At 47.2% G+C, this 105497-nt stretch overlaps 3 protein-coding genes across 5 annotated transcripts; 1 reads left to right on the forward strand and 2 right to left on the reverse strand.

The window, feature by feature from the left end:
- Positions 1–567: 567 nt before the first annotated feature.
- Positions 568–15734, reverse strand: ATP5F1C (ATP synthase F1 subunit gamma). 3 transcript variants are annotated; one of them, XM_047755466.1, is made up of 10 exons: positions 15612–15734; positions 9082–9116; positions 8446–8577; positions 6273–6477; positions 5110–5253; positions 4923–4987; positions 3474–3629; positions 2985–3081; positions 1382–1417; positions 568–708 (listed from the first exon to the last, which is right to left on the reverse strand). In XM_047755466.1, exons 1-9 carry the CDS (start codon positions 15665–15667, stop codon positions 1411–1413), a joined length of 897 nt encoding a protein of 298 aa, XP_047611422.1. In that variant the 5' UTR covers positions 15668–15734; the 3' UTR covers positions 568–708; positions 1382–1410. The 3 variants fall into 3 exon arrangements, with proteins under 3 accessions (XP_047611422.1, XP_047611423.1, XP_047611424.1); XM_047755467.1 differs by lacking the exon at positions 1382–1417; XM_047755468.1 differs by lacking the exons at positions 568–708; positions 1382–1417 and having other exon boundaries at positions 2981–3081.
- A 138-nt stretch (positions 15735–15872) lies between these two features.
- Positions 15873–47110, forward strand: KIN (Kin17 DNA and RNA binding protein). The gene is made up of 13 exons (XM_047755469.1): positions 15873–16058; positions 18891–18985; positions 20788–20831; positions 20916–21038; positions 22317–22498; positions 25364–25412; positions 26514–26571; positions 33785–33914; positions 36064–36114; positions 39507–39575; positions 40346–40445; positions 42145–42245; positions 45023–47110. Exons 1-13 carry the CDS (start codon positions 15945–15947, stop codon positions 45083–45085), a joined length of 1179 nt encoding a protein of 392 aa, XP_047611425.1. The 5' UTR covers positions 15873–15944; the 3' UTR covers positions 45086–47110.
- Positions 47111–51523: 4413 nt separating this feature from the next.
- ITIH2 (inter-alpha-trypsin inhibitor heavy chain 2) lies at positions 51524–89776 on the reverse strand. The gene is made up of 21 exons (XM_047755448.1): positions 89626–89776; positions 87776–87850; positions 85852–85884; positions 83247–83416; positions 78585–78689; positions 76070–76232; positions 74558–74665; positions 73764–73892; positions 72309–72425; positions 69680–69848; positions 68686–68811; positions 66914–67095; positions 65695–65880; positions 64951–65090; positions 63240–63409; positions 61739–61876; positions 56440–56553; positions 55764–55962; positions 54544–54716; positions 53033–53144; positions 51524–51768 (listed from the first exon to the last, which is right to left on the reverse strand). The coding sequence occupies exons 1-21, from the start codon at positions 89707–89709 to the stop codon at positions 51621–51623; spliced, it is 2841 nt and encodes a 946-aa protein (XP_047611404.1). The 5' UTR covers positions 89710–89776; the 3' UTR covers positions 51524–51620.
- Between the last annotated feature and the right edge of the window lie 15721 nt (positions 89777–105497).

The following is a 105497-nucleotide window of genomic DNA, read 5'->3' on the forward strand; positions in this document are numbered from 1 at the left end:
CAATTTTATAAACAGTTGATAAAATGATAATGGGCTTTATATTTTTAATATATTTTACAGTTCTGTAGTCATTGTAATATACATTCCTTTTGTGATAAAACGGCTAAGCCCTCTTTTTAAATAAATAGGGAAAACCCTGACATTTTGGCACGGTCAAGCCACTGTGTGGAATAGCTCAGGCATCCAATCTCAGTGGTTATCTCAAATATGAATTTTGAATGAATATCCTACTGAAATGTTTTAGTCCTTGGAAAAGACTTAAAATTTAGATAGTATACGCCTGGCGTGCTACACACGTGAGAAACAGCAAACGACTGACAGCCCACTGTCACTGTGCTGGCTGTTCTGTGAAGGTGAGGACAGAGGCCTGTGCTGAGGTTGTGACCCGTTGCCTTTTCCTTCCCCTCTGACCCCAAGGAGGCCAGGCTCTTTAACCAGAACATCAGAAAAGCCTCAATTATCTTTTTAGCAAAAAATTTTAATAGTAGCATGTTAAATATTCCTAAATGTTTTATTAAGATCTCATTTCTGAAAATTTATTCTAACATAATAAGAAAAAAGCAGGCATTTCCGTATAGTGACTCATTTATTGTAAGATAATTTACAAATATCTTGCTGCCTTTAGTAATTTAGACAATGGAACGACAACTTCTTCTGACAAGGACAGCAGAAAGCTAAAAACAGCCAGCTGGCTGAATTCTTCTTTACCTGAAAAACAAAGTAAAACAAATAAAAATCAAACAATTTTTTTTTTAACATAAAGATGTTAAGAGATAACACATATTTCACCAGGCTTTTAAAAAAACTGACTTTACATAATAAAATGTTACTCTACATTAGTGGTTCTCAAATTTTGGTCTGGGGTCCACGAGGGTAAAACTATTTTCTTTTTCTTTTTATGACTGCACTTGTGGCATGTGGGCGTTCTCAGGCTAGGGGTCGAATCAGAGCGGGAAGCTGAGGCCTACGCCACAGCCACAGAGACGCCAGATCCGAGCTGCCTCTGGGACCTACGCTGCAGCTTGTTGGCAACATGGGATCATTAACCCACCGAGCCACAATCGGAACTGGAAAACCATTTTCTTGACAATGTTATTTGCCTGTTTTATTCTCATTCTCGAGACCGCGCTGGACTTTTCCAGAGCCTACATGATGTTTTCACAACAGAACAGAATGAATACAGAAATGGGGAGAACTTAGCTGGCTTCTGTGAAGTCAGACATCAAGGGATTTTGAGAACCCCAGGGCTTCACAGGCCTGTTTTTAAAGCCTCAAACGAATGCTGATTCTCCCTGTGCACTGCGGACTTGGCCTCAGTCCTATCTGACCGGGCTCCTTTTGGACGGGGTAGGAGAGAGTATGTGAAACATGGCCACGTTACCTCTTGTCTGTGGACGGAACTCGATTTCACTACTCCCTGGGTTAGTATATTAGGAGAAAAAGACAAACACAAGCAGGTCAAGAAGCAATCCGTGCTAGTTAATCATGTACAATTTCCAACTAAAAAAGCCCGTCGCCTCACTCACTACCTTGAGTGTATTGCACACGTACCACAACAGTGCCTTGAAACAGATTCAATGGTGGTTAAAAAAACGTTAGCCTTGAATCCATCAGAAGCAATACAACCATGTTCATGTAGGCAGGCAGGAGTGTGAAAGCCTACTTGACAAACCATGGCGTTTTCTGTAACTAGCATACATGAACAAATCTGAGGCGGGCCACCCATATTTGACACCTCAAATACTACGGTTTATTCATGCCTTTAATCTTATTACCAAATAGCCACAGGTGTTCGTATGAAGAGTCTTTAGGCAGAAGACCTGACAGGTTACAGAGCATGCAAGGCCATTCACATAAACAACCCATTGTGGGCTGCACAGCTAACTTTTAATAAAGGAGTTAGACAGCCTTCCCAGAAAGCAAAAACGAACCCGTGAATTACCAGTTCTCTGAATCCCTTGAAAAATTCTCAGTCTGTGTCCCAATCTCCCCCCGCTCATTTCCCTGGCACTGCTACCTTCCAGCCAGGCGCCCACATGCCCATTGAGAAAGAGCCGGGTCCTCACGTCAGCTCTCGGCGTCTCACAGCCCCCGACGCCCCACCCAGCAGTCGGCCTGGCCCCAGCAGCAGGACAGACGGCCGTGAGGATGGGAATAAGACCCTCATTTAGTCCCGTCTTGGCCGCCGCTTAGAAACTGCACTACAGGAAGGAGACGCATTATAACGATGCCCGTCAGGCTGGGAGTGCCTGGACTCTGACACCACAGGGCAGGAGTGCCAGGCTGGGCGGTGGCTTAGTCTTTTCTTTGGTCACACCTTTGGCACGTGGAAGTTCCAAGGCTGGGGGTCAACCCCCTGCCACAGCATCCACCGAGCTGCTCCACTGACAACACGGGATCCCTAACTCACTGCACCACAAGAAAACCCCAGTAATTTTTAAAACAATTTCTCATCATGGTAACCCTGATTTCATAAACATTACACATCTAGCTAGATAACCAAGCTATTTTCTTGGGGAAAATGGTATTTTAAGAACCTCTGTTAAGACAGCACAAATACAGAAAACTTAAAAAAAATTCCTGGATTCTACCACCATTCAATGATTTACAAAATTATATAAAACCAGCCAAACCAGTCCTATAACTCAGAAAGCTCGGTTTATAATGTTTTAAGTTTCAAAGACAGATTTTATAAATGTTACTAAATCATTCACATCTTTATTCCTTAAACTTCAGGAAAGTGAGAGAGAGCCATATGCTGATTTCTAAAAGAAGAAACTACGCCTGAATGTTTCAGCTCAAACAATCAAAATAAGCCAGAGATCTCATTTTCATCAAATCTTTATATACTAATATTAAGGAAACATTAAGCAATGGATCATTTCATCTTTCACAGACGCAACAAAGTGGGAAAAAACTTAAACATGCAAAGTTAAGCAGCAGGCACAGATGAGAGAACTCTGGAAGCCGGGCGTGTTACTTACAGAGCCGCAGCACCGGAGATGATTTCAATCAGCTCCTTTGTGATGACAGCTTGGCGGGTGCGATTGAATGTCAAAGTCAATTTATCAATCATTTCAGCTGAAAACAAAACACCAGATTAGACATAAGACCCAAAACTAGAAAAGAATACTTTCAGCACCAACTGAAATGCTGCTTCATTTAAAAGTAAGAGATTCTGTTTCCTCTTGGGTATCGAAACTGGCCTCTCAAAAAATTTTATGAAGGTGTTTCTGCATCTCCCGTGAGACACCTTCTCGAAGTACTCGCACACTTACTGCCTACCGAGTACGCAATCGCTTCCTTTAAGGCAGAGCATGCTATCCTGCTCTCCTGACGGATCGGTGGCAGGGCCCAGGACCAGAGCCCAGCTCTCCTGCTCCCCGGTCCACTCAAGAATGCTGCCTTTGACATGAGGGTCTTCATGCTACTTCTGGCGAGAGGCTTCCTCTCGGACTGTGCCGTGTGCTTACAAGCATTCTTGCTCGCGTTGTCCATGGCCGTCATCCTGGCGCTCTGCTCACTCGTGGTGGACTCCTTCAGGGAATAGTAGATGATGTTGGCCAGGCTGTACTCTTGGTAGTTCCGCAGCACATCAGCATCAATATCATCATAGATACTCATGCTCTCTGTTAAAACAGGTGATGGATTTCTTTCGCGCAAAAGAGCACAAAGACTGATCTCATCAAAACAGCTTCCTAGTATAAAACACCCCCCTCCTCCTCTTTTGGCCTCAGAGCAGCATGCAGAAGCTCCTGGGAAAGGTCCTTAACCCACTGAGCCACCAGGGAACTCCTAAAAAATCCTTTACAATTATTGAGAAGTCGATGTAAGATTGGTTAAGACTCAATTGTAGAAGCTTCATCTACTTCCATACTATACATTATAGCAGATTTTCATCAAAACGTGTGTAAACAAAGCATTTCCTATTCTATTCAAATGCGTAACTTCATAAAACCTAAGAGGCCAACTTCTCAAGTAATATCACTATGTTTCATGGGCATGAATCCTCTGGACAGCATCTGGCAGAGTGCCTGGCACCAAGCCACCCAACAGTCAATGACTATGTTTTTCAATAAAGAAAGTAAGAAAATAATTGAGACTAGTGTAGTGTGTAGATCTAGTGTAGACTAGATCCTGATTCAACCACTAGACTACTGGAGAAACCTGAAAGTGTCAGAAAAATGAGGGAGGGAAAGCTTTTCTGAGAATATGGCAGAGTAGAAGAATTAGAGGCTGCTATGAATTTTCATAATTATGCTGCAGAAACTCAGCGGCACACTTCAAAATTCACTCGTTAGGGTAAAGTGGTGAAACGGTACTGTATTTCATCAAACTTAAGATGCAGTGAATTATAACTCCCATTTTATGTACCATGAAGAAAGATAGCATAGCCAATTAAAAATGACATGCCATGAACTGGCAGAAGCATCCCAATTTCAGATACATTAGCATGTAAAAAAGTATACATCTTAGGCTAGAAGAAATATAATATACAGAGGGGAAAACCCTATTTTCCAGGATGTTTCGCTGAGCAGCGATGACTTTATTCAAACAGCAAAACAAGACAATGGAGCTGTCCAATGTACATCAGTTGTGAACACTGTTCAAGTCTCTCTTCCAGAGCCCCTGACTGTACTGTGGCTACGGAGGGGTCCCATACGGATTGCAAAGCCAGCTTCTAGCCAAGTTCTTCAATCCCCAAGGACAGAAACCATATCCGGTGATGGCCCTCAATGGATCTTTATTTATTTGTTCAAATAATGAAGGAATGGAGTAGGCGTCATCAAACAATGATTCTAGTTTCCCATGGAAGGTAACAGGTGGTAACAGAAAAAAAACAGCCGGACATTTTGTTACCGCCTCCTAAATGTACAGATCTCTCCTTTTCACAGGAAACGCACTTGTCATACAAAACTTACCAGCACTTGCAACGGTATCAAGGGAGAAGATGGGCTTTTCTTCTGTCTTGTAGGAGATGACAGACCTGGAAATGACAAAAGCAAAGGTAAATTCCACAATAATTTTAAACTGTCAATCAGACAGTTACTTAATTTAAAAATACGATCACAAACACAACAAAAGCTTGGATCGCAACAGCATTCTTGCCTGAATCGGTTGAAGATGATAGACCCTTCATCAAACTCATATCCAGAATTTAACAGCTCGAGGGCAATCACCGACGCATCCCCAAAGGTGGGGGGCTTCCTCCCCACTTCCTTGAATGTCACTAGAAACTGGTCCGAGTGCGTCCTACAAGAAAATGAAAGGTCACACGGCAGAGCTGAATGGAACACTGCTGCTGAAGGAACACAGGGAGCGAGGGAAAGAGTCTCTCCCTGCAGATCGGAGCGGTCAGTGTGTCGAGGGCGGGAGGGCGGGCGGTCACCGAATCCCCACTGAGTGGAGCTGCCCCACCCATCATCAGCGCTCCTTTCCTGCAGCTCTAGGAAGTGAGGACCAGCAGTCAGGCCTTCCTCGCCTTATGTTCCTCTACGCCTCTACTCCCCTCCTTCCTGTCCTCACCACCTGTCATTCATTTCGGACACTTCCAAGCTGTGACAGCTCCTCAGAGGTCTCATTAAAAAAAAAAAAAAAAAAGTTACTAGTTTCTGATATTCCCCCTGTATCCGACGTATGGTTTGGAAGAAGGAGAAGCCAAAGACAAGAAAACAAGGGGGAGTTCCCATTGTGGCTCAGTAGGTTACAAACCCAACTAGTATCCATGAGGCTGTGGGTTAAGGATCTGGCATTGCCGTGAGCTGGTGTACATTGCAAACGTGGCTTAGATCCTGCATTGCTGTGGCACATGCTGGCAGCTGCAGCTCCAGTTGGACCCCCTGGGAACTTCCATATGCTGCAGCTGAGGCCCTAAAAAGTTTAAAAAAAAAAAAAAAAGAAAACAAGGGAAATCTATACATTCTACCATGGCTGGGGAAAAAAAAAAACAAAACCTTTCTGTGTGAATAAAATGGTAACCAACAAAAGATGCCTTGCTTAAAGAAACTATCAATGAATCCTCCCTTTATTCATGCTTGCACCCTTTTATTTTATTTTTTTTTAATGAGAATTGCAACATTTATTTCAGGTTCTCTCTTGGGGTTTTTTTAGTATATATTTATGGGAATTCCTGGGCCAGGGACGAAACCTACGCTGCAGAGCAACGAGAGCCACAGCAGAGAGAAGAGAACGCAGGAGCCTCCACCTGCTAGGTCATCAGAGAGCTCCCTGCCTGCACCCTTTGAAACAGAGACAACATGAACTTGAATTACCTGTGGAGGATGCCCCGGATTTTATCACCAACTCCAACAATCTTAACTTCCTTCCCAGCTGCTGTGAGATTGGCCACCTCGCTTTTTATCTGTTTAGCCACTGAGGAATGAATAGCACCACAAAGCCCTCGGTCTGAGGACACACCGATGATGAGGTGTTTCTTCTTGTCTTCAGGTACCTTAATATCAGCCTTTTCATACAGAGCTTAAAAGAAAAAAAATCCTTATATGCAATTACACAAAATACAGCAATAACCCCAACTGACGAAACTATGTCCCAACATAACCAAGTGTCTGTGCGCTTTTATGGCAGAGGTTCTCGAGGACCAAGTGGTCTTAGATTCTGACGAAAAGAAATTGCTAGTACAATTAAAGAACCTGTAAAGGGGCTGGACTTACACACGTGCTAACTCACCCAGACCTAAACTTGTAAAGAATGCAAATCAGTGTACAGCCAAGAAAGCAGAGAGCAAGCACTTACTGAACTGCTCACATAATACTCTACAGTCAAACTTAAAGAAAAATGTTGATGCTGCAATAACAGATGCCACTTTATTTTGGGCATTATTCTAACCTCATTTCGTTGGTCCTGTCTGTGAAGAAGCAGAGGCCAAGGGGGAGGGGGTTTAAATATGATTAAATATACATGGATTGTACGGGGGAAATGGTTGAGAAAGAAAACCTATTTCAGGAGTACCCGTGTGGCACAGCAGAAATGAATCTGACTAGGAACCATGAGGTTGTAGGTTCGATCCCTGGCCTCCCTCAGTGGGTTAAGGATCTGGGGTTGCCATGAACTGTGGTGTAGGTTGAAGACACAGCTCTGATCTGACATTGCTGTGGCTGTGGTGTAGGCCAGCAGCAGACCCCTAGCCTAGGACCCTCCATATGCTGCAGGTGCGGCCGTAAAAAGGACAAAAAGACAAAAAGACAAAAAAAAGAAAAAAAAAGAAAGAAAAAGAAAAAAGGGAAAAAAAAAACCTATTTCAACAAATGCCCTCTGTTAGCTTTTCCGGGAGGCGTGATTCTCAAATCTCAGTACCTGAGGACCCTCCACAGAATCCGAACCATGGGTCCTGAACGCCGAAGTCCAGGGGTGGAGAGAGCACCTTTTGTGAGGCCTCTTGTATGTTTTCCATTGTACCCCCTAAAATGCCTATGTAAGTCCGCAATACTTGAAATGGTTAGCCACTTAATATCTAGCCGTTGGTAACCTTTTTTTTTTTTTTTTTAGTTTAAAGGACTTAGAAGCTGACCGGTGGCCTCAATTTGCATTTTAAAAATCATACCACAAATATTCAGCTATCCAAGCTGGTTTCCTCTTTATTAGACAGTTTTGAGGTTATAGACTTTTAGAAGGAAAACAAATTTACTACACTTAGTTTAGCAAGAAAGGTGAATAGTGAGTGACGTTCCCTGTTTTATAGAAATAGGCTAGAGTGACTTACCAACCAACATTTAATGGGCCAGCAACTAGGTGCTTAGTGGTAGGGAGAGACCAGGACTCAGGAGAGCTAACGGTTGGGGCTAAAACCTAACCTATACCTGTTAGGGGAATATGGTATTTTCATGCAAGAAGTCATATCCACTGGGCTGAGTTAGTGCTTTATCATTCTCTCATACAAAATAATTAGGATATATCCATGTTTAAAAAATAAGAAAAGAACACTATTGCCCCAGGTAATTTACATCTAACACACAGATAAATTAATACACAAATCTGGATGTCGTTTCTTCAATTTGGAAGTCAGCACATCTCTCTCTCTTTAGTTGATGTTTAAACATTCTGCTCATGGCTCAGAGTCAGATCCATGACTACTGGTCACCTTCCATGCAGGGCACCCCCTCCCCACCCCGCAGCCCTAAAATGTCCCAACACAGTGTAAGAGGATGAAATCGAGCATTGTGAGTCTGATAAGCTAAACTCCCCAGACAGTTAATAAGCTCGGGAAAACTTCCGATTGTTTTAAAAGTGAACGTTGATCACACACAGTGGCTCACAGACAGACACGCTTGGATGCTGAGCCACGCAGGTGTTACCACGACTGCTGGGGGCTTCTGCCTTCCTCGCCTGCAAAGCAGGGGCTCTAAGCTTCCAACTGCGCAGGCTACATGACAAAGGAGTGCCTGTAAGTCCCAAGGACACACACGTCACCAAGCAGGTTCCTCTTACCCAAAGACCCTATCCCATACACTCGGGCTGGCTTCAGCTCCCGCTCGGCTCGGGCATATTTCGCTGCTGCTACCATTTTCATAGACTTGGTAATTTTCTGGATGTTTTTGATTGACTTTAGTCGCCTGGTAACTGAAAAACAGAAGTGCTGTGTTAAGATCAAGAAGTCATAATTTCGTTTCTGAATTTATCAAAATACTTTCCTAGCCTGCAAGGTGGGCTAATTAGCAGTCAGACCATCAATGAACAGTAGATGCTGAATGAGGCTGAACGTTAGAGTGAGGACTAACTCCTCTCACACCCAGAGCTTCCAGGACAGGACAAGCAAAATGGAAACACAGAAACAGTGAATCATACACTTAAAATTAAATGGCCACATATCCTGTAAATTTTATACACACAAAGAGCCCAGTTTTTTTCCTAGTTATATCATTATCATTCTACAGACAGAATCAGAACCAAGGGTCCGCTCACAACAGTCTTTTCCAAAACAAGTTTAATGTTCCACACATATGACACAGATTGATTTTTGCCCATGTTGACCAAATACGTAATGCGCTAAAGCAGCACATTTTCAAGAGTAATTTTGTCAAAGTTTAGTTTTCCTTAATTCACATATTGAGAGAAAGTACTTACTGTCTTTCAAGGTTGCCATATTTCGAACTTGGATCCTGAGAATCAGAGGTGATAAAAACATTTAAGTTTTTGAAAAATAGCTCCATCATGCAAGAAAAACTTTCAAAGTTAACCCATTTATTTAAAGAGTACCCCATTAAAAAACCAACCTATCAAACACGACTCTGAATGTACGTGGTTATATGTATACAAAACATTCCTCAATACTTGATACCAAACCCTCGGTCCAAGGCCTCATCCTATCTGCTCTGACACAAAGCTGGCCCTGACGTCACAGGGGCATTCACACAGGTCCTGGCCTCTCTTGTTTGCAGGACAGAAAAGCCCTATCCCTCGAGAGACTATCTAATCATACTTAAAATCAAGGCCAGCCACCTCTCAAAAGCATTCCTCGGTTCCCGAGGACGCGCCCGACTTCCTCACTGCACCGAAACCTTTTCAAATTGCACTCAGGGTCAAGCACACATCCTAAGATGACCACATGTGTGAAAAGCAGTTTACGTAAACCAATTCTTAACTTTCCCAACGCAATTCAAGAAGCACGTACTGAAGAGCCACCCGGCTCCAGGACACGGCCTCGGACGAGAAGCACACGGTCATCTCACCAACGAGGTTCACGCATACTCGGGTCTACATCAAGCGTACACTGAACATGTTCTGCAGTCTTTAACATGCTGATGCATAAGAGTCAAAATGATCCCACTTAAAAGTAATGTGAGCAGAGTTCCCGTCGTGGCGCAGTGGTTAACGAATCCGACTAGGAACCATGAGGTTGTGGGTTCAATCCCTGGCCTCGCTCAGCGGGTTAAGGATCTGGTGTTGCCGTGAGCTGTGGTGTAGGTCGAAGACACGGTTCAGATCTGGCGTTGCTATGGCTCTGGTGTGGGCTGGCGGCTATATGTGGGTGTGGCCCTCAAAAGACAAATGACAAAAAAAAAAAAAAAAAAAGGACTGTGAGTGAAAGATAAAGGGGAGGATGCTCCCCCGCTGCTAAAGACATGTTATTAAATAAGCACTTTCAGTTCTTTCTTTTTTTCTTTTTACAGCCGCACCTGCAGCATATGGAAGTTCCTAGGCCAGGGTCTGAATTGGAGCCATACCTGCAGCCTAAACCACAGCCTGCGGCAGTGCAGGGTCCTTAACCCACTGAGCGAGGCTAGGTATTGAACTCACATCCTCACAGACAACACTGGGCTCTTGGCCCACTGGGCCACAACAGGAACTCCCTGTCTTTCAGCTCTTCAATCCACAAAGCACCCGTGTTGGCCTGGAAAGCCCCCGAAGGAGCACTAAAGAATCCATGAACCTGTGCACAGAGGAGGAGAGCACTCCTAGAACTGAATGTAGTTTTGAAGCTGAAGACACAACTTGGGTTAATCAGTTTAAACACTACTTCACAGTAGTAAGAATGTCTATACCCCCATAAATCAGTTCCGTTTGAGGGTAAAGAATCTTAGACAGCTGTGAAAAGCACAAAATAACACTGATGTCGACGACATGGAGGCCAAAGGAGGGGCTGCCTACAGCTTCCAGACAAGAGAAGGCAAGAACCTGGACTGAGAAGTGGGCAAAGCGACAGGAGACTAGACTTGAGAGCAAGGGGACCCAAAGAGTTCTAATTTAATGACCTGAGTAGACTGTGCTGTCATTTAACCGAGACAGAAAAACTGGGTGAGGGTGACCTCCCTGGAAATAATGAATTGTGAATGTGATAGAGTTTGAAAGACCATGGGACCATATGGAAATGTCCAATGGGCCTGGGAAACTTAGGAGGTGTTAAGATTTAAGACAGATCTGTAACTATCAGAAGACTTGGTAGTTGGTGCCAAAAGAATTTAAAATAAAATAAAAAGAAAGAGAAATAGAAGAAGCAGTGGGAATATGTCCTAACTCGATGAGGCCAGCATAACCTAATACCAAAACCAGATAAAGACATTGCAAAGACATTATCAGAAATGAAGAGAACAGGAGTTCCCGTCGTGGCGCAGTGGTTAACGAATCCGACTAAGAACTATGCGGTTGCAGGTTCGATCCCTGCCCTTGCTCAGTGGGTTAATGATCCGGCGTGGCTGTGAGCTGTGGTGTAGGTTGCAGACGCGGCTCGGATCCCGAGTTGCTGTGGCTCTGGTGTAGGCTGGCGGCCACAGCTCCGATTCGACCCTAGCCTGGGAACCTCCATATGCCGAGGGAGAGGCTCAAGAAATGGCAAAAAGACCAAAAAAAAAAAAAAAAAAGCAAAGAAATGAAGAGAACAGTATCTCTCATGAGCATGGATGAACAAATCTTTAACAAAATACTAGCAAACTGAATCTAGTAACGTATTAAAAACAACTATACACTACAACCCTGGGGGATTTATTCCAGGAATGCAAGGGTGGTCCATCATTCAAAAAATCAAATAGCATGTATTACACCAATAAGTTAAAGAAGACGAATTAAATGATCAGTACACGGAGAAAAAGGATTTGACAAAATTGAATGCCCACTGGGGATAAAAAAACCTCTCAGTAAATAAGGAATAGAAGAGACTTTCTCAACCTGATAAAGAACATCCACAAAACTAACACCCCCCGTCCCCCCAAAAACCCAGGGTTTAGTGGTGAGAAACCAGAACCTTCCCCCGAGATCAAGAACAAGACCAGGGTGTCCTCTCTCACTGCTCCTACTTGACACTGTTCCGACAGGTGACACACGAATGCGGTGAGACGGAAAGGGAGATGAGGCGTGCACAAACTGCAACAGAACGGAAGAAACACAGCTGTCTCTGCTCCTAGATAACACGGTGGCCTCAGAGAAAATCCCCCAAAAATGGCTAAAATTTTTCTTTAAAAAACGGCAACACCAAATGATGACAAGGATGTGGGGCAACAGAACTCTGACTGCCAGCAGCTATGCAAAACGGTGTGATTGCTTTGCAAGATGGTTTGGCAATGTCTTACAAATCTAAACAGAGTTTAAACGTATGATTCAGCAACCAGGCCTCTAGATGAGCTAAAAACTTACGTCCACATGAGAACCTGAACAGAAATGCTTACAGCAGCTTTACTCATGATAACCCCGACCTAGAAGCAACCAAGATATCCTTCAATATGTGAATGAATGGATAAACAATGGGTAGGTACAGCCATACACGGGAGCAGCATTCAGCAAGAGAAATAAATGAGCAATCAGCCACCGCAAGACATGGAGTGAACACAACTGCATATTGCTAAGTGAAAGAAACCAATCTAAAAAGGCTGATTTCAATCCTAAGACATTCCTAGCTGACAAATGCAGTCTGATTCCAATCATAAGACATTCCTAACTGACAAAGCACAGCACAATGAAAAGATCAGTGAGCGCCAGGATTTCAGGAAGAGATTTTTTAGGGCAGTGGAACTATTTTGTATGATACTGCAATGGAAGATACATGTCTTTATGCATTTGCCAAAACCTACAGAACTGGAGTTCCCATTGTGGCACAGCGGTAAAGACCCAGACTAGTATCCATAAGGATGTGGGTTCGATCCCTGGTCTCACTCAGTGGGTTAACAATCTGGCACTGCCATGAGTTAGGTCACAGACAGGAGGCTTGGATCCTGCATTGCTGTGGCTGTGGTGTAGGTCAGCAGCTGCGACACTGATTCAACCCCTAGCCTGGGAACTTCCATATGCTGCATGTGTGGCCCTAAAAAAAAAAAAAAAATATATATATACACACACACACACACACACACACACATTGCTGATGACTGGCGCAACTGTCCAGAGGCAGGTGTGGGCATATGGAATTCTCCAGGCTAAGTCCAAACCGTAGTAAAAAAGAGACTAATAAAGCCTATTGATCTGCAAATGGGAAGATAAAGGAAGTTCTGAATCAGTGGTGTGTTCTGGAAAACTGCCATTAAGTCCTGAGAAATCCTCGCAAGATTATCTGAGAAACCAGAAACATAACGGATCTGGCGGAAGGCAATTCACACACAGCCAGAGGGCAGATGACCATTCTCCGGCAGTGATCACAGGGCAGCGCCGATAGAAGGGCTGCAGGAGTGGAGGAGAGGGGCTTCAAGGTTAGCAGCTGAACTATTTACCGTTCGAAGAAATTACACACAGCTGGAAGGCATTTTAAAGGGTGTTTAGTGCTGAAAAACATAAAAATTAAGAAAGAGCATCTGCTAAATCTTAAAGAAAATCGTAAGTATGTTTAATTCTAATACTGAATACCTGCATGGAAGTCCAATCCCCACCTCTCCACCAAATGAACTGCATCACCAACCACCACCGGATTCTCAGCCTCGCTAAGCTTCTAGGCTTCTCACATTACATTGTGTGGAGAAAGTGCACCTATAAATTCGTTTTCGATTTTCATTGGACACATCTGGATCCCCACAGGCACTTCTCCCACCGCCCTTCATTCTCTATAAATACTGACTTATTTAAACCCAGGCAGTTTGGCCCCAGTCTACCTCGTATACTGAGGTTTGTTTAAGCCTCCCGCAGGAGTTCTCTCATATGGAGAGAGCGCTTAAATGATCATTTACTAAAAGATCTTCAAATTATATTACAGGATTTTTTTTTGTTTGTTGTTTAGGGCGGCACCTGAGGTATATGGAGCTTCCCAGGCTAGGGGTCGTATCTGAGCTCTAGCCACGGGCCTACACCACAGCTCACAGCAATGCCAAATCCTTAACCCACTGAGCGAGGCCAGGGATCAAACCTGCGTCCTCAGGGATGCTAGTCAGATTTGTTTCCGCTGAGTCACGTCAGGAACCCCACAAATTATCTTACAGATTTTTAAAAAGTTATTTCTACAATTTTATGTGAAATAACCTATCTTTTTTTTTTTGTCTTTTTGCTATTTCTTTGGGCCGCTCCTGCGGCATATGGAAGTTCCCAGGCTAGGGGTTGAATCGGAGCTACAGCTGCCAGCCTACGCCGGAGCCACAGCAACGCGGGATCCGAGCCACGTCTGCAACCTACACCACAGCTCACGGCAACGCTGGATCGTTAACCCACTGAGCAAGGGCAGGGATCGAACCCGCAACCTCATGGTTCCTAGTCGGATTCGTTAACCACTGCGCCACGACGGGAACTCCAAATAACCTATCTTCATTTCAGGAGGTGTCCATTTTTTAAAGATCACTTTGGATAACTTAGAGTTCTAAAAATATTTCCAGATAACATGAAGCCAGCAGCAGAGCTGATGTGTGCAGAGCATGCACTGCACGTCAGGAATTACCCACAAAGCCTCCCTGGGACCAGGTCTACTTGTTCACCACATTTTAGCCTTTGCACAGGGCCACTGTGGTGCAGGCAGGGCAAGCGCCCAACAAATGTGTGCGGAGTGATGAAGAAACGGGACAACATACACCAGTGAGAATCCCACCAAGGTGACTCAATTCTTATGAACACTCAAAACAAACCCACTAACATCTATGTGTCAGTTTTTCACATCAGATTTAAAGACTTCACTACCCTGAAAATCTTTTCCTGTTATAAATTCTTTGCTTAATGAGAACGTTAACTAATTTAGGTAATGCTTTATAATCCCTTCTCATAAATTAAGACATCGAAACATTAAAATCTAGTTGAGTGCAGTGATTCCTTAGAATTCTCCTTTACTGTAAAACCCGGGAATGGCTACACACAGCCTACAGCTAATCATTCCCTTAGCAGGAAAATCTTCCAGGATCTGTCTGGCTTCAAGATCTTTCATCCTATTAGATGGTACCACCACAAACCAATGTTTATCTGCCTTCTCCTAGGCCTTCTAATATACTATTGGGGGGGGAGGGTCGGGGGAAACCAACGTTTAAAATCCTTAAAACTTGCAAGGTCACTAACAGATGAGGTTTAAAACTCCATCTACCTCCTCCTCGGGACCTTGGGACGATGTCCTGACCTTGCCGGGTTACTCCTGCAGCACAACGGCTTCGAGATAGTTCCCGGTGTCTTTCCCTTCCTCGCCCGCAGGTTTTTAAGGTCCCCTCTGCAGCCCATGAGGGTGCTTCTATCATTCGCCTGTGCCCGGCAAAGCACCTTGCTGCACGTTCGGTGCTTAACGCGCGTTCCGGTTTGCTGCGCTCTGCACCGCAGGGCTTCAAAGACGTCAAGGACAAAACGCACACCTTAACCTTCCAGTGGACCGCTCCCCGGGCCCTTCCCTCCCGCACTCGGACCCGGGTAAGGCCTCCCTGACGTTCGCGGCCTGGCCGGGAGCAGCGGCTTCCTAAGCGTTTACTTAGGAGCTGAGCGGATCCAAGGCCGCCCTGAAATTAACTAGGACCAAGGTCCTACTCCCCAGGTCCCATATGACCACTCCTCGTGGCCCTCACGCCCCACCCCGCCTCAGGAGACGTGGCCTGACCTCACCCTCTCCCAAGCCCTCGCGCGCCCTTCCCGGTTCCTGCAGCCCGGCTGCCCGGGCCTCTGCGGGACGGGGCCTGGGCGGCCTGCAACCCCGGTCCCGTCCCACTCGCCTCCACCTGGTTTGCCTGCCCGAGCTCCTCCATCCCTCGCAACCCTCCCGTTCCCGCCGCGAGCTGCCATACCATTGCGGCTGCACGGCCCAAGCCGAGAGACCCGCGACGCCCGCCCGAGAGAACATGGTGGCACCGGCCCGGCTGAAGGTCGGTCAGACGGGCCTCACGGCGCCTGCGCGGAAGCTTCCCCACGAGCCCCGCCCACTCCGCCGTCTCCTTCAGTCTCGTTTTTTCCCGCTGGGCGGAGTGAAGACTCGCGAGCGTTGGGAGCCCAGCATTCCGAGGCTCCACCTCCTTCCGATTCGAGGTGAGTATTTGTCCCGCCCACCCCCACCCCTTCAGCCCTGTTCCGCTTCCGGTCGCCAGGGCACTGGGCCCCCGAAAGTTACCTCTGTGGTCGCGATGGGGAAGTCGGATTTTCTTACCCCGAAGGCCATCGCCAACAGGATCAAATCCAAGGGGCTTCAGAAGCTGCGCTGGTATTGCCAGATGTGCCAGAAGCAGTGCCGGGACGAGGTAAGCGGGCCCGGGGGGGGGGGGGGGCCGGGGGCCCAGCCCCTTCCCCTCCCTGGAGGGATCCCGCTGGAGATCAGGCTCAGGGGCTCTACGCGGGGGGTGCGGGCCTGGGTCTTGTGTTCCTAGTCGTGGGGGCTGCGCAGGGCGAGCCAAGGACTCATCTCAGTAGGGCCAAACTTCTGAGGCCCGAGCGGGGAGCCAGCGGTCCTTGACACCTCCTTCCTCCCCAGTTTTCCCCAACTGGAAATGAAATAAGAAAAGGTTTTGCAGGTATCGTAGAAGCGCCCGCACTCAAGCTGTCATTAGACGCCGGCGTGAACTGTGCCTCTCCCTACGTCCGGACAATCACAATAACAGCCGTCCCTGACTCCACCTGACTCTTAGACGTGATCAGGGTCCATACCTCTTTTCAGGAGCAGAGGGAAAAGGAGAGCTAAGGTCTTGCACACGCTGCTCATCTAACAAGCATTTATGGAGCACCTGCTACATGCCAGGCCGAGGCTGTTGTTGTGGATGAGATGTGAACTCGGGTCAAATCAGAATCGGGCAGCTGAGCTGTGGTCACTTAAAGTCACTTACGTTCTCTCTGTCTGTTTACTTGTCTGTAAAGTGGGAATAAGAGCTGTACCTACTTGTAAGGGTGTTGTGAGGTTTTGGGGTTTTTTAATTTTTAAAATTGGATTATAGTTGATTTACACTGCACAGATCTAACATTTTAAGTGTTTTGCCATATTTTCTTTTCTCTAAATATTTTAAAACAAACTACAAACACCAGAAATACAAAAACAAATTACAAACACCAGGATATTTCACCTCTAAATATTTAAATATGCTCCTCTAAAATATTAGGATCTTCTTCTACATAGGCACAACATGTGTCATCACACATAACAAAATTAATAAAAATTTCTTTATATCACGTGATAAACACTCCATGGTCACATTTTCTCAGTTGTTCTCACAAATGCTTTTTTTTTTTTGGCCATTTCTTGGGCCGCTTCCGAGGCATATGGAGATTCCCAGGCTAAGGGTCCAATTGGAGCTGTAGCCGCCGGCCTACACCAGGGCCACAGCAACGCGGGATCTGAGCCGCATCTGCAACCTACACCACAGCTCATGGCAACGCCAGATCCTTAACCCACTGAGCGAGTCCAGGGATCGAACCCACAACCTCATGGTTCCTAGTCGGATTCGTTAACCACTGAGCCACGGTGGGAATGCCACAAATGCTTTTTAAAACAGGCCCCCCCCCCCCACACACACACACAAACCAAGATCCAGTTGAGAGCTGGATAGGATTATTAGGACCTTAAAGAGAAAATAGACTTGTTTTGGTTTTTGTTTTCTTTTTTGGCCGCCCTGCAGCATATGGAGTTCCTGGGCCAGGGATCAGATCCAAGCCGCAGTTTCGACCTAAGCCAAAGCTGCAGTGGTGCTGGATCCTCAACCCACTGTGCCAGGCAGGGGATCGAACCTGGGTCCCAGTGTTCCCAAGACGATCCCATCGTGCTACAGTAGGAACTCCAAAAATCGACTGGTTTTTAGAGCAGTTTTAAGTTCACAGCAAAAAGGAGCAGAAGATACAGAGGTTTCCCATATACATCCAGCCCCACAGAGGTACAGACTCCCAGGCTATCAACATGGTGCTGCAGAGTGGCACTTTTGTTGCAGTCAATAAAGCTACCCTGGCAGATCAGTGGCACCAAAGTCCAGTGTATGAGAGTTCACTCTTGGTGTGGAACATTTTGGAGGTCTGGAGAAACATAAAAGGACTAATGTCCACCATTATAATATCATCCAGAATAGTTTCATTGCCCCCAAACTGGATAGGTTACTGGGACCACTGAGTGGGCTCAGTGATAAGTGGATCTGGGAGGTGGAGGGTCTAGGGTGCTGTCTCTGGTCCTGACCTGGGTGCCAGTGCATGACCGCAGTGTATGGAGGTGGGGGTGCCAGGAGCAGAGGCACATGGTTCATTTCTCTTCCTAGTGAAGAGTTAGGTTCAGAAGCTAAGTGAAATAGGGGCGCAGGGGAAACAATCCGACTAGGAAACATGAGGTTGCGGGTTCGATCCCCGGCCTTGCTCAGTGGGTTAAGGATCTGGCGTTGCCCATGAGCTGTGGTGCAGGTTGCAGATGCAGCTCGGATCCCGCGTTGCTGTGGCTCTGGCGTAGGCCAGCAGCAACAGCTCCGATTCGACCCCTAGCCTGGAACCCTCCGTATGCCATGGGTGCGGCCCTAAAAAGACAAAAAACAAAAAACAAACAAAAAAAATTAAGTGAAATAGATACAAAGTCAAAGTTTGTATGTTTTTTTAATGATTATCTGGAGATACAGATTTATTATGATCAAATAAGGCTTAAGTATAATACACAAGAGTGTATTTTGGATAATGAGCTGGTACAAGAAAATGAGTGAAAATAGTTTCCTTAATAGAAATTCACTAATGACCCATTTTAACTCATTATACTCCTTGAAATGCTTGCATAACACTGAGTCTGAAGTAGGTGCCCAATGGGAATCTGTTAAATGGAGTCAAAAAATGAAATCACTCTTGTGTTACTATGCCCTGTAATGTTTCTTACTAATGTTTGTCTTCTAAAGAACTACTTCTTTTTCTCTTTAATCTTCTGGGATTCTTTGGTTAGCAGGGTTGCAAAACTCAACTTCAGAAAAAAAATTTTTAAAAATAAAGTAGTGTGACTTGATTATTTTTTAATCGTCAAAGAGCAGCTTCTTGGAGTTTAATTAAATAGTGGTACCTAGGGCCCATTTCGATGACCTAAATCAGAATTTAACCTTTACGTTAAATTTTACCTTTACATTTTGTAGAATGGCTTTAAGTGTCATTGTATGTCCGAATCGCATCAGAGACAACTGTTGCTGGCTTCTGAAAATCCTCAGCAGTTTATGGATTATTTTTCAGAGTAAGTAACTCAAAGCCATTCTCATCTCATAAGCTTTATTCGGTTGGACATTTAATAGATGCTTAGTATTTTATGTGTTATGTCTGTTTATTCCCTGCATATTAATGTGATAGCTGGATTATCTTTGTGCTATTTTTGTCTTCTTTTGATGATTTATCATTGTGCGGAATTGTTATAAAAAAGTATTTCTCACAATTCAGTCTTTCCTTCCTTTCACTTCAAACATACAAAAAACTACCTTTCATTCTAAAACAATAGTGGCTAAGAGCCCAGCTCTGGGGTCAGGCTGCCTAACCAAATCCTTCAAATCTGGGCTTCTCCACTCAGGAGCCCTGTGACCTTGGGTGGGTGAACTCCTTAAGCTTCTCTGTGCTTTAGTCTCTTCATTTGTAAGTATTGTATCTTCCAAGTATTATCTTTCTTTCATGAGGTTTGTGTTTAAATGAGTTACTACTTTAAAAGCGTTTAGAAGAGGACCTAGTACTCAATTACTATTACCTGCAGTTATTACTGTTACAATTAACATTTGGTCTTGCCTTTATCCATCTCTTCTCTCCAAAGTGCCAGACCTTTTGGTCTTAGACCCTAAAGACTTTGGCCCTCATTTGTATCCGCCCTCAGCTCTAACCAGACAAGACTGTCACTTCACAAACATCCAGCGATGCTTTCACGTCTCTGTGGCAGCTGTGAACGGCTCTCTCTCCCTCTTCAGCTGTCAGAGTCCTGCTTGTACTTCAGCAGGTCTATTAAAGAGCCCCCGGCTCACCTCCGTCTCCTGTTCCTGTGATGTTTTGTGATATCTCTTTTTCCGTTTGGCTTCTGTTGTCGTGGTTCTGCTAAATTGTGACCTCGGTCAGGATTTTTTTTTTTTTTTTGTCTTTTTGCCATTTCTTTGGGCCACTCCCACGGCATATGGAGGTTCCCAGGCTAGGGGTCGAATCGGAGCTGTAGCCACCGGCCTACGCCAGAGCCACAGCAACGCGGGATCCAAGCCACGTCTTCGACCTACACCACAGCTCACGGCAACACCGGATCCTTAACCCACTGAGCAAGGGCAGGGATCGAACCCGCAACCTCATGGCTCCTAGTCGGATTCATTAACCACTGCGCCACAACGGGAACTCCAAGGATTTATGTCTTTCTTATCCCCTGTGTTTATCTGGGATTCAACAGTGTGTGCACTCAGAGGGACACATGAAGTGCCAGCCTCCCGTGGAAAGGGCAGTTTCTTTATCATCGATAAAGCAGGTTAACAGGCACAGGAACTTCACGAAGAACCCTCTCCAAAGAGGTGTGGTCACTTTTGCCCAGTCTGCTTCACTCCAAACTGACTTTAAACTTTAATTCTTTTTTCTTTTTTTTGTCTTTTTGCCTTTTCTAGGGCTGCTCCTGTAGCACATGGAGGTTCCCAGGCTAGGGGTCTAATCAGAGCTGTAGCCACCGCCCTACACCAGAGCCACAGCAACGCAGGATCCAAGCCGCGTCTGCAACCTACATCACAGGTCACAGCAATGCCGGATCCTCAACCCACTGAGCTAGGCCAGGGATCGAACCCGCAACTTCATGGTTCCTAGTCAGATTCGTTAACCACTGAGCCATGACGGGAACTCCCTAAACTTTAATTCTTGGAAGCTGGCATCTTTTGCAGTTCTTGCCTTGTTCAGTTTTTAAAGGTGCATATTAGACATTGCCATAGATATTTCATATATCATTTGCACATCCAAGCTGTTGGATGGCTTGCATTTCAGGAAAGTCATGCTCTTTGTTGAAATTACTCATGCTTTCCTGCCTTTCTTTATTAGGGAATTCCGAAATGACTTTCTGGAACTTCTCAGGAGACGCTTTGGTAAGCCTCTTAAGTCTTGGGCACGTGATGCATTTGTAATCTAATCATCCGCGCCGGGTCCACAGCGTCCTGTTTTGTTCTCAGGCACCAAGAGGGTTCATAACAACATCGTCTACAACGAGTACATCAGCCACCGAGAGCACATCCACATGAATGCCACGCAGTGGGAGACGCTGACGGATTTCACCAAGTGGCTGGGCAGAGAAGGTGGGCACAAGGCGTTGTTTGGACAGTGTTATGCGGCCGCGTTGCAAGAGGGATAGAGTTGTGTTTTCTGTGTACGTGTGTGGAAAATAAGAGGAGCAGGGCAGTTAGAAACTGGTGGATTGATCTTCGGATTGCTTTTGTGCCCTCCTGTCGTCTGAGCGCGTCTCAGGTGGTTCTCTGGACGGTGTGACGACTTCCCACTGAAGCTTCTGCCTGTGGGTTAGGGCTCAGTGCCTGTCCTCCTCCAGTTCCCCCCACATTCATTTCACCTTGGGAAACTTTTGTTATCCCTTCTCAAGGTGATTTCTTTTTAAAATTTCTAGCATTTCATCAGTATTAACTTGTTAACAAATATTTTAAAAATAATTTGAGAATTATAGAAAGTTACAAAAATATGCAAAAAGCATTCTCACACACACATCACCTATGTTCCCCTAATGTTCACATCTTGCAAAGCGCTGATCAAAACCAGGAAATCAACACTGATAAAATACTGTGAACTCAACTACCTTATTCAAATTCTACCAGTTTTTCAACAAATGCTTAAGGTGATTTTTTTTAACACGTGCTGCTTCTTTCGCCATTTCTCCTAGGATGAAAAGTTTGGGAAAGGAGAAAGCAATTTTGTACCAACGTATTACTTATTCAGTGTGTTTCTTTATTCCATTTTGGGGGGGAAGATTTCTGCTTAGTGGAATATCATGTACTCGGTGGATGTTAAATCCTTAGACACAGTTGAATCATTACTAAGCAGGGTAAGACTTCTTTTTCCCCTTGTTTAAATATGTTGCCTCAGGAGTTCCCACGGAGGTAATGAACCCAACTAGTATCCATGAGGACACGGTTCAATCCCTGGCCTCGCTCAGTGGGTTAAGGATCTGGCATTGCTGTGAGCTGTGGTGCAGGCCACAGACACAGCTTGGATCCCGTGTGGCTGTGGCTGTGGTGTAGGCCGGCAGCTGCAGCTGCAATTCAACCCCTAGCCTGGGAACTTCCATATGCTGTGGGTGCAGCCCTGAAAAGCAAAATAAAATAATGTTGCCTCAACCTAGCAAGTTAAAAAAATCAATATCTTTTTTTTTTTGTTTAAAGAGGTAAAATATTCCAATTAAATTTCACTAACTAAATATGGAAAATTCACGTGTTGTATGAATTTATTTGAACGTGTTTGAATGAGTGTTTTTGAAGGAATAGGTAAATAACTAGAGACAGAACGCATGTATATTTATTTCCAGCTTTGCTTTCACACGGATTTATGCCGTCTGTTTCTTTTTTCAGGCTTGTGCAAAGTGGATGAGACACCAAAAGGCTGGTATATTCAGTACATAGATAGGGACCCGGAAACGATCCGCCGGCAACTGGAACTAGAGAAAAAGAAGAAGCAGGACTTGGACGATGAAGAAAAAACTGCCAAATTTATTCAAGAACAAGTGAGACGAGGTCTGGAAGGGAAAGAGCAGGTGGGCGTCGTCCAGAGAGGCGGTGGACAAAGGTCTGACCCCACCCTCCCAGTCTTATCTAGTCACATAGTCTTGTAATCCTCAGCTTCCTCACCTCCCAATCAGAGTCAGTCCCTAAAGGCAAAACATGAACAGAGTGTGTCCCCGGAGTGTCACGGAGGCCGCGCGGGCCGAGAGCCCGTGTGTGGGAACAGGAGCGCCAGCACTTGCTCCAGCCTCGCCGGGCTGCAGGGTGTGTGAAGGCAGACGCAGCCCCTGGGCTGAGGAGTCTCGAGGAGCTAATGGTAAAACGGGGCAGAGAAAGCAGGATAAAGCGGTCAAAGATCCCCGCCCTCGGGAGCTTACGTACCAAGAGTTGAGAGTGAGCAAGAAGATGCAGCCTCGTGTGTATGTGAAACGACTAGCCATGTAGAATTTTAAAAAACGTTTTATTGTGGTGTGACATACATGTAGTCAAGTGTATGTCATGTATTAATCTTTATTTTTTATTTTTATGTTTTTGTCTTTTTTGCCTTTTCTAGAGCCGCTCCCTTGGCCTATGGAGGTTCCCAGGCTAGGGGTCAAATTGGAGCTGTAGCCACCAACCTACACCAGAACCACAGCAACTCGGGATCCGAGCCGCATCTGCAACCTACACCACAGCTCACAGCAAGCCTAGATCCTTAACCCACTGAGCAAGGGCAGGGATCGAACCCGCAACCTCATGGTTCCTAGTCGGATTCGTTAACCACTGCGCCACGACGGGAACTCCGACATGTATTAATCTTAAGCGCACAGCTCGATGGACGTTATATAAGTGTGTGTCTTTAGGTGGGCGAATGGATACATAAGTCGATAGACAGGGTGTGGCCGCCACTCAGACCGAGACAGCATTTCCAGTGTCCCGCAAGGTCCCTCATTCCCATTCCCAGTCAGTATCCCTTATCCCCGGAGAAGGAGCCTCTGTTCTGACCTACTTTTGATTGCTGGTTAGTTGAGTCTGTCCTTGAACTTCGAAGGAATGGGATCATGTAGGATGCCCTCTTTGTGTCTGGCCTCAGTTCAGCATAACGGCCGGTGTGTGTAGTTTGTCAATGTTTCACGCTCTCTGTCTTTTTTTTTTTGGATTGATGTGTAGTATTTTGTGTTACGAATATAGCACAGTTTATTTACCCATCCTTCGGTTGAGAAATGTGGCTTGTTTTCTGTTTCTGGGCATTGCGAATACCGCCGCTCTGATCATTGCATGCACATCTCATGTGAGCCATTTAGCACAGACAGTGCGATGCAGGAAGCAGCAGGCGGTGAGAATTAGGACATCGGTGAGAATCACTTGGTTGGTCAGCTTTTATACCACGTTCGTTGAACTTCATGATGAGTGAGAGTGTGAGTGTGTAAGCGTTAATGGTGTCACGTACATTAACTTGGGTATCGTCGCACAATCTAAGGAGATTTCTACTTTAAACTAAGAGCAATGCTTAAACTGTTGTAAATGCGAAATTTAAACTCCTATTTAAGACTGAAAGCTTTTTATTTTTGAAATTCTCTCACTTTAAAAAAATTTAAGGAGTTCCTATTGTGGCGTCAGGATGCGGGTTCCATCCCTGGCCCAGCTCAGTCGGTGGGTGACCTGGTGTTGCTGTGAGCTGTGGTGTAGGCTGCAGATGCAGCTTGGATCCCAAGTTGCTGTGGCTGTGGCATAGGCCAGCAGCTGTAGCTCCAATTCAACCCCTAGCCTGGGAACTTCCATATGCCGAAGGTATGGCTCTAAAAAGCCAAAAAAAAAAAAAAATTGAACCTTTACTTTCAATAGAGAAAAAATTGTAACTGCCTATTGTAGAAATTACAAAGGATCACATCTTACATGTAGGAAAGTGGTTTACTTTTTGGAGTAAGGTTACTGTTTTGTAACACTTTAGCTTAACCTTGCTAAACCTTCAAGCAAATTTGTACTTTTCAAGTATAAATAGTACCTTCACTAGAAGAGGCGGAGGGGCATTCTGCTGATCAGTGCTTCCTCATTCTACACTTAAATATATCTTTCTTTCTTTTCTTTTCTTTTTTTTTAATGGCTTTTTAGGGCCGCGCTTTCGGCATATGGAAGTTCCCAGGCTAGGGGTCCAATTGGAGCTACAACTGTCGGCCTACACCACAGCTCACAGCAACGCCAGATCCCTGACCCACTGAGCAAGGCCAGGAATCAAACCTGTGTCCCCATGGATACTAGTTGGGTTCCCTAACCATTGAGCCACGATGGGAACTCCTAGTTAGTCTTAGATTCTTGATCATTACACTAAATCATTCCACAATAGAGAAAGGTTTTGCTTTTTAAAGTAACCCTGTAGCTAAGATGCCTAAAATGTATTGCTTTAGGAGTTCCCATCGTGGCTCAGTGGTTAACGAATGGTTCCTAGTCGGCTAGGAACCATGAGGTTGCGAGTTCGATCCCTGACCTTGCTCAGTGGGTTAAGGATCCAGCGTTGCTGTGAGCTGTGGTGTAGGTCACAGACGAGGCTCGGATCCCGCGTTGCTGTGGCTATGGTGTAGGCCAGCGGCTACAGCTCTAATTCGACCCCTATCCTGGGAACCTCCATGTGCCGCCGGAGCGGCCCAAGAAATGGCAAAAAGAAAATAAAATAAAATATTGCTTTATATTGTTGTTTCCTGCTTATATTGTAGTAGAAATACAAATGTAGGTAAACTTCTGCACTTTGGTCTAGAAAAGCTACTCCCCTAGCCCCCATAGAATAGTTCCTTATTGGAGAATATTTGCAACACATATAATTTTAATCTTAACCATTTTAGGTAACAAGTCATAATTTGGGATTATTGAATGTTGTTAGTAAATGCATTGTGAACCGTCAAACTTTTTTTTTTTTTTTTAAGGAGGCCCCTATTTTTACGGAATTAAGCAGAGAAAATGAAGAAGAAAAAGGTAGTTTTACTTTTCTTTCTTCCTTTTTTAATATGGATGCTTTTGTATTGGCTCTGCCAAAAACTAGCCATATGTTTGGGAGCAAGACGTGTTATCTGTCTGGATTGCACGGTTTTCATCAGTAGGATGTAAAGGTGATAATGAAGTGGATGGAATGCCTTCAGCAACAAGTAACCAGACTGAGTAAAATTAGCTTAAATAATAAGCAAATACCTTGTCATACCAGGAGTCCCAGAGGTAGGGTAGTTCCAGATGCTGTGCCATCAGCAGCTGGACACAAGGTGGCTGCCAGCACTCCAGCCATCATATGTAGACCCAGCATGGTACAGAGGATTACAGGGAGCATCTCTCTCATCTGAGCAAGGAAACCTTTCCTAGAAGACTTCTTCCCACCAGCAGTCTTCCTTATCAATGTCATTGGCCAGACTGCGTCACGTTTCCACCTCAAAAATAGTCACTGAGAAAGGGAATGGAATGATTTGGATTGGCTTAGACCAAAGAGCCTTGCTAATCATCTCCCATTGGTCCCACCTCCTAGTCCCATCACCTTGGTCATAAGTTTTCAACATGTGGATTTGGGCTTTGGAGTAGATAAGCAATGAGGTCCTGTTGTATAAGCACGGGAACTATATCCAGTCACTTGTGATGGAACGTGATGGAAGATACTATGGCAAAAAGACTGCATGTGTATGTATGACTCGGTCACTTTGCTGTACAGCAGAAATTGGTGGAATATTGTACGTCAACTATAATTTAAAAATTTTAAAAATAGAAAACATTTGGGAGGGGACATAAGCCTTCAGACCGTAGCATCCTCCAAGCCATGTGTGAAGGGTATGGACGGCTAAACAGACTTGGACTTCTGTTGCTCAGGGGAGCGGGAGCAGTGGGGTGGGGAGGCAGGCAAGGCCAATCCTTCCCAGCTCATAAGCTTTGGTCCAGTATAATTTACAGGAGTTAATGATCTCTGGGTAGGAGCATTCCAGCTCTCATTTATTCAAAATGTCCATGAATTTCTATATGGCTGCACTACAGTATGTATCTAATAAGCTTTATTGTAATTTTCCTGAAATACCTATGGAATACCAATTCTTTTTCCAGTGACATTTAATTTGAACAAAGGAGCATGTAGTTCAGCAGCAGCATCTTCCAAATCAAGGTGAGCTATGTGAACAGGCATCTTAGCGCTTGAGAAATTGGGGGAATTATTGATTACTACATTTTATTTATGTCAAAAAAATTTTTTTTCATAATTTTTTGTTTTGTTTTGTTTTGTTTTTAGGGCCACACTCGTGGCATCTGGAGGTTCCCAGGCTAGGGTTGATTCAGGAGTTATAGCTGCCGCCCTACGCCACAGCCACAACAACTCTGGATCCTTAACCCACTGAGCGAGACTAGGGATTGAGCCTGTGTCCTCATGGAAGCTAGTCAGATTCGTTTCCACTGAGCCGTGACCGGAACTCCTGATTACTACATTTTAAAAGGCACAATATTATGAATTATTTTTTTCTGGTTATTTTCATCTTTTTTTTGCATTGTGTTTGATGGTTGATTGTTAGGTTTGTTTTGCTGTGTTTTCTTAGGAACTGTTTCTTTCTTATTTGCCTCTGCTGAGCTGATTCTGTCTTTTGTGGAAGGGCTCCTTTTGATTAAATGCTTCCCCTGGTAAACATTCTCCTAGCCCACTAGCAAGCCTGTTAGCTGGGCTGTGCACATTTTGTGTTACCTGCTCTGTTAGAGTTTTCGGAGACGAGAGTCTGATTTGTTCACCCCTGTCTTTAGCACCTCGTAGAATATAAACTCGCTAGTAGTAATTGCCTTCCCTTCTGGATGGTGTAGGACCAAGCAGGGGTCAACCAGCCTTTTCTGTGAAGGGCCACATAGGAAATATTTTAGGCTTTGTTGGCCGTATGTCTTTGTCCCCATTTAACGCTGCTGTCGGAGTGAGGAAGCAGCCGTGGATGGTGTGTAACCGAATGAGCCTGGCTGTGTTACAGTACAGCCTCAAGTATCAAACAGGCAGCAGGCTGGATCTGGCCCTCGGGCTGCAGTTTGTCAAGCCCTGTGTGCCTGCAGTCTGGTATTTGCACCTACTTTACGTGTTCTTTTCTCTCGCACTTCTCATGTATTCTTTCACCAAATATCCCCCGCTCTTTGTGATGCGTGATGCATTCAGTTTAGTTGTGGAGGTTAAATTAAAGGGGAAATCAGACAGGTAAATTACCTATACTTCAATTCAATACGCTCAATACAATCAGATAGGATGTTCAGCAAGGTACCAGTATCTGTTGGAATTTAGTTTCGAGCTGGGTGATCTTCGCTCTTTGACTTTGTCTTTTACATAGTAAAACTTAAGCTAACGTTTTTTTTTGTTTTGGGGGGCATTTTTTGTTTAATTTATGGGCTGGTGTCTGGGCGATGGAAGCAAACAAGCCAGCTGCATCGGTGACGTGCGTGCAGCTGCTTCAGGAGGACTTGACGGCGGTCGAAGTATTTCAGGATTAAGTGACCTTAGACAGTGTGAAGAAGTTGGTTAATTGGGTTCTATATATGGCACAATTGAAAAGAACATTCTTTTCGAAATGTCGGTGTGCTCTGACCTTTGAGACAGGCTGGAGTATATTCTAACACCTGCCGTGTAATTTCAGACCCTTATTTCTCTCTATTTTCCTTCCTCGTTTGTTACTCCTAAGTGGAGATGAGTGTTAAAAGCTTGGTCCCACAGGCCCCCAAATTGCTGACGCTCGTGTTAGTTGTCCACAGCAACGACCACAAAAAAAGGTGACAAATGACCACAAACAAGGTGGCTTGAAACAGCAGAAATTTATTCTGTCTCGAGGCCAGAATTCTTTAAAAAAAAAAAAAAAAATTTTTTTTTTTTTTAAATTAGAGTGGCTTTACACTGTTCTGTCAATTTCTGCAGGCGGCCACAACCCTGACATCAGGGTCCCTGAGCCGAAATCCAAGTGTCTGTGGGCCTGGGCTTCCCAGCCTTGTTTCTTCCCACTTCCGGCGGCTGCAGATGCTCCTCGGCCTGTGGCTGCGTCCCTCCAGCTTTCTCTCTGCCTGTCCTGGCGTCGCCTTCCCCCGTGCGGCAGGTCCCTCTCGGTTGCATGCAGGGCCCACCCAGATAATTCAGGTTAACCTCATCTCAGATCTTTAACTGACTGCCATTTGCAAAGACCCTTTTTCCAAGAAGGTATCATTTATAGGTCCCCAGGATGAGGGCCTGATGCCTGCGGGGTCTGCTGTTCCCTACTAGACCCTGACGCCAAACGGTGGTTTCATTAGTAATAACATTGGTTTTATTTGGCCAAGTTCTGTAACTTCAGTCTCAACTCTCTATAATAGTGTAAACAGTATCACAGATAATACAATGGAGAGACTCATCTAATTTTTCATCCTGAGATTATGGTAGGTTTTTTTTTAATAGACTGGAATTTATTTTTCTGTTGATTTTTTTTATATTACTCAATGAATTTATTACACTTATAGTTGTACAGTGATCATCACAACCCAATTTTATAACATTTCTGTTGATTTCTAACTCTTGCATATCTAAAACCTAGAATGAATCAAATAAGCGAGATATCAGAAATGGATATTTTAGGCTGCGTGAGGCGCAAAGGGATCCCGGCTTCCCCATTGCCTGGACGGAGGCGACTCAATTCCCATGTCTGTTTTTCCTCTGGGCTTCACTGTCAGCTTTGACTGCACACGTTACTTTCCACTTACTGAAAGCAGAATCCTAGGGCTGTTCTTAGAAGCCTTATGTTCCATTTCCAATCTGTTAATGTTCATTTCTTGCCCTGATATATATATATTTTTTTTTTTTTCCTTTTTTATAGCTACACCGGAAGTTCCCAGGCCGGGGGTTGAATCAGAGCTGCAGCTGTCGGCCTGCGCCACAGCCACAGCCACGCCAGATCTGAGCCACATCTTCAACCTGTGCAGCAGCTTGTGGCAATTCCTGCTCCTTAACCCACTGAGCAGGGCCAGGGATCCAACCCGCATCCTCATGGATACTAGTTGGGTTCTTAATCCACTGAACCACAGCGGGAACTACTCTTATCTTGATTTTAACCTCATCTTGACCTCATCTTGGTCTCTCACCCCCTCACAGAATCTTCTTGGGGAAGAGGGACGTTGTTGCTACGGCAGCTAGTGTAAGATTAAATATAATACAAAGCAAAGCGGAAAACACATTTTTTCCATTTTTCTTTCTTTGTCATAGGTGAGATTGATACTTTCTTTTCTGTGCTCCTGGTAATAGTAAACTCTCAAAATGGTTTGTAGAGATGGTCTCATTTGACTCTAGTGTTTTCAAGGCAGGGATCATCGCTTCTGGAAAGGTGCGTCTTTGCTGTAAGATACTGCTGTGCTGGTGTCTTTTACAGGTGAAGGAATAGTTTTTACTGATTTAGTTTCTTTATGGTCACTAGTTTATTCAGCTTTTCAATATAACCTTGAGTCATTTTGATCATTTGTGTAATTTTTATTTTTCTAGAATATCCCTTTCACTAGACATGCAAATGTATTAATCTTTTAAAATATTGACTTTGTATTTTCTTGATTTTGTCATTTCTTTGGTTTCTATCTTAATAATTTATATCTTCATAATTTCTTGTCAACATTCTTCATATTTTTCATTTATATTCATTCCCGCTCTAATAGAGTCTTTTTTTTTGTAAGTTGAAGTTTTAGTTGATTTACAATGTTGTGTTAGTTTCAGGTATACAGCCCAGTGATTCAGTTATATATATATTTATATTCTTTTTCAGATTCTTTTCCCTTACAAGTTATTATAAACTACTAAGTAGAGTTCCCTGTGCTGTACAGTAAGTCCTTGTTGGTTATCTATTTTTAATAGATTCTTGGTATCACAAGCAGAAAGATCTTTCTAAACCTCAGACTTCACCATGTCTTCCTCTTATTAAAAGACTTGCAGTGTCTTAAGCCATCGTCTATAGGATGACACCTAATTATTACGTGGCCTTTATGACCTGGCATCTCTCCTGCGTCCGCACTCCATCTCTGCTGAGCCATCTGCTGTTTCCTAAGTGCGCCGTGGCGTCTCACCTCCTCTTGCTTCTATTTCCACGTTTGCTCCTCCCACTGCATCAGGAGAACCTGAGGGGCTCTTCTGCTCATCCTTTTGTCCCCATCTATTCTCACATTTTAATCATTTAATAATGCTAAGTGAACTTTTCCTTTTTTTTTTTCTTTCTTTTTAGGGCTGTACCTGCTGCATATGGAGGTTCCCAGGCTAGGGGTCTAATCAGAGCTGTAGCTGTGGGCTTATGCCACAGCCACAGCAACTGGGCATCCAAGCCACTTCTGTGTCCTACACCACAGCTCATGGCAACTCTGGATTCTTTTTTTTTTTTTTTTGTCTTTTTATCTTTTGAGGGCCACACTTGTGCCTTATGGAGGTTCCCAGGCTAGGGGTCTAATTGGAGCTGTAGCCGCCAGCCTACGCCAGAGCCACAGCAACACCAGATCTGAGCTGTGTCTGCGATCTACACCACAGCTCACGGCAACACCAGATCCTTAACCTGCTGAGCGAGGCCAGGGATCGAATCCATAACCTCATGGTTCCTAGTCGGATTCATTAACCACTGTGCCATGATGGGAACTCCTAAGCAAACTTTCTCAATAGAAAACTTTAGTTTTCTATTTAGTTCAGTTTCCTTGTGTGGCAAAATACACATAACATAAAATTTACCATTTTAACCATTTTGAAGTATACAATTCAGTAGCATTTAGTAGATTCACACTCTTGTGGAGTTCTGTTGTGGCTCAGCAGGTTGAAAACCCAACTGGTATCCATGAGGATGCGGGTTCGATCCCTGGCCTTGCTCAGTGGGTTAAGAATCTGGCATTGTCGCAAGCTGCAGCTTAGGTCACAGATGTGGCTTGCATCTGGCATTGCCGTGGCTGTGGTGCAGGCTGGTGGCTACAGCTCCAATTGACCCCTAGCCTAGGAATATCCACACGCCATGAATGCTGCCCTGAAAAAAAAGATCCCCACCGTTGTGCAAACTATTGCTAGTATTCATCTCCAAGACGTTTCATATCCGAAACCGAACTGCTATACCTATGAAAAAGCAGGTCCCCACTGCCCTCCCCCAGCCCCTGGTGACCTCTGTTCTCTTCTGTCTATGAATTAGACTGCTTCATGTGAGTGGAATCATGCAGCGTCTGGCTACTTTGATTTAGCATAATGTCCTCAGGGTTCCTCCGTGTTGTGGCACACATCCGAATTCCTTTCCTTCTTAGTCTGGGTAATAATATCCTGTTGTGTATATAAACCACGTTTTATTTATCCACTCATCCGTCAGTGAACAACTGAGTTTTCACCGCTTGGCTCTTGTGATTAATGCTATTCTGAACATTGATATACAAGTATCTGCTCAATTCCTTGCTTTCAGTTCCTTCAGATACTTACCCAGATGTGGAATTGCTGGATTGTATGGTCATTCTGTGTTTAATTTTTTTTTTCAGAACCACTGTATTATTTTCCATAGCAGCTGCACCATTTTGTATTCCCACCAGCCATGGCACAGGTTCCAGTTTTTCTGTATCTTCACCAACACCTGTTGTTTTCTGTATTTTTCTTAATAATGGCCAACATCCTAATGAGTGTGAACTAGTCTTCCGTAGTGGTTTTGATTTGCATTTCTGTAATGATTACTGCTGTTAATAAGCATCTCTTCATGTGCTTTATGGACATGTATATATCTTTTTTGGAGAATTGTCTATTGTCCATTGTTATTTAGGTTTGTTTTTTTTTACTGAGTTTATTTATTTTTAATTTTTTTTTTTGGCTGTGCCCATGGCATGTAGAAACTCCCAGGCCAGGGATCAGACCTGCGCCACAGCAGCAGCCCAAGCCAAAGAAAAGTATCTGACAGCCTTAAATAAATTAAAATTTCCAAGCTGAGACAAATACCAAAATACTGAAGAATTTACAAATGTGTTTGCTGTCTCATTGTTGATAAAATGTGAAGAATCATGGAGACGGTGAGAAGACTCAGAAAGCAGGAAATAAGCAATTTTTTTCAAAAAGTGGAAAAAAAAATCTTCCAAAAACAATAGTAGCAAGCTTTTCCTACTGATTACAGTAGGAAACAGGCAGTTTCTGAACAAGTAAGGAAGAGGTAATTGCTAGACCCCCAAACAGCCACTCAGACCCCCAAACAGCCACTCAGTCCTCAATCCCTTCTGCCAGGATTATTAGTGCCAGTTTTGTTTTGGTTTTGTTTGTTTGTTTTGGTTTTTTTAATCTTTTTGCCTTTTCTATGGCTGCTCCCTCGGCATGTGGAGATTCCCAGGCTAGGGGTCTAATCGGAGCCACAGCTGCCTGCCTATGCCAGAGCCACAGCAACAGGGGTCCGAGCCACGTCTGAGACCTACACCACAGTTCACAGCAACACCAGATCCTTAACCTACTGAGCAAGGTCAGGGATCGAACCTGCAACCTCAAGGTTCCTAGTCAGATTCGTTACGCACTGAGCCACAACGGGAACTCCTATTAGTGCCTGTTTATATAGACATATTGTGGTTGATTATGATCTGGAATTATTGCTGAATTCGGTGGGTTACTAGCTCAAAGTACATTTAAATCTGAAGAATGTTTAAGCACACTGAAGAGTTTATCTTCATTTAATCTCTTCACAACCAGTGTACATTATTGATGGTTGTCACAAGCCTCAGAATTTAAAAATATGTTCAGAGGATTGAATTATGGGACAAATCCCAGTACGTGACATTTCGCAAGAGTAAATATAAAGCCTTCCAGTTAGATAAGGAGAGAAGGACTTCCATGAGGTCCTGACCTACAGCCCCCGCATAAGAAGGGATTTCGGTTGACTGCAAGGTACACTGGGCGTCCTTACAGCAATCCAGCCGCTGCTAACGCTTATGCCGCCTTTAAATGCTCTTTTAAAAAGTCCAAGTAATGGAAAAGAATAATTCTATTTTATTTTCTATTAGTCATACTTTTGTGTGTGTGTGTGTATCTCCATGGTAGCTTTGTACAAATACGTAGTCTTTGTTTCATATTTTATACATGTGACGTATTAAATCATTAGACTGGTAGGATTAGAAGTAGGACCCAACCCCGAGGCGGATGTGTCTTCACCCCGCTACACTGATTATGGTGGCATTAACGGCAGGGCTGAGGGGACAGGAAGGGTTACGTGTTCTCAGGGTGCTCCCAGGCCTGTAAGTGATAGACACCCCCTCCGCTGTTTTCACTCATCTGTTGTAGATTAACCGTGGGACCAGTGTGTTCTCAGTGGTTCCTTTGCATGTAAAGCCTCCATCTGTGCACAGTCTTGGGTCACCAGCATGGCTCTTCTTCCCATCAGTTCTTTGGGACCAAGTGCCCTGAAGACGATGGGTAGCACAGCGTCGGTGAAACGAAAGGAATCTTCCCAGAGCTCAGCTCAGTCAAAAGAAAAGAAGAAAAAGAAGTCTGCGCTCGACGAAATCATGGAGGTACAATTTATGGACGGCCTGTCAGCTCTGGCTCTGAGGGGAATGATGCGATTGAAACCAAGGGAGGTTAAATAGTTTCACCAATTACGAGATTAATAGAAAGTGAGAGAAATGTGCTCACACTAAGGGAAAAAGAGCCTGGATGCAGTTCCGCCTGAGTAGAGCTGGAACTTTGCTAAATAGATTTATTTTCTCGCCTCAAGTGCTGTCTTTAAACGTCTCCGTAAGATTATGGGCAGTAGAATTCATTTAGAAGGACTTCTGTGGTAATTGAAGCCAGAAATGAAAGTTCTGGTCACCTTTGGTAGCGCTTTGAAATTGGCCTCCGCCTTGGGCCCTGAAACCAACCTGGGCTCTTCCGTGGCCTCTGACGTCCGCTTACCACCTCCTGGACAGAAGGAAGAGCTCTGACATGTGTTCAGTTCGAGTTAACCAGATGGCCCAGTTTATATGGCGAACCATCGAAAACCTATGGTCGCCTGGATCCAGGGCTATCCTTTTGCTCTAAATGTACCTGAAAATCTAGAGCAGTTCTGCGGAAGGTCTTAACATGCTGCTACATGTCCCTGTCTCCCTTCCGCCTCCTAGCCACCTCTTCTCAATAAATTTATACAGTCAGCAAAAGAGGCAAAGGGAAAGAATGAATGGTATTCCTGTAATGCCACTTCCTCTAGTCTCCTCATCCCCTTTCTTTTGTGAAGGGGCAGATAGCTGTTGGGTCCTCCCTGTTCCTGAGTCCCCGCCTGATGCAGGGCGGTCAGAAGAGCTTAAAGTAGGACACACCGCGTGTGCACTGTGAGCTGCGGTCCCTCCGTCATTCAGCACATCCTAAGTTGCTGCTGTGTGCTGGGCATCCTGCAGGGTCCTGCATGTGTAGAGTAGGGAGGAAAACGGGGCCCCTGCGTGTCATGGCACTGTCACTCTCATGAGGAGACATTCTGAGACCAGGCGGACCAGAGGATGAGTAATTTCAAAATGCTAAGTGCTGCTAAGGAGTTCTGAGGGTGGGGAGTGGGGAGAGAGCTTGTTTCTCTTCCCCGGGCAGGGGGCAGCTCCAGCTCAGCATCTGAAGGAAAGGGCCGGGTGGCTGGAGCATGGCGAGCTCCAGAGCAGTGGTGTTTGAGGTTGGAGAGAAGCAGGGCCAGCACTGCAGAGGTCTTACAGGCCATTTTGGATTTATGTCAAAGTAAAACAGAAAGCCAGATCTGCCTTCTTAGAATATAATACAAGCCAAGTTTAGAATAATGGAAATTTGGAGGAATTAAAATGAGGTGTTTTTGTTGTTGGTTTTTTTTGTTTGTTTGTTTTTTGTCTTTTTGCCTTTTCTAGGGCTGCTCCGGCAGCATATGGAGGTTCCCAGGCTAGGGGTCTCATCGGAGCTCTTGCCCCCAGCCTCCACCACAGCCACAGCAATGCCAGATCCGAGCCGCGTCTGCAACCTACACCACAGCTCACGGCAACGCCGGTTCCTTAACCCACTGAGCAAGGCCAGGGATCGAACCCACAACCTCATGGTTCCTAGTCAGATTCATTAACCACCGAGCCACGATGGGAACTCCTAAAATGAGGTTTTGAATCAACCAAAGAAGGACATTGTTCAGTCCCTTTGAAAGTGAGTTGACTAAGCAGTTGAGAAAAAAGGCATGAGGGGCAGCCGTGCCCGCTGGCCAGCACGGTCTCTCGTTGGTCACCCTTTTATTTACATCTCTCCAGTTGTGTTTTCCTCCCTGCCCCATTCACAAACTTTACTATGCCATTAAACAGGGCACCTCCTTTTTGTCACCAAACTGTATACCCAACCATGCTGCGCTAGGCTGGCTTGGAAGAGTTTTTACCCCTGGGAACACCGCCTGTTTCCAGCTCACCATGATCCAGGGGAGGAAGCAGGGGTGGGGCAGCGTAAAGCTGGCAGGTGCTTCGGAGGCTGTCGGCGTTTATTGTCTTGGTCACTTAATTCCTTAAATCCAATTTGCTGTTTCTTTTCAATCCAAAACTAATTGAAAGATACGTTTATTTGTATTGATCAGAGCTTGCAGGTTATTTAGATCTTCTGTGAAATGTGTTTATGGTCTCCTCTTGCTAAATAAGATGTTATTTGAATTGAAGATTTTAAAGAGGTAGTTCTGTGACTGTCTTGTGTGTTCTCCAGATTGAAGAGGAGAAGAAGAGAACCGCCCGGACGGATCACTGGCTCCAGCCTGTACGTATCCCTCTGGAGCTTCTTAGGTCTAAATGGGCTTTGAAGTGAAGGATTTAAATAGCATTTGGTATAAATGACTAAATTTCTTAAATATATGTAAATGCTGTGGATAGATTTACAACTTTAATGCCTCTTCTTTGCATCTGCTCTGTAAGAATTGCTTGTTCTTGCTTTGGAGGCTCCCTTCATGTTTACAGGCCGGTAATGTTCCTTGAATTTAATGCCAAATTTGTTTAGGGATACCTTGAATTCCAGCCTGGAATTATTTTCAGTTTTTGCTATATGAATACAGTTAGATACTTTATTGAAAAAAATAGGGTTTAATTATCCAAATCCAAAGAAAGCTTTGTATTTTATGGCTTGTTTATTGCCGCTTCTTTTTTTTTTTTTTTTTTTCATTTTCTTCATTTACTAAACTCTTTTTTTACAAATTTCTTTCATTGAATGAAAGAGTCTTTAAATTCCTGAGTGCTTTCTGGTTTTCAGGTGTCACACACATGATTTCCCATAACTCTTTTCTCCCCCTGCTTCCTCGTTCCCCTCCCCGTTCCTGCTCCCCACTGGTAACCACTAGTTTGTTCTCTGTGAGTCTGCTTCTTTTTGCTTTTTTTCACTAGTTTGTTGTATTTTTTAGATTCCCTCTATAAGCAATATACAGTATTTGTCTTTCTCTGGCTCATTTCACTCTATTGCTTGTTCAAGATGAACATTTCATAATTTTTAAACATTTCAATAGTTTTATTTATTGCTGCTCTGTTTTGAACTTACTGAAATGTGAAGTTTTCATAAAACCTTCAGAGTTGTCTTAGTTATTCTTAAAGAAGGTGGTTTGGTCCGGCAGTGAAAAGTAAAGTGTTATTTAGAGAATTTCTGATTTGAAAACTAAGATTCATAATAATCTTGCAGGTCAAGAAGTTCTAATTGAAACATGGGTAGTCATTCCCTCGCTGGCTTGAAAATAATTTCATTTCCATGTCTTAGTTTATGTCCTTACGCAATGGGAAACATTTCTGCCTGGTGTTCACATGAAAGATGATGAAATAAGTTATCTAAAATGAAAATACTTGCTGTATTAAATAGAAAATAAGTGTTTTAGATGAATTATTTCAGTTAATTCTCCTATCAGCCATATAAGGTAATTACTGCTAATAGTCCCATTTCATAGGTAAGAAAACTGAGGCATAAAGTATTTGAGTAATTTCCTAAGGTCATTTAGAAAGTGGTGAGCCAGGATGTCCCTGGCGGCCAGATTCGCTAGGTTGTGCTCTGCAGATAAACATACTGCCTCCTGGGGTGTGTCAGGCTCCCCAACTTCCATCTCTGGGGGGAAGTTTGGGTCAGGATTAGAAAAGGAAGGACCTAGAGGGAGGAAACTGAATTACTATGGTTTGCTTTCCCTGTCGGAGGAGCTAGCATGTGATATTAATAGTTTCATGTATTATTTATGAACATGTAATCAAGAATTTTGCTTAAAGCAGTACTTTTAGTTTTTTGGGTTTTTTTTTTTTTTTCCTTTGGCTACACCCAGGTCATGCAGAAGTTCCTGGGCCAGGGACTGAACCCAAGCCACAGCAGTGACCATACTGTGTCCTTAACCTGCTGAGCCACCAGGGAACTCCTAAAACAGTAGTTATTAGCCAGAGAACAATTCAGAAAAAACTTAGAGCATTTTTTCCAAAAATATATATGGGTCAATATGACCTCCATCCAGTCTCCTGGGGTAAAAAATGCCTATTTTCACTAACCTCCCAGGTGACTGACGTGCATCCTTTGTTTAGAACCACTGGCTTAAAGGAAAAAGGAAACAAACTAAAAGCAAAAAGTAAAACAAACATTTTTAGTTAGTTCCAAAATTCTCTTCTCCCTTGACTGTACTTTTAATTAAATTTTATTTTGGGTTTGATAATTTTCTGGAATAGTGAATTGTTCAGATTTTCTTCATAGTTCCTCTTAGTGGGTGTTTGATTAAAGTCCACATCAGCCAGCAGGAACCCGATGACTCAGTGTGTGTCTTATTTTGAAAAGGGAGATATGTTTGTTAAAATAACCAGCAGCCCGAAGAGATGGATTGGGAGGCTTTAATTTTTCAACTCAGGAAAGAAAGTTTTGACAGATCTATCAAGAGCAAGTGTCAGTAGGAGTTCCCATGTGGCGAAGTGGTTAATGAATCCGACTAGGAGCCATGAGGTTGTGGGTTCGATCCCTGGCCTTGCTCAGTGGGTTGAGGATCTGGCGTTGCTGTGAGCTGTGGTGTAGGTTGCAGACGCGGCTTGGATCCGGTGTTGCTGTGGCTCTGGCGTGGGCCTGTGGCTACAGCTCTGATTAGACCCCTAGCCTGGGAACTTCCATATGCCGCTGGAGTGGCCCTAGAAAAGGCAAAAAGACAAAAAAAAAAAAAAAGCAAGTGTCAATAATGCAATGAGGTACTGAGTCATGTTTAAATGGTGAAAGTGTATACCCACAAGGACCTTGGAGAAGCAGCCCGGAAATCAGAGAAGCTGTTTGGCATTACACGGCTTCAGTGAGAAAGTCTTAGAAGGAGAGCGGCTTAAGAATTCAAGCCGTCTGGTTAAGCATGTTCTTTTAGCTGTTGAATATCCTCCCCTCAAAGTCCTTACTAGCTTTTTGTTAACGCCATGTTCCGCCTGGCTTCTGGAAGTCCTTGTGACCATCTGGGACCTGTGCGGTGTCCGCTTCAAGTCGCAAGTACAGAGGCCTGTAGTGAGTGTGGCATTGCACGAGGGATTTGGTTTTCACTGTCAGCCGTTCGACAGGCCGCGCTCCGTCAGGAAAAGGGCGATAAAGAAGCAAACTCAGAATGTGCATTAGTTTGAAGCAAGCTCAGACCGCGCTCGCTCCCTTTCGTGAACCAGATGATCAGAAGAATGATGCTTTCAGCTGGAGCTCATCTGGAGGAATCCCACCTGTATCTAAAATCCAAAGCCACAGAATGAGACAAGGACGTGGGGAAAAGTGTTGTCGTGCTCAGAGCCTCTGTCTCTTGGACTCCGCAGTCAGACTCTCACCCTCGGAGCTGATCCACCGTGGACGCCAACATGTAATATCTTTGGCACTTGCACTTCCTTGAGTCCAGAGGATGAAGGAAGCTCTCTGTGAAAGACCTGGATTAATATCGAGATAGGCAAATAAAAGTCTTAGATTTCAAGAAACCTTCACTGTGGAAATCAGCCATGAGATGTGCGTTTCTTCCTCTTGTAACTATGTTGCGGAAGAAGAGAAAGAAGGAGTGAAAGATTGCCAAGGAAATGTTTTGCCCTTGTTGGGAAGGCTCCCAACTCCAAAAGGTCTTACTTAGCAACGCAGTTAATACTTTACTCTGATTTTTGGTGAAAATGATTTAAATCCATCTTTATTTTTTTCTTATTCTCTAGGAAATTATAGTGAAAATTATAACCAAAAAACTTGGAGAGAAATATCATAAGAAAAAGGGCGTTGTTAAGGTAAGGACATGAAGTTACGAATGGAATTTAGGAAAGGAGCTGGTGGTTGACTGAGTAAAGCCGTTTTGACATTCCTTAGAAATTAAGTCCTAGTAGCAGAAGCAGCTTGTCTGTGTCCGAGGTTCTTGATGGTTCCGCACAAGGAAAGCTGAACTCACAAATACCCACCCACGGTCCACTTTCTTCCGGGAGCAAATAGTATGTTTGCAGCCCCATCAGCACCTCTTGAAAGATCCAGTGAGCACGCTTGCTCGTCTTTAAGGGGCACCCTCTTCGTCAGGGACGGGCGATGCAGTCATGTCCCCAGGGTTCCAAGGGGGACTTCCTTGTGTGTTGCCCAAGAGATTATTTTTTGATTGCTCTAGGATTTTAAAATCAATACTCCAGTCCTTTTCTTTCTTTTTCTTCGAAGTGTAGTTTCATGCTAGTACCTAGCCTTGCGCAGGCGTAAATTGCCCTCCTTCTAGAGTTAAAGTGAGGCAGAATTGTCCCTTGGACTGTGTTTCTTAGAGTCTTAGTCTGAGATCACCAGTCTCTTCTTTCCAGATGAAAACCTTAACTAAGCTTTGAATTGAATTCTTTGAGAATCAGACGCTGAGGTCACATACAGCATTTGGAAAATAAACTCCACTGATAGAAGGATTGCTCTTAAATGAGTTACTCTTACCTTTTTAATTAGAATGTCATTTGTTTCCATTTTTGTATCTCTGTCCTCTGGACTTTGTGTTCGCGTATCTCTTCCATTATAAAAGTGTTATTTTACATGACAGGAGGTAATTGACAAATACACAGCTGTTGTAAAGATGATTGACTCTGGAGACAAGCTGAAACTGGACCAGACTCATTTAGAAACAGTCATTCCAGCACCAGGTAAATCTTTTTGCAGACTGTTTGATATGTGTGCCATCAACATCAGGGCCATCCAGTCTTCAAAGCAAAGTTTTTACATTACTTTATAGTTATAGATCTGAGTCTCCTTTTATTGTATTGTATTGTATTGTATTGTATTTTGCTTTTTAGGGCCACACCCGCAACATATGGAGGTTCCCAGGCTAGAGGTCTAATCAGAGCTGCAGCTGCCAGCCTACACCACAGCCCTCTGCAGCGCCGGATCCTTAACCCACTGAGCAGGGCCGGGGATTGAACCTGCCACCTCATGGATCCCAGCCGAGTTCGTTAACCACTGAGCCATGAAGGGAACCCCGGTTTCCTTTTTAGAGCTGTGCCATTGCCAGGGTCACTGATTCCTGTTGGACTTGGTGACGTGGTCATTTACCGTTCCTCTGAGAAGGCTCTTCTGAGGCATGAATACCTTTTCCCTTCCTAGAATCTTTATTTTTTTCCGGAGGAAAATCAGAGACATAATCCAGGTTAAATCACTCATGTTAGGATTATCATTAACGTCTTTGTTTAGCTAGTTGAGATGGTAAAGTAACGGTATTATTCTGTTTTTTTCTTTTCCTTCACTGTCTGTCGTTGGGCATTTACGCACTTGGGCTGTAAGTGCTCCAGTTGTTAGGTTGTTGGCCTTGGACCAGACCAAACCCCGCGCTGTTATCACTGCTGGCTCGGTGATAACGTTAGTTTCTAAAATTTCCATTCATCACAGCCTGTATTCTTTCGCCCTAAGATAAAATTCCCTTTGTGAATTAGAAATTGTGGACTTTTTTTTGGCTTCAGTGGAATGTAATTGGCATAAACCGCCTCTGTATAAAGTGTATATGCTAAGTCTCAGCCCACGAATCCTCCCGTGAAGAGCATCCCTGAGACAGGTTAATGACTGTCCCCATGAGCCCCACAGTTCCCTGGGCTCCCTTCTCATCCTTCACCCCCCCCCCGCTCTGCTCCAGCTCCCTGACCCCCAGCAACCACCAGTCTGCTTCCCCGTCACTGAGGATTAGTTCCTATTTTTCTAGAACTTTATATAAATAAAATATACCCCGTGTCCCGCGTTCCTGTCTGGCTTCTTTCACTAAGCATGTTATTTGGGATTCATCCACGCTGGCACAGGCCTCCGTGGCTCATTCCTTTTTATTGCTGAGAATTTCATTCTGTGGCTGCACCCGTTACTTTATCCCGTCACCTGCTGACGGGCTTCGGGGTCAGCCGCCGCAGATAACACGGCTGTGAACACTCCTATACAGGTCTTTGTGTGGACATGTGATTTCTTTTTCTGTTGGGGAGATTCTTTGAAATAGAATGGCTCAGTCACATGGTAGGGGTATGTTTACATTTTAACAAAACTGACAGTTTTGAAAAGAGAGAAATGAAAGCAAGCTGAACTTGTCTAATTACTTTGGGGCTCTGGGCATTTCCTCAAAGAGCCTCAGACTCCTTACCGTCTGCAGTTAAAGCATCCCTTGACAGATGAGTGGGAAAGATGAAGAGTCTTGTTAGGTTGTAGGAATCAAAGTATCTGCAAACGGTGCTTCAGAATCATACAGATATTAAATGACTAAGACCTTGCAAGAGAAGAGTTTTGTTTTCCAGTTTGTTGATTTAGAGGGGTGGCATTTGGTTGTAAGAAAGTGGCCATCTTCTTGGTTAAGTGTTGACCCTTCTGTTCCAGGAAAAAGAATTCTCGTCCTGAATGGAGGCTACAGAGGAAACGTGGGCACGCTGGAATCCATCAACGAGAAGACGTTTTCAGCTACTGTAGTCATTGAAACTGTAAGTATATTTACTCAAAGGCAGAAATTTGAAAATGCTTTTAAAATGTGCCATGGTCTTCCCCCTCCCATTGGATGGGTGGTTTGTTTTGTTTCTTTTAATTTTATGTTTGTTATGTATTATTCAAGTATAGTTGATTTACAGTGTTGTGTTCATTTCTGATTGGTCGTTTATCCTAGAGCTTGGGTTTTCCGTTTGCCTTCTCTCCTATGTGGAAATCTCCAAGCTTGTTTTCTCTAAGGATGGACATTGCTAAAGCATTTTATTTTCTGATCACAAAAGCATCGCCATAAGTCTTAGTCTGTTCAGGCAGTGATAACAAAATACATGGGCCTAGGGTGGCTTCTAAGCCACAGAAATATATTTCTCACAGTTCTGGAGGCTGGAAGTCCAGGCACAGACAGGTTTGGTGTCCGCCGAGGGCCTGTTTCCTGGTTCGTGTGTCCTTACGTGGTGGAAGGGCTCCCCTTTTAAGGGCCTTTAATCCTGTTCTCAGGGTTCTGCCCCCATGCCCTCTCTCACCTCCCAAAACCCCCCTACAACACCATCACATTGTGGGCACACTGGCAGAACTTGGGTGAGACTCAGCACTCAGTGTCCAGCAGTACTCTGGCCTAAAAGCTGAAAACTACCAATTAATAAAAGTAATTTTTAGAATTGCATGTAATTCGGAGTTCCTGTCCTGGCACAGCGGAAACGAATCTAACTGGGAAGCGAGGTTGTGGGTTTGATCCCTGGCCTCGCTCAGTGGCTTGAGGATCTGGCCCTGCTGTGAGCTGTGGTGTAGGTCGCAGACACGGCTTGGATCTGGCATTTCTGTGGCTGTGGTGTAGGCTGGCAGCTACAGCTCGGATTAGACCCCTAGCCTGGGAACCTCCATGTGCCTTGAGGGCGGCCCTAAAACGATGAAAGACAAAAATAAAAAAAATAAAATAACATTGCACGAAATCCCCCAGGCAGATGATAACATCACTCATTAATATCTTGGTCTGTTTTCCCCAGTCCTCTATTTTATAGCATTGTGTGTGGTGGGTGCAGTTTCCTCTCCCAGTTTTCCTCACGCCTGGTCTCAATCTCCGTCTGCCGTGGTGTCACCAGGGGGAATGTGGGAATGTGTAGTCAAAATTAGGGGGCAAAAGCCACAGAGATCAGCAGGTTTTTTCTCCTTTTCTGCTGCACCACGGCACATGGAAGTTCCTGGGCCAGGGATTGAATCGAAGCTGCAGCTGCAACTTACACCCCAGCTTCAGCAACGACAGGTGCTTAACCCACTGCGCCGGACCAGGGGTGGAACCAGCGCCCCCATGGAGACAAGCCGGATCATTAACCCCTGTGCCAAACCGGGGACTCCGACAATTTTTTTTTTTGCTTTTTAGGGCCACACGTGCGGCACATGAAGGTTCCCAGGTTAGGAAATGAATTGGAGCTGCAGCTGCCAGCCTACACCACAGCCCCAGCAACACAGGATCCTGAACCCCCAGAGCAAGGCCAGGGATCAAACCTGCATCTTCGTGGATCCTATCGGGTCCATTAACCACTGAGCCATGAAGGGAACTCCCTAATTTTTTTTTAACATCCTTCCTTCCGTAAGATTGAGGGTAGGAGAGATCAGTAATTGATTTAGAGCCATCTGACATTCAGGTCAAATTGCTGGTTGATGTAGAACTGCCAGCTCACTGGCAGGTCAGCACCAGAGGGCAGACGACCCCAGCACTGTGGTTAGAAGGAAGGTCCGACGTGAGCTTTCCCTTACCTGCGAGGTCTTAGAACTGTGGACTGCTGGGCCGTGTAGCCTTGCCTCTACGCGGAGACGTTTCTCGGGTACAGTAAGTTCGACTGTGGGGGGATAATAGACTTCTTGAGGAGTCTGACGAAAGTTTTAGACTCTCTCCAAAAAATTGCGCATGAACTGGCTCATTTTACGTGTTCTCGTTGAGAAGTTCATAGGTCCGCTAAGCCATTATGTTTTTGAGGCATGTAGTGTTGGCTACTCCGTCGAAAAGCCCAGCACGGCTCTTCTTGGTCAGGGATTGGCTCTTAACAGTGATTTGTGAGCTCAGAATCCTTCCGATGTGTGGCCTTGACAGTGGCGGTGGCCGTGTGCTTCAGGCCTCGACAGGAGAGCATCACGATGCACATGGTGGGTAGCCTGGCCTGGGCCGGGAAGTGGCCCGCGTCACTTCTGTCCCCTGCCGAGGGCCGGAGCTCCATCTCACGGCCACCCCTAACCACAGGCTGGGGGCCTGGAAATTAACGCCTTCCAGGAAGCAGGGGAGACACTGACCAGCTTAGCAGGTCTCTGCCGCAGGATTTCGCTTATGGCAGAGGAGGAAATAGGGCCAATTCCCGATGAGAACGCCATAGAATACTTTTAAGAACTCACAGACGGGAGTTCCCATTGTGGCTCCGTGGTTAGCGAATCCGACTAGGAACCACGAGGTTGCAGGTTCGATCCCTGGCCTTGGTTAAGGATCGGCGTTGCCATGAGCTGTGGTGTAGGTCGCAGATGCGGCTCAGATCCCGTGTTGCTGTGGCTGTGGTGTAGGCTGGTGGCTACAGCTCTGATTAGACCCCTAGCCTGGGAACCTCCATATGCCTCAGGTGCGGCCCTAGAAAAAGCAAAAAAAAGAACTCACAGACGTGGAGAACTATTAGCTACCTTGATGGTGTCTCAGGGATGTGGAAAAGCAAATTTGTATCCGGGAGTCTGTGTCCTACTCTTGTCTTATAAGTATCTGCGTGTTCTTCACCTTTTCTTCAATTATTTTAATTTGTAGGGCCCTTTAAAAGGACGAAGAGTTGAAGGAATTCAATATGAAGACATTTCTAAACTTGCCTGAGTTTGAAAATTTGCTAACAAGACATTAAAATCTTAAAGCATCAAATTGGTGTTTACCAAGACATTGCAAGACTCTACTGTGTTAGGGTGTTTCTTTTGTATAAAACAAATGGATTTATTTAAGTATTACTGTATAGCTGTTTAGCCACACTTAGAGAAAAATCTAATTATGTCTCATGAAATGGCAAATTATGTAATTTTGTCCTTGTTCTTTTTGTTTCCTTGTACTATTTCCTTGAAGATTTTTTTATCTTCATTAAAAGAACATTATTGTAAAGTGTTTTATATAAGTTTAGAATCACATAGTTAGAGGAAATCTTTCCTGTGTTCTAAATTTATATTTTCATCAGTAAAGTCATAAAGGTGAACTCTAAACGTAATTGCATTTTAAAAAGTCAAAGTATAGACAGAAGAGTAGCTTTCCTGAGCTATAATTCACACGTCATGTAACTTCCCCCACTTAAAGTCGACATTTCAGTGGTTTTTCTAAATCTTTACAAAGTTGTGCAGCCGTCACAGTGTGTAATTTCAGAACCTTTCCATCAAAGCAGCCCTGTACACATGGTCCTTCCGACGCCCCCCGGCCCGGGCACCCCCCGGCCCGGGCACCCCCCGCTCTGCTCTCCACCTCCGGGGACTTGCCTGTTCGGGGCCCCTCATGTAAACACAGTCTTTTAGCCCAGCCTCGTTCCCCGGGCCTGATGTTTTTGAGGTTTATCCATGTGGTAGTGGGGGCCCTACTTCACTCCCTTTCATGGAACAATATTCCACCGTATGGATATACCACCGTTTTTAAAACTCTTCACCAGTAGATAGGCATCTGGGTTGTTTCCGCTTTGAGGCTGTTGTGAATAACGCTGCTGTGAACGCTCGCCTACGAGACTTCGCGTGAACGAGTGTTTTCAGGGGCCAGGTGTGGAGTCGCCGGGTCACCGTAACTCATCCTGCACCGTGTTTACCATCTGAGGAGCTGCCAGGCCCCGTTCCAAAAGGCCGCACGGTTTTACAATCCCCCCAGCAACACTGAATGACGCATTTTTAAGTGAGGGGGGCGGTCTGTTATTTTGGGATGCAGGAGACAGGAAACCCACCCCACAGTTGCTTTGGGGGAAAGAGTCAGTTTATGGTTCACGAAGGAGAGGCCCCTTGCTTCCAGTGAGACTCAGACCCTGAGCAGCCTGGTCTGGGCTGGGTCCCCGTCCTCTCTGGCTTCGGGGCCGACTTCATTCCCAGGCACTCTGAAAACAGCAAGGTGACTGCCAGCATGTGCAGGCTCCAGGTGGCATCTCCCCTCCGCCACAGTTCAGGCAGAAACCCTGGGGTTGACCCTGGTGGGTCCACACTTGGGCCAATCGTGGCAGTGAAAGGATTGGAATGTCACTCACTGGCCAGGCTGGGGTTGCTTGCCAGCCCCTCGGCGGGCCATTCCTCTTGGACCGGGAGTCAGGGAGGGGGCGTAAGTCCGTTTTCAGGAGGCGGGAGAGGATCTGCCGGTAAAGGGAAATAGAAGCAGCAGCAAAAGAAATAGGATGATGTCAGTAGCTTGACAGAAAATGTTCTGGGCTGAGTTAAAGCGTTTCCGAAACACCCTGACAGCACTGCGACGTGGGAAGGGGGGGGGGTTTGGCAGTTGGGCCGACTTTGGGTTGAATTTAGGCTGTTCTGTTCACGAGCTGTGTCATCTCAGAAAAGTTAATGTTTTTGAATTTCAAGGTTTTTAATGTACGAATTGTCAGAAATAATGTGTCCTGGCAGAGTTGTGGTGAGAACGACAGAAAACGCATGTGGGGTGTCATTCGTGAGGCCGGCACGTAGCAGGTGTTTGAGGACCGCGGTGGACAGTAGCGGGGAGGGTGCCAGCCTCTGTGACCCGCCTGGCGCGAGTCTGCCCTGTGGCACGTCGGTCAGGAGCCTCCCCTCGTGCTCCCTGACTGAGTGGAGAAATGAAGTGACAGATTTCACGTGCCTGCCCCCAATCTGTAAACCGCTGAGTGTTTTCTTGGTAGAAAAAAATGTTTCAGCCTTACCTCTCACGTGTAATTCTTTCCTCCAGCATCTTCCTGAAATCACCATAGTTAAACTGAATTGAAAAAACCCTGAGGCACACAGGTACGACTCTGGACTGTAGAACCTTTTTTCCTATAAGTTCTTTTTTTTTTGGTCTTTTTTAGGGCCGTACCTGTGGCATATGGAGGTTCCCAGGCTAGGGGTCACATCAGAGCTGCAGCGCCGGCCTACACCACAGCCACAGCAACGCCAGATCTGAGCCATGTCTGCAACCTACACCACAGCTCACGGCAACACTGGATCCTTAACCCACTGATTGAGGCCAGGGATCAAACCTGCATCCTCGTGGATACTAGTCAGATTCATTTCCGCTGTGCCATGATGGGAACCCCCCCTGTAAGTTCTCAGAGGCCAGTATGTTTATGATAAGTGACTGCAGACACCTAAAACCAAGTTTTATATTGATTTTTTTTTTGAAGCATCAGAAGCTATAATCTTTTTAAAAAAACATGGACTTTGTTTTTAAGAGCAGTTTTAAGGTCACAGCAGAATTAAGCCGATTGGACAGAGCTTTCCCAGGCACCACCTGTCTCCCCTCCCCCAGTAGCCTCTCCCACTGTCAACACCCCCTTCAGATGGGGCACGTGTTACAACCAGTGAATCTACATGGATGCATCATTGTCACTCAAAGTCCTTAGCTTAAGTAGGGTTCACTCCTGGTGTGTTATATTCTGTGGGTGTGGACAAATTATAATGAAATACATTCACCATTATAGTGTCATGGAAAGTAGGTTCCTCGGTCTCAGAATCCCTCTACTCAGCCCGCCCCCAGCCCACCTCCATCCCCCATGTGTCTTTCTGCTGTCTGCGGAGTTGGCCCTTCTCACTTCGGTTTCCTCCATGTGTCCTTTCACGGCTGGATGGCTCCTTTCTTCTTAGTGCTGAACAGTATCACATCCTCTGGATAAACCACAATTCACTTATCCATGTGTGACCATGAGTAAAGCTGCTGTAAACATCCACATGTAGATTTTTGTCTAGACATACGTTTTCAACTCCTTTGGGTAAATACCAAGGAGTGTGATTGCTGGATCAAATGCTAAGAGTGACTTCCAAAGAGGCTGTTCCCTTCTGTAATCCTACGAGGGACGAATGAGAGTTCCTGTGTCTCCACATCTTCACCAGCATTTGGTATTGTCTTGATTTGGGCCATTCTAACAGGTGCGTAGTAGCATCCTGTTTTAATTCATAATCTCTAATGACATATGATGTTGAGCATCTTTCCCTGTGTTTGTCTGCCTTCTGCGTGTCTCCTTTGGTGAGATGTTTACTCAAGTCTTCTGTCCATTTTTGGTTGGGTCATTCACTTCCTGACTGTTGAGTTTTAAGAGTTCTTTGGGTCTTTGGGATGACAGTCCTTTTTTTTTTTTTTTTGGCCACACCCGTGACATGCACAAGTTCCCAGGCCAGAGATCAAACCTCCGCCACAGCAGTGACAATGCCAGGTCCTTAATCTGCTGAGCCACCAGGGAATGCCTGCATGACAGTCTATCAGATTCATCATTTGTACGTACCTTCTCCTAGTCTGTGGCTTCTCAGTTTTTGGAAAGCTATTCTTTTTCATCAACTCACTTGAGGTCATATCAAATTATTGGCATTGATGTCCTGGGAACCCATTCCTTAAGTTTTCTTCATGAGGAATGCCGTTGGATCTCATGCCTTATTCACTCATTTCTCCTTGTATCTTCTGCCTGTCAGGTTTTGCCGACTTTTTTTTTTTTTTTTTTTTAGGGCCACACCTGCCGCACATGGAGGTTCCCAGGCTAGGGGTCCAATCAGAGCTGCAGCTGCCGGCCTACAGCTCAGACACAGCAACACTAGATTCGAGCCATGTCTGCAACCTACACCAGAGCTCACAGAAACGCCGGATCCTTTACCCACTGAATGAGGCCAGGGATTGAACCTGAAACCTCATGGTTCCTAGTTGGATTCATTTCTACTGCGCCACGGCAGGAACTCCTGCTGACATATTTGAGTACATTTATTCAACAAGCATGTACTGAGTGTGTCCAGCATCTATTGCAAGTAAGCTCTTGCAATAGATGCTGGAGATTTAAGAGTGAGATGCAGGTATAGACCCACATGGGTGTTGTGGGGGAAGGACCACTTTCAGTGAATTGATATTTAAATGAAGTGATTGGCCAAGAAAGAGAAGTTTTTGCTAATTAGAGTAGCCACTTAAAAACCAGCCCTGACTTTGCTCTACCTCAGTGAGAGACCATTAACTGATGCCAGCATATACCTCAGTCCCTACTCTGGTAAAATGGAGTCACAGGGGGAGTTCCCATCGTGGCGCAGCGGTTAACAAATCCGACTAGGAACCATGAGGTTGCGGGTTCGATCCTTGGCCTTGCTCAGTGGGTTAAAGATATGGCGTTGCCGTGAGCTGTGGCCTTTGTGAGGTGTAGGTCACAGACGCAGCTTGGATCCTGCATTGCTGTGGCTCTGGCATAGGTTGGTGGCTACAGCTCTGATTGGACCCCTAGCCTGAGAACCTCCATATGCCGCAGGTATGGCCCTAAAAAGACAAAAAAAAGAAACTAGTTGGATTCATTTCTACTGCGCCACGGCAGGAACTCCTGCTGACATATTTGAGTACATTTATTCAACAAGCATGTACTGAGTGTGTCCAGCATCTATTTTTCATTTAAAAAATAAGATGAAACATGATTTTTACCAAATCATGAGAGAAAAGTTCATAAAAATGTACTTTTCCTTTTTTTGCTAAAGCGCAATTCTATCTCTTTGGCCTTTGAGCATAGATGCATTTCCAGAATGGAGTTAAAGGAAACTTATAAGCAAAGGAAAGCACGGAAGGATAATCGATCAGACTTGCACCAGCCTCTGTCATCACGGAGTCAATTCCTTAGAACCGATCTCTTCCCATATGTGCTGCCGACCCTTCAACAACACGGGTCTAAACAGCGCAGGTCCATTTCCACATGGGTTTAGACAAACAAACACAGTACCTTTATTTTCATCTTACGGATCTTTAAATTAACTCCGTGTGAGGAAAACTTCGTGTTTGATCAGAGGTCACCGTAGGTAGAATCAAAAGAACCAGGACTGGAGTCCTGATTCGTTCCCAGCTCAGCTTCCTCGCCTTGCGGGAGTCACCTGCCAGTTCCTTTGCTTTTGAGAGAGAGACAGAAGCTTGTGGATGTCTACCTGTGTGGGGGTTTTGAGGACCCTAAGCCCTGGGTTGTCCAAGGATCACCTGCACATGCGCGTGTGTCTGTGGGGGGGGGGACGCAACCATCCCATTGGTTCTGCTTCTCGGGAGGATCCTAACACAGGCCTCTTGGACTGAAAATGGTCTCTGAGGCCCACACTAAGGAGGGACGTTTGGGGAGTTCCCATCATGGCTCAGTGGTTAAGGAATCTGCCTAGGAAGCATGAGGTTGCGGGTTCGATCCCTGGCCTCGCTCAGTGGGTTAAGGACCCGGCGTTGCCGTGAGCTGTGTTGCAGGTCACAGACTCGGCTTGGATCTGGTGTTGCTGTGGCTCTGGCGTAGGCCAGTGGTGACAGCTCCCATTAGACCCCGAGCCTGGGAACCTCCATGTGCCTCAGGTGTGGCCTTAGAGAAAGGCAAAAAAAAAAAAAAAAGAGAAGTTTGGCTAAGCATAATGGGCCACCACAGCTCCCTCAGCAAGGCCGTCTCTACAGAGGGTGACAGGGCTTTATATATATATAGTTACAAACCTCTCAGGATCAGATGACTGCCGTGTTCTAATTTCAAGTTCACCCAATCACCTTCTCAGAGGTGAACTCCCCATGTAACCGACACCCTAAAACCGCATTCTGTTGCAAAGTGGAGGACCTGACCTCACAGTAGTGATGTCATCACAGCAGACACCAAATCCTGACTCGCCTTCCTCCATGCCACCTGACTGACACACCTCAGCATCTGAAAACACAGCAGGAGTTCCCGTCGTGGCGCAGTGGTTAGCGAATCCGACTAGGAACCATGAGGTGGCGGGTTCGGTCCCTGCGCTTGCTCAGTGGGTTAACGATCCGGTGTTGCCGTGACCTGGGGTGTAGGTTGCAGACGCGGCTCGGATCCCGCGTTGCTGTGGCTCTGGCACAGGCTGGCGGCTACAGCTCCGATTCAACCCCTAGCCTGGGAACCTCCATATGCCGTGGGAGCGGCCCAAGAAATAGCAAAAAGACAAAAAAAAAAAAACAGCAAAGTCCTAAGGCTTCTTTGCAAAGCATTCTCTTCGGGTGTGTTCACAGGGGTTGTCCACCCCCATGATATCTGGTGAGCTTTTGTTTATTCAAACTCAAGAATGACCACCAAGGGGACAGGGAAAAAAATGTATATTTATACACAGAATTTCCCAAATTATAAACTTTTTTTTTTGGCTGCATCCCAGACCATGGATTGAACCCAAGCCACAGCAGTGACAGCGCTGGATCCTTAACCTGCTAAGCCACCAGGAAACTCCCCTGTGCCACTTAGGAACGTTTAAGGCCGCTTGAGAAAGCTGTAGAGCAGAGGCACCAAGTAATCCTTGTAATGTCCATCGATGAAGCCTTTCCCGCTGTTGTGCACAAACCAGCAAGGCACATCTGTCCCAAACACACTGTCTGTCCGGTAGTCCTTCTGCAGGCCCCTGCAAGGACAGCGGCGGGCGGGGTTAGGTCACAGGCCAGGGCCGGGCCCGCCTGCGGCTCCGGAAAGCAGACACCCTCTCCCTTGCTGTTTTCTGCACCCCTTCTCGCTCCATACCTGCCCCCCTCATCCCCGTTCCCCAAGTCATAGCAAACATCAGAGTCCGAGGCTTGGTTTAGAAGGACAGTGAATAAGCCGTGTGTCCCTAGAAATTCAAATACCCTTTACTGAGCCTGACCCATATGGACTCTTCCAGCAAAGGCAAGGCGGCAAAGGTAAGGGGTGCAAATTAACTTTCAAATGGAACAAAACTCCCGTGTGTCAGGGTTCGACACACAAGTTCCCTGCAGCATGAATCTGAGGTGCCCCCCACCTTCACCGGAGGGGGACTGTGCTGCTTAAGGGCAATGCCAGCAGCTTCTGAGACACTCATGTCTTTGGTTTTAAGGGTAAAGACATTGTAAGGGGTTCTGCCAGCAAGGAGCTTTAAAACACGTGCCCCTGGGTATCGCCCGCAGGTCACCTGGGTTTCAGCTGGGGGTCACGAGGTGTTAGCAGCAGGTGAAACTGGGGCCCGAGCCTTCGCTTTTGTCCTGTGGGCATAGCCGATCTGCGTTAACCACCCCGGACAATCGTTACGCCCTTATTAACGGCGCTCACCGTTTCAACTTTAGAACATGCTTCCTGCCACCCACTGGTGACTCACCGGTCTCCAGGAAACCTGGACTAGGTAAGCCACACTCACTAAGAGGCCACGGTTTTAGTTCACAAATCCGTTTTCGTGGTGGTCTTTATTCTTCTAATGTCATGGTTCTCTATTGTAAGGCTGCGGTTTAACTAAGCACATGGCAGCCCGTGGCCTTTCAGGGCAAAGAGAGTCATTGCTCATCCAGCAAAGTCAGCTGCTTTGCAAAAACTCTTAAAAGGCCAGAAGTGCCTGAAAGCGATCCCGGAATGCATTTTCTGCATTCCGGAGGGACCAAATTTGCCGGGGGAGGGGGACGGGGTGGGAAGACACCTGTAAGAGCCTGGGAGAAAATAAGAAAAGATGTCCAAGGCGTTTTACGCTTAGAACGCTTTACACATGTCTTTTGAGATCTCACTTCAAAATGAAGCAGGTGGACAAGGTTCGTGCAAGAAAATCTACCTCAACGTGTTTGTGGTGGATTCACACACAAACACGTCTCCAGTGTTAACACTCAGGAAGAAAGCTCGAGGCGTGTGTAAAAATATGCACTCTTTCTCTAGCAAGCCCCAAGACCTACCTGGTGACAACCAGCGTCTGTCCCTTTACTTCCATGCTGGCCTCTGGCTTCTCCGGGTCCTTTCCTGGTCGCTCGTTGAAAATGCGTATCTCTGGCTCATGCATGAACTGGCCTATGAAACCAAGCCCCGACACTCATTTACATGTGACCCAGGGAAGACAAAGGCCAGGCTGGCCATGTGCTTTGGTCCCCTGGCCAGACCTTCTGGGGTAGAAAGACGCATTGAGAGGAAAAGGGATGCAGGTGGGGGAACGGTCTTTCCTGAGGGCGAATCCACGCTGCTCACCCTGTGGTCATTTGACACAGGCGGCAGATCTACTGGCCCCTGCACAAAACCAGACGCCCTGGCGGCAGGAGAGAAGGTGAGCCCCTGGGAACACAGCTCAGATCGTGGAAACAGGGTTTGTTTGTGATCCCACAGAGGCTTAAAATGCAGCTGATCCTTAAAAAGTGGGGAAGGTTGACCTGAGGCCCTGCCTGTTACCAGATTTCCTAAACCAGCTCACTTCCCTTCAGCTGGCAAAAAAATCCTCAGCATAAAACTTGAACCGTATCCATCCCTTCTCTCCATTTGGCCGGCTGGTGACAAAATCCCAGCTCTGGGAACCCTGTCGAGGAGCAAATCGTCCCGGCAATGGCTTTACTGAGTTGCCCTTGGCACGGCTGTGTGGGGTTGTGTGAATCACGTTTTTGATTTTCTACATTTTGTTGTCTTTTTAGGGCCGCACCCACAGCATATGGAAGTCGCCAGGCTAGGGGTTGAATCAGAGCTGCAGCCTACACCACAGCCAGAGCAATCCAGCATCTGAGTCGTGTCTGCAACCTGCACCACAGCTCACGGTGGCCACACCAGATCTTTAACCCACTGAGAGGGACCAGGTATCAAACCCGCATCCTCACAGATGCTAGATGGGTTCATTACTACTGAGCCACAATGGGAGCCCCCTGTTTTCTGTACAGTATGATGTTTTGACACCTTAAGAGCCCCGTCTGGGGAGAGACTGCCCCTCCCTAGGGAAGCCAATTCTGAAAGACAGCAAAGGACTCAGCCAGGAGCAAACGAACCAACCCAGAGCCAGACCTCCTCTATCTGGCCTGCACACCGCAGAAGGGGCCAGGGGCCCAGCAAGCAAGGAGCAGCCCGTAGCCCAAAGCCTGCTGAAATTATTCAAGCCAGCCAACCCCAACCACCCGCTCTGGCTTGTCTTTCCCACAGCAACCCCACTAAAGGCTCTGGCCTGAACTGGTGGTTCATCTCTTGCTCCTGCTGCTGGTTCCTGATCCAAACCCAGCCCTCATCCAGGGGCCCCACCCAGCGAGATGTGCAAACCATGAGCCACAGGAAATGGTAAATTAAGACCCAGGCACAGAGCGTGGGTCTTCCCTGAACTCTCTGGTCCACACCTGCCACCTTCCCACGTTCTAACCACCAAAGCTGCTCAAGACCTGGGACGGTTGGTCCCACACCTGCCGGACCCTTTAGGCAGGTGTGGCACCTGCTGACACTTTACCTATCAGCCCGTGTGCCCTTGGAGAAAACTTGGTCGTGGGAGGGATGTAGATCCCCAAAAAGTCGACGTTGATCGGATGCTTCTTCCAAACGCGATGAAGCAAGACGGAGAAGGACACCTCTTGGTCCAGAGTCACAGTCACCGCTTTCTCTTTCTTCACCGAGATGTGAACCCTAGTGGGAAGTCAAAACGGAATTCAGGCTCCAGAACAGACTCTTTCTGGAAGGTCCTTCCTCTCCCGCCCCCAACTCGACTCTCCATTCCGCCCAGCACAATGCCCCCTGTCTTTCTTTTTTCTCTCTCTTTCCTTCCTTCCTTTTTTCCCTCCTTCCTTCCTTCCTTTTTCTCTCCCTCCCTTCCTCCTTCTCTTTCCTTTTCTTTCTCTTTCTTTCTTTCTCTTTCTTTCTTTCTTTCTCTTTCTCTTTCTTTCTTTCTTTCTTTCCTTCCTTCCTTCCTTCCTTGCTTCCTTGCTTCCTTCCTTCCTCCCTCCTTCCCTCCCTCCCTCCCTTTCCTTCCCTCCTTCTTTCTTTCCTTTCTCTCTCTCTTTCATTTTAGGGCCGCAGCTGTGGCATATGGAGGTTCATATGGAGGTTGAATTGGAGCTGTAGCCACCAGCCGACACCACAGCCACAGCAACACAGGATCCGAGCCACGTCTGCGACCTACATACACCACAGCTCACGGCAACGCCGGATCCTTCACCCACTGAGCAAGGCCAGGGATTGGACTCAAGTCCTCATGGATACTAGTTGGGTTCATTAGCCACTGAGCCACGAAAGGAACAGCTACAACGCTCCCCTGTTTTCTAAGAGCTTCACAACGTTTCAGCCAGACAATGAGCACTGAACCCCCAGCTCTGAAACCCCGTCAATGGACGTGTTTCCACATCAGCGATGAAGAGATATTCACAGTAGCCACAACCGGCAGCGTTTCTGCGCCCAGGCTGACAGAGCCGGCTGGATTTCAGCCGATGGGTTCATTCACGGGTCCATCATGTACCTGTTGAGTACCCAGTGTATGCCAGGCGCCAGGCTGGCGCTGAGACCCATGGGGACCAAAACACAGGAACTCCACTGCCAGGAACAGGGGAGGAGGGACCAAAACGTCTCTGAACCTCCACCTGTTCACACTTTGAAGGATGGGTTTGCATGCTCTGTCTGCATCCCGGATATCCGGATTTGTTGGACTTCCCTGAATCTGGATGGAAAAACGGTGCTTGCCTCTGATTAAGGATGAGAGCTGAGTCGGACCAGGACAAGACAGAAACTCGGGAGCCCCGGCTCAGGGAGATGGTCTCGGTGCTGACTTCGATTTTCACGTCTTCGTGTTGGAAATAAAACCCTATTTTTCCAAAATAGGTGCTTAGTTTTCCATCCTTGAGTTTCTTGGCACTGATGAGCTGTCCATTGACCACAATCCCTGCAGGGGAAAAAAAAAATGTTTTTTTCTCTCCCGTGTGCTGTTTTTTTGGCATATGTGGACACCATAATTCAAATTTCTAATCATTGACAACATGGGAAAATTATTCCTTTATTTTGCTTCAGAATTCACATTCCATGTTTTCCTTTGTAATTCTCACTTTATAACTGTGTTTTATGATAGGATAAATTCATTACGGCACAATCCGTTCTGCTAATTTATACTCAGAAAGAGAATTCTATCTATAATGGTTCAAACATTCAGGAAGATATTTATAATTCATTTCTCACTATCCGAGTTTGAAAAATCTAGTCTGAAATATATATATATATATATATATAATTAGATATAACTAGAATTATATATAATAGAATTAGATATAATTATATTAAAGTGGGAAAGAAATCCCATGTAGTGACTGTGAAGCATGACCATGATTTATTAATCTAATTCAAATATATGAACTTTTCATTTTACCTGATTCTGGATCAGAAACAAGGTTGAGGATTTTTCCAGGTTCTGAGTCAATATTGAAACAAATATTCTGTTGGCTTTTGGGTAGGTATATGATGAAGTGCGGGTCATTTTCGACTGGAAAATAATCAAAGAAAATAGAAACAAACCAAGACATAGAGAGGAAGATTAATTTGAACAGCATCTTATTGCCAAACAACTTCAATTTCACAAGGAAGAATGTTTATTGTGCTTCTACTATATGCCAGGTACTGTTCCAGGCACTGGGGACCAACTGGTCACACCTACTGTCCCTTCCTCATAGAGCTGCCAGAGTTCAAGGTATTTTACTAAAGTCGCGTACACTCATATATGTTCTAGGCTAGAGAGAAAAATGAATTAAAAATACGTAAGGAGGCGCATAAGGAGGAGTTCCTGTTGCAACTCAGCGGTAATGAACCTCACCGGCATCCGCAAGGACTCAGGTTCCATCCCTGGCCTCACTCAGTGGGTGAAGGATCCGGCGTTGCCTTGAGCTGTGGTGTAGGTCACAGATGAGGCTGGATCCCAAACTGCTCTGGCCGTGCTGTAGGCCAGCATCTGCAGCTCCAATTCAACCCCAAGCCTGGGAACTTCCATAAGCTGCAGGTCTGGCTGTAGAAAGAAAAAAAAAAAGGATCCTGTTAGGTCAGTTTAACCAGAACCCCCCCTACCACTGATGTTTCCTCTTAGTAATCGTCCATCTCCGACCCCAGCCTGGTTTTGCTGTTGTTGTTGTTTGTTTGTTTGTCTTTTTAGAACCACACCCTCTGCATATGGAGGGTCCCAGGCTAGGGCGCTAATTGGAGCTGCAGCTGCCAGCCTACGCCACAGCCACAGCAACACCAGATCCAAGCCTCATCTGCGAGCTACACCACAGCTCCTGGCAACGCCGGATCCTCACCCCACGGATCAGGACCGGGGATCGAACCCGCATCCCCAGGGATCCTACTGGGGTTCTGAACCTGCCGAGCCACAACGGGAATCCCCAAGCCTATTTTTTAATCTCTAAATTCCCATTTTCCCACGGCGTGTTCAGCTCCAAGTCCAGTCTCCCTCCCTCACCGCGACACCCCTCGCAGTGGGCCCTGCGTCCCCCGGAATGAAATCTCCCTCCCTGCGCTTAAACAAGCGTCATGAATAGCTTTTTCCTTTAATGAAGTGTTGTCATTTCTTTCTTTCATGAAGGCAGACACGAACCACTAACGTGAGACAGACTTTCAGTAAATGATAGAAAAGCGGCCCAAACACAACACTCCAGGAATGAAGACGAAAGGACCAGCGAATTCCACCCAAGCAGGGAAAAAGGCCTTCGACCTAAGCCTTGGAGGGGGGAGGAGACGGGAAGATAAAAGACACAGGACAGAGAGAGATTTTATTCTGTCGTCCCCCCCTTTAGGGCCACACCCACAGCATATGGAGGTTCCCAGGCTAGGGGTCACATCAGCTACACTGCCAGCCTATACCACAGCCACAGTAATGCCAAATCCGAGCTGCATCTCCAACCTACACCGCAGCTCACAGCAACACTGGATCCTTAACCCACTGAGCAAGGCCAGGGATCGAACCCCCAACCTCATGGATACTAGTTGGGTTGATTACTGCTGAGCCACAACAGGAACTCCAAGAGATTTTATTCTGAGTGGACAGAATGAAGAAAGACATGGAGGCAGAGAAGTTGATGATTTGTTCCTGAGAGGAATTACTGAGAGTTACTGGGAGTAATTCGGTGTTACTGGAGGGTGGTAGGTGGTTACAGAGACCAGGAAGACGGCGCAGCATGGACCCTCCTTCTGGTGGGACCAGGGATCGAACCCGCATCCTCATGGATACTAGGGGGCTTCCTTTGGAGGATAAACAGGATATCATTTGACCTTCATTGTGGGGAAGTTCCTGGTCGCGGGACAAATTAAGGATCCGGAAGTGGACACAAGAAGGTCATTTAGCCTTAAAGCAGCTGTAATTCAGACAAGAAAAGTTCAATCTGAGAAGGAGCTCAGCCAGTGGGTTTGGTGAGGCCGGGGAAACTCAGGAGCCACCTGGGAGAACCCACAGGATGTGGGGAAAGAGCGGAGAGGAGTAATTCAGCCAGGCTTCCAGCCTCAGCAACTGAAGAGCCCAAAGAGGGAGATCCGAGTGGGAGGCGTGGCACTGGTTGTGTTTTCCAGAATAAAATGCGAAGAGCACGCTGCCATCCAGGAAGCGGGTGCTGTTTTCTAGATATTCTCACAACACGCTTTGCAAATATTAGCTCAATTCTCACTGTATTCCCGCAGAGGGCAGGGGACTTGCCCAAGATCCCTTCACAGCGTTAGTAAGTGGCAGAGCTACGACTCAAAACCACACCGTCTGATTACAGGCGTGTTCTCCCAGCCACTCAGATATGCTCCTATTCTTTGTTGTGTTTGCAAACTTGAAATGGAGAATGAACTCGACAAGAACAGGGATAAAATCTTGTACTTCTTTGCACACCTCACACCCCCTAGCTTGTGCTGTGCAGTCGATAAATCCTGGCTAAGCGATTCTGTGTAGGCACAGGGGCACTAGAGAGCATCATGGAAACAGCAGACACCCAGCTCCTTTTGAAAACATTTTGAGGTTTTCATTTTCAAATTAAATTTAATTTTTTTTTGGCCACACCCCCAACATGCAGAAATTCCTGGGCCAGGGATCAAAACTGCACCACAGGAGTTCCCATTGTGGCTCAGCGGCAATGAACCCAACCAGTATCCATGAGGATGCAGGTATCATAAATATCAATCAACTAGTCGGAGTTCCCGTCATGGCGCAGTGGTTAACGAATCCGACTAGGAACCATGAGGTTGCGGGTTCGGTCCCTGCCCTTGCTCAGTGGGTTAACGATCCGGCGTTGCCCTGAGCTGGGGTGTAGGTTGCAGACGCGGCTCGGATCCCGCGTTGCTGTGGTTCTGGCGTAGGCCGGTGGCTACAGCTCCGATTCAACCCCTAGCCTGGGAACCTCCATATGCCGCGGGAGCGGCCTAAAAAATGGCAAAAAGACAAAAAACAAACAAACAAACAAACAATCAACTAGTGTCAGAGTTCTCGCTATACTCCCTGGGTTACAATTCGATGTCCGGAGGTTGGTGGGTATACATCCCGCGAAACCACTTCTGAGGATTTCTGGATAGAAGCGTCTTACGTTCTAGGCGATCGAGAGAAGCAGAGCTTTTCTCGGAACTCCAGGAGCTACTCTGATATTGAAACCTCAAATAGCCCACGTTAAGCTGGTACTTCGCACCTTCCCAGAGGGAGAAGGACAGGACGGACATACGGGCTCCTTCTTTGCATGTTGAAATTGACTCCGAAATAAAAAGGAGACAGGCTTGGGCTTTCTACATGGGACCGGCCAATTGGCAGGCAGGGAGAGGCACAGTGCAGACCAGGGTGGGTGAGGAGACCCTCCCCCCCACCACCCCAGGCAGCTCCTCTCTGGTTGAGAAATAAGATCCTGCAGAGGGTGGCAATGGGAAGGCAAAGAAAAACTCTGCCCCGGGAAGCTGCTGCCGCCAGAACTCTCACAAGGCGGTACGTTTTCCTGGCTTTCATGCAATCCTATCTGCTACCCACGCCTCCCACTGAAATCACGGATAGATAGGTTTTTAAATGCTGAGCAAAACTAGGATGTTGTTTTCTTTCTTTCTTTTTTTTTAGGGCCGTTTCTGCAGCATGCGGGGGTCTACACCACAGCCACAGCAACGCAGGACCTGAGCCATGTCTGTGACCTACACCACAGCTCACTCCAGATCCTTAACCCACTGAGCGAGGCCACGGATCGAACCCGCATCCTCATGGACACTAGGTGGGTTCTTTACCCCTGAGCTGCACGATGGGAACTCAAAAACTAGGATTTTCAAACACACTATTACAACCAAAAGAGCAAATAAACAACACTGAAAAAATAATGTAGTTACAAAGGAAACAACGTTATCTTTGATCGTAAAATTGATAGCTTCTCATATTTAATAATAACACCTATTGGAGCTCCTGCTGTGGCTCAGTGGAAACGAACCTGACAAGTACCCATGAAGATGAGGATTTGATCCCTGCCCTCGCTCAGTGGGTCGAAGATCTGGTGTTGCTGTAGCTGTGGTATAGGCCAGCAGCAGTAGCTCCAATTCAACCCCTGGCCTGGGAACTTCCATATGCTGTGTGTTCGGCTCTAAAAAGCAAAATAATAATAATGATTGATGATAATACCTATTTATCACGTCACTATTACGTGCTATTTATCAGCTTTAAAGACAATTTCACGTTGCACTGACAACCCAGCCACGTTTTTATCCTGATGCCTGTTTCTTTTTTTTTTGCCTTTTCTAGGGCTGCACCCACGGCACATGGAAGTTCCCAGGCTAGGGGTCAAATCGGAGCTGTAGCCACTCGCCTACGCCAGAGCCACAGCAACGCGAGTTCCGAGTCGAGTCTGCAATCTATACCACGGCTCACGGCAACGCCAGATCCCTAACCCACTGAGCCAGGCCAGGGATTGAACCCGCAACCTCAGGGTTCCTAGTAGGATTCGTTAACCACAGAGCCACAATGGGAACTCCCTGATGCCTGTTTTTAAAATGAAGGAAGCAAGAAGCAATACGATGCAGAAACAACAAGCAACTCCCTCAAGTTCCTGCCAGCGTCCTGAGCAATAGTCAAAGAGGACGTCCTTTCCGCTGATGCCGCTGGCCGTCCCACACGAGAGGTGCCTCTCTTCCCTCCCAGGGCGCCCTCCCCGTACAGTTGGAAATGGGGTGGATGGAATGAATTGTCTGCCGCCTCCAAATTCACAGGTCGAAGCTCTAACCACCAGCATGGTGACGTTCAGAGGTGGGGCCTCGGGAGTTCGTTAGGGGTAGACGAGGGCCTGAGGGTGGGGCCCCCCAAGCGCGATGCGCACCCTTTTGAAAGACACAAGAGAGCTTGTCCTCTGGCGGTGTCTTTACGCAGAGGAGCCGTGTGAACACCCAGGAGGAGGGTGCTGCCCACATGAAAAGAAAATGAAATTTCCTTGCCAGCACATCCATCTTGGAAGTTCCGGCCTCCAGAACTGTGAGAAATACACTTTGGTCATTTACAAGTCACCCAAGCCTACGGTACTTTGCTACGGCGGCCCAAGCCGGCTAACACACAGGCCACCTTCCCACTGAGGACAGCGATGCGGTACCAGTCAGCTCGCTGACCAGGATTTTTCTGCTTAACGTGTGCAAATGCTCCGCAGGGGGATGATCCGATTAAGATCCGGGCGGAGGATGCCGAGTGGAAGTTCTCTTACCTCTCATCACGTGTGGAGGAGGCGTTGCCTCGATCACTGAAGGTCCTACCGCGGGCAGCGGCACCCTCGGCGTTGGTAAAGGGTTGACCCAAGGTGGGAGTGAATTTGGAGCAACTTTTCTGCCATAATTCAGGGTACCTGTGTAGAAAAGCCTGTATCTGTGAGTTTCCAGGTTTCTTTTTCCAGGGCAGCTGCTTACAATTTTGAGAATCTGTTTTATGCCAATGGACCCCAGATGGCCCCAGCTAAGATTTTCTCCCTTATTTTTATTCCTGAGTTCTCACTCTCTCTCTCTCTCTCCCCCAGGTCCTTCTGTCATCATGCTGTAGGCTTCTCTGCAGTCTGGGACATGGGCTAGGGTCTGCGGAGGAAGAACTGCCCCTCGGGGGCTGGGGAAGGACCTTATGCCTTCACCATAAACTGGGAGATGACGTCCTGCCAGATTTGAGAGAGCATCTTCTCAGATCTGTTCCTATCTACTCACCAGACGCCAGTCAGAAAGGAGCACGCGTTTACTGGATAACACAGGGAATGAAAACAGTGATATAGGAGTTCCCGTCGTGGCGCAGTGGTTAACGAATCCGCCTAGGAACCGTGAGGTTTCTGGTTTGGTCCCTGGCCTCCCTTAGTGGGTTAAGGATCCAGCTTTGCCGTGAGCTGTTGTGTAGGTTGCAGACGAGGCTCGGATACTGCATTGCTGTGGCTGTGGTGTAGGCCAGCGGCTGCAGCTCCGATTCAACCCCTAGCTACCTCCATATGCCGCGGGAGCGGCCCAAGAAGTAGCAAAAAGAAAAAAAAAAGAAAAAGAAAACAGCGATGCAATGGTTTTGTTTCTTTTAAAGTTTGCATTAAAATATAGGGTTTTTTTTGGTTTTTTTTTTGCTTTTTTCTTTTTACGTCTACACCCGAGGCATATGGAAGTTCCCAGTCTAGGGATTGAATCGGAGCTTCAGCTGCCGGCCTATGCCAGAGCCACAGCAACGTCAGATCCGAGACGCACCTGCAACCTACACCACAGCTCATGGCAACACCGGATCCTGAACCCCCTGAGGGAGGCCAGGAGTGGAACCCGCATCCTCATGGACACTAGTCAGGTTCGTTACCGCTCGGCCACAATGGGAGCTCCAAAATATAGTTGATTTACAATATTGTGTTAGTTTCAGGTGTACAGCAAAGTGATTCAGATATATATACACACACAGTATTTCAGATATATATATATATATATATAGTATTTCAGACACATATTTCAGATTCTTCATAGGTAACATCTCAGATTCTTTTCCCGTACAGGTTATTACAAGATACTGAATGTAGCTGCCTGTTACCCAGCCGGGAATGGCTTCCCTACTTAACACGCAGGAACGTGTATGTGTTCATCTCCAGCTTTGAGTGCCTCCCTCCCCCTGGGCTGGCGGCAGAGCCATCGGAGGTCGAGGGACCCGGCCGCGGGGTGCGGCAGCTGGCCCGCGCCGTCTCTCCCGCGGGCAGGCGGACCCACCTGAGCAGCACGACTGGTCCTGGGGCGGAGCGTCGGCCAGCATGCGCTCGTCCCCCGCCTCGTTCTCCACCACCATCGCCGTGAGCGGCGTCACTATGTGGTGATCCAGAGACATCTGCAGGATGGTCTTCGTGATCTTCTTTTTAACCGCAGCGCTGGGAGCCCGGCTCCTGCATCCAGGAGACAGAGGCGGGGGCCGCCTCACTCCAAGCCCCACGACCCCACCACTTCTGGGCGGGCCAGGGCCCTGGGGGCCACGAGGTAAAACAGAACCAACTGGCTTCGGGCAGCTTAATACTTTATCTAGCCAGGCGGTCCTAAGGACCTTTCAAAAACAGATTTATTTCATAGGGCAGTTTGAGGTTCACAGCAAACCTGAGCAGAAAGGAGAGCTTGTCCATAGGCCCCCGCCCCTCTCCCCACCCGACAGCCTCCCCCCCGTCATCAACACTCCCCCCCCACTAGATGGTGCTTTTGTTACAACGGATGCATCTACATCTATCCGTCCTCCCTCAGAGCCCATAACTGACACTGGGGTTCACTCTCGTCTTGGACTTTCTGTGGGTTTGGACAGAAGTGTCATAACATGTACCCATCATTATAATGTCTTACAGAGCAGCTCCACTGCCCTAGAAATCCCCGGTGCTCTGGCTGTTCATCCTTCTCACCCCTCAACACCCCACCCTTGCCGCCCCACCCCTGCAACCACTGATCTGTCTTCCAGGGATTTGTTTTTTTAAATCAATATTTAACTTCTGCAGCAATTTGCCATATATTTTCAGAGGCACCCAGGTGCTTCTGCAAAGGGGCAGGAACACTCCCTTCAAAGCCACCGCTTACAGCCCCGTGTCTGTCTTATAACCATATCGACATCATGGGTTTTCTCTCTGAAGACAGTTACACAACCGTATTTCATTTTTCCAGCCCAGGTCCAATGACCCTGTTCCCTTTTCCCAAGAATCTGCTCAAATAGGTGCAGTGGGGCCAAGGAAGCATAATTTTCTAATCCAAACTCCCCCCGCCCCACCCGTCATTCTGATCCAGGTGCTCAAAGAAACATACATTACTCTAGAAATAGAGTGTCGGCGCTGGAGAGCTTAAACACCGCTCAGCTGAGAAGCCAGAGATGCACGCGGTCACTGCGGGGAGCCCTTCCTTAGATGCTGTGGGAATTGCAGAGCTGCAAATTTCCCTTTGGACAAGAACCCAGCTCCAGGGGTCCATGCAAATGAAGCACTGATACCCACGCAACAGAGCTGACTCTCGTGGGCATTGTCATATTGAATGAAAGAAGCCAGAAACCAAAGAATACAGTTATTTGAGATTTCGTCACAGGCCCAATGAATTGATGGTGACGGGTGTCGGAAGAGTGCTTTCTGCTCGAGTGGAGGTGGGTGCTGAATGTAAGGAGCAGTGAGGGGAACCTCAGAGGCCGAGGAGGAGTCTGGGTCTGCGTCTGGGTGCTGGGTGATGCGTGCGTGGGGATGCAGAGAGAAAACTTGGTTAAACGGTACACTTTAAGTGAAGGCACTTCACATGTTTGTAGTTCTATGTATTCGATGTCAGTAAAGAAAAAAGAGTGAACCCAGCGTTAGTTACTAGTGCTGGAAATCAGCAGAAATTTATACTCCAAACCCTCTCTTTGTCTATTGTGTCACATAACCCAGGCGAAACGTTTTGGGCAGGTCCCTGTGGGGTGTGGCCTCCTCACCGTTCATCCAGAAGTTGGTTGATGGTCAGATAGGCCCACAGTTTCTTGGTGAAATCCGGGTCTGCGTGCCTGTCTTTGGCGAGGAAAGCCTCCAAGCCGTCCATTTCAGCCAGGGTCTCCAAGACGAGCTCGGTGTTGGCCTGGACGATGGAAGGCTCAGTTGAAAGACCCCAGGGGAGTGCAACGGAGTTAATTCACATTTTCCCAAGTACCTACTGTGAGCAGATCAGGGTACCATGGAACACGAAAGGGGGTGCAAAAACAATGCAACGGGAGCTCCTGTTTGGCTCAGTGGTAAGGAACCCACCTAGTATCCGTGAGGATGTGGGTTTGCTCCCTGGCCTCCCTTGGGGGGGTTAAAGATCCCGTGTTGCCGTGAGCTGTGGTGTAGGCCAGCAGCTGCAGGTCTAATTTGACCCCTCGCCTGGGAACCTCCATATGCCAAGGGTGCAGCTCTAACAAGAAAAAAAGGAAAGAAAAAAACAAAACAAAACAAAAAGACAACACACAGAGGAAGGAAGTGTCTGCCTCTGGAGTTTGGGGTCGAGTTGGGGGTGAAGAAGGAAAGGATGGACACAATAGTTGGCTCGAGGGCACAGACTCTCATGCCTTCCCTCTCCCTCCCTGCTCTGCCTCTACGGACGTGACTCTTGGAGCTGAGAGTATTAGCCTGTTCATCTACGGGACGCGCTGTCTCCAGGAGCCCGCCTGGAATTCTTGGAATGAGCGGATAAGCAGAAGTACCGAAGTCGCCGTGATGATACCCTGTAACTGCTCCAACTTCTCAGGGTTGAATTTTCCAGCCACCACAATCTCCGAGCCTCCAAAATAGTTAGGGAAGCTGTTCTGAGTGACGTCCGTGACTGACGCTTGGGGGTAGTTGAACTGAACATTCCGGAGCAAGGGGGTAGAGACCTGGTTGTAGAATTTCTACAATTCAGAAAAAAAAAAAGAAATCATTATTTTCATACCACTTCTTCTTTCTTTCTTTTTTTTTGCCTTTTCTAGGGCTGCTATCCGCAGCATGTGGAGGTTCCCAGGCCAGGGGTTTAATCGGAGCTGTAGCCACCGGCCCACACCACAGCCACAGCAACACGGGATCCGAGCCGCATCTGCGACCTACACCACAGCTCATGGCAACACCAGATCCTTAACCCCCTGAGCAAGGGCAGGGATCGAACCCAAAACCTCATGGTTCCTAGTTGGATTCGTTAACCACCGCGCCATGACGGGAACTCCACTTTAAAAATTGTTTTTTTTTTTTATTTTCATACCCCTTTAAAGATCTAAAGCTGTTTTCTCTGAGTCTCTAAGTGCTGAGTAGACACATTTCATTTTATGCTTCCAGGACCACTGTGGGAAGCTACGGAAAATTCTCATAGTTTTAAATGAACCAAGATGGAGAAGATCAGGACTCGTTGAGACATTACTGGTTAGGAATATGTATACATGTACTAGCCCCACACTCCCCGCCCATCCCCTCCTCCCTCCAACTGTCCCCTTTAGAGTGGACCAGCAATGGGGTCCTGCAGTACAGCACAGGGGACTCTGTCCAGTCTCTTGGGGTTAGAACATGATGGAAGATAGGATGAAAATAAAAAGAATGTACTTTCTTTTTTTCATCTTTTTTTTTAGGGCCTCACCTGCAGCATATGGAAGTTCCCAGGCTAGGAGTGGAATGGGAGCTGCATGCAGCTGCTGGCCTACACCCACAGTCACAGCAACGCCAGATCTGAGCCGCATCTGCGACCTACACTGCAGCTCACGGCAACACTGGATCCTTAACCCACTGAGTGAGGCCAAGGATGGAACCCACATCCTCGTGGATACTAGTCGGGTTCGCTAACTGCTGAGGCACAATGGAAGCTCCAAGTCAGCCAGCCATCTTCTTTTAGGCACCCGATATTGAATGATTTCAAGTGAAGGGGAAAAAAGGAGCAAAAAAAAAAAAAAAAAAAGTTACCTTGAGCTGGGAAGCCGTGTCCTGGTTTCCATAAATCCTTTGGGCCATGCCACGGTTGTCATTGGACAGTCTTTTCAAAAAATCATAGTCAACGTCGAATCCTATCCCCAGACTGAACAAGGAGACGTTGTCTTGTATGTTCTGCTTCACGTTTTTCTGAATTTTTGACAATTGCAGTTCACCTAAAGTTGATGATGAGAGGACGGGAAGCCATGGGGGGCAATGTTACAAAGTTTTGGAAAAATCCATGGATGGCAGTTTAGCAAAATTTGTCCACATTAAAAATGCTTTGACCTGGTCACTCAATTTCCAGGAATTTTTCTTACAGATGCAACTCATACATGTCGAAATAAAGTATGAGCAATGGTAAATAGCAACGTCATTGGGAAGAGCAACACATTGGAGACAACTTAAATGTACACCAATAGAGGAGAGTGGTTAAATCATGGTACATTCAAACCGTGAAATACTACGCAGTTATGAAAAAGAACAAGGCACCTCTATGTGTCTGTTGAATGCTCTCTAAACACATTTTTAAAGAGGAGAAAAGCGAGGTGAGGATGAGTTATGCAGGGTGCAGTGTATATAGGTATATGCAAGCTTATGTATAAATTTTCATATATTTATATACATCTATGTATATATAATAAACAGATATGCACAGAATATCTCTGGAAAGATACACAAGACATTGGTGACCAATAACTATCTCCAGGGACAGGAACTGGATAGCTGAGGGTCAGGAATAAGAAATAGACATTTTTAAAACTATATTTCCTTTCCCTCCTTACAGTGTTATTCTAAAATTAAATTTTAAAAGTCATCTACTCCAAGGGGGGAAAAGCACCGAATCTATGGATGACAAATACATAACGACTGCCATGCTGTCTCATTCTTCTTCTTTTTCGAACTCTGGTGTATGAGCAGCATTGCATCACTTGTCCTCCCACCGAGCCGGGTCAGGCACAGGCCAGTCGCATTCTTGCCTACGGGATGGACTGCAATGCAGCCTGGCACTCACTGTCGTTTAACGTGTGTCAGTGCAAAGACACAAACAAAGCAACAAAAAACAGCAGTGTGTAACAGCAGCAGGAAGACGGCGAGCCATCTTGTGGGTAAGAACAATGCTTCCCCCTCGGGATGCATCAGAGAAGAGTAATCTCTCCAGCTGCAGTGCATAGCTGGGGGAAATGCGGGGGACGGTAGAACAGGTCTCTGCAGACTCAGAAGACACACACTCACCGTACACACTCCACACACTGTCTCCTATCCCTTAAGGTGAGGAAATAAATGCATTCCACTAGAATATACCAGCAATCCTCATAGCTCACGACTCCGATTCAAATGCACATCTCCCCACATTGCAGAGGTGAAACTGAGGCATTCATGAGCATCCCCCCAAATGTCTAGGGACTGGTTTTTTTTTCCTTTAATTTTTTTTTTTTGGTCGCACCCACGGCATATGGAAGTTCCCCGGCCAGGGACTGAATCTGAGCCACAGCTGCAGCAATAGGGGATCCTTAACCCATTGCACTGGGCTGAGGATCGAACCTGTGCCTCTGCAGTGACTCATGTCACAGTGGGTCTCCTGTCTGGGGACTGTTTCACGTGGAGTGAGTGCTTCAGGGTGGAAAGAAGCCTTCTTTGGGGAAGCATGGGTTTGAGATGGTTTCGAGACAGGTAAACGCCGCAAGTTCCCATTTGAGGCAGATCATGTTCCCAGGAAACGAGGGTAGAAAGATTTGTCACTACAAGAGTGACGTGGCACTTGCCTACGGTTGGATCGCCGTCAGACACCAAAATGATCAGAGAGACTGAGCTGGGGTCCAGCAGCCCCAGGTTATTGGCTTCGTTCAGGATGAAGATGGCCCGCAGGAGTGCCTCGTTGATATTCGTGCCTGCGAAAGCAACCACACAGCGCTGTTCTGTGACATCCTCTCCCTTTCCAGAGAAGCAGTCACACCACGGCTTCAGGTGCCTCTGCCTGGTGGTGACTCAGGCATCCGTAACTCAGCACTCGAATCATTCCTTTGATTTTCAAGGGACACACATTTTGCCCACACTGGTCCAGATGACCCACAGGCAGTAAAAGAATCACTTTGTAGCAAATTCATCCTTGCAGAGGAATGAGCCCTTTCACCTTGAAGGTCCTTCATCAGCCTCGCTGACATACTTGGACCGTGTTCGGAGGCAATTACGCGTTAGGCTGTGTGAGTTGTAGGAAGCCAGTGTCACTTACTGACATCGCTTTCTTTTCTTTTCTCTTTTGGTCATGCCCATGGCACGTGCAAGTTCCCGGGTCAGGGATCCAACCCAAGCCACAGCGGTGACATTGCCGGATCCTTAACCTGTCGAGCCGCCAGGGAAGTCCCTGAAAGCCTTTTCTGAGGATGGAATGATGGCATGGCTAAAATCATGTGTGAGGCAGTTCCCTGGTGGCCTAGTGGTTAAGGATTCAGTATTGTCACTGCTGTGGCTCAGGTCACCGTTGTGGCATGGGTTGGATTCTTGGCCTGGGAACTTTTGCGTGCTGCGGGCAAGGCAGAAAAGCAAAAACAAAAAATCCCCAAAAGGCATGCGTGGGATGGGTGATGGGTGGTCCTTACACCACAAAAGCAGTATTCCTCATTTAATAATAAGTGTATCATTTAAGGCAGACCCAGCAGACTGGGCAAAGACCGAGGGTAGGGAAGAATGCTTCTTCAGTGAACCGAGATTTGAATTCGACGGAAGTTTCTCACTGGGCTGTGGGCTCAACCCAATTACCTCCACTGGGCTGGATCTTTTCAATGTAGGTCTTGGCGTCTGCAACCTGGGTTTTGGTAGCTGAGACTAAATCGTTTCTCCAGGTTCGAATGTTGTGGTTGAAATCAACCAACGAGAACTGGTCCTCAGCCCGGAGGTCATCCAGGATGGTCTTCATTGCTTCCACTGTCTGTTTCCAAAGAATGGAGAAGGGTCTTAATACATAAGCCCTAAGCCTAAGAAGCAATGAGAACAATCAAGCATTCATCTGGTCATCTTTCTTTCTTTCTTTTGGCTGTACCTGCAGCACAGGTAAGTTCCCAGGCCAGGGACTGAACCTACGCCACAGGTTAGGTTCACAGTGACAAAGCCAGATCCTTAACCCCCTGAGCCACCAGAGAACTCCCCTAGTCCTCTTTCAAGTGCTGACTCAAGCTGTAGTTCTTCCAGAAAATCCCCTTAAATCCACCTCGGTAAACACAGATCTGCCTCTCCTGTCTTCTGAACGTGTGCTGTCTGCATTTGGATGCTTAACCTTGTACTGCCCTAGTTTTTTTGGTGTGCGTGGCCAGTCTCACCAGCCTGTCATGAAGGTGAGGACTGTGGTGCCTAACTACTGTGTCTCAGCTCTGTCCTCCTCAAACCGCCAACACCCGCCTCCTCCGATCTCAGCGAGTGACCTGGATTCCTGCCTCCCTGAGCTACTGCCGCAATCAGAAGAAAGTTCCCACGACTCCCAGCACCAGGAAGTCCCACCTGCCAGTGGCGATCGGTAGCCATAGACTGTTCTGTCCTGTCCGGAAAGACGGAGGAACCTCTGGTTCTGCCTAATGCACATCCATCCGCTTGTGAACAGACCGCGTTCCCTCTCGTCTACCGGAGGACGTGGTTCTAGCAACTGCCCTCTGCCTGTCCCCATCTTCCATTCCCCTCGATGGGGACATGTCCACGAACATAATAACACGCTATCGTTTCGCATTCCTGTGACAGCCGCCTACGTAACCATCTTCCCCATTTCTCAGCTTCCCTTTGCAGTAACACTCCTGGAACAAATTGTCTGCATGTGCCGTCTCCAAAGCTGTGTCTGTTCTGTCTGAAACCCACTCCCTCCAGGTTTTCACCCTCACTTTCCACGGACGCTTCCCTCCCTAAGCTTGTTATTAAATCCAGCGGACCGTTCTCACGTCTCATCAGACCCAGCCAGTCTGAGCAGCCTTTGAGCCAACAGGTGGCCTCTTCCTCCTCATACAATGTCCCCATCTTCTTCCAAAGCCTCAGACTCACTGGATTTCTCCTCTCCTGCTTCTTAGCCTTTTTTTTTTTTTTTTTAGCTGGTTTCACCTCTTCTCTCCAAATTATTCTAATTATTGGAATGGTGTAGGATTCACTCTTGGGTCTCTTCTCTCTTTTTAATTTCTTTTTTTTGTTATAGTTGAGTTACAACGTTTTGTCAATTTCTGCTGCACAGTAAAGTGACCACGTTTTATCTACTGGTGGCTCCTCCGTGTTATCTCGCTATCTCGCCCCTGAACACCACCCCTGTAGAGCCAGCAACCTGCTTGGCGTGTCCCCTTGGGTGTGTAATAGACATCTCAGCCTTTGGTGATGAACTAAGCACCTGACACATAGTGGGTGCTTAAATGAGGGGAGGAGGGGAGGAGGGAAGGAAGGAGGGAGGGAGGCAGGAGAGAATAAACTTGTATTAAGTCAGCGTTTCTTAACTGAGGGCAGTTTTCTCCCCAAGGATACTGGGCAATGTCTGAAGATATTTTTGACTGTCGTGACATTTTTGTTTGCCACGGGATGGGTACTACTGGCATGTAGTGGATCCAGATGCTGCTAAATATTCTGCAAGGTACAGTGTGGTCCCCACAACATAGGATTCACCCAGCCCAAAGTGTCAGTCCCACCGCGGATGAGAACCTGGTGTTGAGTCTTAAGCCAGGGAGCAGGGTCACCTTTTTTCCATCTTTTGGATCCTAGAACAGCAGTGAACACTTGGTGGTTGGAAATGGCTGTTGAGGAGTTCCCTTGTGGCCTAAAGGGTTAAGGATCAGGCATTGGCACTGCTACGGCTTGGGTTCGATCTTTGGCCTGGGACCTTCCACATGCCATGGGTACAGTGGAAAAAAAAAGAAATAGTTGTTGAATGAATGAATGAACAAATGAATGGTGGGTCGGTTGTTTGGGCTGGTTGAATGGATGGATTGATGCATAAAATAAGGAATTCCCTGGTCTGTTTAGAGTCGCATCGATACCATTACCACCGAGTGAGCTTATGTTAAACTCCGAGACGGAAGACACGGCAAAGGACATTCTCCATCAAGAAATTACGTAAAATTAGGAAAAAATTGTGCACACCACGATTTCAAAGTTGCTCGTGAACAAAGGCAAGATGTTAGAGTAAAATGTGACGCAGAAGAACCCAAAGACTAGGAAGCAGAATGAGAAGAGGTTACGAGGTGGAATTTGTCAAAAAGCTGAGCTTTGAGATAAATTTCTGCTGTTCCTAAGCCACCCAGTCTGGTCACTTGTCATAGCAGCCTGAGCTAAGCAAGCCCTGTGGGAAGAGGTGCCTCAGACACTGGCGTGGTCAGGAGATCGGAGAACGGAGGGAGCCCCCGGACCACGCCAACCAGGGGGGTCTTACCTGTTTCATTTTTATCCCCCACATCGAGCCGCTAACGTCAATGACAAAGAGGATGTTTTTGGGAATTGGGTCCATGCTTTCAGGAGCAAAGAAGTGGACAAAATATCCATTGAAGAGCTGAAAGACAGAACGTATCTGTGAGCCAAACTGTTACCCATGTTTGGAAGGTGGGAAGATGCAGGTCTGGGGACTAAGGGGGGGGTGGGGCCGTGGGGAGCAGGCGGTGTGAGGGTCGTACAGCAGAGAACCGAGGCTTGGGGTCCGTCCATCTCTCTCTTCTCCCGCCTGCGCCGCCTCTGTCCTTCCCTGAGAAAGTCCAAGCCTCTCAGCCCTTTAACCCCCAGGGGGTCTCTCTCCCACTCCCCTCCACCGCACCCCGTGCTCATTGAGAGCCTCGGTTCCAGGCACCCTGCGAACCACCAGCGAATCAGGAAGAGTCCCCACTCTCCCGAGGCTCTCGGGCAAGTGAAGGATCCAAAAATGCAATTTGCAGCAGGAGGTCAGGTCCACGGTCAGCAACACAAATGCCCTGAGGACACCCAGGGGAGATGCATCTGCCCCAGACGGGGATGGAAATGGCCTTGAACGCGGGACTTGAGCGTGAGCTGGAGTCAGCCTGCCGGGGTGGGGGTGGGACTGAGTGGGGGGTGGGGGGCAGGGGTGGGGAGGACTCTTCCAGACTGCCCAGAGGGCCCTCTGAGTGGTTCAGCAGGATGACCTCAAGAATTCCAGGCATCGGGGCAGAGAACCCACGGGGCAGACCATGAAGGACCTTGCTGACCCCAGGGAGGCTGGCTGCTCTTGAGGTAGATGGAGGCCACTCCAGCAGGATGCCTGGTTCCCCCTCGGTGTCACCTCCGGAAGGCGCCAATGGTCGCCTCACCTCAGCCTCTTCCTGAGGCTGTTTGGGTGCTTCTCCCAGGACACCACAGTGTCCACCGCAGGGTGTGTGGATGCGGACACTCCTGGCCTCCCTGTCTGTGGAGAGAGCACGGGCTTTGGGGCACTCGCTAAGGCCTCATTCCTTTAGCACAGGGACATACAGACACACGCCTAAGACGTGACAAGATGTCTTAGGAGAGGAGAGGAAAAGGCTCCAGACATCTCCCAGGGAACGCAATCACTGTGCTTCCTTTGACCCTTGATGGTCGAGTTGCGAAGGGCCTCAGAAAGTTGTCCAAAATTCCCGGGATGCCACTTTCCATGGTTTTCCCTTTGAGGCCTCCAAGGGCCTTCCTGAGACAAGGGCAAAAGGCCCAAAGACCCTCGTTCAGTTATCTTGACATAAAATGCTTAGCGACACCGAGAGAAATACTTTTGGGTCCCTTATCTGTGGCCTGGGCACTTGCCTTGGCAGCTGGGACGTGCCCAGAGGCGGGGGCGGGGCGGGGGCGGGCGGGTGGTGCTCAGTCCCCAGGAAACCGCTCGGTGGCCCTGGGGTCTGTCCTCACCCACCTGCAGTTCGCCGGCTTTCTGCTCTCTGTCCACATCATACATCACCACCAGCTCTCCGTCCACGGCCGTCTCAGAGCAGCTGGGGCATTTTCTCTGCTGTGCCACTGTGGGCTTGAAGGCCACGTGTGCCTGGAAAGGACAGTGCTGTCACAGTCCGGTCTCTGCCCCCCTCCCTCTCCAGGTGCGACGGTGACCTCGTGCGCACGGCTAAGAGGTGTTGCCACATGGTCCGGGGCCATCAGGCACTCAGGCAGCGTTGGCCCTCCCGGATGGAGGGGACAGTGACAAGGCGTGGGAGGGGGAGGGGGCATCTCACAGGCTACAGTGGAATTGGTTTCAGCCCTTTCTAAGAGACTCAAAGAATCCGCACCCCCCATGGAAGAAATGGCCTCCAGTTCTAGAAAGAGTTAGTGAAAAGTTCTTTAGGGATTTTGATCCCCGCCCCCTCCCAAGGGGACTTACTGGCCATGAAGGCAGAGAGAACAAAGCTGAGCATCTCTTGCTGGGATGAATGGAATCCAGCCTATACGATGTGAATGCTGTCTCTCAGCTGCTGGTCGAGGGATGATTTGGGGGGCATGAGGCTCCAAACGGGGCAGACATGGGTCAGAATGCAATGAAGCAACTGGGAGTTTTATTCTGTCCACCCCGTGGAAAGCCTTAGACTTTGCTACAGGCTCACTGTTCGTGCAGCTCCCTCAGCTCCGCGCCTGACTGCTCTTCTATCCCTCAGGGCAGAGGAGGAGAGCAGACTCCAGCAGCCCCTTCGTCTGTCACATCGAGGCTTATGGTACCTTCTGCTGTCCTTTAACGACGACTGGAACTCCATCGAAATGCCCGTCGAATGTGTCCAGAACATGGAGAAATCTTAATCCCTGAGGTTCAATAATCTGCACATCTACCTGGAGGTGGGAAAGAGAACAACTCGGAGTATGAGCCTATCTTTCACGGCGTTTCGAGCAAGACGGTCAGTTCCTAAGCGTCCTCCGCTGTTCTTCTCGTCTTTGAGATTTTCCCAAGATGACCCAGCAGGGCTCCACGATCATTTCTGCATGTTCTAGAAATTCTGGGGGACATGATGCATCTTGCCATGGAGGCTGAAGACCTTTTGGGCCACTCAGTAATTCCCTTCAATTGCTTCTTTTCTCTGGGATTTGATTCCCCTTGTTCCATTCCATTCTATAAGAATGGAATCAAAATTTTACCACGATCCATTCATCCCCTTGAATCGTCTACACCTATGGACAATTCACAACCTTCATGCTCCATCCTCCTACCTGTGAAACAGAGAGCATGTTGAATCGAGCCCTTCCCTGGCTTTCTTCTGGCTCTGTTCTGCCTCATACATAAGCATGATGTCACTAAGACTCGAGCCAAGAAAGGAGAAGCTCAGTTCTCAAGGTAGAAAGCAAAGACTACAACAGAGGTGGGTTCACCTTGGTAGTCAATGCTCTGCCATGGGCATTGCTCTCGGGGTGGTGAGAGTTGGGGTGCAGTGTGGGGAGTGGGGTGCAGAGGAAGACAATGAAATCCGTCCTCCTGGAGCTCCTATTATTTGTCACCTCATCATGTAACCGAGGAGTGTAAGTATGTTATCATGCCCTTTACACAGATGAGAAAACTGAGACTCAGGGTAACTTGTCCCATGTTGAAAGGCCAGTGTAGCGGCTTGAATGGTGGTCCCTCTAAAAGCACATCTATGTCAAGTCCTTGGCAACTGACTGCTGCTTAACTTGGAAAGAGGGTCATTGCAGATGCAATAAAGGACCTTGAGATGAGATCCTGAGGGCCCTAAGTCCAGTAACAAGGTGTGTTCTCACAAGAGCAAGGCAGAGGGCACTTGCGATGCTCAGGAGAGGAGGTGATGCGGCCAGGGAGGCAGGGATTGGAACCATGAGGCCACAGGGCCACAAGTCTAGGAATACCAGCAGCTTCCAGCTACCAGAAGAAGCAAGGACAGACTCTCCCCAAGAGCCTGCAGGAGCGCAGCCCTGCCAACACACCTTGATTTCAGACTTCCATCCCCCAAAAGTATCAGGGAAGGCATGTCTGTTGTTTTAAGCCACACAGCTTGTGGTCCTTTGGTAGAGCAGCCACAGGAAACCGACATAGCTGATAAGAAGGTGAGCTGGTTTTGAAACCCGTCAGGAAGTGACCCCAAACCCACCATCTTTCCCGGAGGCCACCCTATGCCGCAGCACTGCGTGGCATGGAGCACAACCAAGAGCCACGCAAGCAGAAAGCACCGGTGGGGGACAAAGCCCTGGGAAGGTGGCATTGCTGCTCGCTCTGCCCAACACGCTCACCTCCAGGTGCTTGGCCAGTCGTCCCGGCTGCAGGTGGATCCTGTGCTCATAGGACCCCAGGTTCCTCCACTTCACTTCCTGGTAATGAAGTTCAAACTGCACCTTGGCTCCAGGGGCGATGTTCACTTCGGTTTTGAAGTTCTCCATATCGAGAGCTCGGCTCCTAAAGGTGTGAGCACGCCCCCCCCACACACACGTCATCACACGCAGGGCATCGGGGTTCCCTCGCTAACAACCTGCTCGTCGTTCATGAGAACACACGGTAGGTACCCGAGAGACAACCGCAACTTCCAGGTCAATTTCATGCCACCACCAAGTATGTCCCTCTCCTGAGCTTTATCTTCTGGCGCTTCTTACAGACTTGAAGGTCACCTGCAAAGAGCTACCAGTTTTCGACCCCTGTTATGTGCCAGGAACTTGACACCCATCCCTGCTGTGACGGCAGGTGTACCGGGACCCTCGCTTATCAAATAGCAACAAATAAGGCTCATAAGGGGTGTGTAACCTGCTCAAGACAGGTGAGTCGATTGGAGGCCCAGGACTCAAAGCCAAGTTTAGAGGACTCCAAAGTCAGCACGCCTTTCCTCTACTGCTTGGGAGAATCCTTCTAGGGGTTGTTTCGATTTCTGGAAGTCTTTGGAAAGTCCACATCTGTTACGTCATCAGATCAAAGATGTATTTCCAGCCTTACGCTGTATGAAGTCCCACATACATCCCAAGGCCAGTGTGATGATGAATCGTGAGGTGTTTGTGGTTTTAAAGAGGAAGCAGCAAGATTGCTGAACAAGGCTGTTTTGAGCACTGGGAGAAACAATGAGTGATTTAAAACAAAAAATTAAATGGCTAAATACGCGAGGTGAGACTGTGCACCATCAGCTTATTCGGGATCAGGGAGCTACCACGCAGAAGTGGGATACCGGGTGCCCAGGAGCAGAGCTGAGGAGCAGAGCCTGGGGTGAGAGGCTGATTCCTCGGTGGGGGGGGGGGGCGTTCCTAGGTGAGTTCCCTATTCGTTGTGGTATCTGCTGTACCGGGAAGCGTTTCTGCCCCAAACAAATATTCTTGGAATGAAGAAACTGTACATGAGCTGACGATGTGGTCAGAGGGTGGGTAAAGATGGCAAAAGGGTCCCTGAGAAGCCGACGGACCCGGATGCTTGTTGGAGGTGGTCCCCTGGCTTGAAATTTCTCCTGTCCTTTCCCCGGCTGCGTGCTAGTCCCCTGTGTGGGCTCAGCTCAAACATCGAGTCTTCAGTGATGGTCTTCTGGGTCCCCAGACAGAACTGTTCACTAGGTACCGGGAGGCCCATGGGGTTTTGCACCCTCTCCACACCAGCATATCACACCATTACATATGATATACATTACGCGCACCCACCTGTTCCTTATGCTGTAGTCACCTGTGTGATGTGTTATAGTGACATATATATATAATAGTCATCGATATGTGGTGTGTGTTTTAATCCATATTATATGCATTACAGTCACCTATAATACACACACGTTGTGTGTAGCACAGTCACCTATGTGTTATAGTCACCTATATATTATACGTATCAGTCATCTATACGTTACATGCATTACCATTATATATTATGCGTTACACTTACCTGCACGTTACATGTGTTGCAGTCACCTCTATGATATGTACATGTAGTCACCTATATGTTCAACGTGTTGTAGTCACTTACATGTTATATACATAATGGTCACCTGTGTATTACATATGTTAAGTCACATATATGTTCTATGCGTTACAGTCACCTATATGTCATGTATGTTCCAGTCACCTATATGTGTAGTTTTGGTGGCTCACTCCTCCATCGGCCTGGCAGTGCTTGTTGGGTGGTGCTGTCAGCTTTGGGAAAACTGGCTACCGTGCTGACACTCAATGCATTTTTTTGAACGAAGAAACCCATGAATGAAATGCAAAGACTTTTAACTAAAGGGGAACCTAGGGATACGGAAGAGGAGGAAGAGATTTTTTAAAAGGATGGAAGGATGGGGGACAAAGCTTAGACAGGCGGGGTGGGGCTCGGAGACACTTCTTCCGCATTTCTTGTGGGAGAGGCTGCCTCGTTGAGGGTGATTTGGCCCTTCCAGTGTCTGAGTTAAGACTATAAGGAGAAAAAAATGTAAGAGAATCTAAACTAAGCAACTGGTGCTGAAAAAGGCACCACCCCATCAAAATAAGGTGGAAAAAAAGCCATGAAAGCAAATGCCAAAACTTTCTGTATGTGTGGTCAGCGTAGGAACAAGACCAGCCATGGTTCTGTACCCCTCTGCGTGCTCTGCTGGGAACCCCACATCGGTGACAGAAGGTCCGTCTCCACGCCACGCAAGGATGGAAGGGGGGACAGGTGAATCCCCTGTGTTGTGGGGGAGGCAATGCCTCATTCGCCCCCCTGCCGCCGAGGCTCCGGGCGGCCGAGGCGGGTTTCCCGCCGCGGGAATGGGTCCAGCGGGGGCAGCAGCGGCGGCGGAAGCAGAGGCCCCGGGCGGACACCCCCCCTTACCTCACCAGTCCAGCTGTTTTGCCTTTTGCTCTCGCCTGCCAGTAGAGGGCGCGGCCCACAGTTTTCTCCTTAATGGAACTGGTAAACTTGGTGCCGTCCACAGTCCTGAAAGAGCACAGAGGGCCCGGTTGGTTCCACGAGCAGTCTTAGCACAACAAACAACAACAAGCCAACAACATAAACAGGTGGATTTTTTTTTTCTTTTTTTGGCCACACCTGTGGCATATGGGATTTCCCAGGCTAGGGGTCAAATTGGAGCTGCGGCTGGGGTCTACACCACAGCCACGGCAACATGGACTCAAGCCACCTCTGTGACCAACACTGCAGCTCATGGCATCACGGGATCCTTAACCCACGGAGCTGGGGCCTGGGATTGAACCTGCATCCTCATGGAGACTAGGCCAGGTTCTTAACCCACTGAGCCACAATGGGAACTCCAACCAGGTGGATTTGATGTATTAGTTCATTATCACTTTGCACCTGGAAGGAAGGAGAAGAGAGACATTTGCCTATTTCACGGACAGAGTCCCCTTATGTGACAGTGAGATTTCAGAGAGGGCAGGGGGCTTCCATTGTCACGGCTTTCTCTCCCGTACTGTTGCTTGTGTTTATGTTTTTTTTTCTTCATCTTCCAGCCCACTCTTCAGGTTAAGGCTGTTCTCATGTATCCCTTTGGAAAGACAAGTGTGCTGGGAGAGGGGACTGACACATCGCTAGTTATCTGGCTGACACTTGGTTTATCATATCAGTCTTCTGGGGGCTAAGGATCCCGGGTGGCCTGGAGACACTAGGCTCTCTTGCAGGGGTGAAGGAAGGCAGAGCGGGAGCTCCAGTTGTGGCGCGGCGGGAACGAATCCGACGAGTCTCCATGAGGACGTGGGTTCCATCCCTGGCCTCACTCAGTGGGTTGAGGATCTGGCGTGGCCATGAGCTGTGGTGTCGGTTGCAGATGCGACTCAGATCTGGTGTTGCTGTGGCTGTGGTGTAGGCCGGCAGCTATAGCTTTGATTCGACCCCTGGCCTTGGAACTTCCATATGCCGCAGGTGCAGCCCTAAAAAGCAACAAAAGAAAAAAGGAAAGAAGGAAAGAAAGGTGCTGGGCAGTCTCTTGCATAGGTGGTGTTGGTCTCTCCGACATTGGCCTTGGGGGCCTCTGTCTTCCTATGGCCTCTCCGTCTCTACCCACCTCACTGTCACCTATTCATCTCAGTAATGACTGATGAGTCAGAGCAGTTGAATTACGAATTTTAGAAGTAAAATGGAAGGTGTGGCCTTCGAGGGGGCAGCATCTCTCCCCAAGGAGGTTGTTTTTTTTCCTTTTTTTTCTTGGCCACCCCAAGATGGATGGAGTTCCTAGGCCAGGGATCAAATCTGAGTTGCAGTTGCAACCTAGGCCGCAGCTGTGGCAACACCAGATCCTTAACCCCCTGTGCCGGGCAGGGATCGAATCTTTGTCCTGATGATGCAGAGAAGCTGCTGATCCCATTGCGCCATAGCGGGAACTCCCCACGGAAGTATTTAGAAGTGTGGGGACAGTGTTTGGTTGTTCTGATGACTGAGAAGCACTGCCGGCAGTATGGGGTGACACCGAGAGTGTAGCCATTCTGCAACGTGAGGGACAGTTTCCTGTCCCAGATGCTGACAGCATGCTTACTGTGCAGGCTTGGTTCATCTCTGCAGGTGAAAGAAATCAGAGCCAAGGAGACAAGAGACCTGCTCGAGGTCACGCACTTGCCCAGAGCCAGAGCTAGAACTGCACCCTGTGTGCCCAGGTCAGCACTATTTCCATCAAATCATGCTCCGGTTCAAAGACCAAAAAGATTTAACGACAAAAGGAAATAATCCCTAATGGTAGACTGTTTGAAAGTTTGATAAATAGGTAGAGGAATTTTGACTGGAGAGCTATGCCATTCATATTAAATTGTGGTGATATAAGATCTTAGGTCCAAATAAACATATTTCACAATTCTGTCTTTCTTTCTTTTCTTTTTTTTTTTTAAATCTTTCTGTCTCTTCTAGGGCTGCACCCACGGTATGTGGAGGTTCCCAGGCTAGCGGCCTAATTGGAGCTGTAACCACAGACCTACACCACAGCTCACGGCAACACCAGATCCTTAACCCAATGATCGAGGCCAGGGATCGAACCCACAACCTCATGGTTCCTAGTTGGATTCGTTAACCACTGAGTCATGACGGGAACTCCCAATTCTGTCTTTCATCACCTCAAATCATCTATGGAATGAGATGAAGAAGAAGGGAGAGAATGAAGGAAAAATGGAAAGAAGCGATACCTAGAATAAGGTCTAGGCATGTGGTTTAAAATAATAATTTATTAAAATAGTTGTTTGTTTGTTTTGAAAAATGGCTGCATCTGTGGCATGTGGAAGTTCCCAGGCCAGGAATCGAACCCATGCCGCAGTTGCAGCCTCTGCCACAGCTGCAGCAACACCCAATCCTTAACCCGCTGCACCACAAGGGAACTTCCTAAAAATAGTTTTTATATAATTTTTTAGACACAGTGTCACACAATACCACTACATCAAAGTGTTTCCTTCCACATTTGCTTTTGGGAATAGGCTGACCAAAAAAAAAAAAAAAAAGTGTTTTTGAAAATAAATTTGTAAGACAATTTATAGGAGTCAAAATCCATGAATTCCAGTGCCAATAAGTCCAATTCAAAGTCACAAAAGGCCTTTTGTTTAGAAGCTTTGTTTCGAAAATACAGTTAACACGGCCTTGCTGTCTTTAGAATCCAAAGTGCATGGTATTTGGACACTTTGCTGGATTTATTCCTTATCAGAGGAACAGGGAATGTTAACTCCTGATAAATGAAGCTTCAAGGTAACTGGCCTTCACTCTTTGAAAGATAGTGGCGTTGTTAAAACATTTCTTATTATGGAAATCTTTTTTTTTTTTTTTTGCCTTTTCTAGGCCCACTCCTGCAGCATATGGAGGTTCCCAGGCTAGGGGTCTAATCGGAGCTGTAGCTGCCGACCTACGCCAGAGCCACAGCAACGTAGGATCCGAGCCGTGTCTGCAACCTACACCACAGCTCATGGCAACGCCAGATCCTTAACCCACTGAGCAAGGCCAGGGATCGAACCCACAACCTCATGGTTCCTAGTCGGATTCGTTAACCACTGAGCCATGACGGGAACTTCATTGTGGAAATCTTTAAACTTGCAACAAAGAGTGATGTAAGACACCTCCATGAAACCCTCACAAGTTACACGTTATCCACACTGAGCCAGCCTCTGTTTCTCCAGAAAGGCCGCCGAGCATGTCCTTTGAGGCCACATTAAAAAAATTATTTTTTAAATTCTCTTGTGGGAGTTCCTGTGGTGGCTCAGGGGAAACGAACCTGACTGGTATCCATGAGGACGCAGATTTGATCCCTGGCCTCGCTCAGTGGGTTAAGGATCTGGCATTTCTGTGGCTGTGGTGTAGGCCGACAGCTACCACTCCGATGGGACCCCTAGCCTGGGAACCTCCATAAGCCGCAGGTGTGGCCCTAAAAACACACACACAGGAGTTCCTGTCATGGTGCTTTGGAAACAAATCCGACTAGGAACCATGAGGTTTTGGGTTCCATCCCTGGCCTCGCTCAGTGGGTTAAGGATCCAGTGTTGCCATGAGCTGTGGTGTAGGTCGCAGACGAGGCTTGGATCCTGTGTTGCTGTGGCTGTGGCTGGCAGCTGTAGCTCCTATTTGACCCCATACCCTTGGTGCCTCCATATGCCGAGGGTGTGGCCCTAAAAAAAAAAAAAAAAGGCAACACACACACACAAATTCTTTTGTGGGTAGAACTAGAATCATTGAGGAGAAAATGGAACAGATTTCCATGAGGTAGACGAAATAATTCCAAGAGTGGCCAACCATGGAGAGAATTGCCTGGGGAAGGGGTGAGTTTATCCTTAAAGACATGATCCAGTCAAGCCTGGAAAACTCGTCACCACCTACGGAGAGGAATTCGAGAACTGGACAAGCGATTGCGTTGGATGAGCGGCTGTCAGCATTTTTGCCCCATAAAGAAACATGTGACAGAGGCTGGCCTGCCCGCCCTGCACTCATGGATGGCTCCCTGTGACCCAGGGCAACTCCATAGAGTTTTTTCTTCCCAAGAAAGTGGGAGCTTGTTCTCGTAGAGATGGGCCTAAGGGTGCTGCTTTAATTTATTAGAAGAAGCAAAGCAAATCCTTCACACATTGTGACTTTCAACAGAAACACAAGATTGGGACCTACCCCAGGATGACTCGACACCCAGCGGGTCCACGGCTCAGAAAGTGAGACCCACTGGAGCCCATGGCCTGGAAGGTCCTTCTGCCTTGGGGAGTGGGGGAGGGGTTGATGCTGTAAGCAGGGCACATCCCGCTTCTCATTCTCTCTCTCTTTTTCTTTTTAGGGCCACAACTGCCACATATGGAGGTTCCCAGGCCAGGGGTCCAAACGGAGCTGCAGCTGCCGGCCTACGCCACAGCCAGAGCCACACGGGATCCGAGCTGCATCTTCAAACTATGCCATGGCTCACGGCAACGCTGGATCCTTAACCCACTGAGCGAGGCCAGAGATGGAAGCCATATCCTCATGGATTCCGGTCAGGTTCTTAACTCGCCGAGCCACTACGGGAACTCCCATTTCTGGTTCTATACAAGAGTTACTCACATGGAGAAGTTGGAGATGAAGGCTCCTTTGGGGATCTGAATATCAAACACAACATCCTGAGGCTCTGGGGAGTGGTTCACCACTTTGGTCTGGATGACAGTGTTGGCCATTCGAGAAGTAATAGTAGACTGAACTTTATAGCTGTAAAGAGTGACTTGATCCACATCTTCCTGTAATTGGCAAGAAAATACAACTGTACTCAGAGGAAGATGACTCTGGACTTTCACTGCGCATTTGATGAGAACAGCAGTCCGTTTTATCACAAACACTTCTAAGGCACTGGGAAGCATCTAACTCAAAGGTTATTAAGCTCTATCCTGATTTCTTTCTCTTTTTTTTTTTTCTGTCTTTTTGCCACTTCTTGGGCCGCTCCCCCAGCATATGGAGGTTCCCAGGCTAGGGGTCTAATCGGAGCTGTGGCTGCCAGCCTACGTCAGAGCCACAGCAACGTGGGATCCGAGCCGCATCTGCGACCTACACCACAGCTCACGGCAACGCCGGATCCTCAACACACTGAGCAAGGGCAGGGATCGAACCCACAACCTCATGGTTCCTAGTCGGATTCATTAACCACTGAGCCACGACGGGAACTCCACTATCCTGATTTCTAAGGACACCCTACAGGAAGAAGCCTGCCTTTGTTTGGAGATATCTTGAGATGCCATTCAAGTGCTATGCATCTATTAATAATTATTTAAAATATTATAATAAGGGAGTTCCCGTGATGGCTCAGCAGAAATGAATCTGACTAGCATCCATGAGAACATAGGTCAGATCCCTGGTCTCACTCAGTGGGTTAAGGATCTGGCATTGCTGTGGCTGTGGCGTAGACCATCGGCTACAGTTCCGACTCAACCTCTAGCCTGGGAACCTCCATATGCTGCGGGTACGGCCCTAAAAATAAATAAATAAATAAATAAATAAATAAATAAAATATTAGAATAAGGGAGTTCCTGTTGTGGCTCGGCAGGTTAAGGACCCAAATTTTTTGTCTCTGTGAGGCTACAGGTTCGATCCCTGGCCTCGATCAGTGGGTTAAGGATCCAGCATTGCCATGAGCTGTGGTGTAGGTCACAGATGCAGCTTAGATCTGGTGTTGCTGTGGCTGTGGTGTAGGCTGGCAACTGCAGCTCCAATTTGACCTCTAGCCTGGGAAACTCCATAGGCCACAGGTGTGGTCCTAAAAAATTAAAATTAAATTAAATTAAAAAATGAGAATACGAGGAGACAATGGTTGTGGGGAAGTGAGATTGGATTATGAAAGTGAAGGAAGTAACTTCTAATGCCAGGCTGAAGGGAAGGCAGGGTTGCAGGACTGCAGAGCTGGACGGGGACCTGGGCTGTATATTCAGGGAGGACACAGCCCGGGGCAGGGAGGGGTGGAAGCCACAAGCCACCAGCTGCCTTCTTCAACCCCATCTGTTGTCATTTCACCTTCTCCCAGTCCTCTGGTCCTTTCCCACATTAAGACCTAATCGAAGGATGCTGACGGGGTGAGCTAAGCAGACTATCTCGCCAAGGGCATTTGATGCCACCGACGGCCTGTCGCTTTGGATCCCTTTCCCAACCTGCTCTACGGATGTGAGGCCGTCGCGGTGTCCATGCGCTCAAAGGCCTGAAAACACATGTCTTTCAGGAGACTCCTCTAAACCGTCAGCTTCTTCAGGATGACAATGACAACGATGGGACTCACGAGGTTCGGCTTTTTTTTTTTTTTGAAAGGTTTTGCTTATTTCAATCATAGATGTCATTTGCCCAAACTTTGTCCTCCAAATGTCAACCTTTCATCTTGTTAATATCCAGCATCACCTCAAGCTAAGATAAAATCCAGGCTACACTCTTCGTCTTTTTTCCCCTTCACCCGGGGCTTCTCTGCGCTCCCGTCGGTTCAGAGCAGAAAGCCCACGAGACCACTTCCTTTGGGTGTTTTTTCGCCACCGGAAGGACCGCTCTGAACATCGTAGGGAGTTGGGCCGTGTCATGTTGAAGAGTTCCTTACCTTTTTTCTTTTTTTCCTTTCAGGGCTGCACCTGCAGCATATGGAAGCTCCCAGGCTAGGGGCTGGATCGGAGCCACAGCTGCCGGCCTACACCACGGCCACAGCAGCACCAGACCTGAGCTGCATCTGCAGCCTATGCTGCAGCTTGTGGCCACACGGGATCCTCAACGCACTGAGCGAGGCCAGGAATCGAACCCGAATACTCATGGATATCAGTCGGGTTCTTAAGCTGCTGAGCCACAAAGGGAACTCCGAGAGTTCCTTCTCCACACTCACTCCTTTACCCTCTAGAGTTTTTAGGGGTCCTGTTTGAACAAATGCATGGGCTTGGATGAAACCCATGCTGTTGGCAAAACTTGTGCAAGTAAAGAAAAGCGACAATTTTCAGCTGTCAGGGGACATCCTTCCTGGCTGCATGCACACTGCACCCTTTCAAGCTGAATTTTGGACATACTTCCAAACAGAATTGGGCAATAGGGTGTTTCGAAAGTCAGGTAAATGCTCTCAGGGATGAAGACAGAGGAGGCAACCATATTGATTTCTTGCTAATAGGTAACAGAAAAGTCATTCAGACGTCAATTTTTAACCAAATCAAAGTAAGCTTACCATCATTTCTCCAGATTCTCCAGAAGCACTTCTCTGTGAAAGGAAGTAGGAAAAGCTTTCTTCAAAAGTGTGGTACTTATTACCTTGATGACAAAGACTCTTTTCTCTCAGGCAAAAATACATACATATATATATATATATATTTTTTTTTTCTTGTACACTGAGATGTAATTCATTCACAGGAGCCAAGACATAAATAGCAATTATTCCAGAGTACTAGTTTTCCCACTGTGTTTCTATGAACAAATGTCTCGTCACTTTTTGGAGGCAGGCCCATCATTTTTTGAGACAATGCTAAACCCAATGCTTTTAAAAGAAAAGATTCGACCAAACTCAGGCTGATAGCAAGCCTATAGCCTCTTTCTGCTGTCTATTTGTCTGATTAAGTGTTTCAAATCCGAGCTGCCTCTGCAACCTGCACCACAGCTCACAGCAACGCCAGATCCTTAACCCACTGAGTGTGGCCAGGGCTCGAACCCACATCCTCATGGATACTGGTTGGTTGGTTACCATTGAGCCACAACAGGAACTCCCTGATTAAGTGTTTTCACAGCAGCGTAGCCCCCCCGTCAAAGCTGGACAGCAGGAAGGCACGTCTGAGTCTTCCCTTAGACAGACCCCCTGGGGGCAGGACTCAAATGCGCCTCCTCCCCGGTGTAGCCCCCATCAGGCGCCGTAACTGGCAGGTGGAAAATTCTGTACTCTAACCACTGAGCTAGAGAGTTACCCAGAGGGATGCCTGTCCTGGGGGCATGGAAAATAGACTGGCTTTAAAGTGATGATTGAACATTTAACGTCAGGTGGATTTTAAAATAATAATTCAGGTGTGTGATATAGGCTTAACTTGCTAGATTTGGGGTGAACTGCGTTTTAGGGGGTGTTATATGACATAGGGAGGCCAGTGGTTGCCTTCTTTTAAACTTCTTGAAAATCGAAATATAGTTGATTTATAATGTTGTGTTACTTTCAGGTGTATGGCAAAGTGATTCAGTTTTACGTATATACATTTTGTTCTTATACCTTCTTATATAAATATATTTTTCAGATTCTTTTCTCCTATAGGGTTATTTTAAAACATTGAGTATAGTTCCCTGTGCTATACAGTGCGTCCTTGTTGCTTGTCTATTTTATGATAGCAGTGTGTGTATCTATTAATCCCAAACGCCTGATTTATCCCTTCTCTCCCCTTTGGTGACTGTAGTTTGTTTTCTTTCTTTCTTTCTTTTTTTTTTTTTTTTTTTTGCTTTTTAGGGAGAGGCCAACCCTTCCTGGCCCCTGAAGGACTTTAGTCTATGCTGCTGGCATCTGGGATGCAGCCGCCAGCGTGGCCAGGCCCCCTGTGGTCTCTAGGCACCTTCCCGAGAGGGCAGTGACCGTGACCGTGACCGTGACTGGTGGGGGAGGGTGTGTGGCTCCCGTGCGAGGCTCCTGCCGCTGCTGGGAAAAACCTCTCCTTCTCAGAGGAAATTCTTCCTTACGAGGCAGTCGAACATCCCATAATTTTAAACGGTGAAGAACACACATCGCCATGTAATCTTTTTCCCCCCTTTTTCGGCCGCCCTGTGGCACAGGCAGGTCTCAGGCCAGAGATCAGATCCGAGCCATAGCTGCAACACATGCCACAGCTGCGGCAATGCCGGCTCCTTAACCCACTGAGCCAGGCCGGGCATCAAACCTGTTGAGCCACAGCAGGAACCCCTCACCATGTCTTTTGGAGGGGATCGAGCTGACGGGTACGGTTCAGAGGGTAAAGGACAGTCACAGGGCAGTTTCCCTTTCTGTCACCTGGACATGGCCTCCCCCTGGGCGCAGAACCGCTTCTCTGGAGAAGACCTAGCAGAACCCATCTCATTCTTTTCTCCTTATGTCCTCAGTCATGAGGGCTTTCACGTATTTTCCCTCTCCGGAGGGCAGCTTACTGTACCTGAGACCTCCGGTTTTCTGGCACAACGTGAAATTTGCCCGGGGCCAGTTCCGCAAGATCTCCATATTCTGCAAACTTAAAAAAAGAATTCAGGGGGTTAATTTCTTCTTCTTCTTCTTCTTTTTTGTCTTTTCTAGGGCTGCACCTGCAGCATATGGAAGTTCCCAGGCTAGGGGTCTCATCGGAGCTGTAGCCGCTGGCCTACACCACAGCCACAGCAACTCAGGATCCGAGCTGCATCTGCACCCTACACCACAGCTCACGGCAACCCTAGATCCTTAACCCACTGAGCGAGGCCGGGGATCAAACCGGCAACCTCATGGTTCCTAGTCAGATTTGTTAACCACTGAGCCATGACGGGAACTCCCCAGGGGTTAATTTCTATGAACAAAAACAGGCAGCTAGTGACAAGCGTAGGTATCATTTTGTCTCATTTTCTATCTCTCCCGGCAAGGTCAGTTGGGCATACAATGATTTCTTTTTAATTGAAGCGGAGTTGATTTACAATATTTCAGGTGTACAGTGAAGTGACTCAGTTATACATACATAGCATATAGATACTTTCTTTTCCAAGATATCCCATATGGTTCCCTGTGCTGTGCAGGGGGTCTGTGTTATTTCACACACAGTCGTGTGTGTCCGCTAACCCCACACCCCTAATTTATCCTCCCCTCCTTTGCTCTCGGGTAGCCCTGTTCGTTTTCTATGTCTGTGACAATGATTTCTTCAATATATCTGTTTGCTAGTTAGGTCTCGGAGGTGAGTAAACGAAGGTGCTGTCTCCAACTTTGTTGGAGGCAGGAATTCATTTTTGAGGTGGCCTGCAAACGGTGGCAATGCAAGTCCGGCCTCCCGGAATGCAGTGACCAGGTAGGTGCCTGGGGGGCAGTCGTGGGAAGATCTCCAGGGCTCAGCAGTGTCTGATTAGATAAACAGGCACCATCAACCATCAGGAAGCGACTGAAAAAGCACAACCATGTTTAGATCCCTAGTCTGCGATGCCTGGCTCCACCGGTGAGGTTTCCAGCACACGCTGGTGGTTTTAAAGTGTTGGAAAATGAGACAGTTTCTAGGCAGACAGAGCTTTTTTTGTTTGTTTGTTTGTTTGTTTTCCTGGCAAATATGGCCTCCTGTTCTTTGGCATGTCTGTAGGTAACCTTCTCCATAGGATCACAGGCCCGCTGCATCTAGGATACTCCCATGATTCATGCTGCTTCTCTGGCATCACGAGAGCTCTTGCACAACTTTCACCCCAAGACTTTCTTTATGTCGGAGGGGGTCAAGATCTGATGATTCCCAGGAATAATTCCTGCACTCGCCACCCACTGACCCAGGTCTCCCCTTGAACAGGAATATTTAAAGTGCCCTTAATTGGGAAATCATTGTTCACCTCGGTGTGAAAAACAAGAGTGTTTTGCACATGACTTTTCTGATACACTGAAGGAGAAGAGTGATATTAATATTTTGCAATAATAATGATAAGAGCTAATAATCATTAAGTTCTTCCTCCAATGTGCAACATGCTGGGTAGTTTGCATCTGTCCCTTAATTCTTATAACTGTTCTTTGGGTTAGGTCCATTTCTAGCCCCCCTTTTACAGAGAAGGAGGTAGCAGCTGGAACATTAAGTGCTACATGATGGGGCCGGCCCATGAATTTGATTCTCATGCAAAATCCACTAATGCTTTAAAGGGTAAACACGCGTTTCCGTCATTATAACAGTGGGCACTTCTACTCGGGTGAATCTGATCCTGAATTTCCAGTGCACACAGAACACAGCCTTTGCATAGAAGCAGGTAACAGGCTGTGTATTTTACTAAGCGAATGCACAGGGGCCCAGCAAGTACTTACTTCTGAAAGTCCATTGGTGGGGATTTCGAAGCCCTGCGCTTCCAAAAGAAGAAAGCAGAGGAGAAAGCACGTGAGCCCCTTCATTGTCCGCGGAGGCTCTGCCCAGCTCTCCAGCCCAGGGTCCCTCTGCTGTCCCACGTTCGGGGGACAAAAGAGCCTTGCGGTTGGCTTTGAAAAAGACCAACTTCGTCTCAAACTTTGTTCCGAAACCAGACAAATATTTGCCCTGGAGTTCAAACTTAAAGCAGTGGGGGCAGATCAGATGCCCAGAGGTTATTCAAACAGCAGAGCCAGAGGCAGGCGCTGGGCTGGAAGAGCGATGAGGGTTGAATGGATGTGCTTTGCTGTTTTGTTTATTTGTTTCCCTCTTGCTGATTTCTGTTCATCTTAAAACCAGAGAGACCTCAAGATCAGTGTCATCCTCTTTGAAAGACCTGGTGAGGGCATTTCCTGAGAAATAGAGAGGAAAACGCTGGCGTGAAAAGTTTCTGGAAACAAAATCCTTGGTTTAAGGGAAAGCAGGAGGGATTTAGGAAAAGTGGGAGAAGAAATGCCATGGTTTTCTGAGCAGGGCGTCTTCACAGGCTGTGCTTTTCCCTCCGCGTTCCTTAACCGAAAGCCCAGGTCACAAGCGAACGGGGCGAGTGGCTGTGCGACACGAAGGCGCGCTCTTCAGCAAGGACGCTTCAGGACCGCCTCTGGTTCGGAGCAAAGGGTCTGTTCCCACCGGCCCTGGGCAGCCTCACGCAGGTCGGCGGAAAATCAGTTCTCCCCAGTGCCAGAGTCAGAGAGGGTCCAGCCTGGAACCCGTTCTAGTTCATGGTCATGAATCTTAATCAGGGTGATTAAGTGTGATTGATTGATTGATTGATTGATTGATTTTTAGCTTTTTAGGGCTGTAGCTGCGGCGTATGAAGGTTCCCATGCCAGGGGCTGAATTAGAGCTGCAGCTGCCAGCGGCCTACACCACAGTCACATCAACACCAGATCCGAGCCACATCTGCGACCTACACCACAGCTCACAGCAATACCGGATCCTTAACACATTGAGTGAGGCCAGGGATTGAACCCACGTTCTCACGGATACTAGCTGGGTTCTTAACCCACTGAGCCACAGCAGGAACTCCTGAAAAAGGAGGCAATTTGACAAAGCTATGCATGCGGAAGGGGGTTGGTGACTCAGGCTGGCCAGATTCTGGGGTGCAGGATAGAAGTGGGAAGCACGCTGGGTGGTGGGGACTCTGGGACGGGGGGCTGGATGCACTGGGGGGAGAGGTAGAGGAGGATGGCTGGGCTCTGAAGTCCTCAGAGGTGGGCGCACAGCCAGCAGAGCGGGCTCTGCCAACCCCGGGAAGCTGGGAGAGTGCAGTACGACATTCTGGAGGAGCAGGAGCTGGAGAAGCCACACCCTCTGCAGGTGCCTGCTGATCTTGGCCAGAGTCTAAAGCAGAGGCAGGGCCCAAGCCTGGTCAGGCATCGAGAGGCCAGCTAACTTGTCAGCAGAGCCAGGGGCTAACTCACACATAATCCATCAGCACGCCCGTATATCATAGCCTAATGCTTCCCTTGATTTGGGAGCTGGTGAACGGCAAAGGGCCATTTCCTGCCTAAAGCATCCATGATTATACAGTGCTTGATGGAACTAATTCCACTTCTGACCACAGTATTTCTCACGGGAGACCTAGATTTCTTATAAGCCCAGACAGATTCTAATGTGCTTATCATGGATGAGCCAGAAAATGAAAACGGAATGCGTTTTCAACTGCTTAATTACAGACCCTGTTGTTTGGACAAATCCAAGCAGAAAAGCTTTGATGAATAGATTGACAGTAACTTGAAGGAATGAATTTTGGGGTGAGAAGCAGCGTGCTAAGTCATGGAACCTGTTCAAGTGATATATACTCTTGAAGTAAACTTGAATGAAATACTGGGCAAAATTTCAGAGGACAGGTTGTTGGAAAGGACGCCTGCTATTCTAGAGAACAGCATGAGAATTCAAACACGTCTTGTCTTTTTTTCCTTTTATGGCTGCACCTGCAGCATATGGAAGTTCCAGGGCCAGAGGCAGCATCGGAGCTGCAGCTGTGATCTAAGCCACAGCCACAACAATGCCAGATCCTTAACCCACTGAGCGAGGTTAGGGATCAAACCCGCACCATCACAGAGACGTCAGGTCTTTAACCCACTGAGCCACAACAGGAACTCCCTCAAAAACATCCTGATAGAGAAAAATAAATTCTAGAAGCAGTAGCGGCTCAGCACGGTCTCCAGTGTAGGCTCTAGCTAGAAAGTTGCATTCACTTTCGAATGAACTATTGTAAGGGATTCTAATCAATTAGAGATAAGCCAGTGGCAGGTAGTCAGGATTATCAGAGGTTTGAAAGCTGTGTCATAGGAGCGCATGATGTTATACAGAGGTCAAGAAAAGAGCAATTCAAGGAGTTGTCATGGCTCAGTGGTTAACAAATCTGACTAGGAACCATGAGGTTGCGGGTTCAATCCCTGGCCTTGCTCAGTGGGTTAAGGATCCGGCGTTGCCGTGAGCTGTCGCAGACGCGGCTCAGATCCCGAGTTGCTGTGGCTGTGGCGTAGGCCGGTGGCTACAGCTCCGATTCGACCCTTAGCCTGGGAACCTCCATATGCCGTGGGAGCGGTCCTAGAAAAGGCAAAAAGACAAAAAAAAAAAAGAGCAATTCAAAAATAAGAAGCTGCGATGCCTTATGGACCATCCAAGATTGGACTCTCTTGGCCCAAGAGGGAGTATTGCTCCATGGAGATGCCAGACCAGAATGGACGGAGAAGTCAGCGTCCAGGAAGAGAACGCATCTGCTGGAAGGAGCTGGGCCGGTGGCCTGGCTCTGCCGCAGAATAAGCAAGAACAACACGGACCCAGAGAGGCCGTGAGCAGAGGGAGGGTCAAGGGGTGGAACCAGACTTTTCTGGGACTAACCCCAAGGACAGAGAGCTTGCAAGCACACTTCCTGCAGGTGGGCAAGGATTCACTGGGCCAGGACCAGGCTCTGATGGTCATAAATTGAGCCAAACTGCCTGTGGAGAGGGGCTGAATCACTGCCTTCTCAGGGGACAGGACCTGGAATGTTCCAGGGCTTCAACACCAGGTTTAACCTCTCTCCCGGGTCTGTGGGTTTGACGGGATTCCAATGGCTGGGGCAGAAGTCAACCAGGGTCTCGGCTGGGTGATGGGACCCGAAACAGCTCAGCTCACGGCTGGCTGGTGGTGCTGGCTTTGGGTGGAGCTCAGCTGGGGCTGTCGACCAGAGGAGTTTGGTTTTCCTCTCTCTGGCCTCTGCTGTGCCTCTCCCTGCATGGCTGCAGGCTTTCTAGAGCATTCCTGCAGCAGAGGCTGCAGACAGGTAAGGCCTGGCCTTGGGAGTCACCCCGCCACACTTCGGCTGCATTTTACCGGGCAAAGCAAATCTCCAGGCGCCCCAGATTCAAGGGAGACAAATTCCACTCTGTAAACAGCAGACGCCTCACAATCAGTGGTCAATGTCACCACTTCTTTCCCGCTCTCTCCCTTAGTGGCCGATGAGCACCTGTTATGTGTTTCACACACAGACAGCAAAGCGTGTACATGTGTTTCCCTCTGGTCTCCCAGGGGTACGCCCACGTGACACTTTACGCATGGATGACCGAAAGAGAGAACCGACCCAATGGATGAGAGTGCAGCAAGAAAACGAAAAGCAGAGCTCCCACTGTGGCTCAGGGGGTTAAGAACCTAACATCACGTCAGCGAGGAGGTGGGGTGGATCCCTGGCCTCGATTAGTGGGTTAAGGATCTTGGTGTTGCCACGAGCTGCTGTGTAGGTCACAGACATGGCTGGGATCTGGCGTTGCTGTGGCTGTGGTGTAGGCCAGGAGCTGTAACTTGGCTTCGACCTCTAGCCTGGGAACCTCCATATGCCGCAGTGCGGTCCTAAAACAGAGAAAGAAGGAAAGAAAGAAGGAAGGAAGAAAAGCAAGACTGCTGGGAGCAGAACTTGGGTGCAGGTGTAAACAGAGGTAGAAGGAAAAGCTGCCCTCGGGGATACGGACAGTCCGGATGCGCCGCCCGAGAACTCCCAGGAAGGTGACCTGATGGCTTAAATGAGCAAAGTGGTCACGATGGGAAAAAATGTGTCTTAGAGAAAGTGACGGTGCCCCAAACGCGCACTGAAAGGTGGTGTTCGACGGGTTCCACAGCGATGAAAGCTCTAAGGGAAGACTTTGGAAGCCGACCCAGACTTAGAGGGAGGTAAGGCAACCCCCTGAATCCCAGAGGTGACGCTCACCTCGTGCGCTGAGTTACAGGACGGGAGGGAAGGCCCGCACTGCGCAGTTAGCATTGGTGAGTATTTACCAACAAATGAAACGCTTTCGTTCTCGGTGTTTCTGATGTTGGAACCTAAGGGGTATTTAACTCACCCTTGTTTTACTATTTAAAAATGTTCCTATGCTTTCTCAACCTGCAGGAAGAAAGCTTTGACATTTTGACATAACAATTTAAAGGCCGAGGAATAACTGTCATCTTCCCCATTGACCGTTAAGATTGGTCTGCACATGATCAGGATCTGTGGTCATGTTTACAGCCCCATGATTCAAGGTGAGCACAACCTCTGTGCGTCTGCATAAAAACGAAAATAAAAATAAAGGAGTTCCCACTGCGGTGCAATGGGATCAATGGCGTCTCCGGAGCGCTGGCATGCAGTTTCGATGCCCAGCCTGGCAGAATGGGTAAGGATCTGGCATTGCTTCAGTTGTGGTGCATCTGTGGCTTGGATCTGATCCCTGGCCCAGAAACTCCATATCCTTTAGGGCAACCAAAAAAAAAAAAGAAAAGAAAAGAAAAAAAAGAAAAAGCACACACGTGTGCAATAGCTTGCTTTATGTTAAAAATAGGTCCCCTCTTTGGAATGTTCTAGAACCATACAGTGGATCTCCACCAGGAGTCACTTTGGGAGTTTATGGGGGAGTTTTTGTTGCCTTAAGGACTGCAAGGTGCAGCTGAGGTCAGGAAGGCCAAGGCTCTGCCCAGGACTGTGCCTAAAAAGAAAGACTTGTCTTGAGGGCAACAGGGTGCTTGAACGCCCCACTAGACATTTGTGTCAGTTTAAAGCATGTTTAAAATTATTTGGTCCTTCAGCCAAATTCTGCTTCACATACTTTTTTTTTCGTTTTAGAGCAAAATTCACGTGCAGCATAATATGGAAGTTCCCAGGGGTCGAATTGGAGCTGCAGCTGCAGGCCTACGCAACAGCCACAGAAACACAAGAACTGAGCCGAGTCTGTGACCTGCACCACAGCTCACAGCAACGCCGGATCCTGCACCCACTGACCGAGGCCAGGGATTGAACCCGCCTCCTCCTGGGTACTAGCCAGGTTGGTTATCACTGAGCCACAAGGGGAACTCCCGGGAAATTGTTGGATACATGTCTCCACTAGATGGCGCAAGGTGCTCACCTATTTTGAGCGGATCTACAGGACCTTGTGCAAAATTGGGGACCAAGAATTTATTTGTTCTACTTTCATAAAGGGGGGCAGAGAGGGGGAGGAAAAAAGAAGAGAAGGGAGGAGAGGGGAGAGGAAGAAAGGCCGACACAGAGCAGGCAGGGAAAACAATCAGTGGTGGCCCCTGTCTGCGCTTTCAATTCTCATTAAGTGAAGAATGGTATAAATTGGCCATGGAGCCTTGGGTTACTCTGTTACATGCAGTCAATCACATCTTGCCTGGTGGAATCAAAGGTTTTTGGGGTTTTTTTTAATACAAGTTATGGAAAATTTCACAACATAAATAAAAGGAAAAAAAGATACCCATGATGACCAGGCTGAACGGAAAACACACGTATCCATACTATTGACTTATTTTCTCTCTGTCTTCACCCCCACATACTGGTAACTAGTCACAGCGTTAAAATTCCACGTTACCCTAAGGGTCAAGGGGCTGTATTCACGCTACTGAAATATGGGGAAGTTGGTTGCTTTTCTTTAAAAGATCGCATAACATAAAATGAAATTCACTTAACATAAAATCGAGCACTTTGAAGTGAACGCTGCAGCGGCATTTAGAACATTCACAAAGTGATACGACCCCCACTTCTATTGAGAAGGGGGCCGTCGAAGGCAGGATTCAGCAGGAAGCCCCACTGTTTCCAGGCTGTGGGCTTTGTCTTCCACTCGCCTGGAACACCTCCCTTGGGGTGGTTGCGTCTCTGTTCTCTTGGTCCTTGTCCCTTCACCAGGCATGTTTTCCAGGTTACAGGGAGGGAGCAGAGCTGTGAGGGCCAGGAAACACGCAGCTGTAATCCGGCACAGGGGCTGTGATCGTTAATTTTTTGCACCAACTTGGCTGGACTGCAGTGCCTGGATATTCACGTGGACATGCTTCTGGATGTTTCTGTGAGGGCCTTTGAGTGAAGCAGTTTGTCTTCCCTAATGTGGGTGGGCCCTGTCTAATCAGTGGACGGTCTGAAAACCCCAAAAGACTGACCTTCCCCCAAGCAAGAGGGAATTTTGGGAGTTCCCAGGCTAGGGGTTGCATTGGAGCTGTAGCTGCTGGCCTATGCCACAGCCACGCCAGATCTGAGCCGCATCTGCGACCTACACCACTGTTTAAGGCAATGAGGGATCCTTAACCCACTGATCGAGGCCAGGGATCTAACCTGCATCCTCACGGACACTATGTCGAGTTCTTAACCCGCTGAACCACAACAGGAATCCCAATAATTGGATTTTTAAAAGACCTCACATGGACGGTTTATCATGAACAGCCAGGAGTAAAGTCGGTTCTACACGGGAGGATGGAACTCAGTATAGAGATAACCTGGAGATACAGGGCTAAGGGATTGCATATTTTGGTTCAGCGAGTCTGCACCGGCGGGCTTCACACCTGCTGCACGTGTTAAACCAACAAGCGAGTCCCTCCCTCGCCAGCCAGGCGAGCGCTGGAGAAAGAACTTGATGACAGCTCTGTTATTAAGTCTGATTGCACGGAATACCACCTCTCTCGGCACCAACCACAAAACCAGCCCTGTTTCGCTTGAATCAAAATCCTTCCAAAGACACACCTGGGGCTCTCACTGACCTTCTCTGGATGCCTCCTCGCACCTGTCTGGGAAGGATCTGGCAGATCTTCAGGGAGAAAACGCATGCTGTGGGTCAGTGGCAGGTTGCAGGCTTCTCCGTTTCCAGCCCCTCTGAGACCACGAAAGGGCAGGACGGGGCATTCATGTCAGGCACTGGGGCTGGTTGAAGGGACCCTGCATCCCCGTCGCAGCATCAGCAAAGCCGCTGCACTGTTTCAAGTCCTCTGGGGTCCTGGGTTGCATCCCAGAAAACTAGGCTGCCTCGTGCTGCTCTAAGCCTCCTTCCAAAAGATGAGAATAATGCTTAACTCCGCACTGAGCCTGTTCAGTGTTGAGTGAGCATTTCTACAGGGACAAACGACTGCTCGAAGGACAGGAATTTCTTCAGAACGATTTTCCTCTCTCTGAATTACTTGTGAGTGCAGATGCGGAAAAGTTAGCACAGTTTTCTACAGCGCATGTCCTAGGGGGAGGAACCGGCTCTGATTTTTTTTTGTATTGAGGGTCCAATTCAATTGTCTTTTGCTGTTTTTTTTTATGTGTGTGTGTGCACCCTGTGTGTGTCTTCAGGAAATAAGGCAAAATTCATGCTAATTGTGCCCCCTGAGGAATAGTACAGAAATATTAAAAAATATATACTACAGATAAACTAACTTCTTCAAGGGAAGGAGATTTTTTGTTTGTTTGTTTGTTTTTGTCTTTTTGCCTTTTTCTAGGACCGCTCCTGCAGCATATGGAGGTTCCCAGGCTAGGGGTCTAATTGGAGCTGTAGCCACCAGCCTACGCCAGAGTCACAGCAACTCAGGATCCAAGCCACGTCTGCGACCTACACCACAGCTCACGGCAACCCTAGATCCTTAACCCACTGAGCGAGGGCAGGGATCGAACCCGCAACCTCATGGTTCCTAGTCGGATTCGTTAACCACTGCGCCACGACAGGAACTCCCCGGAAGGAGATGATTTTAGTCTGTGTGTTTGGAGAAAGATTCCGGCAGTTTCTGAGAGCAGATTTTTCGGGGGAGATTTTTGAAGGGGCAAGGGTCTGTGGCAAAGACAGTTTGAGGCAGGATGGGGAAATGGATGCTTGAGAACTTGCTTCTCTCACCATGAGAACTCATACCCACCAGGATCTAATATTCTCAGGCAACATTCAGCATCAGAGAGAATGCTGTATTGAGGATCCAATGCAACTGTCTTTTGCTGTTTTTTAAAATTATAACTCTCAAGAGTTCCCACTGTGGCTCAGCAGTAATGAACCTGACTAGTATCCATGAGGACACAGGTTCGATCCCTGGCGTTGCTCAGTGGGTTAAGGACCCGGCATTGCCGTGAGCTGTAGTGTGGTCACAGACGCGGCTCGGATCCTGAGTTGCTGTGGCTGTGGTGTGGGCCAGCAGCTGCAGCTCTGGTTCAATCCCTAAACTGGAAACTTCCATGTGCCGCAGGTGCAGCCCTAAAAAAATAAATAAAATAAATAAAATTATAACACTCACAAAGACGAATAAATAAGAAAGAGAGATAATTGTGGGCTAACATGTTTTGGGCCATTGAAAGTCATTATTCTGCTTTTTCTTTGAAGATATTCACCCCCCGAGAGGCCAACCCCTTGTCTAAGTTCTGCCATCCAGTCGGTGGCCTGGCATACTAGTGTAGCAGAAATTCCCAATGAAAGGCACACTCTGAAAAGCATGCCATTCTAATCAAGTCTTCTATTCTGGCTGCATCCTGGCATCCTGGCACACAGAATTTCCCAGGCAAGGGATCCAACCCGAGCTACAGCAGTGACCTGAGCCACAACAGTGACAATGCCAGATCCTTTAACCACTAGGCCACTAGGTAACTCCCAGAGTCGTCGTCTTTTTTTTTTTTAATTAAAGCATAGTTTACAATGTTGTGCCAATTTCTGCTGTACAGCAAAGTGACCCCATCATACGCATACGTAGATTCCCTTTCTTATATTATCTTCCATCATGGTCCATCGCAAGAGACTGGCTATAGTTCCCTGTAGGGTACAGCAGGACCTCATCGCTTATCTATTCTGAATGTCATAGTTTGCATCTGCCAGCCCCAAACTCCCCTTCCATCCTCCTTCCTCGGCCCTTGGCAACTCTGTGAGTCTGTTTCTCTTTTGCAGACAGGTTCATCTGTGCCCTCCCTTTTTTTAAAAAAAAATTGACATATAGTTGACTTACAGGGCTGTGTCAGTTTCAGGGGTACAGCACAGTGACTCCGTCACACGCACGCACACGTCAGTGTTCCCCACTTATTCAATGAGCATTTCTCGAGCTTGGACGCCACACTGGGTGCTCACGAAGCCGAAGGAGAGGAACAGAACACAGGGCCTGCGCTCTGTTGGGTCTTGGTTTAGGAGAAAGACAAGTAAAGAGATAAGGGCTGTGCAATTTGAGGGCTTGGAGAAGGTAAGCTGTGCGGGGTGGGCTGGGGAGTCAGTGGAAGGTTCCAGCAAAGAGAAGAATCTGTGCAAAGCAAGGAGGAAAGCAAGGACGAGAGCGTGCATAGGAAACCGGAAGTAGTTGAGTATGGCGTGCGCGTGCGTGCGTGCGTGTGCGCGCGCACGCGTGTGCGCATCAGGAGCCTCCCGGGGGAGCCGGGGGGCGGAGGCATCCAGGTCCCTCCCGTGTGTGGTCCTGACGTTGGTGTCAGCCCGGCAAGTGAGATCAAGTCTGATGTGAGAGAGAAACGTCAGGCAGGAGTCAGGTTTGCTGTTATTACTACTCTTTTCATTGCAGATGCAATTTTATGTGCAGATAGCACATTCACAATGTTCAAAGTAGAACATCAAATACTGTGTGAGAAGGCACAAACTATTGCCTTTGGAATGGATTAGCCATGTCCTGCTGTGCAGCACTGGGAACTATGTCTAGTCACTTATGATGGAGCCTGATAACGTGCGAAGATAGAATGCGTACATGCATGTGTGACTGGGTCATCTTGCTGTGCAGCAGGAAAAAAATTGTATTGGGAAAATAACAATAAAAAAATAAAAAAGTAAAATAAAATAAAATAAACAAATACTATGAGAGAAAACAAAACCCCTCCATTTCCCCCCGCCTCACCCACTGGCATCCTGTCTTCCCCAAACACATTTCTTAACTGTTAGGTTTTCCTAGAATTTCCTTATGCAAATACAAGTGATTGTGACTGTGCTTTCTTAGGGTCTTCCCTGCTTTCACTTAAGGCAGCACACACTCTCCACTAGATCTTTTCTCTTTCTTCCTTTTTTTTTTTTTTTTGGTCTTTTTGTCCACACCCACGGCATATGGAGGTTCCCAGGCCAGGGATCAAATTGGAGCTCCAGCTGTCAGCCTATACCACAGCCACAGCAACGCAGGATCCAAGCCGCATCTGGGAGCTGCACCGCAGCCCACGGCAACGCTGGATCCTTAACCCACTGAGCGAGGCCAGGGATTGAACCTGCCTGCATCCTCATGGATACTAGTTGGGTGCATTTCCACTGAGCCACGAGGGGAACTCCTATACTGGGTATGTCTCTATAGCAACACACAGATATCCCCATTCACACACAGAACTCCTATACTGGGTATGTCTCTATAGCAACACACAGATATCCCCATTCATGATATCAAGTTATATTTAACCAGATACCTATTCATCAACTCTTGGATTTTTTTCCCAATCTCGGGGGAATTACACACGATGCTATGATGAATAATCTTGTACTGGTATGATAAATTCCCCAAAGTGAGATTGATGCGTCAGAGAGCAGACAGAGGTGCAGCTTTGATAGACAGTGCTGCCGGCAGCTTACAGCCCTTCGGCTTTTCATCATTAGGCATATCACGTAAATCTACAGAAATTTCTACACATAGGTAACTATGCACAGGCCTCACGGTCACCTAGCCCAGGTGAATCCTGGGCGGAGAGGCCACAGCACAGATGTCCTTAAAAAGTATGTGTGTTCTTCTCCAGACTTGTGGTTGCCAACGGGGAGGTGAGTGGGGGAAGGATGGATTGGGAGTTTGGGATTAACAGATGCAAGCTATTTTATAGAGAATGGATAGACAAGCCCCTACTGTAGAGCACAGGGAACCACATTCGATAGCCTGTGATAAACAATACTAGAAAAGAATATTTTAAAAGAATCCTTATATATATATATACATATGTATGCAGAGCCGGATCACTTTGCTGCATAGCAGAAGTTAACCTGACATCGTAAATCAACTGCATTTCAATGAAGTAAATTTTTTAAAAAGTGTGTGTGTGTTCTTTTCAAATGCATTCATGCATCACATGAAATGTTTATTGAGCCTCAATTACACGGAGAGCTTGGCGGCTGTGTAGATGCTGTCGAATTGCTAAATGACATAACCTATCAATACGCATCTGGCAATGAGCCATGTAATTTCACTTCAATGGTTTACGAAGAGCCACTTCCTTGATTTACAACTGGTTGCGTACTTTTCTATGGCTGTATTGACATTTCAACTTAAACAGATTTGCCATTGAATCTTTCGCTTATGTTAGGTTAGACCACGTATATATTTTAAAGTAAAAACGTATTTTTTTAAGTTTCATTAGCATGAAAGCTGTGTTCAAAAAAACAAAAAAAGGAGTTCCCATCGTGGCGTAGTGGAAACAAATTCGACGAGGAACCATGAGGTTGCGGGGTCGATCCCTGGCCTCGCTGAGTGGCTTAGGGATCTGGCGTTGCCGTGAGCTGTGGCACAGGTCGCAGAGGCAGCTCGGATCCTGAGTTGCTGCGGCTGTGCTGTAGGCTGGCAGCTGTAGCTCCAATTTGATCCCTAGCCTGGGAACCTCTATGTGCCCCGCGCGTGCGGACCTAAAAAGCAAAAAAAAAAAAAGAAAAAAGAAAACAACAACAAAAAAATGTGTTCCACTACTCACTTTGTAGAATTGATAATGGGAGCAAGCGTGAGTCACTGAAATAGCAAACATTTTTATAATCAGTTATATGATACAGTGTCTGGGGCAGGGGCAGGATTTTGGACAGGACTTTGGAATCATCTAGATTTTTCCAAATGGCATATTTCCCTCAAGACCATCCTAAGATTCTGGTACACCATCCCCTCCCACCCGAAAGGTCCTCAGTGAGTCGCTGTCATTGATGGGAGGGATAGAAACCTTGAAGTCTAGGACAGTCCTTTTCAAAGATTAGCTTTAGGGAAAAGAAACACCGCAATGCCTGCACCTATTGGCCTCCCTTCCCAAGGGGCTGGAGAAACGTTTCGAGCTGCCCTGGGTGGCAGGTTTGCCCTTGGCAACCCCTGCAATCTCCTTTCCCACCTGTCAGCCAAGAACATTCTATAGGTAACTCCCCACACCGGGACCTTTCTCCAGCATTTTGGGTTCTTGTCCCCAAGGTCAAAGCCTTTTCCACTCTGTACCCCTCCTCCTCCATCCTCAGAGCACCCTATCTTCTCCATCTGGCTTTCAGATCTGATTCGCACAAAGAGTAATTTCCACTTCCTTCCCGAAGCCTTCTCGTATAATTCTAGTCCACGGTTGTATTCTCAACGCCTTCCCCCCCGCCCCCACTTAGCATCTCAAATGATGTTGTTTGTTAGTCCACCTTTGTATCTAAATGGGGAATTCTCCTGGGTGGGCGGACCGTGTCTAAAATTTGTGTTGCGTGGTCCACGGCTGGCCCAGAGAAGCACCATGGTGGTTTGCGTCCTTTCCACCATCCAGCGAACACGCTGCCTGTCGATTCCATTCCAGGCCAACGTGCCAGAAACCAGGGATATAAACACAAGCGTGTGACAATCGCTGCCGAGGAGCAAAGCAAATCGAACGAGGGGTCTCTAATCTGAGATATACACTCAAATCCGATTGAAATATGACGTGTTACGCTTTGTGAAGAGTTGATAGATGGAGCAGATCATCCATCAGAAGAAACTGGAAAATGGCATTCTCTGTTCTCTCTTCTGCAAATCTCCTCTCTGGGGAAAACTCAGCGTGGGTTAAACAGATGACATGTGAGTACAGCTAGACTCCCAAGATGTCAAGGGCTCCAGAGAAATAGTGGAGCCAAAGCTCAAAGGAATCCACTTCCTCCCCAGTCTTTTTGACTTAAAAAAAAAAAAAAAAAAAAGCCAAACAGTAGGAAACTGTAGTGATTAGGCTAAGTTGTCAGGGGTCCAAGAGAAACACAAGGCCGTATAAGTAGATAAAAAGGTGATAGCAAGGAGGGGGACCAGAGCTGGCCCAGAAGAGGACAATGGCCTTGCAGCCACTCAAAAAGGAGCGTGGGGGGAGGGAGGGACGGAGGGGGTGCCCAGAGGGCTGCGGTGGCAGGGGCTTGAACCTTGGAGCAGCTGGCCAGAGGAACCAGGGGCGACTGGGTGTGGGTTCAGTGGAGGAAGAAGCCAATGGGCCGCCTGTCTTTCCCTGTCTAGTCTCTGCCCTGGCGAGCTGGGCCCATCCGTTGGCGGTCTCAGGTCGGAGAGCAGAATAAAACCCCGAACTCTAATGAGTCCAATTCTGAAATTTTGGAGCCCTTGGTCGGTCCTTCAGTAACTCAGGGGAACTCTTTCCTAGCAAGAACTGGCAGCAGCTCACCTTCATTCCTGCAACAAGAAGCCCCTTTGCAGCTGAGCCCTGGACCCAGACTCTGCCCGTAAGCACCTGGGGCTGGCGAGAGACTTGCCTCTGCCTGGAGCATGTACCTGGGCAAGCCCCTGATGTCTCCCCTTGGAGAAGTTCAGGATTGGGTTTTAGGGTCTTTTCCAGCTCTGAGCTTCTAGGAGCTCAGTAGCCTTAAACTGCAAAATCAGTTTCCCCTGGAGGTGAAACAGGAAACGAGACCTCAGGAGTTCCCACTGGGGCACAGTGGGTTGAGGATCTGGTGTTGCCACAGGTGTGGTGTAGGTTGCAACTGCGGTTTAGATTCAATCCCTGGCCCAAGAACTTCCATATGCTGTGGATGTGGCAAAAACAAAACAAAACAAAACAAAACACAAAACAACAAAAAAAAAAAACCCAAAGGACACGTCTGTGGGGGTACCTCAGCCCCTTTACGGGTTGGAGGGAACAGTTAATTTTTTTCATCCTTATTAATGAGGCTAATATAAAGCATTGCCTATGCTTATCAAGTTTTGGGAAACTGGAGTTCCCATGGTGGCTCAGTGGTAACGAACCTGACTAGTATCCATGAGGACACAGGTTCGATCCCTGACCTGGCTCAGTGGGTTGAGGATCCAGCACTGCTGTGAGGTGTGGTGTAGGTCGCAGATGTGGCTTGGAGCCTGTGTTGCTGTGGCTGTGGTGTAGGCCAGCAGCTGTACCTCCGATTCGACCCCTAGCCTGTAAACCTCCATATGCTGTGAATGCAGCCCTAAAAAGACAAAAAAAGAAAAAAATTAATTAGTTACCCCCCCTCCATGAACTACAAAAAAATAGTAAGGGGGAAAGCCTTTCATTTCTTTTAGTCATGTCTGTGTCATTTGGACGTTCGCAGGCCAGAGACTGAACCCACGCCACAGCAGTAGCCCTGGCCTGGCATTACATTTGTAACTCATGGTTAGCAAAGCACTAAAAATAAAAATCCTTTGACTTATTTCAAAGCTTTCCTTTCCCAAGGTTTTTGTTGTAGAAACCTTGCTGGACCAGCTCCTGTCGCTTTGTGTTGGTGGCACGTTTTTTAAATTAGTCAGTGGTTGAGGCTATTAAGTGATTAATTGCTAATGACACTGATTTTCTTTTCATTTGTTTCACCGCAGAAATATCCCCCTGCCTTAATGTCTTTGTTTAAACAATCAGCACGTCAGCAAGAGTCAATAAAATATTTTTAAAAAGAGACATCACCATAAACTAACACAGCCACTGTTTTTATCTTTTGTAGTTCTTATGTCTATGCATATGTATTTTTACCTAATTACTCATATTCTTGATATGGTCATGTGATCTGATATTTTTCTTTTAGATGACACAGTAAACATTTTTCATGTTACTATAGACCTGGGAGTTCTTATTTAATACCTGCATAATATTCCACAGAATGGAAGCTCTTGGCCATTGAGGTTGTTGCCAACTTTTCACTATTGCTCAGCTTATCAATTTAGATGTAATTGTTACAGAGACATAAAAAAATGTCTTTTAGGTGATTGTCTTTGGAAAGATGAAAAAAGCACCTCCAGCATATTGTGTATCTACTAGGTAGAAAGACAGAGCCCAGAATTTAAAGGGCTGGTGGGTGATTGGTTGGCAGATAATAATTCTTCCTATGACAGGATGGAAATAGCATCAAGAGTTTGCAACTATGAAAATGACATTCATTTGCATGATTAATAACCAAAAAAATCAGAAATACTATGACATGGTGCCGATTCTAGCTTCCTCTTTTCTGTCCCCTTATGCCAGAACTGCATAAAAAGGGACAACATTGCCAGTACTTTCTGCATTAGATTACAAATGAGCATCCCTTCTTTAATTAATTAATTAATTAATTTTTCTTTTTAGGGCTGCACCCGAGGCAGATGGAAGTTCCCAGGAGAGGGGTGGAATGGGAGCTACAGCAGTTGGCCAATGCCACAGCCACCCTGGATTGCCCACCCGCTGAGCGAGGCCAGGGACCAACCTGCATCCTTATGGACACTAGTCAGATTCGTTTCCGCTGCGCCATGAGGGGAACACCCGAGCATCCTTTAACTGGGCTTGTAAGCGTCAGTGCTGGATGCCAAGGGGAGCGTTGTTCTCTGGGCAGAAGGCAGAAGGTCTTCTGTTGGCTTTGGGCTAGTAGGTGGGGAAAGGGTGGTGGTATACAAAGCAGGTGGGGGATACGGTATA

This window comes from Phacochoerus africanus, chromosome 12, assembly GCF_016906955.1.
Source record: "Phacochoerus africanus isolate WHEZ1 chromosome 12, ROS_Pafr_v1, whole genome shotgun sequence".
NCBI lineage: Eukaryota > Metazoa > Chordata > Mammalia > Artiodactyla > Suidae > Phacochoerus > Phacochoerus africanus.

Bases quoted from the DNA above. Each gene is read 5' to 3' on its own strand.
- ATP5F1C (XM_047755466.1), bottom strand. From the start codon at position 15,667: ATGTTCTCTCGGGCGGGCGTCGCGGGTCTCTCGGCTTGGGCCGTGCAG. The intron at 6,478-8,445 runs GTAAGAGGAACC...TTTTCTTTTAAG, and splicing joins GTATGGGATAGGGTCTTTGG to CTCTGTATGAAAAGGCTGAT. The intron at 3,082-3,473 runs GTAAGCACACGG...TTTTGTTTTCAG, and splicing joins CAACGCGAGCAAGAATGCTT to CTGAAATGATTGATAAATTG.
- KIN (XM_047755469.1), top strand. From the start codon at position 15,945: ATGGGGAAGTCGGATTTTCTTACCCCGAAGGCCATCGCCAACAGGATC. The intron at 40,446-42,144 runs GTAAATCTTTTT...CTTCTGTTCCAG, and splicing joins AACAGTCATTCCAGCACCAG to GAAAAAGAATTCTCGTCCTG. The intron at 42,246-45,022 runs GTAAGTATATTT...TTTAATTTGTAG, and splicing joins CTACTGTAGTCATTGAAACT to GGCCCTTTAAAAGGACGAAG.
- ITIH2 (XM_047755448.1), bottom strand. From the start codon at position 89,709: ATGAAGGGGCTCACGTGCTTTCTCCTCTGCTTTCTTCTTTTGGAAGCG. The intron at 72,426-73,763 runs GTGGGTGAGGAC...TCTGTCTTTCAG, and splicing joins AGAAAGCCGGCGAACTGCAG to CTCTTCAATGGATATTTTGT. The intron at 54,717-55,763 runs GCAAGCACCGTT...ACTTCCCACTAG, and splicing joins GCTCTCATCCTTAATCAGAG to GGTTCACATCTCGGTGAAGA.